Source organism: Xenopus laevis, chromosome 4S (genome assembly GCF_017654675.1).
Source record: "Xenopus laevis strain J_2021 chromosome 4S, Xenopus_laevis_v10.1, whole genome shotgun sequence".
Lineage (NCBI taxonomy): Eukaryota > Metazoa > Chordata > Amphibia > Anura > Pipidae > Xenopus > Xenopus laevis.
This window is the reverse complement of record NC_054378.1, coordinates 70820632-70964810: the sequence shown is the minus strand read 5'-3', so window position 1 is coordinate 70964810 and position 144179 is coordinate 70820632. Positions and strand designations below refer to the sequence as shown.

Below are 144179 nucleotides of genomic sequence, written 5' to 3'. Positions count from 1 at the left end.
AGGAAGGAAATGGTTTATTTTTTGGAAAGGATTCTAACAGCAGCAGGCCAAATACATACGACTGAGGGGTGCACTAGCAATTTAGCGGATAGTTAAAATATTTTTCCCCCCCATTTTTTTAATACAGTATTTTTGGCTCCAGAATATTTCATTTCTCCAAAAAAAAAGTCTGTTAGCAAATGACACATACAGTTCAGATGTAACATAATAGTAACATGAATATCGCAAAAAACTGTTTTCAGTAGGGATGCACCGATGATTCGTGAAGGACTTGGCCAAATACCGAACCCAATCCGAATCATAATTTGCATATGCAAATTAGGGGTGGGAAGGGGAAATTTTTTTACTTCCTTGTTTTGTGACAAAAGTCACACGATTTCCTTCTCTGCCCCTAATTTGCATATGTAAATTAGGATTCGGATTCGGTTCAGCCCGGCAGAAGGATTCGGCCAAATCCGAATCCTCCCGAACCGAATCCTGGATTCGGTGCATCCCTAGTTTTCAGCATGTGGTGATCTACGAATACCTTTAAGCATGTATTTATCACATTTAATAAAATAAACACTGTTTACATTTTTAGTAGGCAGCACCTTGCCCTACTGAAGTTAGAGCGGGCATGCCTCAAGAGACAAGACTGACAGTTCTTCATAGAATAGCAATATCCTTAGTGGGCATAAGAAGATGGTACTTGACCTACTGATGTCTGAAGAGAATATTCAGATTTATCATCTATATTTATTTAATGCAGAGTGTACATAATGAAATCCGCTCTGGTGATGTCACCATACAATTGGATCTTTACCCATTTTGGTCTCCATCTCTTTGGACCGAATTGGAAAATGATCAGGTCATAACTGGGGAGAGAACTGAATCGAAGGGACAATACATTCTTTGCCTGATGGAACCTTTAAACCTGCCCAATCAATATGTGGGTGAGTTTTGGTCAGTGCTGCAAGGTTATGTGCAGAATACCTCTTACTTTACTGAAAATATGGACCCTCTAAATGTTGATAAGCTATAACTCTAACAGATGCTCCAGAAAATCCCATGAACACAGCATTCATGCTGACTCCACTGATTTTATTTCATATAAATAAGAAAGGGAAAGCGTTAGAAAACAAAGCAAAACGGACTTTTATTAGATCTCCATCAGCATTAGATCTCCATCAGCTGTTCATTGCCCATGATTATTTCATTGACGCGTTTTGCTGGAGACACAGAAATGGGAAAGGGTGCATAAAGTTTACAATTATTACTTATAAAAAATCATGAAATCTCATTTCAGTGAAATGCTTCCCCTCCAGTAATTACAGGTGTAAAAAAATACTGATAACTGTACTGAACATCTTCTTGAAATGAGTATATGAAAAAAGAAAAATCCAAGGTTCTGTAGTTCACCCCCTTTGCCGGTTCCTATAATCCGTTCTCCTCCAGATAGGCAATAATTGTATTTGTGTAAGTAAAACCAGCGCTAAAAGCTCAGGGTAGCCTGGTTTTTACTTACACAAATACAATTACTGAACATCTTCTGCAAGATACCTATACAATTAGGTGAGATTTGGTAATCATGCAAAGATTCCTATGGGAACACTGCACACCACAGAATAAATGTACATTCCAGTTATATGCGGTAAAATAATCTATATCTGCATAGGTGTGCATTCTTTCAAACACATTATTTAATGCTGTGCAATAACTTCAGCTACCACATTACCTATATAATATTATTGCTACTGCCTAATGGGTAAGTCTGTAACATCTTATTCCCAAACCAAGGCTATTAATATGAAATGGTCCTCCTTTTTCTGCTCTAACAGCTGTTCTTGGAAGGATTTCTATTAGATGTTGCAACATTGTTGATTTCCATTCACATGCAAGAGGTTGGGTAATTAGGCCTGGCTTGCAGTTGGTGTTCCAATTTGACAGATGTTTAGCACTTGCATTACAGTACAGGTTCTGGGCAGGCCAGTCAAGTTCATCCACTCCTCTCTCAATTCTCTACCGATCTTACTTTGTGTACAGGGTTATTATCCTGCTAAAACAGGAAAGGGCATTCCCCAAATTGTTGCTGCAAAGTAGGCAACAATCCATTGTCAAGCATGTCAGTGGACGATGGCTTAAATCACCAATTAAAATAATTCGATGGGGTTTCCACATACTTTTGGGAATATAGTCTACTTGCCAAAAAGTACTGTTTGGTTATTTGAATAAAACAAACATTAGAAAGAGCCATTACATCCACCAGGAAATAGCACAGCTTTATGGGATATTACCAAGAATGAATATACCATATTTCTAAAATGGTTGTGTTACAGTTATGGGATCTATTATCCAGAATAAATTGGACCTTTTTTTTTCTAGATGAGTAGAATGCAATATGGAGCAGCATGCCTTATGGTTACTAAAACATTTAAAAACCAGATCGAGGTGGATTTATGCTAGTTAAGTAACAAGTTACAAGGTACTTACTTATTATTATTACAATGAAAAAGCTAATTAAACCAAACTAAAGAATTGTTTAAGTAAACCCCTATGGGCCACAATTAGGCTATTATATATCCCATTTTATTAATAGAACTCCCTTCACTGTTGCTGAGTATGCATCAAGCAAACAAGTATGTGTACAACCACTTCCTATAATCCCCACTGCCCAGGAATTTGCGTTCTCAGTAACACTTCATATTAATGAATACATATTAATATTAATACATATATCCCATACAGGTATGGGATCTCTCATCTGAAAACCCACTATCCAGAAAGCTCTGAATTATAAGAATACGAATATTCCTTTTTTTCTTTACAATAATGAAAATGGTACCTTCTATTTTATCCTAACTCAACTGCATGAATAGATATATATCTATATCTATTATACATATATCTAGCGTGCTATAATTGTTGTTGAACTACATCTACACAGAGCAAAAAGCAGAGGGTTGTAGTTAAATAAGTGCTGGAGGGCTGCAGATTGGAAATTGCACACATGTTTTTCATTGTTCTGTATTCCAGCTGGCAGCTCTCTAGTTTTTTGTCCCTATCCCTGCTACACCTGTGTAAGTATACAATCTGAACTTGACCCAGTCAGATTGTTGAGTCTAGGCTCATAGGTGGTCCATCAGCTCAACCATGAAAGCCCTCAAACTGTGTTGACACAAACCTTTAGACAGTTCCAATAATGCTAGCTTGTATTTACACAATGTTTTACAATGGCAAAGCACTTAGCTGTATTGCGTTCATGCAAGCACCCCTGTGGTGGGAACCAGGGTAAAGGATTTTATTGGAGTTAAGATTCTGTACCAGAGCCTCAACTCCTTCAGTGCCAGAGCTTCAGTTATTATGTTGCAGTTCCATAAAGCAAAGAAAGATTAAATGCTCTCAATGTGGATGGATGACAATTGGCATTAACTACATTGTTTTATAAACTCAGACAGAATAAGCTCCCTAATTCCACAAAGCCATATTTTGGTTTATATTCAGCAGACATTAAATATGGTGAATGGCAAACTAACAGCAAGTCAGGGCAGAACAAATGTCTGTGAGTGCTAGTTATGCCTACACATTCATGTGTACATCTTATGGCTGCTGCTGGAATCTTGAATAGTTTTGTCTAACAAAACCTAATATGGTTCCCATTATGGTCTCATTCCTACAAAGCATGTGTCTCAGTATCCAAGAAATGCTCAGAAATACCTACCTTTACTGCTTATATGTATATGTGCCCAACTAAGCAGTCTTTGATATCTGCACCACTCTCTATGACTACATTATTACAGATCACACTGCCCTGGATTGTACAGCTGCAAACAGACACGGAAAGTATAAATGTAGTTTGAAAAAAAAACATATAAAATGCAATACAGAAAAAAAGGAAGAAGGCAATAGAAATACAATATGGAAATTTATTGTAAAAAGGTGAATGAGAAAGGCAAAACGGTAAAAACAAAGGATCGAGAAAACACAACTGAGATAATAACAAAGTTGCCTCACAAGGAAACTTTGGGCTATTTCGGAAAACGAAGCATCGCGAATGCCACCCCACTGACAATTCACATTCGTGCCGGTAGAGAGGCTTTTCAGGGAGATTAGTTGCCACAGTAGCAAAGATTTATCGCTTGGCGACTAATCTCCCCCTGTGCCACCGGTGAAGACACACTGTGCTACTAGTAGCAGCTACTTCTTGCCATAGACAATACTGAGAATTGCCTGAGAATTGAAAACACATGTAGCTTCTTAGCTAAAGCCACTTATCACTATTGTCTATTTTGTAGCCGTCACATTAGCTGCTTCCAGCAAAGCAATAAGGGTAAGTTCACACTGTGAGTTTCGGGGAGATTTAGTCTCTTAATCGCCTCATCTTTGGGGTGACTAATCTCCCCAAACTGCTTCCCCCCGTCTTCCACCTGCTACAATGAAAAAATGCCTGCAACATGGCTCTTGCGGCACTTTGTTTTCCGAAGTCTCCCGAAGTTGCCTCACGAGGAAACTTCGAGCGACTTTGGAAACTGAAGCGCTGTGAGTGCCATGGCGCAGGCGGTTTTTTCATTGTAGCAGGTGGAAGACGGGGGAAGCAGTTTGGGGAGATTAGTCGCCCCAAAGAAGAGGCGATTAGTAATGCAACATGAGAAATGGGAGTCTTAAGCTGGCCATAGATGTAAAGATTTTTAAAAGATCCATTCGTCATCGTGAGACCGCAATTATCTCTATTAAGATTTTTTAACCTGGCGATCAATTTTCTGACAGATGTCGGCCAAAAAATCGTAAGATGTACAATCGTTCGAATCCCACTAACGATAATTTCAAAGGATTGGTCGGACTTCGCTAAAATTGGTCGTTCGGCAAGAGAAATCTTTGCGTCTATGGGGAGCTTTAGCTGGTGGAGATGGAGGTTCAAATTAAGATAGTAAATTACCTTGAGACTTAAAAACTGGGCACAGTTTTATTATTTTTGTTAATTTGAATTACTTGTTTTCTAGTCAAGCCCTTTCCTTTATCTTCCAGTCTATAACAAACCACTGCCTGGTTGCTAAAGTATACTGGACCCTAGCAACCAGATACTGTAGCTGCTTTGCAATTCCGCATAGAAAAGTAGCTCAGCAAAATGCTAAAAAAATTGTAGAGAATGATAAAAAATTGTCTCAATATAACACTGTCAAGACAATCTAAAAGTGAACCAAATGTTCATTTAATGGTCCACTAAACCTTTAAACTACTCAGATTTCTGGTACATTCTCTTTTATCTGCTCTATAAGCTTAACTGTGACTTTCTGTCACTATACTGGACTTTTTACTGGACGGGATTTGCTGGAAAAGAGGGCCCTGTAAAACGTTTCTTTCTAGATGATTTTGATACTGCAAATTACTGAATGGCTTACGAAGGTCAAGCTGCAGGGGAAAATCATTAGTTGAGAAGAAAAAAAGCTCTTTTGATTCTCCTATGTAATAATTAGGCAATCATGATCTACCCCCACAGGTTAGCAAGGGTGAAGAGAGGGTGTGGTTAGGAAAGAGATCTTTTAATAGGGCTGAGGGTGGTGCCCTATATATGTGTGTGCGTGTCCTTACTAGGGGGGAGGCGGGGGGGGGACAAGAAAGAAAAGAGGAATTATAAGAATAGTAAGATTCTGGGAGGAAAGGAAGGGGAAGAGAGAAGATTACATGGATCTATGTGTTAAGGCTGCCAGACCACCTAACAAGAACAGAATGAAACAACTCTAGTATCAGCACGGGCCTTGCCCCCAACATACACACAAGCACACTCCCCTTATAAACAAACTAATCCTGTAGTCTAGTGCATAAAGCACAGATCTAAAGTGATCAGAGAAGTAGAAAATGACAAATGAAATTCAAAATGATAATTAGCAAATGCAGACTGCTCATTGTCATAATAAGTGTAAATAAAATGTGTCTTATTAAAAGACACACACATACACGTAAATATATATATATACTTATTTCTCTTGAAACACAGTTATGGAGAGAATACGGTATTTCACAAGTAACAAACTTGCGTAGAATTTTATGGGACATCATGTGGCTTTTTCCTTTCCATAAAATGTATATCTATCTATCTATCTTTAATGCTGATACAGTCATTTAAATCCCACTGCTGTCGGGATTTTGTGTGGGCTTGACTTTCTGTCTGTCAGGCAATTCTGAGTGAAAAATGCCATTTTGTTATAACTGTGCAGGACTCTCTCTGGTGGCAAGAGGTGAAACTGCAATGCTATGGGGAAAGTGTATGCAAGTATGTAGGAAAACTTACCATTTCTGTGTGAACTGTGACTTCATTCATAAGCATGGGATGCTGCCTGCTATAGATTTAAATTGCAGTTGCAATCAGTTGCAATCAGTTGCAATCAGCAGTAACAGGTGGATTTTAGTCCCAAGCACTCAGATCTGAGTTTTTTGGGGCTGATGTCTGCTTGATGTGTGGGTGATAGGAAGTTGCCCTTTCTCTGCTGGTAGTAAATACAAATACAAGATGTTCTTTGCACTCAACTCATTATCAATATATTTGAGACATTGAGCCTTTAGAGTAATGCCTGGTGTGCCGTTAAACTAACTGTATTATTTTAGATCACATTACAAATACCACGTTAAACTAGCTCGTTTACAAAGATTTATTCCATAGAACATTTGAGGGCCACTACTAGCGGCTTATTTATCAAGCTTTGTAAAAAGCAAGGCACATTTCTATTCACCATGCATACTGTTTACAATTAATCATATTTATAATGCAACATAATGATTTTTTACAGTGGTTTATAGCCTCTGGTAAAGACTTGCTTAAAATTGGCAAACTTAAAAAATGGCATAGATACTGCTGATATGGAAAACCTGTATTGTTCTTGCTACATTTAACTTTGGTCTCAGACACTAGAGGTACTTTGGCATCTACAGTTTAATGTGATTACATAGGCTGTTTGGTTACCTTTGTCCAGCCTATAATTTTTGGGTAGACAAACAAAAGCATTTGGGAACAGTAATCCTTTTCCATTACTTTGACACACTTTCATTTAGGTGGGTGCAGACAGCATGATTGGAGCACAGTCTGACACAGGTAGGGGAAAAGAGTCCTATAAAACATTCTTTGCTTGGATCCAATTGCACTATAATAAGATTGGAGAGTGAAGATAAGAAACTGCATTGTTTCACAGGTGCTTCTTCGACAGTAGAAAAAACTGGTGTGCAAGGGGCCCTAGACTAGATATTTTACATTTGTGACATACCATATTAAAAACATACCGCAAAGATGATATATGGTTTCTAAGACTGTGGTAATCTAATTCATATTTCTTAGCTTGTCAGAGATAACAGCTGAAGGATGGACACATCTTCATTAGACACCTCACACAATAGCTGTGGTACCTATGCCGGTAGAAGAGGAATAGGATTAGTAAATTTCAGAGAGAACTACCACTATACAAACTGTATTCAGAGTGTTTATCTTAAATGTATCTGTTAAAGTTGCTCTCTCTACCCCCTGCATTAAAATTTTCCAAAAACTTGTCTAGCACCACTCAAGCCATTTTGCTCCCTCCTTGCTGCTTTCCCATAATATGCAGGACAGCCTGCAGCTAACAGCACTTTGCAGTGTAGGATGCAAGATGGCTAGATGGACCTGACAGGGAACTGCAGTTATATTCCCAATGTGAAAGAAGAGATGTGACTACTCATAGCTTACTGTTTACTGAGGAAGAACCATCAGGACAAATTCAGCATTTATTGTAACAGACAGGGACCAGAGAGCACCAATAAAGGTGTATTTTATTACATTTTAAACCCCCCTATTTTAGCCCAGATTAAATCGGGCACCATATTTTCTTCATCATTGCATACATGATGAGGGTGATTTAAAGGCAATTAGGCCACAGAGCATGGGTAGTCTAGCACCCCAGCAAGGAGTAAGAGGTTAGTACCATGGGTAACATCTTGTCTGGATTACCACTACTATTTAGGCCATACAGTTGCAAGCTGGGAAGGTTCCAGATGTATAAATTATGCACTAGGTAGTGAACAGTGGATGAAATTATAATGTTTTCAATTGTTGAGAAATGTGCAGAATTAGGGCAGAGACACGTGGTCAGATTCAGAGAGATTAGACGCCCGGCAAAAAATCTCCTCTTCTTCGGAGGGGCCAAACTCCCGGAACTGCTTTCCCCTGCCCTCCCACCAGCTAGAATGTAAATCCTCGACAAAATTTGAAATTACTTTGTTTTCCGAAGTCGCCAGAAGTTTCCTCGTGAGGCAATTTCGGGTGACCAAAAACTGCTTTTTTTTTCTCTATGAATATTATAATTTGTGAAATAAAGAGGTTTAGAATACAAACCAGATGTATATTTTGCCATGGTTCTGCATGTAATTGGTCAATTTCAATTAGTCTGCCCCTTATATAGTCCTGCACCAATCACTTATTATTTAGGATGTGTATGTGACTGACAGAGAGGCCCTGCACATGCCCCCCATAGTGTAACATAACGCAGCAATGCTTAACCCTTGTTATTAACACAGTAAATATTGTATCTCAAAGTAAAACTGACTCCTGTGCTTATATACTTTCAGTACTTGAAAAAAAAGTTACTATAACATATTTCCCTGATTTTACATTTTCCCGGATTTTACACAATTGTTTCCTGGTCCCCTGAAAAACATAAAATGGGGGTTCTACTGTATATATTTCAGTATGTGTATTACTCTGTCCGTTATTATTCCTACTTCACTGTCTAACAGTATGGCTTGAAGCCTCACCTATACATATATAACAATGGAGTCTGCTCCGGTGATATGGCTCTAGCATGTCACCACGATGGTCATTCCAGCAGGACATTTCCAGTGCTCTGTCCAACAGCTTATCTTGTGTCATAAAACTAGTGGTATTTATGTACATCCTGAACAGAGGCATATTACTTACTGTCAAAATTGTTTTAGAGTCTATGCTTAGAATCTGTCATAAATGGCAATATCTCAGATTCAAGAGGTATAGAAAGGTGGGTGAAGTGAATTAAGAATTTCCATACCACCGGGTATAGATTCCTCCTGCTCTTCTTTCTTTTGCTGTGGGGTCGTCGTGGACAAGAACTGCTTCCTTACTAGGTAGGGAATGAAGTCTCTATAAATGGAGCTAAATGACCTAAATCAAAAATTAAATTGTTTTAAAGTAATAAAAATATAATTCAGTGTTGCCCTGCACTAGTAAAACTGTGTTTGCTTCAGAAACACTACTATTGTTTATATAAATAAGCTGCTGTGTAGACATGGGGGCAGCCATTCAAAGGAGAAAAGGCTCAAGTTACAGCAGATAGCAGATATGCTCTGAAGAACATAATGTTATCTGTTATCCATTATTTATCCTGTGCCATAAAGCCTTTTTTCAATTTCCAGCATTGCTACTCAGCAACTTGTTTATATGAACTATAGTAGTATTTCTGAAGCAAACACAGCAATTTTACCAGTGCAGGGCAATAGTACAGGATATTTTCATTACTTTAAAATAGTTTTTCATTTTTTGATGTTACTGTTCCTTTAAAAGAGAAGTTATAGCAGAATTGCACACAGAATGTGTAATAATGTCTTTATTAGCCAAATAAAACCATTTAAATATACTTATAGTGTGTTGTCAGAAAGAAGCAGACATGAAGGGGTTAAGAGAGATATCCTACAGCTACATACTCATTGGCGGCCAGGAAGTCCACTATGTATTTCCTTAGGCAGTACAGATGTGAGTCTACCACCCCCATTTTAATACGGATCCCAGGGTACCTGCAGGGGAAAAAGGATGTATCCATGTTCCCATGAGTTTATGACACACTAACATTCCATTCCATTACAATGAGCATGAATAAGTATTTTTATTAGTCCATGTGAAAAATATAAATCTGAAAATATGTTGTTCAGTGTAATGATGTTCAATAAATAAACACCCTTTTTTTTATCCCAGAAGACAACTTGAAAACCCCTTTTCTCTAATGAATAAGGGCCTACCTTTTAGATTCAAGCTGCATATTTCATATACAAAAACTAAACTCAAGATTAACTCATGTCCATAGGTTACGAAAAAAAGGTTTGATTGTGGGCTGGGAGACAAACTACTTGTTAATAAGCAAGTGATTCGTATGACCCACTTGTGGTTGGTCATAATGTAGTGACACAGTGGACCTGTGCAGCTTGGTCAGTCACAGATTGCAGACCTGTCATCTACACATAAAAAGCTACATAATAAAAGTCCTTTGCAAATTAAACATGGAACACAAATTTTTTATTTCATTAAAATATCCAGACCTGTTATAAAGCTGTTTAAATATCGGACCCGTCAATAAAATATTATCTGCCCCGCCTCTATGCCTGAGTCAAATACTTTCACTTTCCATTCAGCAATTCCTACATGTCACTGCACTCGTCACATTTCCCCTTCCCTCCTCAGGCTCAATAATTGTGTAAGGCACTGTGCATAGGCATTAGGTCCCCCATTGTGGTGCATACACAAGATTTTGGGGTGATATACAATTTGTCTTGATAACAGTGTCTACAAAATGGCCACTCCAGCTGGCTGTGATTGTGTAACACCAAGACTGAAGGAAACAAAATGTAAATAATAAATATAGTGTAAGTTAAGTTTATTTTGCGCAACTGAAATTATAGAAAATTATTTGGAATGGTTTCTTAGGGTGACAGGTCCCCTTTAATGCAGTCCTCAGCCAATCAGCCAATTTTCTATTTGGTCCCAAACAACAACTAAACAGGACTAGACAAATATTCATTTAGAAAGGGAATCTTTTTCGTACAATGCTCATTCCATTCAGCTGTCATTTTGGTCAAGGGAGGCCAAACTAGAAACTGCAGTCCAGGATAAAAACACTTGAGCAAACTTGCCAGTCGGCAATATCTCACATGCAGCATTTACTCCATTAACTGCATATATGGAGGCTAAAGCACTCCGAAGAACAACTTTCTGTTAAAAGAATTAATAGATTTTTTTTACAAAATCAAGGACGTGGATACAGAACTGAGGGTCATCCGGTGCCACAATAAGCATATTATGAGCAGCAGGGAAGGGGAAATTTTCGCGCTTCCAGTACATCACCAGTACATCTTAAAGAAAGAGTTTTACCATCCATTTAAACAGAAAGTAAAGGTGGGATTACACATGCAGATTTTAGTTGTTGATTCAGCTCCTTCAGATTGAGTTAGCACTTGTGTATGGGGCACTCCGATGGGCCTTCCCAACCGATATCTGGCCAAAAATTAGTCAGATATTGATCAGACTGTTCCATAAATCTCATTGGGGTAAACGACTGCATCTGCTTATTGATGCAGTCCTCGCCCCGATATACTGTATCCCCATCTTTGTAATCTGCTCATTTGGCCCATTATATTAGATCTCCTGCCCAGTTATCTCTCCTCAAGTTGGGCATATTGGGGAAAGATTGTATTGTATTAGAGCATAGTTTTGGTATGCACACAACTGCTTATCGTAATATTTGCATATAAAAAATACTGCCTTACGTCTTGAGTCAGTTTAAGCATTCTCCATAGACAGAGCAATACCATGTGTTTTGGAGCGTTAGGGATGATGCTGGTTTTTGCATCTATTTTTAAGGGCAAGCAAAAGAGCAGAGAGGAACCTTCTAGTACCTTTCTGTTTGTTTTTAAGAAAACATAACTAAAACACAAACCCTAATTGTGATTGTGGAACATATTGCCTGAAGCTTTAAACAAAAGTGGGTGGCTTTATAAGTATGGTACCTACTGCCCATCACATAGAGAAATATACAAAGGATCTGAAAGATTAAACTTTATGTCACTTATGATAGACAGGGGTCACGGGTCAATTAATTCAAAAGGCAGAGGTCAGAGATAGCCTTGCAGGTGTGAGCTCTTTCATAGACTTCATAGAGTATATCAAGTTTCAGGTCAAGAAAGGTCTGTGTTAGGCTAATATGACAAAGGAAGGCACAACCACTGGATGAAATATGAAAATGAATAAATACAGAAAAAACTCATGCTAAGGAAAAATTCAGTGTAGCTCAGAAATGGCATACAGCCTACAGTATGAGCTTCTCTTTATAATTTATGAAGTAACAGGAGATGGTGCCCTAGGCTATCAGTTCTAATAAGAAAGCTATAGCTGAACTTTTGTGTGCCAGCAGCAACACTTTATTCCCTTAAAGAAAAACATTACCCCCAAAATGAATATATAAAGGGATCCTGTCATTGGAAAACATGTTTTTTTCAAAACGCATCAGTTAATAGTGCTACTCCAGCAGAATTCTGCACTGAAATCCATTTCTCAAAAGAGCAAACAGATTTTTTTATATTCAGTTTTGAAATCTGACATGGGGCTAGACATTTTGTCAATTTCCCAGCTGCCCCTGGTCATGTGACTTGTGCCTGCACTTTAGGACAGAAATGCTTTCTGGCAGGCTGCTGTTTTTCCTTCTCAATGTAACTGAATGTGTCTCAGTGAGACATGGGTTTTTACTATTGGGTGTTGTTCTTAGATCTACCAGGCAGCTGTTATTTTGTGTTAGGGAGCTGCTATCTGGTTACCTTCCCATTGTTCTTTTGTTTGGCTGCTGGGGGGGGGAGGGAGGGGGTGATATCACTCCAACGTGCAGTACAGCAGTAAAGAGTGATTGAAGTTTATCAGAGCACAAGTCACATGACTTGGGGCAGCTGGGAAATTGACAATATGTCTAGCCCCATGTCCGATTTCAAAAAAAAATTCCCATGACAGTATCCATTTAAGCAATAGTTTACATCAAATTAAGTTCCATATTAAAGATCCTTACCAAATTGGTCTTTGTGCTGCCTCTGAGATAGGGATGTAGCGAACGTCGGAAAAAAAGTTCGCGAACATATTCGCGAACTTGCGCAAAAATGCGAGCGGTTCGCGAACGGTTCGCGAACCCCATAGACTTCAATGGGAAGGCGAACTTTAACATCTAGAAAAGACATTTCTGGCCAGAAAAATGATTTTAAAGTTGTTTAAAGGGTGCAACGACCTGGACAGTGGCATGCCAGAGGGGGATCAAGGGCAAAAATGTATCTGAAAAATCTGCCTGTGTGTGCTTGGAAGAGATAGTGTAGGGGGAGAGCTGTTAGTGATTTCAGGGACAGATGATAGTAAGTTTGCTGGCTAGTAATCTGCTTGATACTGCTCTGTATTGGAGGGACAGAAGTCTGCAGGGATTTGAGGGACATTTTAGCTTAGGTAGCTTTGCTGGCTAGTAATCTACTGTTCTCTTTAAACAACTGCCATACGTTGACCTTGTAGGCATTGTTTGCCCAGTTTTTTTGGACGCAGCCACTGAAGCACAGTTGCCAGAAAAAATATGCCATATAAATGCTGAAAATAGTCATTTTTCGCCATACGTTGACCTTGTAGACATTGTTTGCCCAGTTTTTTTTGGACGCAGCCACTGAAGCACAGTTGCCAGAAAAAATATGCCATATAAATGCTGAAAATAGTAATTTTTCGCCATACGTTGACCTTGTAGACATTGTTTGCCCAGTTTTTTTGGTTGCAGCCACTGAAGCACAGTTGCCAGAAAAAATATGCCACATAAATGCTGAAAATAGTCATTTTTTGCCAAAAAAAGTGACTCCGGTGTTTTTTCTGGAGACGGTAATATTATGGATATTTAGACAGAATGGGAACAAGGTCACACAGCTCGATGGCGGGTTGAAGAAAACAGTGTGCAAATAATGCCTACAAGGCCAACGTATACACTACTACAGCGGTGGATACGGATTACGTAAAATATATGAATGCTGCTTGAAAAAAGTGACTCCGGTGTTTTTCTGGAGACGGTAATATTATGGATATTTAGACAGAATGGGAACAAGGTCACACAGCTCGATGGCGGGTTGAAGAAAACAGTGTGCAAATAATGCCTACAAGGCCAACGTATACACTACTACAGCGGTGGATACGGATTACGTAAAATATATGAATGCTGCTTGAAAAAAGTGACTCCGGTGTTTTTTCTGGAGACGGTAATATTATGGATATTTAGACAGAATGGGAACAAGGTCACACAGCTCGATGGCGGGGTTGAAGAAAACAGTGTGCAAATAATGCCTACAAGGCCAACGTATACACTATTACAGCGGTGGATACGGATTACGTAAAATATATGAATGCTGCTTGAAAAAAGTGACTCCGGTGTTTTTTCTGGAGACGGTAATATTATGGATATTTAGACAGAATGGGAACAAGGTCACACAGCTCGATGGCGGGTTGAAGAAAACAGTGTGCAAATAATGCCTACAAGGCCAACGTATACACTACTACAGCGGTGGATACGGATTACGTAAAATATATGAATGCTGCTTGAAAAAAGTGACTCCGGTGTTTTTTCTGGAGACGGTAATATTATGGATATTTAGACAGAATGGGAACAAGGTCACACAGCTCGATGGCGGGTTGAAGAAAACAGTGTGCAAATAATGCCTACAAGGCCAACGTATACACTACTACAGCGGTGGATACGGATTACGTAAAATATATGAATGCTGCTTGAAAAAAGTGACTCCGGTGTTTTTTCTGGAGACGGTAATATTATGGATATTTAGACAGAATGGGAACAAGGTCACACAGCTCGATGGCGGGTTGAAGAAAACAGTGTGCAAATAATGCCTACAGGGCAAATAATGCCTAAAAGGTCAACTTATACACTACTACAGCGGTAGTAAAATAAAAAAAAGTAAAATAAAAAAAAAATGAATATTAAAAAAAAAAAATTAAAGTTGGTGCTGCTGAACTACTAGGAGCAGCAGATTAGCACACCAGTCCCACTCCCCAACACTGCTAGACTAATAGCACTGGGCTCTTATAGTAGTAGTAGTAGTAGTAGTAGTAAAACAACAAAAAAATAAATAAAAGCAGTCCTTACAAGGACTACTGTTATTGCAGCAGTCAGCAGATGAGATCAGAAGCAGGACAGCTGCCCACTGCAGCTACATACAGAGCACTGCAGTAGAAGGTAGATTACTAGCCAGCAAAGCTACCTAAGCTAAAATGTCCTCAAACCCCTGCAGACTTCTGTCCCTCCAATAACAGAGCAGTATCAAAACGATTACTAGCCAGCAAACTTTCAACTGTCCCTGAAATCACTAACAGGCAGCAGCTCTCTCCCTACACTATCTCTTCAGCACACACAGGCAGAGTGAAAAAACGCTGCAGGGCTTCGGTTTTTATAGGGAAGGGGAGTGGTCCAGGGGAGAGCTTCCTGATTGGCTGCCATGTACCTGCTGGTCTGGGATGAGAGGGCAAAAAAAAGCGCCAACAATGGCGAACCCAAAATGGCGAACGTCGCGCGACGTTCGCGAACTTCCGGCGAGCGCGAACACCCGATGTTCGCGCGAACAAGTTCGCCGGCGAACAGTTCGCGACATCTCTACTCTGAGATCACCTGACCAGAAATACTACAACTGTAACAAGAAGTGTGGAAGCAAAAGACAGAACTCTTGACTGTTAATTGGCTCATGTGACCTAACATGTATAGCTTGTTTGTGTGCACATTGAATCATACGATCCCATGGGACGGCCCTTATTTTTTAAAATGGCAATTTGCTATTTATGATTACCCAATGGCACATACTACTAAAAAAGTATATTATTATGAAAATGGTTTATCTACATGAAGCAGGGTTTCACATATGAGCTGTTTTATGCAATATCTTTTTATAGAGATCTACATTGTTCGGGGGTATAGTGATACAGGTATGGTATCACTTATCTGAAAACCCATTATGCAGAAAGCTCAGAATTACAGGAAGCCCATCTCCCACAGAGTTCAAATAATTCTTGTTTTTAAAAGTAATTTAATTTATAAAATAGTATTAGCTTGTACTTGATGGCAACTAAGCTGCAGCAATTGGTGGCAAAACATTCATCCTATTGGGTTTATTTAATGTTTAAATTATCTTTAAAAGAGTTATGGTATGGTGATCCAAATTACAGAACGATGCCTTATGTAAAAATCCCTAGGTCCCAAGTGTTCCAGATGATAAATTCTGTACTAGTAACCTTGAAATTTCCCTTAGGGGAAATATATACTGCGCTGGTACCTTGGTATTTACATACCTCCCAACATTTTGGAAATAGAAAGAAGGACAAAAAGATCTCCCGCTCCATGCGGTGACAAATTCAGATTTGAGATTCTGCATGATTTTTATGATGCAGTTTGTATTTCTAAATAACACTGTTTACACTGCAAATAATTCACTCTACAATATGAAATGTCATTCCTGAACCAGCAAGTGTATTTTTTAGTTGTAATATTTGTTTGTAGACAGTCGTCTCATTGCCTGGTCATGTGCTTTCAGAAAAAGCCAGGACTTAGGATGGAACTGCTTTCTGGCAGGCTGTTTCTCCTACTCATTGTAACTGAATGTGTTGCAGTGGGACCTGGATTTTACTAATGAGTGCTGTTCTTAGATATACCAGGCAGCTATTATATTCTGTTAGGGAGCTGCTATCCGGTTACCTTCTTATTGTTCTGTTGTTTGTCTTTTGGGTGGGAAAGGAAGGGGAGTGATATCATCATCATCATCATCATCATTTATTTATATAGCGCTGTCAAGATACGCAGTGCTTTACTGGAGTTATAGCAAACAGGGAATAAATGGTGGATAACAGACAAGGAGTACAATAGGGTTAGAAGGACCTAGAGATTAGAGTTTACAAACTAAAAGGTTAGGGTACCATTGAGACATTAGGATTGTATAAACACTTTGTCATTTTTGATACAGCAATGATTAATTAAGTCACTTCAACTTGCAGAACAGCAGTAAAGAGAGACTGAAGTTTATCAGAGCACAAGTCACATGACTGAGGGCAGATGGGAAACTGACAATATGTCCAGCCCCATGTCAGATTTCAAAATTAAATATAAAAAAATCTGTTTGCTCTTTTGAGAAATGGAATTTCAGTGCAGAATTCTGCTGGAGCAGCACTATTAACTGATGAATATAACATGTTTTCCCACTAAAGAATCCCTTTAAGACCCAAAACCCACCGGACCCTGGATGACTGCCACTAGGGATGTAGCGAACTGTTTGCCCGCGAACTAGTTCGCGCGAACTTCGACCGTTCGCGCGAACTTCGACCGTTCGCGTCCGCCGAATGTTCGCGAACGTTTGGGAACGTTCGCATTTTGAGTTCGCGTTCGATCGTTCGACCATTCGACCATTTGAATTCCTTCGATCGCTAAAAATCTAACGATTTCCATTCGTTCGAACGATTGTAAGCATTCGATCGAATGAAAAGCATTCGATCGAATGGCTTCGATCGTTCGATTCGAATGAAAATCCTTCGATCGTTCGAATCGAACGATTTTAGCGGGTGTTCGAAGTTCGCGAACTGTTCGCGAACGTTCGCATTTTTTGCCGGTGTTCGCGAACGGCGTTCGCGAACACCAAATTGGCAGTTCGCTACATCCCTAACTGCCACCCCAGTCCCCCTTGATGGCGGCCCTGTCTATACAAGATTAAGGCAACCACAGCCCTTTAATAGTGAAGATCTCTGCCTCCAAAGATGACCCAGTAGCTCCCCATCTTCTTTTCTGCTCATTCACTGCACACGCTATATGCTGCTGTCATTTACAGAGCTTAGGGGCCAACTCACAATATACCTAATATATATATATATATATATATATATATATATATATATATATATATATATATATATATATGTCACACTATAAGGCTGATTAGTAAAGAATTCAGATTACTGGTATATAGCAGTTCAATAGCAGTACAAATAGTATCAGTCAACCCCTGAGCTTAGCAGATGCTCAAAGCACACTGAGTATGTTGCAACAATATTCAAGATGGAAACTCCTGTGACAACTCTTGGATCATTAGTACTATAGAGATGGTTAAACTTTAGGCTGGTGCCATACAAGATGGTATTTAAAGCCCTATTATTTTTTAGGGTTTAGTTCTCATTTTAAAACAACAGTTATATACAGTCTTGAAAATAACTGTATTTGGGTATGTAATTATATGCTGTTACTGCATTGATCTGTTCAATTATCATATTGTTTTAATGTGCAGTGCTATGTATATAAGGTATGAGCAGCGCTGAAGCAAGTAGCGAAAGCGCTACTGACTGGGAGTGGGAGTTTCCCCTTAGTAAACAGTGGCGTAAATTCGCCAGCGTGTTCGCGCCTGGCGTCTTTGCGCCTGGCGTCTTTGCGCAGGCGCAAGAACGGGGGTGACGTCATCGCGCAGCGCGCATGCGCGCTTGTACACAGGAACGGCCTTATAAGGCAGCGCCTCCCACTGAGCTTCCTCTTGGCGCCCATAGCAGCTACAGGCACAACTTCCCGCCCACCCACCCAGTGATAAATGATTCCATTGTTGTGTTGTTATGTTTTTAAAAAATAATAATAATAAAGGGGGACGAGGTCTGATGTTGTTCATTTTAATGTATATATGTTGGATTTCAGTGTTCTTGTCACAGCGTGGCGGTTATTGATCCTTTGCCTGTATTCGGACTAGTATAAAAGGCGACACCACATGCCCACTGCACACAGTGGCCGGCATTCGGGGTAAGATATATAAGGTCATATACTTGACAGTTAACGAGATACGTTTTGAAATGGCAAGGATCGGGAATTAAATAAATATATACAGTATAAATAAAGCTGTGGCCGACTTTCACCCACTATTCTGTTTCAGTGTGTTTTATTCATAAATTAGCATCAAAGGGCTTATCCCTAGCTGGGGCATAAATATTAAGTTCCATAGGCTTAAACATCTTCACAGTCTAGTGCAGAAATAAAAATATACACACAAACAAAAAGTTTTGTCATATTTAACTGAAACAGCTTTTAACAAGTTCCACCAATGATAACCTATCTCTGAAGAAGGCTCTTCTTTAAATTCAGACAATCGTCATTTGCCAGTAACAGGAGGCGGGTTCCTTTGTCATCCACACCAATAAAGTCTCGTTCTTCCACTGAAACACAGTAAACAGGAAGGCTGGCTTGTTAAATTGGTTCATAGATTAGCAAAAAAAGCTTAGACTCTGAACACAGACCATCTACCACAAGCAGCTACTAGCTATAAATCCATACAGATGGAAGTATTCAATTTAATGGCAACAATCCAGTCCTTTTCAAAAGTGAAGAATACGGGTTTAAAGGGAATGTCAACCCAGAAATAAGCTTATTAAAAGAAAACATAATTCTAAACAATGTCAATGTCATTTCATTTTTTTCTATGGTTTTTAAGTTATTTGAATATGTGATGCTATTGAAAGCAATGTTTGTCTGTCCGCCCGGATGGCTCAGACTGTTGAAACAATGTAAAGGTGGCCATAGACGCACAGATAATATCGTACAAAATGAATTCTCGTACGATATTCGTTGCATGTATGGTGGAAAAAGAGCCGACCGATATCGGCAGAAGACTTGGATATCGGTCAGCTTGTCGATCGGGCTGGACGGAAAATTTTGATTGGTGCCTTTGAAGGGACCCAAACATCGGCCATTGTTAGTGCTGAATCGTCAGATACAGGTAGAATTCTATTGTTTCTTCCCGTATATCTGACGATTCTGCTCTACACGTGTGTGTTGAAACGAACAATCTTTCTTGGAAAGATCTTTTCCAAGAAAGATCGTAATTGTTACGTCTATGGCCACCTTAAGACAAGGCAGCAGATTAACAGACCAATACTTTTTCAACTTTTTTAAATCTAACAACCAGGATTTATGCAAACAATGCTTTCAATAGCAATTGTTTTTACAAATAAATTTAAAAGCACAGAAATATATTTATGAATGTATACTGGAAAGTTGCTTAGAACAAAGTTTTCTTTTATTAGACAAACTTTTATTTTGGGGTTGACTTGCCCTTTAAGTAACTCAAAGGGGCACATTTACTAAGGGTCAAAGTGAATTTTCTAATTCAAAAACGTTGAATTTCAAAGTAATTTTTGGGTACTTCGACCATCGAATAGGCCAAAATTAGAATTGAAAATACTTCGAATTCTCCTAGACCTCCTAGAACCTATAGCCAATATTTGGCTAAGTTTTTAGAAGTCAAAGGGGTTTTTTTGAAAATCGGACGATCGATCAATTAAATCGTTCGATTTGAAAGATTTCTTCGATCAATCGAACTATTTTACTTAGATCGAAAACAGCTAAATTCAAACAACAAAAAAACTTTGACTATAGAATTTTTCAAATCGATGGTTGAATTTTGAAGTTTTGACACTTCGAAATTCGACCCTTAGTAAATGTGCCCCTTAGGGTCAGTCCACACGAGCAGACTCGGGGAAATTAGTTACCCCAGCGACAAATCGCCTCTTCTTCGGGACGACAATCTACCCAAACTGCCTTTCATTTTAGCCTGCGGAGGGCAGGGGGAAGGCAGTTTGAGGAGATTGTGGCCCGAAGAAGAGGTAATTTGTAGCGACTAATCTCCCCGAATCTGCTTGTGTGGACTGACTCTAAATTATACAGAGAGTAATATAATTCAATGTGCACACTCATGGAATGAAAGGTTATACAAACTTTGAGGCAGATTTATCAAAATGTGAAAAACGCACTCACTTTCTATTAATTTCTATGGGCTTTTTAGAAACGTATTTATCAATGGAGTTCACCATTTCGTAAATATGTTTTTAGAAATCCCATAGGAATGAATAGAAAGTGAGTTTTTATGTGGTGAGTCCTAATCTCACATTTTGATAAATCTGCCCCTAATGTGAAATGGAGGCAAGTTTTGGTTGCATAAAAAAACAGATGTGTAAAGTTTGCTCCAGTTCTAGAAACCCATAGCAACCAAACAATTACTGCAAGCTAACTAAGAAATTATTGGTCTACTGTTTGAATTCCAATATCTGATTGGTTAGTATTCCTTAGTTCAGTTTTAGTCCCTTTAGGGTACTGGCACATGGGGAGATTTATCCCCCTCAGTAAATCTGCACTACTACAAGAGACAAATCCCTCGAAAATGTCTTCCCCTTGCCTTACCTTTGGATCGCTACACATAATCCACCCATAGCTCACAGCTGTTTTATATGTCTCACCCTTGTCTACCTTTTCTGCAATATTTGCATTTAATAGGACCTTATCCCAAAAGAACTATTAGGTAGACTACAAAAACTGTGAATTGATGTGTAGTAAACACCAGTCTGTTCAAAACAGAATTGTTAGAGGCAAAGCTGCCTATAGTACACAGTAGTAATGTTCACACTTACTAATTGCTCACTGCAGATCACTGCCCATATTGGCTTTGTACACTGTTACCTACAACTGCTGCTCTATGGAATCTCAGCTTGTGCACCCAAAACCCATGGGTCTGCAGGCTCACACTTACCAATTGCTCACTCCAGATCACTGACCATATTGGCTTTCTACACTGTTACCCAGTGGTGTAAGTAGATATTACTGGGCCCACAGCAAATAATTTTTTAGGCCCCCAAAATGTCCTGTTTTACCAATATTTATTAAAATTGTATATGAATTAAGGACTAATGGGGCCCCTATACCTCTTGGACCCCCCTGCAACTGCAGGGTCTGCTTCCTCTGTAGTTACACCCCTGCTGTTACCTACAACTGCTGCTCTGTGGAACCTCCGCTTGTGCAGGGACCAGCGCCATCACCCCTACTTATTTTAAATTGTACAAGATAAACACCCACTTATTGCAATTTGCTTCTGAACACATTGGCTCTTTATAAATACGTGTTAATAATAATAACAGTGGGGGAAAAACAACAAATAACACTTTCCTATTGTTGAATATTCTTCCAGATTTGCTTTCCAGTGGATAAATCAATGAAAGAGAAGAAGGGGCCCATGATGCTTGTGCATCTGTCACACGTTATGCTGAAACTCTGCATTCAGCTATGTGCACATATGCAAAACATACTCCTCTCCTACACATGGGGCACATCAACTACACCGCATAGTAGTAATGTGTAATGTGGTAATCCCTGCAACCAGCAGCATCAAAAGCGCTGTATAACACCGATTAACAAGCTCTTTCCTAATACTGTATTTAAATGTAAACAGATCGAATGCTCTGTGAACACTGAGCTTTATGTGATCACTGCACAAAACTCTCTCATTTTCAAAACATAACGTCACTGTATTATTATACATATTGTATCAGCCTTATCCTCCTATGTTATAAGCCCCCTCTGCTTTATATGTATAGCGCCCCAGAAGAAACTGGTTTAAAGGAAAACTATACCCCCCAAACAATGCAGGTCTCTATAAAAAAATATTGCATAAACAGCTCATATGTAAAACCCTGCTTCATGTAAATAAACCATTTTCATAATAGTATGTACCATTGGGTAATCCTAAACATAAAATTGCCATTTTAAAAAATAAGGGCCGCCCCCTGGGATTGTACGATTCACTATGCACACAAACATACCAACAAACCATATTTGTTAGGTCACATGAGCCAATTTGCTTCTACACTTCTTCCTGTTACAGTCAGAACTGCAGTATTTCTTTTTTTTTTTAACAATTCTTTTATTGAAACAAACATACATTCAGTTATCACGACTGTAGTAGATACAATGTTTGGTCCTGTTAACATACATTACATGTAAGTAGTTCAGTTTTAACAATAAAACTTAAACAGATAACAATAACATGGTGTCTTTGTCGTTCTTCAGATTCTTGTCTTAGTCATGACTTTGCATCACTATTATTATGTTCCCTATGTTTTCCTCATCATATTGAGTAACAAATATTACAATACAGTTCTATCCCGATACATCTGGTAAACCACAGTGCATCCACAGCAATACACAGAGTTGCCATAGGTTCTCAATTTAACACAGTATAAAGACATTGACCTTTACCCATCCCCCGTTTCCCACACATTATCGTCCCCTATGCATTGTAAGTGATAAGCCCCTCAGAGTAGTAGTGAACCAATCGATAATCCCCTTACACTCGCACATCCCACTAGAATAATATGTATATATAAAGGATAGCATGAACTCAGCGTGAGCAGTCAGAGAGTCAAGGAGGATCTAGGTCAGGGTCCTCCTCAAGCCACAAGCCCCATATCTTATTAAATTTCTCAGGGCAACCCCTTTTCATGTATGTAAGTTTGTACAATGGTAGGGAATGTTCCACCAATTGTTCCCAGTCGTTAACATTGGGGCCATCTTCAGACTTCCAATTAATTGCAATCGATTTTTTTGCATACATACAGAGTACAGATAGTAAGGTGCGATGCGCCCTCCTCGGGGACACGTCGTCCATCTGACTTAATAAAAGTACTCTGGGTTCTAACGGTACGAAAAGGTCAGTTTTAGCCACAATAAGCTGCACGACCGCCCTCCAAAATGATTTAATGACAGAGCAATCCCACACCATATGAAAAAAATCCGCCGGGGAGTGTCGACATCTGGGGCACTCTGAGCTAATGGCCGGATTCATTTTATGCAGCCTTTGTGGGGTAAAGTAAACTCTATGTAGGCAGTTAATTTGTGTCATTCTGTCTTTACTACTGATTACTCCTTCAAAGATGGAACTCAGTGCTTCTTCCCAGTGTTCCTGCGTGAGTTCAGGGATGTCCTGCTGCCACTTGGTCCACAATCTATTGAGAGGGGTACCCTTAACAGTCTGTAGTTGTGAATAAAAATATGATAGAGGCTTGCCTAACACCTGTTTATGTACCCCTACCTGCAAGCTATTTAGCGTGGTGTCTACCGTGTCCCCCTTAAACTGAGTCACAAACGCGTGTCTCAATTGCAAATATCTAAAAAGCATATTATTTGGCAAAGTATAAGTCTCTTTTAGGGCCTGAAAACCAATGAGTTTACCCTCCTCTGTGATATCTGATATATATTTTATGTTATATCTCGCCCAGAGCTGAGGGTCAGGGATCAACTCTAACTGCTTCAGATAGGGGTTACACCACAGCGGGGCAAAGCCGGAGCATTGAGAGTGTAGCTTAGGGTAATATTGATTAACCAAACGCCAGGCTTTAAGTGTCTCTTTCATCAGAAGGGAGACCGTAACATTATAAGTAGCACCCCGATAAGGTAGATTTTTAAGACCTTCAAAGGACCCTGCCAATTGAGCTTCAAGAAGTACAGACGCATTGGTGTCATCAGAGTTGGCCCAATTCCTCACAACTACCAACTGAGATGCCAAATAATAAAAGAAAAGGTTAGGGGCCGCCAAACCTCCCTGCTGAGTCGGAAGTTGTAAGGTGGTGAGAGCTAGTCTAGGGGTAGCATTATTCCAGTACATCATAAGTGCAAGGCTGTTGAGTTTAGAGAAGATCATATGAGGAATCATTATTGGGGATTGTCTAAAGATATAAGTTAATTTCGGTAGTATCACCATTTTAAAGAGGTTTATCCTACCGATTAAAGATAGAGGCAAAGTAGCCCATGCAGTTCTTTTCTGTTCCATATATCGTATTTGAGGCAGAATATTAAGTTCTACGTATTTATTTAGGTCAGCATGGATCCAAATCCCCAAATATTTGAAGGTGGTCACCCAATTAAGTCCCAAAGTCCTCTGAGGATTATCTGGTGGAAGAGTATCTATAGGAAAGAGAACCGACTTGGACCAGTTTATCCTGAGTCCAGAATAATTAGTGTGATCATTTATAATGTTTAGAGCTTGCGTCAGTGCCAGGTGTGAGTTAGGCAGGTATAGTAAAGTGTCATCAGCATACATTGAAATGACCTCAATTAGGTTCCCAATCCTAAGACCTTCAATGTCCCGGGAGGCCCTGATGCGACAGGCCATAGGCTCCATGGCCAGTGCAAACAAAAAAGGGGAAAGGGGGCAGCCCTGCCTGGTTCCTCTGAGGATTGGAAATGGGGTGGATAATTTGTTGTTTGTACGGATTTTCGCTACAGGCAGCTCATATATTGCTCTTATCCAGTTAATGTACGATGGGGGTATACCTACTCTGTTCAACGTAGCCCATAAATACTCCCACTCTACTGAGTCAAAAGCCTTTTCGTTATCCAAAGAGGCAACCAGTCTACCACCTGGATTATCGTGTGTAATAGAGATATTCGTGAACAATCTCCTAATGTTTATATCCGTGGAGCGACCAGGCATAAAACCTGTCTGGTCCGGAGAGATTAAGTGAGAGAGTAAGGGCGCTAGACGGGATGCTAGGACTTTGGCTAATATTTTTGCATCAGCATTAATGAGTGCTATGGGCCGGTACGAACTACATTCTAGCGGGTCCTTACCTGGTTTTAATAGTAAAATTATTAAAGATTCTCTCATCGAGGTTGGCAATAGCGACCCTTTTTGTACCCCATTATACAAGTCTGTCAGGAGAGGTGCAAGTAACTTAACATGTTGCCTGTACCACTCCATTGGTAAACCATCGGCACCTGGAGTTTTCCCTGATGGGAATGAAGCTATCGCAGCCTCAACTTCCGATTGTGTGATATTCTCAGCCAGTGCTACAGAGAGGTGTGGTGCCAGTTTTGGGATATTTATGTCACGTAGATAGTCCCTTATTTCTCCCGGGGTAGTGCATATTTTGGGGCTGTACAAGTCAGAATAGAAACTCACAAACCTCTGATTTATTTCATCTAGTGAGGATACCACTGTGCCATCTAATAACCTCACTGCAGGGATAGCCATGGTAGTCGTCTCCTCCCTTGCTAGCATTGCCAGTAGCTTCCCGTTTTTGTCCCCATGTTCAAATATATTGCCTTTCTGATAGAGTATATGCTTTTTAGTAAGCTCTACTTGGGCTAGTTTCAAGGCACTTTGACTAGCTTGCCAGCTCTGGAATGAATGGGTTGTGGGACATTTGATATATGCCTCTTCCTCCACCTGTGCTGCTATCGTCTTTTGGGCTATGTCCGCTTGCGCCAATTTCGTTAAAGCTGCAATATTACAGATAAACTCCCCCCTGACATAGGCTTTGAGTGCATCCCACTTTACATGTAAGGGAGTTTCGGTGCCATTCGCAGCCAAAAAATTTAAAATACTGGTATTGATAATATCGTTTAAATGGGTATGTTTCGCCCAGTAGGGACTCAGCCTCCACACTCTATCCATGGGAGCTTGGGTATACATGAAAGTGAGTAGTAGGGGGGAATGATCCGAGATGCCCCAAGTAAGCGTCTCAACCGATTTTACCCATTTATTCATCTCAGGACAACCTAGAGCGAGGTCTATTCTGGACATACTGTTACAACCAGGGGAGTAACACGTAAATTGCTTGATGCCAGGGTTGCGCACTCTCCACAGATCCACCAAGTTTATGGCAGAAATCCATCTATTGAAATGTGCCGAGGAGACCCGAGGTGGATGTAGTTTATCTATTTCCGCATCGGAAACTGCATTAAAATCCCCGATAAGGAGAAATGGCGCCATGGGCAAGCTCAGCATTTTCCCAGTTACCTCATTAAAAAATTCGGCCGTAGGTGGAGGAGGGGCATATATGTTTGCTATGTTAAACTTTTTGCCATAGACATTAGCGTGTAGGAGGATAAATCTACCATGTCTATCAGAAATCACTTTTTCTATCGTTAAAGGGCAAGTTTTGGCTAACAAAATAGAAACTCCCCTAGAGTAACTGGAAAAGGATGAGTGATACATGGAACCAATCCAGGGCTTTTTTAGAGATAACAGTTTAGAACCCACTAGATGGGTCTCCTGAAGAAAAATCATCTGAGGTGTGTACCTTCTGATAAAGTCAAAAACCAGTCTACGTTTTATCCCATCCCCCATACCTCTAACATTCCACGACAATACCCTAATGGAAGCCATCATACATACAGATAGAGAGTGTGACGGGAGTGGGAGGAGACACCTCAAGAATAAAACTGCATATTGACATGAAAACACAATAGATCATGAAACGTGAGACACCAAAAAAAGTAACATTGCTAGCAATACCCACAACTTTAACCCCTACCCAAACCCACCCCACCCACTCCATAACCTGAGAAGAGTGAGTTTTTCCTTCCCCCATAATAAAATAAAATGAACTATGAAGGGAGGTTAGTGGGCACACTTCGTCCTTACTAGGCAGAACCAAATGTCCATGGGCCTGCCGCTTCCGCACAGGGAAAAAAGGGTTGATCAACTATTGTCCTGCATTAAGACATATGCTGCAGCATTACCTGTCCGGGGAAATGTCCTCATGTAGAGACAATGAGAAAGTGCCAGGCCGTAACTTCCAGGACGACAAAATAAACCTAAGGGCAATCTTGCAGCGAGCCAGCCAGATGTAGCGTAGAAGAGCTCACTGCTCCCTCCGTGGAGACTGTCTGGGTCTCACCTCTAGCCAATTGAAGACCTCCTCCGGCGTAGTAAAGAAATTGGCCTTGCCGCTGTCTGTTACTCTCAGCCTTGCCGGAAACATCATAGCGTATGGAATCTGCCTTTGTCTGAGCTGCTGCTTGGCTTCCGCAAATTTTGCTCTCTGCTTCCGAATTTCTGTAGAAAAGTCGGGATAAAGCGATATTCTGTGATTTTCAAAAAATATTTCTCCAGCTCTTCTAGCCGCCTGCAAGGCCGAGTCTCTGTCGCGGTAATTCAGAAGGCGGGCAATTAATGGGCGTGGAGGGGCCCCCGGTGGCGGCGGCCTTCCTGGCACCCTGTGTGCCCGCTCCACCGTGAAGGCAGTAGAGAAGACGGCCCGGGTAAACGTGTCGGCCAGCCATTTTTCAACAAAATTCTCTGTGGCTGTACCCTCCACCCTCTCAGGGAGGCCCAGTATCCTTATATTATTCCTTCGTAAACGATTTTCCAAGTCATCAGCCTTTTGTTCAAGCAACGCAACTTGCTTTTCTGTGGCCGTTAACCTGTTAGGCAGAGGTGCTGTGTGATCTTCCACTTCACTGACCCGCCTTTCCACCTCCCCTGTCCTCTCCCTTAGCTTTTGCACATCATGTTTCAGTATGGCAAAGTCTATCTTGAGTTCATCGATTTTCCCAACAAGTGCAGTGTGGTTCGAAGTTATGGCCTGCAGGACCTCTGCTAAAGTTGGTTCCAAGGGGGATAGCGTGGGGACAGGGGAGGAGGGTGCAGCTGCAGCAGGTTCTGCGCCAGAATATTCCATTGCGCTGGTAGCAGATGCAGACATACCTGCTGGCAAAGGTTGTGGCAGTGGGTCTCTAGCAAAGCGCGCTAGTTTCCCTGCAGCAGTTCGACCCGGGCCCTGCAAGTCCTCCTGAGTCGGGCGCGCCGCATGGTGCACGGCGCCATTTTGAGTAGCCATGATGCGGGGAGACACGGAGTGGCGCGCCGTGTGATTGCGCCGACTTCTTCTGACCATCAGAGGCTCTGGATGCAGGCTCGGGTACTTCACCCGCCAGGTAGTGTGCAAATGGAGCAGGCTAATCGCAGGATGTCTGCAGTATGGTCCCCTGTGTGGCGGAGCTGTCGGCCTGCGCTGCCTATCCGGTCTCCATGCAGACCACGCCCCCAACTGCAGTATTTCTGGTCAGGTGATCTCTGAGGCAGCACACAGACCATCACGAAATGGTGGTTTAAGGCAAGAGATGTAAAAGGGCAAGATTTACTTAAATATATAGACCTGTTTGGTAAGATTCTTTAATATGATGTAAACTGTCTGTTGCTTAAGTGTTCATTTTGGGGGTATAGTTTTCCTTTAAATTGTGTTTTACCTGTTGAAAATGTACTTTTACTACAGCTGCAGACAGATTACCTTTGTTCCGTGTCAGTGTTGAAATGAGGGCTGGGTGTGTACTTTCATTTTCCCACAGGACAGGAAGTGGTCTTAGCTATGAGTGACATACAATACTGTGCAGTACGGCAAGTCCTGCCCTTTTCTCTCTCATATTTTGGTTACTAACTGTTAGTTAGTTAAACTGAGCAGTTTTTCCAGCACATAATATAGTGAGCCTAAAATCTATGAAATTTCCTGCAGGTTTTTGTTCCACATCGTTCTCTGTGTTTAACAGCTGCATGGAACCGTTAATCGACTACATGACTTGAAGTAGTAGCTTTATAGTAGCTAAATATGTTGTGTCCCTGTTGTTGCCAAAATAACCACAAGCCTCAACCTTAAAGGGGAACTATCGAGAAAGTTAAAATTTAACATAAGATTCATCATACTGAAATTTTCTAAATACAATAGATTAAATATTCTGCATTGTTTCTGAAATAATCATGTTTATGTTCACTATTCTTTCAGCATCTGTTTCTCCTCATTCTCTCTTCATGCAGGAATTGAGTGTCAGATGTTCATTGACAGTTAGATCCAACATGTCTTATAGGGGAGCTTCCTTTCCTTTTGTATGCTGAAGCTTATATTACATTTTAATTTTCGCGATAGTTCCCCTTTAAATGAAATCACATGTAGAGGACCACTTCCTAATGTAGAGTCATAACAACTGGCCCTCCAGTGACATACCTTTCATGCAACAGACCCCCGCAGTCGTTGAGGCCTGGGATACAAGGAAGCAGTGTCTGACTGGGATGCCAAGGGCCCACAAGAAAACCTTAAACCGTGGGTCCACTTTCCCATACCTCCCAACATTTGAAAAATAAAAAGAGGGACAAAAAGATCCGCACACAGAATGGCAACATTTTTGGGTCACACTCATTTTCTGGCCACACAACCTAATTACCATATCCATTCTACAAAATTTGGCAGGTTATGAAAGTTTGAGCATTTCTCGTGCCAACACACTTTACAGATTGTTCTTCACATCAGTCCCTGCACCAGTGGAGCTTACAGTCTATGGTCAAGAGCAGAGTACTAAGAGGAAACCCACAAACTCCTTGATTATAGTGTCCTAAATGGAATCAAGCAGAAAGAATCCCAAGGCACACAGGGTCAATGCAAGCAAGCAGCCTTGCGTGTTTATTGCAAAATGCAACGTTTCAGGGTTACGCCCCTTTCTCAAATACTAGGACCCCTCACCAGGGTCGGGCTCTTTTGGGCCTTGCCGGGCCAGACCCACTTCCTGCACCCGCTCTCATACTTTTCTGGGGTTTGTGGCAGAGCAAGTTTTGCAGCTGGGGGTGTGTGTGGGCCCCTGGGGCTGCAGGCCTGGTGGGCCCCGGGCCCCCCAGTCCGACGCAGCCCATCACTGCTTAGTATTACCTACTAAGTCATTATGATCCTGTAGCTAAATCTGGATTTCAACTTACATACATTGAGGTCATTACCCATAGGACAGGACCACCTCCAGTCAAAGGTGGAGACAGTTCTATAAAAGATGGAGGGCTTAACACTTACAACTTGCACATTAACCATCCAATAGAAATCCCACTATGTAACAAGCAGGCTGAATGGTGCTTTGGGCTTTAGCAACTGGGTATGGTTTCGACCGCTATGTATTCTCCTGTATCTGACAGCTGCAACCAAAAAATTTAAATAATTCAAAAATAAACATTTTAAAATGTCTGGACAAAGAAATTTAACATGACAGGGCTAATATCTCTGTCTCAATGTTTATTTATTATTATTGTGAATATTGTGTGTTTCTCTTTGTTAGACTGCACAGTTTAATTTAATTTAAAAAAATAAATAAAAACTGTGGCAAATTGGCACAGCTACTTCTGTATGAACAAATTGTACAGAAACCCCTTTTTTAAATTGCAAAATTTTTAATACCCCTTTGGCTGCTGATGAAATTTGCCCTAGTGTATTATGTAAATGTCACAGAGATCTTAGATTATAAACTACACTGATCCAGGGAATGAGGTGAATTCTGAACAATATCTGTAAAGACTATAAATTAAATAAACTACACACAAGAAGAACTGTAATACATCCCCTCTCGGGGGGGGGGAGAGCAAGTATTCAGTCATTTTGCTTACTGAGACAGAATGGACCAACCACCCTTTGTTGACTCTACTTCTCATGGTTACACCAATATAGGGCCACCATCAGAAACTTTGGGGGCCCCCATGAATGCAATTTTTAACCATGCCCCTTGTATGCTCTACACCAGTGATCCCCAACCAGTAGCTTGTGAGCAACATGTTGCTCTCCAACCCCTTTGGATGTTGCTCCCAGTGGCCTCAAAGCAGGTGCTTATTCTTGAATTCGAGGCTTGGAGGCAAGTTTTGGTTGCTTAAAAACCAGATGTACTGCCAGAGTCTCCTGTAGGCTGCCAATCAACATAGGGGCTACTAATAGCCAGTCACAGCCCCTATTTGGCACCACCCAGGAACATTTTCCATGCATGTGTAAGTTGTGTTGCTCCCCAACTCTTTTTAAATCTGAATGTTGCTCACAGGTGAAAAAGGTCGGGGGCCCCTTCTCTACACAAAATATCAGGTAGCAGTTAGGTAGGCCTTCCCGAGAAAAAAGGTTAAACTTGATGGATGTTGTCTTTTTACAATCACATGAAAATAACGACTCCAGCAGCACTCCGATCAGTAATTTAAACTTTTATAATACACAAAAGTCATGAATATCCTGTAAATGATATCCTTATAAACGGTGAGTTCTTGTGTATAATAATAAATAAAGTACCCCCAGTTGCAAAATATGAGGATATTATAAGTTACCTCGGAGTTCCATGACCTGTATAAAAACACTCGGCCTTCAGAGTGCACCCGACACTTCAAACAGAGTACTAGTGTAAGTGTGGCACTTTTTCTGACTTTTTCCAATCACAGCTACTGATACAACCCCACAAATCCTTTTACTGAATAACAGGGATGCAGCAGCGTAACTAGGACCGACTCTGCCCAAACAACAAAAAATCTTTAATGGGGGCCTTGCTCACCACTTCACGCCCCCAGCCTTGGCTGCTGGTCACTTATTTTGAGCAGGCTTCAAACTTTATAGCAACTTCTGGGGGCCCAGAAACTACAGGGGACCTGTGGGAATGATAAATTGCTGCAATTTATGGAAAATGTCTTATTCCCAAAGTTTAGTGGCCCAATGATTTTGCAGTGGGGCATAATAAGTAGTCATTCCACTCATTATGTCATTAGATCCCAATATACATAGTTGATATTATGTAATAAGTATTTCTGCTAACAGTATTTCAAGTCAGAATAATAATTTTTTGCTTTTGCCATTACTGGTCTTTTAACTCTTTAATGTCACGGAACTTTTTAAAAACACAGACTCTTTGGGATCAAAAGATACAGCTGGTTCAATAGAATCTACATTTCCGGGTTCAGTTTTGATTTATGTTGTGAAAATGACAACACGCTGTGCAGCAAGATCAAAAGGCATCAGCATTCAAAGGCTTAAGCTGTGATTCACAGCTGCTATTATTTTTATTATCCTTTATTTATATAGCATTGACATGTTTTGGCACACTTTACAAAGATTGTTCATCATCAGCCTCTGCCCCACTGGAGCTTACAATCTAAAGTTTCCTATTTTATTCAAACAACACATTATGTACACACAAGGGTCATTTTCAGCAGGAGCCAGTTAACCTGTCAGTATATTTTGGAAGCGTGGGAGGAAACCCAAGCAGACATGGGGAGGACTTGCAATCACCAGCAGTTTGTACCAACTGCTGAATATGCTCAGTCACTGGAGGACTCATCTTACCTGATAGGGTCTCTAGACTTCCCATTTTAGGACAAGTACTGCCTGGCTTTCCAATCCAGTGAGGGTGATAAATGATATGTTCTGCACTAACATTATTTATTTTTGCTTAGTCACCAGGAGGCTCCTACAGCCCTGTTTCCTCTGAATGATTTAAAGCCAAAGAAAGTAAAAAAAATGCTAGAAAATGTAGTCCAATAACACCTGGGACACCACGAATAAGAGACAGGGTCCTACAGCAAAATCATTTCAACTGCCAGGAATTAGCCGTACCTGTCTCTATATAAAGCAAATGCTGAAATACCTGATTCATGGTTGGCTACTTCATATTGAGTAGAATTGGTAAAGTGTTTGTAGAATGTTTAACAGATATAGAAAAATAAGATGAATATAAGCCATATGCTTATGCATATGCTTATATGCTTTTAAAAAGGAGGGTCTCTTAAAGCCATAAAGAGGTTCTTATAAGCGGTGAGTGCTTGTTTGTTGGCAAGAGCATGCTTGGAAACTATAACAACGAATGTGTATAGAAAACAGATCCGTACACACACTGGTTAATGCAGTCGGGGAGTATCCCCTTTTATTCAGCCACCAAACATTCAGTGCTTCCTGATGAAGGGTAACGTTGAATGTTTGGTGGCTGAATAAAAGGGGATACTCCCCGACTGCATTAACCAGTGTGTGTGCGGATCCGTTTTTTATACACATTTGTTGCTAAGGGACCCGGGCGGGTCAACGGAAGAAACGCACCACCAGTTGCAGGATTGGTGAACTACAGGTGTGCGGTAGGAGAAATTACATTGGAAACTATAACAGACACTGCTACCAGCTTATTTATTTATATATCTGTAATGCCGGCCTCTGTGCATTTGTTTCGTGTTACTACTTACTACATATACTTTTCCTATTTTACCAAGCAGTAAGTAGTTACATTCACTCCTTGCTGTATTCCCATGTGTCTAACTAGCTTTTCCCTCTGATCTGATGAGTCCAAGTCTGCAGACTTCTGTATAAATATATATTATTTAATTTATATCTTACGTTTTCATGAAAAATTCAAGAACAATTGTGTTTAATACAGCCAGAAGGCATATCTAGATTTTAGTCTCTAATTCTATACACAATATGCAGATTGTTGAACCACAATGCAAATCTGCCCCCCAGCAAGGCAGAGGTTAATGACTGCCATCTGTATGAATGAGCCTGAAGTAGAGGTTTGGTTTAGCTATGGATTGGACCACCCAGGGAGAGTGTGGGGTCTCTCTGTTTGTATCTTTGTGCACTAGGGAGATTTGTATATGTTTTTATCATTCCATGAGATGGTTATTTGTGTGTCTGTGTTTATGTGTTCGAGAGACAGATGTATTTGTGTACCCTTTCCTGTATAATTGTATGGTTCTGTGCACATGGGTAATTGTGTGTGTATTTACACAATGCGGCGCAGATGTGTATCCATCTCTATGGGTGGCAGGATTTGTGTATCTTTGACTGATAAATTGTATGATCTATGTAATGTTTGGCTTTATATGTTTTAAGTCATGTCACCAGCTGGCCCTAGCTAGCTATGACTGCATAGATTGTTAGCTCCTTGGGGCATGGAAAATACAGCATACTGCATGTAACATAATGCCTACATGGTAAACACACTTATTATTACTAGTAGTATTATTATTATTATTTATACACTGTGTGAAAAATAACCACTTGGTTTAATAGCCAGCAGCAGCCACAGCAGTTCCATCCATGCAACAAAGTCAATAAAGTTCAGTGTTTATTTTTGTTTAAAATTAAATCAACAAATGATCTCAAAGAGCATTTAAAATATGCTGAAGCCAAACATAAGATAAATTTCAAAGGTTAATAAACCAAACATGTACATTTTTGTACATTACTTCATGGGGCCCCCCTTCAGCTTTTTCAGAGGACCCAGATAAGATGTCTTTTTTATTGTCCTTAGAAAAAGACAGTTTGAGGGAAATTGACTTCTCATAATGTGACCTCCTCTTGCCATTATGTTGGCATAAAAACTCCATGTGAAAGGGACTTTAGATTTTAACTGGGCCAGAAATTTGAATGATAGAAAACCACATATGCAGCATCGTATAGTTCATATAAGTGAATCTGCTTATGTAAATGAAATAAATAACTTGCTCAAAGAACCACCAGTTCATAAAAACTGTCTCTCAAGGTTCTCTCATTACATTATTAGGGTCAGTCCACACGAGAAAATTCGGGGAGATTTAGTTGCCTGGCGACTAATAGCCTCTTCTTCTGGGTGACAATCTCCCCCAAACTGTCTTAGCGTGTCTTCCCGTCCGCTATACTGAAAAGTCGCCTGTACTAAGGTTTCCTCGTGAGGCAACTTCGGGCGACTTCGGAAAACGAATCGCCGCGTGTGCTTTAGTGCAGGCGACTTTTCATTATAGTGGATGGGAAGACACGCTAAGGCAGTTCGGGGAGATTGTCGCCCAGAAGAAGAGGCGATTAGTCGCCAGGCAACTAAATCTCCCCGAATCTGCTTGTATGGACTGACCCTTACAGGTTGTTTTGTAGTATAAGGGTTTTCATTCGTTCAATTCATGATATACAGTAGGGAGTAGTAACTAGAGTCAATAGCAACTGGACTAAGCAACCTTGGAAACATATGGAAACATATATTGTCTCTCCCAATTCATTTGCATTGAAACCAATTCATTTGCTGGTCTTTTAGTGTTAAATCATTAATCTATGAGCATTTCATATTAACATTCCAAAAACCATGTTTGCATTGGAAGAGAAACTCTCTGTCTCAGTGTTTGATTTTATTTCAGGGTCATAAGGTCATAGCTTCACCCTGCTATTAAGAATTTATTCTAAATAATGTATCATTTTTTATTTCCAGTTTACAGTATGAAGCCTTAGTGAGATAATTCCCTCTGCTGCTGCAACTCTTCCCCCAGGTGTTCACCTTTTTGGTGCTGGAAGGAGTCCAGGGGGTGCAGGAGGTCCACAATGCTAGACAGAGAAGCTCAATTAGCCTCTCTGCGCTAGAATACACAAATATCTGGTTTGAAAGCGGGAAATTCTGTTGCAAGAAACATGTTTTTTTCATCAGTTAATAGTGCCTCCAACAGACTTCTGAACTGAAATCAGTTTTTTATATTTGATTTTGAAATCTGACATGGGGCTAGACATATTATCAATTTCCCAGGTGGGTGCCCTCAGTCATGTGCTCTGATAAAATTCAGTCACACTTTACTGCTGTACTGCAAGTTGGAATGATGTCTACCCCCCCAGCAGCCTAACAACAAAAAATGTGAAAGTAACCAGATAACAGCTCCCTGACACAAGATAACAGCTCCCTGGTAGATATAAGAACAGCACTCAATAGTAAAAATCCCACTGTGACTCCTTCAATTACATTAAGATGAAGAAAGAATAGCCTGTCTGAAAGCAGTTCCATCATGAAGTGCTGTCTCTTTCTGAAAGCACATGATCAGGAAACCAGCAAGCCTTCAATTTATCTGCACAGATCTGAAGCCTATGGGCACTAATACAGCAGCTCTGTGCAAAGAACACAGGGCAAAGCTGTTCTGGGTTTAGTATCCCTGTAAAAGGAAAAATAAGCGTTAGTTTTAAATAGGGTGTTTATACTTTTTTAATAAAACAATATCCTTTTTTTCTTGCCATTTTTTTCCAAAACAAATCAAGTAATACTACTAAATATTACTAGAAGTAATAACTTTCTAGTCACTGGTTACATTTATACATAAAACAGTCTATATATCATAACATACATTTGTGTCAGCTTTTTTTAGAAACGTGCATTCGCTGGGAGCTAAAATCAACGTTTCATGGGTGGTCTTGTAATTAGAGTTCTGGTGGTTAGAGTTTTACGTTGGCATTTTACAGACAAGATCTATCTTTCCAACCATCCAAACTATGTGGCAGACATGTCACAGTTACACATTTTCTCTACATTCCTTCCTATAGAGTAGCACGGTAAGTAAAATTGTGTTTTTAGGTTATTTTATACCCAGACTTTATAATTACAGGCATTCACTACAGATATGAGAGGTTTGGGTATTCAGTGGCCTGTTCCTGCAAAGGGGTCAAACCAAGGCTGTGAAATAATTTGCTGTGGCAACACAAACTGTGTGTACTGAGAGTTGTCTTTGAAACTCTGTGTGTGGCCTTCTCAGTTGTGATGTCAGTTACACATACATATCTTTTTTTATAAACTGGCCATAAAGCATTCCAGTTGTTGAGAGATAGGGAATGGGCTGCAGGTGTGTGATCAAAGTTTCAGCTCTGACAGCTCTGCGTGAAGCCACAGATTTCATGTCATCAGCACAGCATCTGCACCCTCACCATATGGGCAGCCTATGGGAATATCTAGACGCAGCTGCCAATCTCAGGGCACATCCATCTCTAGTGCCACAGTTTCACCATGACACATGATCAAAACAACCTAGCTCACCCATACCAAAGTAGCTTTTAGTATATTATAATGCCTTGTTTTGAGCAACTTTTCAGTTGGTTTTCATTTGTTGTTTTTCAGGTATTTTTGCTCTTTGAGGCTAAAACTGTATTGCTATTGTTAGTTTTTTGTGCTCTTCTTTATTTCTGGCAGAAAATGAGGAATTCAGTCATATAAGCTGATGCTACAGAGCTGATGTCAATAAATGATAATGCTGATATTGAGTGTAGCTGACTATGAGCAGGGCCAGTTTATAGAACGCCCTAAAAACAAATATGACATGCAATTTATATTTTATATTTACTGATTTTACCCCCTGGTTAGCAGCAAAACTGCTTACCCTCAATGCCTTTCTTGTAGACCAAATGGTGCTATCGTTTCAACAATGTAAAGAGAAATATGACATTCCACACTCACATTTTTTCCGATATTTGCAAATCAGACAGTCCTCCACAGCACTTTACAAGCCTCCCCTCACACATTTCTTTTAGGCATGGGAATCTGAGCAATACACCCAAAAGTTCACACAAGCTGGCCACACATATTCTAACAGCAGCAAGATCACTACTAATTGGAAAAAACACAAATTTCAGGAATGCAGACACTTATCACCAAAGTGAATTGGATCAGAGCAATGGAATCCATAAGAGCCAGACTTTTGGACAGGAGCTATGAGGAGGAGTTGGAGTGGCATCCCTGGGCCCACCACCTGGAAATGCTTAAGATGGGGACAAATACTGCAACATAAGGTACTGCACATAGATTGTGCAGGAAAAGATACCTCACAATTGATGTACATAAACAGCTGAATACACTTTCACTGCTTTTGGCACCTTTTTCCCTCTCCTTCCACTTTCTTATACTCTTATTCTTTTCTTCCTTCCCCCCCCCGTTAATTAATGATACAGTTGCTTTAGGACTTTTATGAAAATAGCCTATTCATGGAAACTAAATTTAATGATATACTGGATAAATACATTTGATGTTGTTACACCTGCTGATGACTCCTTGATGAACCATTCCTTGAACTCTATACTGTATTGAAGTAAATCAATAAAAATTTAAATAAAAAAAAATAAAAAAAGATCCGAATATAAAAATATTAAAGAAAAACGCTAAAAGAAATGACAACCTCTAAAAATGCAATTTTTTTTGGACAATTACTAGCGAAAAAAATCTGAAAACCTCTAAAGCTGGCCATAAACGCAAAGATCCGATCCAAGGGTGTTACTACAGAGGAAGCAGACCCTGCGGCTGCAGTGGGGCCCAGGAGGTGTAAGGGGCCCCATGAGGCCCAAATAAAGAGCGATTTCTACATATATTGGTAAAACAGCACCATCTCTGGATATTTTGGGGGCCCCAAAATTAATTTGCTGTGGGGCCCAGTAACATCTAGTCACTCCACTGATCCGATCGTACAAATCATCGTACGATCGGACTTCCCCATCTCCTGACCTGCCACTAACCATTCCGATCGAATAAAGTAGAAAATAACAGATCAGCCAATGTTCTGCCCCTGACAGCAATCGTACAAATGTTTGAACAAAAGCTAGTGACAGTCTCCCACTAAAATCATACAATTGGCAATACATGCAGAGATGTTATCTGCAGCCGATAGAAATCTTTTAACCTGTCTGATCGACCAAATTAATGATCTCCGCCGGACGAAAAATGTCGGGACTCTCCACACACGGTCCGAAAATCGTACGATTCCTCGATTCATACGATCAGATCTTTGCGTCTATGGCCAGCTAAAGAGCCTGAAAGGCTAAAAAAAAGTCAAACGGTGTAAGTGTAACTTCCACTGACTTCTATGAGACTTTGGTAGCTTTTATTTGGCTCAGTTTTGTTTTACAGTTTTCATGGTTTTACACTTAATTAATCTTGCATTTTAGAAACACAAATTTTTAATAGTAAATAGGCCCCTATGTATTTGTTTTGAAGGGATGGTTCACTTTTAAGTTAACTTTTAGTATGTTATAGAATGGCTAATTCTAAGCAACTTTTCAATTGACCTTTATTTTTTTTAACAGTTTTTGAATTATTTGCTTTTTATTTGAATTATTTCCTCTGACTCTCTCCAGCTTTCATCTGGAGCTCACTGGCACTTCTTAAAAACAGAGTGTGTGTAAAGCTACAAATGTGTTGTTATGTTTTCTTTTTTTAAATCAGGCCCTTACCTATTCATATTCCATTCTGAAATTGAAATTGCAAATATTCACCTAGCAAAACAGGTATAGTCACTTAATATATTGAAGAACAGCAGTTCCATGATCCCTACAACATATTCTGTAAATGCATGTAGGGCAGGGGTGCCCACAGTGTCGGACTGGCCCACCGGGATACCAGGAAAACTCCCGGTGGGCCCAGGTGTCAGTGGGCCCTCCTGCTTGTAAACATTTGGCCTATTTCATGGTCATTACCAATTTCTATGGGAACAACGAGGATTAATAGATTATAATATGAGAAAGAGGAAGAATAATAGTACTGAGAGTGGGCCCCTGGTCTAAGGTCTTTTGGTGGGCCCCTGGTGTCCCAGTCTGACACAGTGTGGGGGCCCCTGAGGTAACAGTCCCAGTGGGCCCAGGACTCCCAGTCCAACACTGGGTGCCCAAAAGGTAGATCGGGATCTACCAGTACTAGATCTCAAGACACTGCCAACAAACAAAGCTTGTGTAAATCACCCTCATGCTTTTCATTCAGATTTTTATTATGTTAAGGTTACATAAGAAATAGTCTAGCAATATATATTTTCTCAACATTTTCTCAACATTTTAATAATATTTTCCATGGAACAGAATGCTAACAATATATTATGGATGTAAATCATATTGGGATAACATCACTAAAAATAGACCTAATATTAGTAAAGTATGGTCACTCCTGATGTAGGGTTACTGGGGTTACTATATGCCCAGCATCTAGATTCCTAGATGTAGTTCATGGGTGTGTTGCATGTAGCCTAATCTAGCTATTTTTTTCTTCAGCTCACTGGTGACACTTGCTGGTGATGTTTGTACATAGTGTGCTTTTTAAATAGTATTTATTTTTTATTGATGATATCTGTCACTAGTGTAGTAAAAATTACTTATTTTCAAGGATCACATCAATGTATTTTTGAATATGTTTTGAAAATATATGAACTTTGTTCTCTGCTACCAGGTAGCATGCTGCATGGTAAGAACAGATCCTTGTAGTGCATAAGAAAGCATAGCTTCATTTGGCAGTAAATGTCAGGAGATTTTTTTATTTTATAAACAACTTGCATCCAAATTACAAACTTTCATACATTCAAAAAAGAAACAATCATAAAGACAAAAGTGATTCTAGATAAATATTACAGCATCAAAGGAGAAGGAAAGCTACTGAAGCTGCATATTGCCAATATATTAGCCACAATAATGCAAGCTATAAGAGAATATTTATTCCGCAGAATGCTTTACCATAACTGAGTTAACAGCTCTAGAAGCGCTCTCTGTTTGTTTAGGATAGCAGCTGCCATATTAACTTAGTGTGACATCACTTCCTGCCTGAATCTCTCTCTGCTCACTCATAGCTCTGGGCTCAGATTACAGCAGGCAGGGAGGGGGAAAGGGGGAGGGGAGCAAACTGAGCATGTTCAAGCCCTAGCCCTGTAGGTTTATGCTGAAAATAGGAAGTCTGATACAGATGCCCATCTGTACCCAATAGAAGGAGAGGAATGCCGTGTTTCTTTTGACAGAGTACTCAGAGCAGCATTACTTTGAGGGTTTACTGGTGTATTTATTTAGACCTTTCTGATAAAGCTCATTTAATTTTAGCCTTTCCTTATCCTTTAAGGAATTTGCATTCTATATACATATTTACATTCTTATATAAACCAAAATAAACATAATATACCCAATCAAGGCCAGGCAAGGTAACCTGGCCTGGCAACCTCGCTCCACCCCCCGTCCCCCTCCTGCGCGAGTGTGCATGCATGGACACATTATGATGACAGGAGTGAGGGCGTAGAGGTTGGGGAGCTAAGAGTAGTGGGCATGACTTGAGGGACTCGAGGGCCTGGATTAGGGGTATGGAGACAAGAGATATGTGCTTAGCACCCCCCAGTGTTGCGTCCTAGGCACGTGCCTCTTCTGTCTACCTATAATACCAGCCTTGTACCCAATAGAAATTTGACACATGAAATATAACTTTTACTCAAGAAGGCTCCTTTATAACATTGCATTTATTTATATTCTGATTATATCTCACCCTTAACTATACACCATTAACTAAAGATGGTCACATTCAGCCTATTTAAGATGTCGATTTGGCATTTTCAGACTTCTGCACTTGTACAGGGTTTACTGACACTTTATCTGCCCACAATTGTTCAAATATCTATTGCACTGGATCTGGCACTATACTGCAGACACAATGGTGGTTATGAAATAAAAGTTACTAGGTTTGCCCAGGAGCAGTAACCCATAGCAACCAATGGGCAGACAGCATTTAATTGGCATCTGTTTAAAAGCAAACATCTTATTGGCTGCTATAGGTTACTGCTCCTAGACAAACTTAGCTCATTTTAATACATATGGGGGGTTGACTGACAAGGCCCCCATCCACTGTCTTCTGTATGGTAGTTAGATCACTGGTGTTCTAAAGATGTTCACATTATCAGGAAATTTTAATTTAGCACTCAGAAAAGTGTGAATGAAGCATAAGGTGCCTCACAGGGTATGAGGTAGTATACAAAAGAACAGACAAAGAAGAGTTCAAGGTGATTCAAAAATATAAATGCACAAAATGTATTTAGTGTCCATAAATAAGTAAATAGGATGTCAATAAAAGAAAGGTAATGTTATTTAATAACAGCAACATTATAAAAGGGGAAATGATGGAAAGATGAACCTTTAGTATTTTCTGATTTATTTCTTCTCTAAATAATTCCAAATACGACTTTTAACATTCACCCAGTCATCAAGAGTGTTGGAAGAATGTAAAAAGTAAAATATGCAAATATGTTTAAAACTGTTTAATTATGACCAGAAGATGGCAGTATGGTAACATGTTCCATGTTCCAAGTTGATATGCCGATATCTCTTATTTATCAATAGCCAATATATTCCATTTTGCGGTACTTAAGAAGAGTGTACACATAAAACATATGGATTACAAACAAATACTGGCTAACACAAGGGGTAGAAGGCCCACTCAGAGTTAACTCTATAGCTACCCTATAGACCTGGTTCTTCTACAATACATGTCCCTATGCCATAATAGTTTGTACCAAGTCCCTTACTTGATTTGTGATTTTCTGTATCCACGTGAATTTATAAATTAATTAAAAATACTGCCAGTCTTCTAGGGTGACATTAGCACCAACTTCCTTCTGCTTTCTTACAAAACTTTGAACGTATACTTCTTCTTTCCACTGGCTGCATATACATATATATGAAGCGAATCAAAAATCCCATGGCACATATCTAGCATTGCAGGTCTAATTTACTAACATAGGTGCTAAATTTCATATGTTCAGTTACCAATATAAACTATTCAAGCATTTGCTTTAATTTTCCAACTTGCAGTAGTTCAAAACAAATTGCTGGTTGTTTGCTATTGGCAACAGGCTTTGTTGTTAAATCTGCTCTGCAGTGCTAGATGTGTGTCTGATAATTCACATACTTAAGCAAAAGGTAAACAAGTTCACAGCTTAGGGTTTCTAACTGTTTAGGCATGTGGTATACATTCAGCCATCGCTAAGGCTGCAAACTTTGGGCTCTTGAAGGGGTTGCCCACCTTCAAACACTTTTTCAGTTCAGTTGGTTTCAGATAGATCACCAAGAATACATTTTTTTTTCCAATTACTTTCTATTTTCTATTTGTGACCCTTTTTCTAATATTGAAGTGTAAAGTTTAATTTTTGACCTTCTAAAGGAGCTGGGGGATCTCTAAATCATTAATGGGATACTGTCATGGAAAAACATGTTTTTTTTTAAAATGCATCAGTTAATAGTGCTTCTCCAGCAGACCTGCACTGAAATCTGTTTTTTAAAAGAGCAAACAGATTTTTTTTATTTAATTTTGAAATCTGACATGGGGCTAGACATATTGTCAGTTTCCCAGGTGCCCCCAGTCATGTGAGCTGTGCTCTGATAAACTTCAGTCACTGTTACTGTTGCACTGCAAGTTGTAGAAATAAAAATTGAATGACGCACAAGAAATTTAAAGAGCTATCAAGTCTCCAGAGTGTCAATCTCAATGATCCAAACCTGATGAGGAAAGGCTTGTACATGTGTGCACAGTGCACCCACATATAAAGTAGGGAGGATATAAGAGAGAAAAGGGGGCATAGAGTGGTCCTGGGCCTAAGGACGCCCTATGTATAAATCCAGGCCTGGGAGGGACAGAGAGGGGGTGGATCGATGACATGAATAGGACAGGGCTACAATGTGGATGAGGTGAGGCTGTGACATTATTAGCCAGAGAAGTAGATAGAGAATTAATAATGAATCAGGGTTAAAGAGATAATCAGGATGGAAGGGGGAGTAGCTAAGGATTACAAATTTACCAGCAAGCACATTTATGGGAATACATTTGTAATTCACAACAGTAGGGGAAAAGGTGCTCCAGAACATAATGTAAATAGCTCACTGAGTAGATAATGTGGTCCAGGTACACCATCCCCAGACCCCCAGACATATTACAAATGTCATAATACATTTGTAATACCAGCCCCAGTCCTGGCTGGTATTTACTAGCCAGGTGGCAACCCAAACCTTCACAGAAAAGAGATGTTTTCTGATGTTCCTGACTAACTCCAGCATTGGGTCTCCAAAAAAAGCCCTCCCATGCTGCCCACAACTATAATTCTGTCATTCTGCTCTAACAGCAGCTGGATGTGGTCGATGTTGAAGCTTTAAGTTCATAATAATGTACAACGTCTGACTTTAGCCACCTGGGATAGAGCACTGTAAATGATACACTTTCCTACTCTTTATAGAACACGCTGTATAATTACATTCCACCAATGAGAAGTCACTGATTATTCCATTATTTTGGATTCAAATCAGAGACATTTTATTATAAATGGATTTGAATTTTCTAGTTTTTAGCAGCAAGTGGCGCTTCACCTATAATTCAGAACCTCACGGAAAGGTGAAATTACATTGGGATTAAGTGCAACACTATGGGGCATATTTATCAAAGGTCGAAGGTTGAAGTTAAAAAAACTTCTAACGTAGAATTCAAAAAGACCAATCGAATGGAGGTCGAAGTATTTTTGGGGTCGAAGTGGGCTAGAATCGGCCTACTTCGAATCGTATGATCGTACTTCGATTCAAAGTTTTTTTAACTTCGACCTTCGATTTCCCAAACTCCCCCAATTGCCTCCATACAGGTTGTAGGAGGTCCACCATAGGCTAAAACAGCACTTCGGCAGCTTTTAGGTGGCGAATGGTCAAAGTCGAAGTTTTAAAGAGACAGTACTTAAAAAAGTTTTTTCAAATTAGAATCAAAGTATGACTATTCCCGAGTGGAAGTACACCAAAAATAGCGCGAAATTAGAAGTTTTTCACTTTGAAACTTCACCTCGACCTTTGATAAATCTGCCCCTATATATTGCCCTGCCTTGTAGCTCCTTTTCACCATGCCACAACTGCAAACAAAAAAGCTCCAGTGTTGCCAATACCTTTTTTAAACTAGGGTTGCCACCTCACAGCTTTTACCAGCCTGGATGCTAAAAATGATGCTTAAAGCCAATGTTATTAATAGGGAATGAATATAAACATATAGGAAAGTTGATATGCTTTTTCCAGAAAATGTGGCAACCCTATTTGAAACACAATGCCCAGACAGCTCTAGATAGAGGGGAGGGCTGTGGAAGGCTGGGAAGAGCTCCCATTGGTTGAAGTGGAATGCAATGGTGGATAATAATAATCTCTGTACTTTTTCACAATGCAAAAATACCTTGGTTTTTTTCAGATGAAACCGTTATTGTAATTGTAATTTTACCACAGAAGCATTTTGTCACGGCCGGCACCCAATACCAGAACAGGTGCCGAGTACCCTGGTCTCGGCTCGGCTTCACCAGTAGTGTGACCACCGTTGGGCTTCGGGAGGAGCCCTCAGCTTACTTGGGTGCCACCTGGACTTAACGAGGGGTACAAGGCGAGATGTTCTGGCTAGCAGAGGGGCACGGCAGGTAGATAGTCTTTTAGGCCGAAGGTCACGGTACAAATGGAGCAGGCAAGAGAATCGTCAGACAGGCAGGGTCGAGGCAGGCAGATATCAAGAATCGTCAGGCAGGCAAGGTCGAGGCAGGCAGATATCAAGAATCGTCAGGCAGGCAAGGGTCAAACCGGGTAATCAAACAGATGGGGTCAGGCAGAAAGAGTAGTCGAGATGCAGGCTAAGGTTAGGATTCGGATATCAGAATAGTCGGGAACAGGCAGGGATCAAAACCGGAATAGCAGATACAAATTACACAGGAACAGACAGCACAAGGCTTCAGGAACCACCAGAATCAAGATTCTATCACGGGCACTGGCTGGGAGTCAGAATGGGCTTTATATACATTTGAAATTGGCGCCAAAACGAGCGTCAATACGCGCTGGCGTAGTACCAGTACCTTTAAGAGGCGCGCCCTAGAAGAATCAAGATGGCGCCGGACCAGGAGCGCGGCGGCGTGGCGGCCGTCCACGCCGCTGCACACTAGGTAATTTTATTACATTTCTAAAATCTCTTACCTTTGGCAAAATCACAAATCATGATGCAAAACCATCATCCCCACAACAAGGGGCGGTCCTGGGGCTGCTGCAGCCTGAGTCTGATTCCTCTTCTGCTCTGCACTTAAAACATCAGCGTTGGAGTGGGTCAAAGGGGGCCGCATCGCTAGTGCAATGCGCACAATAGCGATCACTGCACTAGCGAAGCTGAATTTTCGTGTTAAAACCTGGAAATTCGTCATACAATGAGGGGCCTTGACGTGGCACATGAGCTTACATAACCAAAGTGTGGTACTAACACCTCATTTTTTGTAATAATTATTTTTAAAGGCAAACTGTGCATTGGCATTATGTCTCTTTGTGTACAAATACTGCCTTTTTTATCATTATTAGCAGCTAATTAGCAACTCCAGATTGTGGGTTAGACCAAGCGCTGGCTATTTCTTTCTGTGTTTCATGAGCATTCTAATTTGTGTTTTACTCCATTTGCATTTCATTGCGTTTGTTTAGACCCAGCATGCAGCATTTCATGCACTTGACTCACGTTCAGCTGTCGATAGAATAGAGGGTTGCATTTTGAACCAGGGCTATAACTACAGAGGAAGTTGACTGCAGGGGCCCCATGAGGCCCTAATTCTTGTATAAGTTCAATATAAATATTGGTAAAACAGGTCAATATCTAGACATTTTGATGGGCCTGAAAAGTAATTTGCTGTGGGGCTATTAATATCTAGTTACACCACTGTTTGGAACAGACAAAAACGTAGTTGCACTTAAAAACTCACGATCAGCATGCGTTTGAGAAACACAGAAAAAAATACACCTATGAGTAACAGCCCTGAAAAGGCATAGCCATCTATTAATTAAATTTTTCCTATAGACTTTTATTGAGTTGTCATGCAGAGCCAGGCCAGACCATGCGTGCGCGCATGCGTGGAAGCGTAAAAAGATGTGGAGAGAGGGGACCTTACATGGGGTAGGCGACAGAGCAGGTACGTGCCTGGCACCCCCCCAGCTTTGCACCCTAGGCAAGCGCCTACTCTGCCTACCCCTAGTTCCAGCCCTGTTGTCATTGGATAAGTTTCTATGACTGAATTCACTCTGGCCCTATGTGTCTTATATAATGGAATGAAGTAACAATGAGAGGCCAATAATAGCTGGTAGTCTCAACACTAAACACTAAATATAGTGTTTAAATATAAGTTATGATGTAAATATGGTTGCAGTTGCACTTCTAAACATAATGGTGCTATTTAAATCCAATAGCTTTGACTATAAGATTTCCTAGCTTGTTTTTTTTTCTGCATCTAATGCACTAACTAAATATAGTTTCTCTTTTGCAGAATGTGCCTGAGAAATATTTCTACATTCAGTGGATTCACTGGTAAGATTTAACCCTTAAGTAACTAAGTGTTGCATCAGTATAAGTGGGTGGATTTATCTATGCAAGTTTAGAAAAAAAAATATTATATGTAAAGGATTTGGAAATGCCAAATAACAATTGTTTTTTTGTTGAATGGTATCTGTTTGTGGCAGTTAATTCACCCACAACGTAGTCCCTACTGTTCAGAAACAAGACCGGAAGAACATGCTGTGGGTGTGATTTCTTTTTGTTATGCAGTTGCAAAAGAAGAAATCTTCACACTTTAAAAGTTACTCTTCTCATTTAGCATGACCAGAGAGGAATAGCAATGGGATTCCAGTGCTAGATGATCTCTTCAATGTGAATATATGCAATACCTCCGGCTGTTCAAAGGAGCTCTTAACTACTTTCATAGAAGCAGACAAGCTGCTCTAGGTTTGCATTGTATCACCAGGCAAGGTACAAAAATCAAAGCAGGAGTAGGCAAAAGAGGCACCCCCCCCCATTGGGCCCTAAGCACATTTCTATTCTGCCTACCACCTCTCGTTCCAGTTACAGAAAAAACATATTGGACATAGACCACATTAGTGACCTTTGTGATGTCATAATGCCTGAATCCTCATTTTGTGGTTGAGATATTTCATTACAGCCATGATGTATGTGTACTTATGCCAACTTTGCAGTTAGCACATGGTAAACTGGGGAGGCCCATTTATCAAAGGCTGAATGTATCTCAATATTTACTGAAAACAACTCCGACCAAATCCGCACTGGTTTTTCTACTTATTTAATAATGCACTTTTCCGAAAGATTTTGTTTGCGGGAAAACACCTGAAAAAACATGCCTGAAAACCATGAAATCTTCGGATTATTGTACACAACCCAGCGCAGATCAAAATATCATTGGGATTCTCCCATTGACTTTTATGCAACCTCGCAGGTCTGAGATGCCAGATTTTCGGAATATGACTATTTCCATCCTCGGGGTATAATGATTCCAGAAAAGTTTGTGGGGTTTTTTTTCCCACTAAAAATTCAGATTTTATACAAAAAAAACCCACAAATTTTTAGGGGTTTTGGCATTCGGAGTTTAGTAAATAACCCCTTTAGGGTTTTTTACACATGTCAAAATGCACATACATATATTACATTTGCATGTGTTTTTAAAACAGGCTGCTAAAACCCTTTATTATATCATAAATGTCTTATGAATGCTTATCAAGCACAAAATATTTTAGTGTGTTTTGTGAGGTTCAAACACAACCCTTCATTATATTGTGAATGTCTTATGAATGCTCATCAAGCACAAGAAATTGTAGCATGTTGCATCTAAAAAATGCAATGAAACTTGACTGCAATTCTAAATGCACATAAAAACAGTCAGGTTATAATGGAGTCAATTAGCTGGTTTCATATTTTGAATTATGCATATCAAATATGTGTCTTAAACTCGTGTGAAAGAGCCCTAAGCAAAGTATCAGCAGCTCGAAAAATCTTTTGCAGGTGGCTGGCAAATCCCAAACAGCCATTTCTTCCATAAGAATTGATGTTCGAGCTGAGGCATAGACGATTAGATCTCTCTGGCTGCAGCTCATGTATTTCATGTACTGTATTTGCTATTTCCCAAGAGTATTGCTGTGTAAAACAAATCAGCCATGCTGTCAGCTTATATCTTATTTTGACACACATGCATGTAAATAAAATTCACAGATTTTTTTTATTATTATATAGAATTATTCTATATATAGTATAGGCATAGCTGAACTGGGTCAACACAATAAAAAACTTCTGCACACCACTTATTTGTAGACACCAGCGCTCCTTAATCTCCAGACGCAGAGATTAAGTTATGTAAAGTTACTTGAGGAAGGGGGTTGTCTATATAGTGAATAATGTACCCCCTATTGTAAAATATAAGGATATTACCTCAGAGTTCCATGACCATATAAAAGCACGAGGTCAAAAGCAGAGTGCTTCTATACACCAATATCCTTGTATTTTACAGCAGTGATTTTCAGTGAGTAATGTGAGAGGAATTACATCAGTAAGCACTGATTATAATTGATGGCATAAAGCAGTATTCAGTTGTATGAAATTAAATCAAATGTGAAAAACTGGCTGTGCAAAAATGTGGGTACCCTTGTAATTTTGCTAATTTCAATGCATGTAACTGCTCAATACTGATTACTGGCAACACCAAATTGATTTTGGCAACACCAAAGTTGTATTAGCTCATTAAGCCTTGAACTTCATAGGCAATTGTGTCCAATCATGAGAAAAGCTATTTAAGGTGGCCAATTGCAAGTTGTGCTTCTGTTTGACTCTACTGTCAGTTTCAACTTTAAGGAATGTAATCAGGAAATGGAAGGCCACAGGCACAGTTGCTGTAAAGCCCTGATCTGGCACTATTTTCCCAGGTAGACAGTACCACACATCCAGTCAATTTTCTTAAAAAGCCTTTATTGGCAAAAGGGCTTTGATGGGACAGAAATACAGGGACGTTTCAGGCCAACAGCAGCCTTTCCTGAGTAAAGCCCAGATCTGGCAGGCCAAGAAAAATACAGGAGCGGCATATGCAGAGTATTGTGAAAATGGTTAAAGACAAAGAAGCCCTTTCTGCACTCACTCCACAAACTTGTCGCTTGTTGTATGCAAAAGCTCATTTAGACAAGCCACAGTCATTTTGGAATAAAGTGATTTGGACTTTTAAGACAAAAATGTAGTTATTTGGTCATTACAAAAAGCTCTTTGCATGGCGGAAGAAGAACACCGTATTCCAATAAAAACACCTGTTACCTACTGTCAAATTTGGTGGAGGTTCCATCATGGCTGTGTTGCTAGTTCAGGAACTGGGGTCGAGGGTCAGATGAATTCAGATGAATTCAACCCAATATCAACAAATTCTTCAGGATAATGTTCCAACATCAGTCACAAAGTTGAAGTTACACAGGGGTTGGATATTCCAACAAGACAATGACCCTAAACACACTTTGAAATCTACAAAGGCATTTATGCAGAGGGAGAAGTACAATATTCTGGAATGGCCATCACAGATCCTTGACTTGAATATCATGGAAAATCTATGGGATGATTTGAAGCAGGCTCTCCATTATCGGCAGCCATCAAATTTAACTGAACTGGAGAGATTTGTTATGAAAGGCTATAGGAGGCATCTAGAGTTACATTTGCAAAAGGCTCCACTAAGTATTGATGTAATATCTCTGTTGGGGTGCCCACATTTATGCACCTGTCTAATTTTGTTATGATGCATATTGCATATTTTCTGTTAATCCAATAAAATTTATGTCACTACTAAATACTATTAAGGTAGTATTTCAGCAGTGACATAAATTTCCCAAAACAGTAGTATAAATGTTTCCATGTATTAAAAGGAAGTTGCTACTTTCAAAGCTCAGCCAATGATAAACAAAACTCCAAAGAATTACGAGGGGTTACTTTTTCATATGACTTATGATATGATGTTTATATTTTGCCTGCCCTTTGCTCCCTGGTTGTGCCATACTGTGCCTGCCCTAAGCCGCCTGTGTGTGCCATACTCTGCCTGCCCTGTGCTCCCTGTGTGTGCCATACTCTGCCTGCCCTGTGCTCCCGGTGTGTGCCATACTCTGCCTGTCCTATGCTCCCTGTGTGTGCCATACTCTGCCTAGCTATGCTCCCTGTGTGTGCCATACTCTGCCTGCCCTATTCTCCCTGTGTGTGCCATACTCTGCCTGCCCTATGCTCCCTGTGTATGCCATACTCTGCCTGCCATCTGCCCCCTGTGTGTGCCATACTCTGCCTACCCTATGCCCTCTGTGTGTGCCATACTCTGCCTGCCCTATGCTCCCTGTGGGTGCCATACTCTGCCTGTCCTATACACCCTGTGTGCCATACTCTGCCTGCCCTCTGCCCCCTGTGTGTGCCATACTCTGCCTGCCCTATGCACCCTGTGTGTGCCATACACTGCCAGCCCTATGCTCCCTGTGTGTGCCATACTCTGCCTGCCCTATGCCCCCTGTGTGTGCCACACTCTGCCTGCCATCTGCCCCCTGTGTGTGCCATACTCTGCCTGCCATCTGCCCCCTTTGTGCCATACTCTGCCTGCCCTATGCCCCCAGTGTGTGCCATACTATGCCTGCCCTATGCCCCCTGTGTGTGCCATACTATGCCTGCCCTACGCTCCCTGTGTATGCCATACTTTGTCTGCCCTATGCTCCCTGTGGGTGCCATACTTTGCCTGTGCTATGCCCCCTGTGTGTCATACTCTGCCTGCCCTCTGCTGCCTGTATGTGCCATACTCTGCCTGCCCTATGCTCAGGTCCGGATTTATAAAGTGGGCACCCCTAGGCCCACTGCTGTTTGTCGCCCCTGTCTCCTCCCCTTTATTCGTGCAAATTTTCATCATCTGGACTGGAGCAATGGGGATTGGCGCACGGGAAATGTAAAAAATTATTGTATCTCCTGCGCATCATTGAACCAATGTGGGTGTGGTTGGGCAGCATGCCGCCCCCCTACAATCCTGCCGCCCTAGGCCCGGGCTTTGGTGGCCTTTCCACAAATCCGGGCCTGCCTATGCTCCCTGTGTGTTAGTGAAGTTAGAAATCACCACAGTTCGCTAGAGTGAAATACCGCCTCTCTCCATTAATTTCTATTAATCACTGTGGTGATCTCAAACTTCACTCTTTGATAAATATACCCCTTGGTTTCTGATTTTTTACTTATACACATATTAGCAAGTATTATTATTTAAACATTAATACTGACATTTATCTGGAACTAGCATTAGAGAGCACTAGCATATGATAAGCTCATTCAAATGGCATGCATCCAGGTAATGGCTGAGATAGTGTGATATTGCATTGTAAAGAGACTGTCAATGACCACATCAATAGTAATACATATGAGCACTTTCAAAAACATAGAAGATCGATTACTTGACAGATGAGAATAAAAAGGAACATACATAATTGGAAGGAATACATTAAAGCTCTCATAGACTTGAGAGGTCTCAGGATACATGTTTGTGACCATCAATCAATTGACTTGTTCTGCCAAGTATTGACAATAGTAATTGTTATTTTATATAAGGCACATCTATCAACTGGTATATTGGCAGAGGAAATATGTTGTATATATATGTAGAATACCCTGGGGTGGAACATATCAAAGGTGACTTACAGATATTGCTGTGACCAATTTGGTTTTAGTTTAAATACATTTGCTCCTAAAAAGAGAAGTTTCTGTTCCTGACAATCATTGTTTTATTATTAGTTCAGTATAAATCCCCTCCCCAAAAAGCCCTTCTGCTATTATAGTAGTTATTTTTTGCTTATTTTGCTTAACTGAGCTATCCATGACTGCTTTTTAGGATGATGTTAATTCCTATTAAAATTCATATTAAAGTGATTCTTAACCTATGTGCAGGACTTCAAAATTGGGCTGGTTTATTTTATTAGAGGAATGTGCCGGCCCTTGGTAAGAGGTGATTGATTGATACTTGATTGATACAGAATTGTAACCCCAGCCCCCCCCCCCCCCCACACACAGTGTTTTAAGGTGTTGTTTGCTTAATGCAGGAAGAGATTTGTACCCATTTGTCAACTGCATTCAAATTGAGATTCTAGTCCTATAAATTACCAAATCCAGGGTTTGTTTTTTTCTGAAATTTTCATATACATATTAAAGTTTGGATCTTTTTGATATTCTGCCAAATATTTATTGATGCATACCTAATGCAAATATGTGTCCAATTTGGTATTTGGCACTCTGTTAGCAGACAGTACTATTTTTGCCATATCATGCCCAGGACTGGAACTAGGGGTAGGCAAAAGAGGCACATGCCTTGGGAGCAACAGTTTGGGGCCCTTACCTCTTCTGTCTGCCAACCCCAGTTTTCCACCCTTCTGTGACTTCTCAGCAACCGGGTTCGGCAGCTCTACGTCCTCCTCATAAGGCCCAGACTGTCAATCTGCCAGAAGGGAGCAGAAACAAAGCCATTGAAGTGAGGCAAAACAAAGCCGCAAAAGCAAAGCTGAAACTGCCTGAAAGAAGATGAAGAAGAAACCACAGAGAAGAACAAAGAACCTGCTCTCGCCAAAGAGGAAGAAGAGTGCCCATCAAACTTTAAAGGTAAATTTCCACTGAATACCAATGGTCTTTTTTTTTTTTAAATCCCTGGCCACCAATGTGTTGTTAAGTGAGGGGATGAAGTGGAAGGTCCTACTTTGGCACTATCATATTTTGGCCCAGCACTGATTATGCTTCAGGCAGTACCATGGGTGACAAACTGCCTGCCGAGGTAAATTAAAGAACTTATTATCCCCTTTTTAATTTAGTGATGTGGCCCAACTCATCTCGCTTGTGGGGGCTGTAGCTGGAGCCAAGAAACACCCCTGCAGAACAGCAGATAATAAAAGATCCTATTAAAGAATTATTATGGGATGAAATCCTCTAACCCTTAGTCTACATCAGTTTAGATAGTGAGAAATGAGTTAACTTTATCAAGTAGTTTTTTAACTGGTAAAATGTGGTGCCCTTGGTCCTACGTTGAATAAGTGCTGCACACAGGGCATATTCTGCACTAGCTAGTTTCAGCTGACAGAGACACACTTGAATATGGCAGTGCAGTCTGCTACAGTGGCATAAATACAGAGAACATGCAGATTCCCTTCAGCTAAATTACGAGTTGCCTTGCATGTCTGGGCATTCAAGGCTGGCTAAAAAATGCTGTGTACCACAGTCTGCTACACAGAGGTTATTTGCCTTTTATAGAAGGGGTTATAAATAGTTAAAATCAATTTGTAAATGGGTATTATCAACAGTCCCATGAACACCAAACGTACATGTCCTTTGAACAAGTCAGACATTGATTTTTGTGTAAATGAAATAGGAGACAAGCACATTTTTGTGTGAATAAATTACTTCTAAATAATTTCATGTTTTGACACGATACTGTAACAAATATTTACATATGTAATAGATTACCTGTGAGGTTTGAACAATGGTGGAGATGATTGGCAAAGTCACAATTTTAAGTTTCCAAGGACGTACCCTTAAAGGAGATGTAAAGGCAAAAAAATAAAATCCCATTTTTACTTTCTTTAATGAAAAATAAATCTATCTCCAATATACTTAATGTGTACCATTTTTATCATAAACCTGACTGTATGCATTGAAATTTCCCCTTCGTTTTACTTCAGATGGTCCTGGAAACAATCATACTTTCAAACGGCAGGGGGGGAGTGCCCCGGTTGTTTCCCTATAAAGCAGCCAGCGACTGTGTAGAGATTTGTATCTGCAGACCGAGTGCAGTCTGCATATTCTGATTATTAATCAGTCTTGCTGTATCAGCTTCTATGGCAGATATTATTTGATTTATGCTGTTTTGATAATTTATGACAATCCCTTAACTTAACCTCCCAACTGAAGCCCAGACCACACTGAGCATGTGCATAGTCTTGGTCTTGCAAAGATGTTTAACAAAGTTGCAAGATGACAGCCCCTGTGGCCAACTTTGAAAACATTTGTTTAATTAGACTATTAAGATTTTAATTCATCCAGGCCATGGTATATCTAATACAAGTAATTCAAAAATAAAAAATAAATTGTTTAATTAGGTTTCTGGTGCAGTAAGTTTGTGTTTATGTTTAGTATACAAAATACAGCATTTCCAGCATTATTCTATTTTAGACTTTAGTTCCCCTTTTACTGGCGCCTATATGGAGACGAGAAAACACAACAATCCTGTTGCATAACTAATCACATAATCGACATTACTCAACAGAAATAAAAAAAAATAGGATACAACAAAGGGTTTCAAAGAACAAAAAAAGAACATAGGGGTCTTCAACCCCCTGCAACCATGACTTGCAGCCATATTTTCAAGGGAAATATGCAATTTGAATGGACTCCCCCTGCCTCCCATCACCTTACACTATTCACCCGGGGCTGGCATTGGGGGCCCTGAAGTCAATGGAGGGTCGAGGGCCCAGAACGGGTGTGTGTGGGCACCAGCTATGGCAGCCCGGGGGGATACAGACCCCCCCCAGTCTGACACTGGTCCATACCAAGTAAAGAGCACTTTGGTCTGCTGAAAGGCCTGCAGCAGAATATAGGCCAAGCCACTGCAATTCATATTACTTAATTAAGGTGAACTGAAGGTGTTCTGATGACTTCTTGTTAATAACTTAATCTAGTTATTTCCTTTATTTTGGGAATCCACTAAATGATGAATTCTGCAAACCTTGCACAAAAACATTCCTTGGTAGGCCACAACTAGGCTTGTCAGCTGACAATTGGACAACCCTATTCTATGAGCAAATATATCTTTGACAAAGCTGCCAAGGTCTCATCCTGCCAAGCTATTTGTCTTGCTAAATATTTTGGTGTCATAAAGAAGATGTCATGTGAGGCATCTGCAAATCAGTAATGAGCTGACATTCGCTTAAATACAATCCTCTAGTCATGCAGGCTACTTCCCAATAAAACTGAATTTTTGTTTTTAATGGCGATAAGCAGGTGTCTAAAGGGCAAACTGTCATCCATTTAGCAATGCTCCATGAAAGAAACTTAAGACAGCACTCTACCAGGGGTGGCAAAAAGCATAATCTGAAACCAGGGGTTGTGGCTTCACAGGCTCACAATCTACTTGTGTGACAAGTATTTATTTATTGCAAAGAAATACTAGTAGAACTGGGATTTTGACCATTCATCTACCAGAACAAACATTATGTTATTGCTATAATTGTTTTTATTGCAGTTAGTGATTTTATTGCTTTCTGCAAGGTTCTTAATATAATGTAATTTTAGCAAAGATTTGCAATTTGTAGTAGAAATGCCTATTTACTCATTCTGCAGTTATCAAAATGTGCACTGGACAAAAATATATGATTTTCTGGGGGTCAACCTACTCTTAAGGTACTTAATCACACATAAAATGCAGGCAAACTGCTGAGGTGTTTGCCATGCAAATTCATACACATTATTATTTTGGGGTTCTCTGCTTGGCACATACCTTAGTAACCATATGTATATTGGACATCAAACCCTTTAGAATTTGTAAGTGCACATTTGGGTATGCATATTTGGCCAGATGCTAGCAGCCAGAGCTGGGTGGAATACTGGCCATTGCCCTACCACAGCTGCTTGCTGTGTGCAATTTGCAAAAATCATCATCATCATATGCATTTTTCTAGGGTAAACAGGCCCGGATTTGTGGAAAGGCCACCAAGGCCCGGGCCTAGGGCGGCAGGATTTTAGGGGGCGACATGCTGCCCAACCAAACCCACATTGGTTCAGAAACACTGGAGATCCACCGGAGATACAACAGTTTTTTAAATTTCCTGTGCGCCAATCCCCATTACTATAGTCCCAATGATGAAAATTTGCATGAATAAAGGAAAGGGACAGGGGCGACGTATGGCAGTGGGCCTAGGGGCGCCTGCTATGTAAATCCGGCCCTGAGGGGAAATGTAATTTTTTTGGCCTTGTAATCTAAACTATAATTGTTTCTGGAAAAGTGCTTAGAAAACACAGTAATACTGGTGGTTTTTCATCTATACAAGTCTACAAACTAAATAAACCCCCATAGACTTCGTTAGCCATCACAGCTGAGCAAATAAGTTGTTACTGCCAAATATCACACTAAATAACCAATAAGCTGGCCATCTATGAGTATGTAAGAGAGCAAGGATCATTCCTCCAAATACCCCTCCCAGACTGCCTATTATTCTGTGACACTCTAAAGGTGCCAGCCCCACAATTTGGGAACCACTGCTTAAGTTTATTCCATGAGAATGTGCATTTTAGTCTTAGCCACAGGAGGTTCTAATTCATTTGCAATTTCAACAAATATAGGTAGAACGGGTCACCCTCTAGATATTTTGGTGGCAGTCAGATTTTTGCCCCAAATTTGTCAGAAACTAGTAGCCTAATTTAGCTGGAAACCTGGCAACCAAAAGTGTACAGCACTAACCAATACCAACGCTCTGTTTGTAAACCTATAAACGCTTATTTACTGGTAGTAGGAAATGCCAATCACTAATACTATCGTTCCACATTGGCGGGTGCCAAGACTTAGCTTCCCCTCTTCTTGGCAACCACAAGCCAATCGCTCCGCAGCACTGCTATTTCCAGAAAAGTATTACCCAACTTTGAGCTGCGACATGCGCTTTCTTATTTGTCAACTCCATAGGAACACGCCTTCCTTATCTGCACGATTATTGGTCAGTCTCGTTGTCTTTTAAGCAGAAGGCAGCAAATTGCTTAATCGCGTCTGTTTGTGGGCGGGCTACGCAGTCGATAGCTAATTTAGCTTTGCCAGTCCTTACTCAACTAAGACATCTAATTGGTCGAAGCACGTGTAGTGGGCGTACTCTATTTCAGGACCCATCCCACCTCTTGAAGCTGCGTTTGATATCTGCAGAGTAGCTTGTTAGTTCTCGGGATGGATGAGATGGCGGGTATATTCTTGTGCCAATGGAGCAGGCAGATACTTACGGTAGTGCTCTAAGGTGAATGCATTCTCTACATACGGACAGAGGGAGAACAAGAGTCTGCGCAGGGGTTGAAAACGCGAACTTCCCACTAGTAGGTGAGTTGTCTCCATAGCTTGGCCGTCGACTCCCCTAACTCGGCGGTGACGGGGGAGCTCGGATTTCTATCGTTCGCTCATACCATCTGGTATTGAAGTACAACTCCCGAATAGGGCGGTGATATTAGGATTTGTAAAGCTGGAGGGCTATTTTACGAGCTCAGCGCCTCGTTATTCGTTGCAGGTCAACTGCAATCTAGACCCATGCTAATCGGAAGCACTGGGAAATTCTTGGCTTCTACCACAGTCACGTGATGTAAGGGGATTGCCTGAAATGTTGACATAGAGCTGGAAGCTCTGCTGTTGCGTGAGCTCCACTTGTTGTCAGCTCTTCGGTCCGGAAACCTTTTCCACTACTTTCTTCGCATGGATGAGCTGCTTCTAATACACTAGTTTAACAATATTCATTCATTTGCGCGTGTTATATGAAATATTATAGAGCACTGACCGGTCTAAGTGATGCTTTGTTCTAAAGGATATTTTGCTGCACACGGTTTTACAGTTTTGCCTTAATATATATCTATCTATTTATATATAATGTTTTATTTCCTGAAGACGGCCCGAGTCTAGGTGCCGAAACTTTGAAAACCTAGATGTTAGTCCTTGAGTTAGAGACTAGTAGATTGAAGAGGAAAATACAACCAGTTTATAATAGGATTTTTATTTATTCAGTAGAACTTGATTTAAACACATTTGCAAGGGTTATTTTGTACAGGGAGCCCAATTTATCGGTGTATGCGTGTTTATGTGACTTTTATTTTTTATTTTTGCCATGATTATCCAAATGCAATTGAAAACACCTGTTTGATTCAGCCTAGTAATTGCAGTATCATCTTTTCATCAAATTCAATCTAAACCCATTGTTTTCACTGGACTCCTGCATCGCAGTGGTTCTGATCTGGCTAATATAGAAGACATTGGTGTTTTAAATGGAATAACCAAAGCACTCTTAGCTCTGCACTTTTAACACATGCCAAAAGCATGGCACCAAATACCTGGTACTGCCCATCTTTGACTTGCATTGCAAAAGCACTAATGTAAGTTCTTGTCAGATCATGGTTGACTGCTCAACAGCATCAGCACTGGCAGTGTTAAGTTTTCTCCGTTCAAAGGAACAAGTGAATGAGACAAGATATTTTCTTCTGTCCTAAAAGATGTGGATACTTACAAATTTAGAGTAACATATTCTGTTATTTTTTTCCAAATACTTAGGGGCACATTTACTTAGCTCGAGTGAAGGAATAGAATAAAAAATACTTTGAATTCTTTTTTTGGCTACTTTGACCATCGAATTGGCTACTTCGACTACGACTTCGAATTGAACGATTCGAACTAAAAATCATTCGACTATTCGACCATTCAATAGTCGATGTACTGTCTCTTTAAAAAAAACTTCGACCTCCTACTTCGCCACCTTAAACCTAGCGAGCATCAATGTTAGCCTATGGGGAAGGTCCCCATAGGCTTTCTAGCAAATTTCTGATCGAAGGAATTTCGTTTGATCGATGGATTAAAATCCTTTGAATCGTTCGATTCAAAGGATTTAATTGTTCGATCGAACGATTATTCCTTCGATCATCGATCAAACGAATATCGCTAAATCCTTCGACTTCGATATTCGAAGTCGAAGGAATTTAAATTCGACAGTCTAATATCGAGGGTTAATTAACTCTCGATATTCGACCCTAAGTAAATGTGCCCCTTAGTCATCTTTAAGCAAATTTTTTCATTACTGAAAGATTTATTTTGATGTCCCACTAAATGCTTGCCATATATGTTTGCTCTAACTTTTCTTTTTTTTTTTTTTTTTTTTTTTTTTTTTTTTTAGCATTTGACGTAATCAAAGAAAACAATATGCAAGTTGTACTTCATCAATAACTCCAGGCCAGATTTCTCAGGGAGCAATGGACAGGAATAAACGCAACTCTATAGCTGGATTTCCTCCTCGCCTAGAGCGCATTGAGGATGGTGGAGGAGATGGAGGGAAAGCTCAGTTGGGAAGGGTTTATACATCATCCTACAGTGCCCTCATCAGTGCCTTCTCTCGATTAACACGACTCGATGACTTCACTTGTGAAAAAATTGGCTCTGGATTCTTCTCTGAGGTTTTCAAGGTGAATCTAATTCCTTTCTTTTTAGCAAATTATTTGCCACTTCATTTGTAAGGCCACATGAGGGTGATGAACATTTTTTTTAAAAGTGGCCATGAATTTGAGTATTAGGCCATATTAACATTGCAGTGTAAAGTGGAACACATAGACTGATTTTCTCAAACTCAATAGACAAGTTTGGGATCTTTTGTAAGAAATGCATGGGACCTGAGATTTTTGCCATAATATAATGCTTCCCAAATTGTGAGGCTGTCTTCCTTTGGGGGTACAAAGTAGTACAAGTGAGCCTTTGCTCAAGGAGCAGTTTAATGTGTAAGCTAAAGGTAAATACATAATTATATTCCTGGAAGTTTTGAAAAGCCAAACAAAATGTTGGGCTCCACAGGGGGACCTGAACACAATAAGTCTGCAAACCTCCTCAATATGGGGTCTTTTTTTTATAAATTAGTGCACTATATACTGAAATACATTTAAACATTAAAAGGATTAAATAAAACTCCAGTCAAATTACTTTGCCTTTTTGTTGTTTAAACAATGAATTTAAGGCTCAAGCTTAATGTTTATTAGGAAAAGGGAATCTGCTTCAAAGAATAATTGTTGGTTTGAACATTGCACTTTGGGAGCCGCGCTGCTAGCTTTCATATTCATCTGGATATTGGCTTGTGTATTATAGTTGCCATATTTGTATTTGCATGTTGAAGGTAAACAACTCAGAATCACTGGAGGGCGTTACCCTACACATTGGCAACCCTCCACTGGTAATTTTCTTTTAGTTTCAAGGACCATTACACTCCTTTATTGCAAAAAAAAAAAAAAAAAAAAAAATAATAATAATTTGTATTAAAATGCCTGAGAAATTGCATGTACTAAACCAAGCATGCTGAGTTTTTTTACTTTGTAATTTGTATACTGGGGAATCTTATTAGAATCTGTGACATTTTGTTCTTGCATGTCTAGAGCCAAATATTGCTATAGACCAGTGATAATCTTTTGTTTTTTTTAGATTAGATTGGATTTTTATTCTGAAACTAGGAAGTGGTGGGAAGTGTATATGCTTGAGTATAATAAAAAGTGACTATCCAGTGCAAAAATCCTATGGTGTTCTGCTTATACATGCATTTAGCTTTGATTATTGTGCTTGCTGAAAGAAGGAACACTGACCTCTGTACTAAAGTTCAGTGTTATCGCACTGAGCTATGCAAGCCTTTGTGTATTAGCAGAGTTAGGATAAAATATTTATTAAACGGTAACTTTTGTTGCTTGGTTGGAAAATCATTAATTGCTAGAAGTTCCTTGTACATTTGGTAATGATATATATTTTTATCACCTTTGAAAAGATATCATCATTGATCAAATCAAAATTAGCAGTAGTAAAGCTATTCCAAAGCTTGTTTACTCCAGAAAGCTTGGCCAGTATAATTGTAAGCCAAGTTTTGTATAGTAAATGCATGTGTTCTGGGAATGCTCAGTTTTAATTTATAAATGAAAAACATTGCTTTCTACAAATCTATGTTAAATCAAGAGCAAAGTTTGCTTCACTTATCACCCATAGCAACCAATCTACAAGTAGCATTTACTGATCACCTGTAAGCATCTTATTGGTTGCTTTTGGTTACTGCTCCTGGGCAAACGTTGTGACTTTTATTACATATGGGGGCAAATGAGTTAAGAGGCAAGGATGGACCCGATGGCTTCATTATATACAGTATCTATTGAAAGGACTTATCTATTGCAAATTTATGTAAATAGTCTATTGGATAAATAATTTTAGACAGGAGTGATGTTCCATTAGTTTTTGCAAGGGATCTAAATTTAGCAAGATTTATTTGGGCAGATGGGGCATGACCCAGGTCACTGAAATAATTTATCGAAAGCAAGTATGAAAATAATCAAGTACTTGAATGTGACACAAATGCAGCCACTGAATAGAATGAAATACTTTGGGTATGCGTATTTTATGTGTAGTTTATGTTCCATTATGTGCCATTACAGTGGGCAACCCCATGTTATGTTTTATATTACTTTATTTATATTCCTTAGAGTTTAATCTTTCATATCTGTGTCTGCCACAGAGTGCCTAGAATTTCATTTCCTATTCGTCACACATGCTTATTACTATATTTACTATCAAATGTTTTTTGTAGCCTGTGAATGCAACACTTATGCACCCAAAGCAGCCCCCCTACATATATATATTTAAATTCCTTAAAAAGGGCTTGTTTGACAGAGCGGGGAGATTAGTGTTCGTGACAAATCTCTTGTGCTGGCAACTAGTCTCCCCCAAATGCTTTCCCACTGGCAATAATTAATCAAATATGCATTGCTTTGGCTTTCCAGATTTACCTAGCAAGTAATGGTTAGTGGCAGGTCGGGAGATGAGGAAATCCGATCGTTCGAGGATTCGAAAGATCGGATCTTTGAGTCTATGGCCAGCTTTAAGAGGGGTTCCCAAACTTTTTCATATAACTGTATTTGAAAGTGTTGGAAGGTAAACAACCCCTTTAACAGTGCCCCAAGAATAAGTAAGAAAAGCATGGCTGATATCTATCCCCTTCTCTCTTTCCTATCCTTAACCAAGGGGGCTGTTCCCCCTTGTACTGTTATTGAAACTTAAATGCAAAATAAAAATGTACAAAAAGCTGGCCATAGACTCAAATATACAGTCAGAGAAACAGTGGTGTAACTACTGTTTTTTTCTCCTATACATGCACCTAGTAATTTGCATCTACTTGCAGCAAGCTCCAGTCCAGCCTCCTTTGATAAATAGCAAGGGAAAATGGCATGCTCAGTAACTTGCACATGAGATTTTTTTACAGCAGTATTAATGCATCACAATTTGTGTTTGAGGCAACTTGGATTGTGCCCACAACGGCACTGGAATAATTGGGGGGCACTGTATTGGGGGTTAAAGAAACATGGCGTTTTGGATCTCAAAACTGTGTTTGCTCTTTATTCCTATAGCAAGTTCCACGTGTTTGGATTACATTAGCTTGCTGATGTTTGCTGGTTTTGTTTTTGTACGTAAACTGGAAAACTGCAGTTTAGAACAGATGTGCTGTATAACATAAAGTATTAATGGTGAAGTTAAAGGGATATGATTTTTTTTAAATTGTATGTCTTGTATTTGATCTTATTTTAAAGGTTAGCCAAAACACTGACATCATTTTAAATATGGTCCAGTCTCAAGTTCCACATTTGGCATTTTTGCTTAGTAGAAATTGGTTCTCTAGGCCAGGATACAACCTACAATTACCATCAAAGTTTCTTACCTCTCCACTATAGTTTGCTCTCAAGCGAAAAGGCAGAATTCACAAAAGTAACTTAAAATTAAAACCGTTCTAAAAGATAGAACAATAAAATAGAAAAGGTGTAACTTCTCGCTGTAAATTATTCCAAATTTGTAGTTACACAGGGCATCATTTGTAAAAAAAAAAAGTTTTACATTTGGCACAATGTGGCGATAGATGTGGAGATCCATGTTCAGTTGGTAGGAAGCTTGGGGGTGATTAATACGATCAGTCTCCCAAAGGTGTTCCTGTGGTGTCCTAGTTTTAAATACAGTCAGCAGAGCACTTAATGGCAAGGATGCTGGAAGTATAGTAATATATGCGATGTCGGCATCCACTATCTTAAATTATTATGTATGTTGCTTCCTTTTTGACACAAATGCAAATATACTATCCCATTAAGCACAAAGGTATTTTGTGTGCATAGTTCTGAAATGTTTCCCTCCCCCAGGTGTATTATAGGATAATTATGCATATCAAATTGTCCCTTGCAGCATGTGCTGGTGTACTGCAAGTGTGCTTTAAGTGTGTTGTGCTTTGGAACACCTAATAGTACTGTGGCACAAAATGAACCTGGAAAGTAAGTGGGACTGTAACTAAACCAGCTGCTTGGTTAGTGGAAAGGCATCTTTATGCTATAAAATATCTGACTTTATCTTGACTTTAAACTCTTTTAACTAAAGCAGGTTGAATAAATCCACAACATTTTTAAGGTCACAGAATAAAATTTGCTGACACAGATTGCAGCAAGTCTGTGGGAAGCATATACTGACAACTGTGGTTTAAATTAAAAAAAAAAATTCAAAGCTTAGAAAGATTTCCTTGTATGACTTAAGCCTAAAATATGCACACTAATGCAAGCAGCAACCATTCATGCAAAAAAAATCTACAGTATTAACTTACGTGAAACTGATGATCTAATGTATTACTAATAGTATCACTTTAAAACTTGATCCTCTTGAAGTCCAAGCGGTTGATGCCATGCTGCCTTCTTTCTGCAGTGGAACCCAATTGGAAACAATCACCCAGGGCACCTAGCAGTGACTTTAGTTTTACTCACCAGGTTTGCTCTCTCTGGCAAAAGGAAGTGCTGACCACTTGAATTTCAAAAGGATGATGTGCTGGAACCTATATGTATGAACTGTCCATCTTAGAGGTTTCCTTGTCTCCTGCTCTATTCTGCCTTCCCTTTTCTCCCTGTGTGTGTGCCATACTTTGCCTGCCCTATGTTCTACGTGTGTGCCATACTCAGCTCATACTCAGTGTGTGCCATACTCCCTGTGGGACATGAGCCTGGTAGGGTTTGTTCTGGGGTTTATTAGCATTTGGAAAGTGTTGCTAATGGCCCTTAAGGTGTTTAATCATGCTGGGGTGGAGGGTGATGTGTTATGCACAGGGGAGGAGGTGGAATATGGATTTAAGAGTGTGTTTATGTTATATTTAAGGGTATGACTTAAATGTCTTGCATATGAGTGATGGGTGATATCTCTGCAGTGAGCAGCATTGATGCTTGTGATAACATGGGTTTGGTTTAAACGGAGGAGTGGTCAACACTGTCTTCCATTATGGGCCCGCCACCACGTAGGCCACAAAAATTCCGGCCCTGGATACCACAGAAGTTGGACAGCACTGTTTTAAGGGATTTACTTTTCTTTCTGTTGCAACTGTTAACTTTACGTACAAATATGGTGTACTTCCCCTTTAAGGCTGAGGTGTTAATTTAATTAAAAAACTACCTATGCATGTCAGCGTTTTTTCTGTTATTAATGTCCTACTAATCATAAGAAGGGTGTGATTGCAAGTTACCTATTTATTCAGACATGCAAGCCAAGTCAGTTTTATTTACAACCATTTGCATATCCTTATACTCTGCACTTTTGTTAGTGGGAAATAAAGTTAAATATAAATCTAAAGCTATTGCTAATATGTAGTAAACTGTTGTAATTTAGTTATTTGGCCCATAGCCGATGTCACTTTCCTTCCAGTAGTAAAAAAAAATACAGGTAAAGGTTTTTCATTTCCTACTCTGCCTAATATATACAGATGGTTTACTAAAAAAGGGATGTTTAGGGTGGCCACCCAAAGCCCATAATTTCAGGGGGTACACTTCTGCCAGGCTGGGACAGTTCTATGTTGGCACCAGTTATCATACCTAACATAAATCACTGTGAAATGGGGTAATGCTTTTGATTGCTGCATATAGCCGAGTAGTACTATAGGTATGGAATACGTTATCTAGAAACTCGTTAACCAGAAAGCTCCGAATTACGGAAAGGACATCACTAATTGATTCCATTATATATATATATATATATATATATATATATATATATATATATAGAAAAAAAAAATTCTTGTACTTGATCCAGTATCTTGTACTTGATCCAAATGTAGATATAATTGATCCTTATTGGCAGAAAAAACAGCCTATTGGGTTTATTTAATGTTTATAGATTCTCAAGTAGACTTAAGGTTGTGCAAAGAATCTCAGGTCTCCAAGCATTCTGGATAACGGGTCCCATACCTGTAGTAGTAATCCTTGCACATAATAATTCCGTCAGTTCTTGGACTTTTAATAGACTTGATAGGGATTGTGGTTGGGGGGGGGGTTGTACGTCTTGCAAACATCCCAGGGCTCCATATTCTCTTGATCTCCCACTGATCACATGGTAATTTGCAAAAGGATAAACAAAAGATTATTTGTTTGTGAGTTGCCCAAATACCTCGGTACCAAAGATAAAGAAACAAACTCTTTTGCAGTGTATATTTCTTGTCTCTGTGCTCAAGGCAAGAAGTCATATGATGTATCTTGTGAATCGTGTTTTTGTTTTAAGTTTTCGGACATCTTGGCTGTTTGGAAACCCTGATTTATCATTAATTTCTTATATAAGTAGAGTTATTGATGATGTACATTTTGTAGTAATTGTGGCTGAAGAATATATATATATATATATATATATATATATATATGTATATGTATATGTATATGTATATGTATATGTGTGTGTTTAGCCAGACACACATTATTTGGTTTATGGCCTTTATAACTCAAAATAACTTGTTATAATAGGGAGTATTATACTTATGTCTTATTTAGAAACTGATAAGCAAATAAGTGCATTTTGCTAAAATAACTAATTTTATTTCCTTATGCACCGTTTAACCTGTCCCATAACACTTTGGGGCAGATTTACTAAGGTTCGAAGGAAGGAAAACTCGATTCAAATTTCGGGTCATTCCTATTAAATCGAATGTTATACGTTGGAATTTTTTCATAAATATCCTCCCATTCCAGTTGTGAGTACATTTGAATCTATTAGAGTTAAAAAAAAAATATATAATCACAACTTCAAAATTCGACCTTTGATAAATAACCCCCTTTTTATGTGGATGTACTTTTCCTTCTTCTATTCTTACAAAAAAATGTTTTTCTCTGAAGGTACGCCACAGGACATCTGATCAAGTCATGGCTCTGAAGATGAACATACTGAGCAGTAATCGAGCCAATATGCTAAAGGAGGTGCAGCTCATGAATCGTTTGTCCCATCCCAATATCTTGAGGTACTTTCTAAGTCTAAACAGTCCATATGGTGACTCATTCCCAACAGCCCTAAAGCGAAGCAGGCTGTAACCTGTATTTTCAGTGGCAGTGATAACTGTGTTAGAAATGCTTTTATGTAATAAAACTGTTATTTGTATCATAAATCCTGCTGTGGTTGTTCTGAAAATGTTTAAATTTTAGTACTGTGTATTATAAGAAGTGGTGCTTTTATCTAGGGATGCACGGAATCCGCTATTTTGGATTCGGCAGAAACCCCCGAATCCTTAGCGAAGATTCGGCCAAATACTGAACTGAATCCGAATTCTAATATGCATATTTTACTTCCTTGTTTTGTGACAAAAAGTTGCGCGGTTACCCTCCCTGCCCCTAATTTGCATATGCAAATGAGGATTTGGTTCTGCCGGGCAGAAGGATTCGGCCGAATCTGAATGCTGCTGAAACAGGTCGAATCTTGGATTAGGTGCATCTCTACTTTTATCTCATTCTATCAAGGCATTATCTGGGTTGCTCAGATATAATTTATAATACATGCTCCTTGTCATCTATGTCCTAGACATAATACATGTTAATTTAGGGCTTTCTGTCCTTAATGCTTATTCAAATGAATACACTGCACCCTTGGATTGCATGCTTTGCCTCCTGGAAATGCTATGCCTAAGAAACCTGGAAGGTAAGTAGGAAGAAGCATCAGGGTGCTCTTTCTTATGAGTGGTTAAAGGAAATCTATACCCCCCAAACAATGTAGGTCTTTATTAAAAGATACTGAGTAAAACCTCTCATGTGTAAAACCCTGCTTCATGTAAATGAACCATTATTATAATAATATACTTTTTTTAGTAGTATGTGCCATTGGGTAATCATAAATAGAAAATTGCCATTTTAAAGGGGAGGAGATAGGAGGAGGGTGAGAGCAGCAGTAGAGCGAACCACTTGGACTAGGGGTAGGCAGAAAACTTTTGAATAGGTACCTGCCCAGCGCCCTCACATCTTTGCTCCCTAGGCATGTTTTATATGAATATTTTAACTTGATAATTTAGCACCTTTAAAAAAACTGCAATTCTTAACTGAATTGTATGGGTTTTCTTTACTGAGAACTTATGGCACTTCTGAATGACTATAAAGATTTGTTTAATAATTAATTTAGTGCTTATTGAGACCTATCCCAGATTTGCTAAAAAAAATTATACAAAGTAACTAATGTTTTGAAAGGTATGCCTTCCTGTGTACAGCTCTAGTATATAAATAATTCATTTATGTTTCAGCAACCCAACTTTTTCTTGCTGTCCGAGACTGACTTTGCCCATACGTGTATTCTGTCACACTGCCTTTGAATGGAACCAGGAGTTGGACTTAGTCTGGAAGCTGATCATTGGTTCTCATAGAACTGATTTACTCAATGCATGCTAAAGCATTTTGAGGCTAAAAACTGTCCGTGCTAGCAAACTAAATGTGCGACATTAAAGGGTGACTTGGGTGATATCTGCCCCATGTGCTATTACCCTTTTTCCCCCAACAAGGAAAGTCCTCTATAATATTCTCTAAATTCATAAATGTGGTTTTCATATTAGTTGGCAAATGCTTGACTGATTGTTTCATATTTTTTATTCTGGATTAACATAGAATGGACAATTCAGTTAATAATACAACTAACTTTCAGTCTTGTGTTTGTGTTTTACTGTTTGATTCTACATCTCTGCAGGGTAATTCCAGTCAGGTGTATTCAGTGTATTCCAACACCGTTGATTCATCTTATGTTAAAGCTTTAAAGGAAAAGTAACACCAAAAAATAAGTGTTTGAATAACAATAATGTACTGGTGCCTTGCACTGGTTAAACTGGTGCGTTTGCTTTAGAATCACTACTATAGTTGATATAAACATGCTGCTGTGTAGACGTGGGGGGCAGCCATTAAATCACAGGATACACAGTAGATAACAGATATAAGAGATTATAGTTATCTGCTGTGTATCCTGTGCCTTTTCTCCTTTTTTAGCTTTGAAAGGCTGCCCCCATGGCTACACAGCAGCTTGTTTATATAAACTATAGTAGAGTTTCTGTAGCAAACACACCAGCTGTACCAGTGCAATGCAACAGTACCTTTTTTAATGCCAATGTCCCTTTTAGGTTCTTCTGATATCTAATACCTTGAAACCTTGCCAGTTAGGTTACTGTTCCTTTGTTGCTTGTTGGAGTTCCCCACTGACCCAATCCTTCCTTTGCATTTACTTGGTATTTGGTCATTACCGTATAAGCCGAGTTTTTCAGCCCCCAAAATATGCTGAAAAATTCTACCTCGGCTTATACTCGGGTCAAGCGCAAAATCGGTAGCCGGCGTCCAAGAATAGTCTCCAAGAATATTCGCCGGCGTCCAAGAATGGTTGCCGGCATCCAAAAACGAGACGCCGGCACCTCCAATGGGAGCAGAAACCCTACATTTTTTGATTGAAACTTACCAGAAGCTGCTGCATTTCTCACCCTAGGCTTATACTCGAGTCAATAAGCTTTCCCAGTTTTTGGAGGTAAAATTAGGTACCTCGCCTTATACTTGGGATGGCTTATACTCGAGTATATACGGTAAGTCCTTTGGCAGGACAACTGTATCATTGCAGTTTGGTGGGCACCGATTGAATGACAGGGGTGCAAGGGATTTGAGCAAGGATTGGCCATGTTTTGCCTCAGCAAATACACACCTATACAGTATAATGCTTAGTTATTTATTTAAAAATCTTTGCATTTTAAAGCAGTTCTTTTTCTTAAGAATAATGTTCAATCACTGATGCTTACAAATAACACACGCACATATAAACTACATTGGTTAGTTATTTATTTAAAAATCTTTGCATTTTAAAGCAATTCTTTTTCTTAAGAATAATGTTCAATAACCGATGCTTACAAATAACACACACATATAAACTACATTGGTCAGTTATTTATTGTATTTTAAAGCAATTGTTTCTCTTATTAAAAATAATGTTCAATTACTGATGCTTATTTAAGCAGTTATCATTATTCAGAGCACAGGGCACTATTTTATCTATGTAAAGGTGACTTCTAAGTAGAGCAACCAATGACAACTCCCATTGAGTTAGCACAAATATACAAGTAAATATATTGCAGCCTGTGCTAGTTTGTTTTGGAAGTGTTAAAAAGAAAAAATGTAAAAACACAGTTGTTTTAAAAAAAGAAACAAAAAAACCCTTCTAATTTCTCCTTTTGATACCTCCCCCTCAGTCGTAGTACCTTCTATGCTTATTTGCAAAGTTAAAATGGTGCTTTTTAGAAAATTGCCGATTATTTATGTGCAGTAAAAAATATAAAGTTTCTATACTTTAAAGATTTAAAAGATTTAAAGAAGAGTGGTTGTAGACCAATATATGAGTTTAAGATATCTTTGTTCAGGAGTTGTTTGTATTATGCTGATTCAATAGGACAGTAAGACTTGTACATCATGTTTTGAGTTTAGATATAAGAAGCCAAATGTGAAGCTGTGTTATTGCCAAAACCCGGTTCCCTCTTGTACAAATAGTCAGATATAGACATGCTTTTAACTATTCATTAGTAAGAAAAACTACTCTCTTTCAGTGTAATTTAGTTTAACTGAAAAATTAGTTTATGATCGTCATAGTTAAGGTACTTTAATAAAGGCCAAATATGGATTGGTTTTTAAAGCACAGCAGGATGATGGGTAACCGTACAGTAAAATAGAATGATATGCAACCTTTATTCCTACTTCTACTTCTAGTATGCAGTCTGCAGTCATAGGTGTTGGGTTCAGTACTTAAATTCCCTATATGCCTGTTACTTATGTGTGCTTGTCATCTGTACCTGCCGATTGAAATAACTTTTTGATTTTTGAGAGCTGTAGATACTATGGGAACCTCCATGGTGGTGATGTAGCTGCACCCGTTTCAGTGCAGAGAGTCCATATAACACATTTTATAAATGCTTGCTGCCAAATTTTAGATTTATACTAGTTTTTTTGTTTGTTTTGACTCTGCTTGCGCATATTTTTACCATATCTATCAATAAATTAACTCAAAAAAATCCGGTGTGGGAAAAGACTCGATAAAATTGTGACAAAATCTGAATCATACGTCCGAAAACTCTGAATTTTTTTTATCGTTCGAAAACCTCAAATTATTTGGATTATTGTAGAAAACTCAGCGCAGATTGATATCGTCCAATTGTAAATGGGACATCTGCCATTGACTTTTACATGACCTCGGCAGGTTTAGATGTAGAACTTTTTTTATTCTGACATTTAGCAGCCTCAGGGTTTAGTAAATCGTGAAAATTTTCAATTGTTTTCCCCTTTAAAGCTCCGACCAGATAAAATCGGGCTTAAATAAATAACCCTCTAAGCATCTGTTTGAGAGACTAGACTAGAATTCAATAGATATGCTTCCCGAAATATAATTGAAAAAAAAAAATTACAAATATTTTTTATTATTAATTAGCTTTTTTTTCAGCAGCTCTCCAGTTTGCTATTTCAGCAATCTGGTTTGTGGGTCCAAATAACCCTAGCAAACATGCATTGATTTGAATAACAGATTGGTATAAGAATAGGAGAGGGCCTGAATAGAAAGATGAGCAATAAAAAGTAGCAATAACAATACATTTGAAGCCTTACAGATAGGGTTGCCACCTGTCCGGTTTTGGCTTTGTCATGGCCCGGCCTCCTCTGCATCATGGCCCCACCCCCTGCCTGGTCTCCACCAGGCTAAAAGGTGGCAACCCTACTTAAAGAGCATTTTTAGATGGGATCAGTGAACCACATTTGATTGCTCGATAGTTAGTGGAAGGCTGCGAATAATTCTAAAAAAAAAAGAAAAAATAAGGGCTAATGAAAAAGTTGCCTAGAATTAGCATTTCAATATCATTTTAAAGTTTAAGACAAAGTTGAACAACCTCTTTAACTTTAATCCAGGGATTGTTTGTTTTTTTTTTCTCAGGGGATAGATGTTACCTTAATTAATTATGAATATGAGCCTTTATTACAGGCATATCTTTAAGTCTTTCCTGTATTAGCTACGTTCTTGGTTTATAGGTTATGAATGGATTTGATTTCTGCCATTTTGGCATGAAAATCCTGGCCTTTCTGGCAGCAAGAAGCCACTTATTTATAAAGAGCTGGATGTGCTTGTGTTTTGATGAGCATTTCTTCTGCTTGCTTTGCAGTTCCACTGTAGGACATTTATGAGGTATTTTTAGCAAGTAAAATGTTTGTGGTGTGAGCTCATGCTCGAGAGATTGGTTCTGCTCCTACTTCAGACTTTTGAAATAAATCTTTTCATAGACTTTTACACAGTTTCACTTTTCCAGACACTGAGATTTTTCTGGAAATGGTTTGGTAATTAAATATACATCATTTCATTCAGAAGTCCCTTCAGGAACTAGCAGTAATTATTAGTAACCACTGAACCTATAGTAGTTCTGCAGTGTATTGTGTGAGGGCATTTGCTAAGGTAAAGGCTGCTACTAGGTGACCTGACCCAAGACCACTTCCCAGTCTTGCTGCAAATTTAACTCAAAATTCTTTAAGTGTTTTCCCCTTACAAAAACAGCTTTTATTGGCATGTTAAGAATTCTTTTTTGGAAGTAGAACAATTTTCCATTTTAGCTATTACCGTATATACTCGAGTATAAGCCGACCCGAGTATAAGCCGAGGTACCTAATTTTACTTATGAAAACTGGGGAAACGTATTGACTCGAGTATAAGCCTAGACACAACTAAGACCGTTAGACAAGCAGGATCCTTTTGTTTATTTGTAGATAGATATATTTAATAATAATATTAGTTAAACCTTTGCGTTTTAAAAAACCAATATGGGATTGCAGCCGTTCTCCATGGCTTGGTAACATTAATACCATTCTGTAGTTTCATAAAAGAAAAAATGTTAAAATGATATCCCCTTTGTTTAGTCTTTTAATTTAAAAAGTGCCAAGGTATTTTACTGCTTTGTATGACTGGGAACTGGCAAACAAATCAATATTAAAGTGTATTCTGGTCATTCTCACGTGAGTTCCAGTATAAACATTGTGATTTTATGTTTTGAAAATTAGAATTATTAAAAATGGCAGACAAGTAGCGCCTGCAATATTTTACAATTTTAGCACTGTAGCTGCATCAGTTTTTGTGTGCAAATAAGTGGCAAAATAACGTGGTGAGAACAAGCAGCGCAATGGTGGGAGCAGCAGCGTGATCAGTGGGGAATCTACATCAAAACCCACATGATCTGTAACGTCAGCGTGTGCTACCGAGTCAGCGTGTGCTACCGAGTCAGCGTGTGCTACCGAGTCAGCGTGTGCTACCGAGTCAGCGTGTGCTACCGAGTCAGCGTGTGCTACCGAGTCAGCGTGTGCTACCGAGTCCCATGCCCCTGCACCCATCCATGGGGCCCCCGATCCTGAGGAGCCAACGGGGAACACCCCCCTCCCAGCCGGAAACAATGATGCTTACCCGCGGCGCAGGAGGAGCAGCAGTGCGCAACTTTGCGCAAGGAGTGTGGAACGATAGCGATACCGGCTGAAGTGCGGGTGGCGCGCACGCTGACGTTACAGATCATGTAGGTTTTGATGTAGATTTACCACTGATCGCGCTGCTGCTCCCACCTTTGCGCTGTTTGTTTTGGGGGTGCGAGATCAAAATGTGCTGCTGCAAGTCTGCTGCGAACCTTCCCAGCGTTTCTCTGCAGGTAAGAAACTTCCAACAGAGGAGGGAAAAGCTTGGTTGGAGCTTTGGCGGAATGTGCACTGCCACTGACCCGAGTATAAGCCGAGGTAGAATTTTTCAGCACATTTTTGGTGCTGAAAAACTCGGCTTATACTCGAGTATATACGGTATATCATACCAGAACTTTATAACATTTAAATCGGATTACAACTTTTCGAACATAAGTGGATGCGAGAAGAATCCTAAAAGGTTATGGCTCCAAATTTCCCTTTTTGGTAACTTTCTCTATAACTGTTTGTTTCTTTTATTGTGCACTGCTAGGTTATTTTTTTTTTTTTAAGGTAGATCTCTGCACTTCATAAGATTTTGACAAAATTATATATTAAAGGTGACGTGGAGCTGTTTATTTTGCCTCTGTGTTTTTTTGCAACCATTCTGATGGCTGCAGTTGTGTAATAATAATAAGTAATTTCAGTAACTAGTTCCTACTATTTAGCACCGGGCCCTTGTACCACCTACAATTCTTCTTACCTACTGACATGATTCCTGCAATCAACCCCATTGTGGAAATTGGGCCATGCTGCAGTCACTTACGAAATAAGTTTGATAATGGATCTGTGATCTTAGTGCTCTGCTACAAATACAACTATATTAGTAGCTACTATGTATGACAGATGAAAAGAGAGGGCATTTTATTATTCATATCTTATGTCCATGACTGTAAATGTATTTTATCCCTAAAGAACTATGCTTTACTAAATATTTTATGTTAGATTTACAGATTTTGCTTATGATTATCTTTTAGATTCTTGGACATTTATCCTGTTTTCTTATTTTCTCATTATATTATGTTTTTCATTTTTATTTTCTCGTTTTACTTTCCTTCTAGGTTCATGGGAGTGTGTGTTCATCAGGGGCAATTGCATGCTCTCACCGAGGTAAGAATTAAATTATCGGCTATTGAAATGTAATCAATAAAGTAATGTAATGCAGGTAGTGTTAAACCAGCTCCACATTTAGATTTCTGATCTGTTTCATTCACTAGCAAGTTTGGTTGCAAACACATGTAACCAAATCGAGTGTTTCAGCTGGGCAGTACAGGACCTGATATTAATGTCTGACAGATCTACTGGGTGTGAACATCAAATTCTAAAATCAAATGGGCAACTATAGGCATTCATATGGTAAATGAACTTGCCAAAATGTCTGATTTCATTATATACATGAATAAATCTAAGAATACCTACATTTTTTTTTGTTTAAAGGCTTAAAGAAACCATAACACCAAAAAAATTGCTTTCAAGTAATTAAAATATAATAAAATTCTACTATACTTTTTACAAACATGCTGCTCTGTCGCCACGGGGCAGCCATTTAAGCACAGGATTCACAGTTGATAACATCAGTTCTGAAGAATCCCATTGTATACTACAGAGCTTATGTTATCTGCTAAGTAACCTGTGCCTTTTGTCTTTTTTTATTTTGTTTCAGCCTCAATGGCTACCCCCATGGCTACACAGCAGCCTATTATAAATTATAGTAGTCTTTCTAATGCAAACACCTAACTTTTATCAATGCGGGGTAGCAGTACATTACATTTAATCATTTTAAAATTCTTTTATTTTTTTCTTGTTATTGTTCCTTTTGAAAACTTTGTGAGGTTGCAAACTCTAAAACTCAAATTAAAACTCAAATTAAAAAAAAGGGTTGCATTTGCCTAGGAGGGTTCTGAGATAAAAATGTCTTTTTCAGCTTGCTTTTCTTCATCAATGTAAGAAATTCACAAGAGGGACTTGTAATTCTAAATCAGGCCTTGGTCATTTGTAAGTAAACTCTCTCTACTCACAAGGGGCCTTTTTAAATCTAGCATTATATTTAATTAATTTTTTACTGTAATGTGGTCAGTGTGTCTGTTATGTAATTTATTACACAATATCCCTGTTTATGAAATGCCATTGCAAAACCTTGACACATGATGATTTCCAAAATTCTCTTGCAAACATTTTGTTTGTTTTTTATTTTTTTAAAGACAAGGTATACCATTATAACATAGGATAGGAAAGCAATGTCACATCTAAGATGTATGCTTGGGTACATGAAAAAGTTTGGGAACCCTTCTTAATTCTTTGGGGTTTTGGTTATCATTGGCTGAGCTTTCAAAGTACTGTAGCAACTTCCTTTTAAAATATAACATGCCTTTTATAAACCGTAGTATTTCAGCAGTGACAAAGTTTTTTGGATTAACCGAAAATATGCAATATGCATCATAACAAAATTAGGCAGGTGCATAACTTTGGGCACCCCAACAGAGATATTACATTAATACTTAGTTGAGCCTCCTTTTGCAAATGTAACAAATGTAGATGCCTCCTATAGCCATTGATGAGTGTCTGGATTTTGGATGGCAGTATTTTTGACTATTCGTCCGTACAGAATCTCTCCAGTTCAGTTAAATTTGAATGCTGCCGGGCATTGACAGCCTCAAATCATCCCATAGATTTTGATTATATTCAAGTCTGGGGACTGTGACGACCATTCCAGAATATTGTACTTCTCCCTCTGCATAAATGCCTTTGTAAATGCCTTTGTAGAAGTGTATTTAGGGTCATTTTCTTTTTGGATATCCAACCCCTGCGTAACTTCAACTTTGACTGATGCTTGAACTTTATCCTGAAGAATTTGTTGATATTGGGTTGAATTCATCCAACCCTCGACTTTAACAAGGGCCCCAGTCCCTGAACTAGCCACACAGCCCTGCAGCGTGATGGAACCTCCACCAAATTTGACAGCAGGTATCAGGTGTTTTCTTGTAATGCAGTGTTCATTTTCTGCCATGCAAAGTGCTTTTTGTTATGACCAAATAACTCAATATCAGTCCAAAGCACTTTGTTCCAAAATGACTGTGGCTTGTCTAAATGAGCTTTTGCATACAACAAGCGACTCTGTTTGTGGCGTTAGTGCAGAAAGGGCTTCTTTCTCATCACTCTGCCATACAGATGTTTTATGCAAATTGCGCTGAATTGTAGAAGGATGTACAGATACACCATCTGCAGCAAGATGTTCTTGCAGGTCTTTGGAGGTGATCTTTGGGTTGTCTGTAACCATTCTCACAATCCTCCGCATATGCCCCTTTTGTATTTTTCTTGGCCTGCCAGACCTGGGTTTTACAGCAACTGTGCCTGTGGCCTTCCATTTCCTGATCACCTTCCTTACAGTTGAAATTGACCAGTTAAATCTCTGAAATCGCTTTTTTTAGCCTTCCCCTAAACCATGATCCTGAACAATCTTTGTTTTCGGATCTTTTGAGAGTTGCTTTGAGGATCCCATGCTGTCACTCTTCAGAGGAGAGTCGAACAGAAGCACAACTTGCAATTGGCCGCCTTAAATGCCTTTTCTCATGATTGGACACAACTGCCTATGAAGTTGAAGGCTTATCGAGTTAATCCAACCAATTTAGAGTTGCCAGTAACAGTATTCAGTATTTCAGTAATTCATGCATTGAAATTGGCAAAATTACAAGGGTACCCAAAATGTATTCACAGCCAGTTTTTCACATTTGATTTCATTTCAACTGAATACTGCTTTTCTGAAACTCTTTGTTCAGAAAACACCCTAGTACTCAGATGTTCCTGGGAAATGAAAAACGTTTCCACTGTTATCTTTTTTTGTTGAAAGCGGGGTAAATTATTATACAGGCTGAGAGGGGGTTCCCAAACTTTCATATGACTGTACATAAGAATTTAAAGCAAACAAATAAGTCAGTATCTGGTTTCTGTGTGTACAAAGGGTATTTTTTTGCACATTACCTACAATAAATTACCATTGAGGGTGATGTCCAGACAAAGTAGCAAATGGTACAAGGAAAAAAGAACATTTTGCTTCTCTCTGGGTACTTTACTTAAAGGGAACCCGTCACCAAAAATAATTATTCAAAATCCTATTTTACACATTAGTCAAGCAAAATTAACTTTAATCACACTATATATAATTTATTTGAATCTTGTTGTTTCCTTCAGTCTGGCAATGCATAATTAAAGCAAGCAGACAGGAGCCATTTTGTGGAGACTGTTATTAAGGCAAGTCTTGCATCATCTCAGAATCTTTTTTTGTGCACCAGAATGGGGGACCCGATGTCCATCCCCATGACCTACACTTCCACGTGACTACTCAATTAAACGGTAAAGAGAACGTGGAATTTGTGGAGAGCAGAAATCTAGGTGCTGAATGGAAAGTAAAAGTAACGGTCTGCCCTGCCTCTATGGCAAAAGCTCCCCATAGACGCGACGATTCTTCTTGCCGAACGATTTTAGGGAAGTCCGACCAATCCTTTGAAATTATCGTGCGGTTAGTGGGATTCGAACGATCGTACATCTTTACGATTCTTGTCCTTTTGTTATCTTTATATTTTCCCCTGCTATTTTGATTAGACGCAACCTTCTTGCACCGGGTATCTCTATAAACATCTAGTGGTTGTAACCATTGTAATCATTTCTCATCAGTCAATTGTGAATGAAGTTACAGTGCCTCTTTGTGACTAATTACCAGCCTAGCAAAACGCGTGCAAAAAAGGATACCAGAGAGCAGATCTGAGAATTTCATTCAGTTTTTATTTTTTTCCCAGCCTCTTCACACTCGAAGGATGGCACTAATTGTGTTACACAATGTATTTGTTGCTAACTCCCTTGTTGCCCGTTTTGCCCTTTTTGCCATCATGCTAGCTGACCTTTGAAAAAGGTTTATATCCAGCAAGTTATATTTAGCTGTTATTGGAAGCTAGTAGTGACAGTGTCTCTAATTGCACATATAGGACATTTTGTACACCCTGTTGCAAAATATAAGTGTATTATAAATGATGAGGGACATATATGGTCATAGAAAGGCACAGTTCTGCAGCTCATGGGACTCTTGGACTAACTCATTTTACAGCAGGGATTACTTACCGTATCTTTTATAAAATAAGGTTAAATTTGTTAACCGTATTTAAGGTTAAACAATGGTAATATCTCTTATATCCTTCTATAAATGTTAATAAGTGACTTGGGGGCCTTATTTATTAAAATACAAATTTTTCTTAGTATTTAAAATAAAATAGTCTGACCAAACTAGAATCCACGGTTGGAATTTATTTATTAAAAAAGCAAGATTTTTTCAGATCGGGAAAAAATTAGATTAAATCTAGTGAAAATCTGAACTGTACAATTTTTTTTTTCTTTTTGCCCGAAATAGTCAAATTTTTGGGCTAATTCCAGAGCAGACCACAGAAACTTCCAGATAGCATAGGCACCTCTCCCATTGACTTATATACAACCTCGGCAGGTCTGAGATTGAGTATTTATGGATTCTGACTTTTTCCATCTTCTGGGTATAATACATTTCAAAGAATTCAAGTTTTTTTTCCCACTAAAAATTTGGGTTTTCTAGTTTAGAAAAAAACTCAAATTTTTCAGAATTGAATAAATAACCCCCTTAACCTTTAGGTCTGGGCACAGAATCGGCCCCCATGCTGTTTAGAGAGTGATTCCATATCATTCAGCCTGAATTCAATGAAAATGGCTTTTGCTCAACATACTTTTGCCCATTGTCTTAAATTAGGAAAAGTGTATATTTTTTTATGTTTTTTCTTGAGCTAAACAGGCCAAACATAATCTCTGGTATTCTGATTCTTGTGAGGCAGTTAGTCGGACTCCATGCGTAGGTTTCTTCTTATCATTAAATAACTGTTGCAACAAAGGGTTGAAGAGATGGGGTTGTTTATGCAGAGCGTATTCTATATTTCAACTGTTTGTGGCAGTTACAGAAGAGGTGCTTTGTTGCATCTTTAGGCTTATGTCACACAAGGCATTTTCTTCACAGGTAGATAAAAACACCAGTCATCTTATATCTGCCCTGTAATCTGTGTGCACAGGCAGCAATGGCATTCACCTGTCAGTGCTTAAATGGTCCCAAAAATTCTGAGAGATTGGATAATTCTGGTTTTATAGAGCAGCCAGTGTACTTTACAGTTTAATTCCATATTAATGCACCGGTGTAGTGAGTGAGTGACTGACTGTAGTGATGGCTGACATACACACAGAAAGGGTTTTAAGAGATCACAGCTCATATTTTTATTACCTACTAATCACATAGCATTGTGTATGATATGGCAAGTTTTTATAAGAGTACTTTTATGCAAATTATGATTAAAAACAAGGATTTCTTTTATAACTTTCATATGAAAACTTTCAAGTTAAACGAGTCACATACGGCTCACTGCTCACTTCTGTATAGCTTGTTAAAGGGATACTGTCATGGGGAAAAAAAAAGTTTTCAAAACGCATCAGTTAAAAGTGCTACTCCAGCAGAATTCTGCTCTGAAATCCATTTCTCAAAAGAGCAAACGGATTTTTTTATATTCAATTTTGAAATCTGACATGGGGCTAGACATATTGTCAATTTCCCAGCTCTGCTCTTTTAAGAAATGGATTTCAGTGCAGAATTCTGCTGGAGTAGCACTATTAACTGATGTGTTTTGAAAAAAACATGTTTTCCGATGACCGGATCCCTTTAAGTAACATGGCTGTTTTTCTTACTTTCAAATTATTAAATGGCAATATTTTTCTGAAAAATGTATGGGAGAGTAAAGTACAATTTACAGTTAATAATATAGAAAGAGATTGAAGATGTGGTTGTCTGCCATTTAATGTTCATTCAGTTATAGTGCCATTGGCCTTCTTATATTGCATAATTTTTGTTTCTCCTTATAGTATATTAATAGTGGCAACCTTGAACAGTTGTTGGACAGTAACCAATACTTGACTTGGACAGCGAGAGTAAAACTGGCTCTTGATATTGCTCTGGGGCTTGCCTATCTTCACTCCAAAGGAATTTTCCACCGGGACCTCACGTCGAAGGTAAGACATTCGTATATCTGTGCTTTTCAGTAATGCAATCACATTTAAATGTTCATTATAAAAAGCAGTTTCTTTTTGGAAATATACAGTTGTAAAAAGAAATGTCATTTGATATGTGTGATTACTTTAACTTTTTAAAATTATTGCTTGAGACTAAACCTGTTTGGAAGGACCAGGAAGCCATGTCCAGATAAAATAGGATTAACCGTTCAAACAGCTGTTAGGAAGTGAAGGTTATGAGATGAAAAGATAATTACTATGATTCAGTGCTAATTAAATGTCACTAAATGTTTTGCATGCCACAGTGCATGTGACTTACTGTTTTGTACACAAGGGCAATAAGATGAAACATCTGGTCTATAAATAAGAGTTATTGCTTTCTTTGCTTCTTCGATGACATTTATAAAGAGTACTGCTGTGCATAGTTGTTGTCAGTGGAGGGTGACAGATTTTGATGTGCTGAAATACCCTTTGTACTGCATAAGAAAGCAGGAAACAAAATGGTCCTGTAAGACTAGCTCTAATCACTTATTTCTTAAGCCTCTTGTGGCAAAAAATGCTGTACAAGGTGCAATACATGCTACAAAACATAAGTTTTGTTAAAATGTTACTTTTCTTTTTGTTTCTCTCAGCCTACAAAAATACACAGGCTGAGAGCAGCAGAGCCCGTCTGTGCCCATGCCCTAACTGTTTGTGATGCAGCCAGGTTTTGCAAGCCTATTTACTGATGTCTACTTGACTGAGTCTGTATTAATTTACAGTAAATAGAGAACTGTAAATTGTGACATCAGCTTTAATAACTGACTGTTAAATAGAATTGCTTGACAATGCGGAGAACTCTGTAGCGAAGAGGGTCCAATTAAAACTTGGAATAATATGTGCACAATAAACAAGCGATTAAGATCATTTAATGTTGAATGCCAAATATTATAAGGAACATCTTATTTCATTTTGAGAATGTATGTAGACTAAAATCTTGCATTTTTCATTGTTTAAAGCTCTGTTGTCTGCATGTATGTGTTTTACTCCTTGCTCTACTTAAAGCGTATTTCCATAACATTACTATGTTGTTAAGATTCCCCCAATGATACTTTGTTATACTTGATGAGTGATACTGCCAAAGGGCTGTGGAGGTCATCTTTGGTGGGCCTTGAGCAAATTTCCCCTTTGGCCTTAAAAAAAAAAACAACTCTGTTTTTCAGCAGTTTGACACATTTAAACAATAATTTAAACATTAAATAAAATCAATAGGATTGTTTTTCCTCCAATAATTAATTATATCTTAGCAATGATCAAGTATAAGGTACCGATATATTATTACAAATCAAAAGGAAATTATTTTTACAATTTTTAATTATGTGATTAAAATGGAGTCTATAGCAGGTGGCTGTCCCATATGAGCACTCATGTGGCAAAGCCTGTGATGTGTGAGTGCTTTCTGTGATGGGAATGTGATATTAGTTGGTGAGCACCTGGCCTTTGTTGTCAATGTGATATTAGTTGGTGAGCACCTGGCCTTTGTTGTCTTGATTGGAGAGACAGACACACACACACACACACACACACACACACACACACACACACACACACACACACACACACACACACACACACACACACACACACACACACACACACACACACACACACACACACACACACACACACACACACACACACACACACACACACACACACACACACACACACACACACACACACACACACACACACACACCAGACTTAATGAATTATTGGACACACGCAGCCATTCAAGCACAGGATACACAGATAAGTTATGAAGAATGCCATTGTATAATCTGTTATCTGCTGTGAATCCTGTGCCTTTTCTATTTTTTTTTTTTGAATGGCTGCCCCCATGGCTACACAGCAACTTGTTTATATAAACTATAATAGTTTCTGAAGCAAACACACCAGCTATATCTTTTTCCTTTAGAAATATGCCCATTAGTATTTGTTTAAAATCGTTACATATTCTTCTGTATGTTTTGTTTTTGCTGGGAAGGAGCTATTGCCTATCTTTATTCTATATAAGAAGTTCTATGTTTTCATGGTATCACCAGTGTGATTAATAACCCTCAGAAGACTACACTACTCAGTTGGTCTTTAAATTGGGCACTTCAAAGAAAAACATCTTTTAAAAGGTGTAGTGAAAAAATCGGCATCCTTTTTAAAAATCACTTTATATGTTTCTCAACAAAGATGTAAATATTTTGGTGACCAAAAATTATATTAAGCTTAAAGAAGCTCAAACTGTATGTGTTTTGAACTTGACAGAGTGTGTGGTACTTACAGATACTAATTGTATCTGGTTGTTCACCTTCCAAACCTTTTTTCAGTTTAGCAGGACCAAAGATAAGAAATATCTATTTATGTGTCATATAGAACAGTTTCCAGAGCTGCTTTAGAAACCCATAAGAAGGTATTAGAAAAACTGTCGGTAATGGAAAATAGGAAGTAATTGGAAAAAGTATTTTATTTCTGGTGAACCGAACTGCAAAATGTTTTGGAAGGTGAACAACCCCTTTAAAAAATATATTTGGCCTTTCAGACTTTCACCATTTACTTTACATGCTGGAACTATTTGTTTCAGCACAGGGAAAAACTAAAATGTATTCTCCCTGCTTGATATTTTGCATCAGAGATGAATGATTGGGAGGGTTGTTGGAGCCCATTATCACCATTGAGTTCTATCACTTTCAGTTGTCAATTCCCACTATATGTCAATTGGTCAGCATTGACAGATTTGAAGCAAAACCACAAATTCTGACCAGGAAAGTATTTTTAAATGAGGGCTGTATTACAGGAACCAGAATTACTGGGAATACTTCAGGATTCCCCAGTATGAAATGTGATAAATCTGCCCCTTAATGTTCCTTTTTCTTACATTCTTATTTCCTGGCTTAGAAATGGCCCAGTCTTTGGAAAGAAACTTAGGTGGCATGGGGAAATCCTCCACACCTACAGAAACCAACACTTTTAGTATAACCTTTCGGAAAGCTTAGAAACCTAATCTGTGATTGTCAATGCATTCCCTTGTCCTGCTAAAAAGCATTGTTTTTATTTTCTTTATATTGCCGATTTTATATTCTTGCTCCCAATATTTAGCTCTTCTTAGCTCTCCCATATTTGCACACAGAATTCAAGAAAACTGAGTCATCAGGAACAGGGTGTATATTAAACGAATCACCTTGCGTGTGATTTACAGGTAATAGGGAAATGCGATACTTATGCATTGATATGTGTTTGCCCTGCAGAGGTTTAGTAAGGTATTCTGTATTTTTAATGCCTTGCTGGCTGCACTAAATATATGGTTAATTGCCTTCTGGGTATTTTAAGTAGATATTTGATAGGACTTCAATAACATGAAATATTTTCCATGAGGGTAGTGGTGCAATAAACACATTTGTGTTTCGAGGCTGTCTCTAGCAACCAATATATATTTATATAGATACTACCTGACTGGTGGATCTTATGCATCAGAAACTCATTACCCTCTTTATTCCCCCCCCCCCCCCAAAATTCTCAGACTGCCACACCTTCTTCCATGTTAAAGTGATTGACTCTTGGACTTGAAACTTTCCATGGTGGAAAGGTGTATAGATGATATTCAAGACTGAAGGGGCCAAGTCCACCTTTTTGTTTACATAAACCCGTACTGGGGTTTATACACATACAAAAAAATAGCGTGTCTGATACAGTATGTATGAAGTTTAGCAACTACTTATTTGTCATATGAATTATTCATTTTGTGCTGCTTTGACTTGACTAGTTTTTGAGTAGCACAAATTTTTTTCAGTTGCTCATGCTTGTACTCATGATCATATAGCTTTGATGGAAATGACCTAACTTTAAATTTGACCTGTGTGTGGTGGTCAGCTTTTTCCCCTTTAAAAATGGTTTTTTCTAATTTATTTTTCGTGCGTGCGTGCGTGCGTGCGTGTGTGTGTAAAGCTTCCTAATTGTTACGCAATTTGTTTTTGTTCCAGAACTGTTTGATAAAGAGTGATGAAAGTGGATATTCTGCTGTGGTGGCAGATTTTGGGCTGGCAGAAAAAATTCCAGATAACAGGTAAGTGAGTCATATGCAGTACTAATTGTGATTCTTCATTAAATTATGCATTATAAGTAGTCAAATACTTTGCATGTGATTAACAGGAAATACTCCAGCTGTCTCAGTATTTAACACAAGTTGGTTCTCTTCTTAACTCCAGTAACTCACTCATGTTTGACCAACTTCCTTAGGAAAAGTGACGATTAGGGGTGATCTTGATTTAGAGACCACACCAGCAGAACCTCTGATTCTAGACACCTGTAGTAACATAAGCTATAAGCTAAGATTGTAATATGCTTGTTGCAAAACACGCACATTTTACACGTGAATATCCAACACAAAATGCCAGGATGTGCTCTTAAAGGAGAAGGAAACACTTTTGCAAAAAAAACCTGTACCCTCCTCCCCTCCTGGGAAATACTCCATACTTTTACCCCTCTGCGCAGATTCTTCCAGCGGAGTTCCACGCATCAATCTTCAGCATCCTCTGTAAGCTGACTGGGAGATCGGTATTTCTGCGCATGCGCAGTTGGAGCAGTTTGCGACAAATGAGCAATCGCGGAATTACACAGAAATTGCAGATCTCCCAGTCAGCTTACTGAGGATGCGGAAGATGGATGCGTGGAACTCCGCTGGAAGAATCTGCACCTAGTGTTGAGTATGGGGCATTTCCCCGGAGGGTAGTTAGCCTGGGGGGAGCAGGGAGGGGGGGTCTACGTGTGGTGGGGGGTACAGGGTTTTTTGCAAAAGGGTTTCCTTCTCCTTTCAACGTGTAGGAGCTTATACTCCAGGACAAATAGAAATCTCCTAAAACAAATGGATAAATCTACCTAGGGCACCTCCTGCTGAATGATACGTTCCTCACGTATGAAGGAATTCAGTCTAAATGTACTTCCCAGAACCTACCAGTACTTACCACCTGCCTTAACCACACTGGTAGTGGAAGAAACTCTCTCTATAGAGCAACCCGCAAAGCTGGTATCCAGACTCTATCGTAATTTTACGAGTCCCTTGTGGGAATCCGGCCCAAGAGCTGCACCTAGAGATAATGATGCTACTGAATGATGCATCTTTTCTGCAACTGTATCACCTATTGCATTCTGGTAAATTGTAAGTGTTGTTGCTAATTATAGAGAAAGCTCAAACAAAACCAGTGACAACTGCTTACTCGAGATCTGTTTATTGCTTTGTTTTAGTTTAAATAAAATTTGGATACTTCTGGAATGCTGGTACATGTGGCATATGATGTAATTGTTATGCAAAGTGGATTTACTTTGGAATTCCTTCAATTCATTGCAGGCATTTTGATTCAAATCATTATTGATCTAAACATATAGTGCTAAATTATACAATGCTACAAGCGGTTTGTTATTAATGCACTTTGCCTTCTAAAATTTAGGCAATGCGCATGACAAAATTAATAAAGCAAACTATACAACCCGGGGAACATGCATGCTATGCTTTAAATATATGCAAACACAGTGCAAAGCTAGATTTAATTTTGCTGCACAGCTACTATACAGTCACTGCACGTTATTAAGAGCAGAATGTACAGGGTAAAATAGGAAAGAATATGCACCCTTTTGATTTACTTTTGTTTTTAGGTTTAAAAGTTCTTATAGGAAGTGAGGGATTACCAGCAGTGGGACCACTGTGATTTTTACCAGATATCTGTGGTAGCATGGTGGACCATTCCAATGCTGGGTTTGTTGTGGTGCATGAAGGGAGGTTGAAGTGCATTGAATGCTGCTGTTTTTTATTGTTTGGTATGCTAAAAGGCATAGCAAAAACTTTCCCTGCCACCTCACAAGCATTTAAATTAAAATCACTCAAAAATAGATGGAACTATTGATTGCATCCTACCGGCACAAATGTTTTGGGTGGTGTTTGCACATGACACATGTGAACATTTGTTTTAGTAGACATATGAAAATACCTTAAAATATTAAAAGATCCCTTAATTGGAAAACCCCGGGTCCAAAGCGTCCCATATAATAGATCCCATACCTGTAATAATAGAAGAATAAAGTTATATTAATGCAACAGATCAGTAGGGGTAGCACAAACCATTAGAGGTAAAATCAAACTATTATAGAAATTATTACAAAACCAGACTTCTCTACAGACCCTTTAAAGTCTCCTTTTTTTATATAACCACATGAGAGAGACACATCTGTTTCTGGTTTTCTTGCTACGGGAAATGATAGAAATATTTAAATAACTCTTTCAGCTTTTTGAAAGTAACCTCTAAAACAGTGATCCCAAACAAGTAGCAACATGTTGTTTGCCAACCCTTTGGATGTTGCTTCCAGTGGCCTCAAACCAGGTGCTTATTTTTCTGGCTTGGACACCAAACAGACCATCCAGGGGCTACCAGAAAGCCAATTACAGCCCTTATGTGGCACCCCCAAGATCTTTTTCATGCTTGTGTAACTCTTGTTACGTTTTAATGGGGTTCACGGGTATAAAAAAAAAAAAAAAAGGTTGGTGACCTCTGATTTAAAGGGATAAGCTAAAATTGGTTAAAATGAGAGAATGTGGAATTTTGATGTGTATGAAAGGTTAGTAAATGGAAATTTATCATATTCTGACTCCATTGGCTAATGGAGTATTTTAATGCACTAAGCTCACCTTACTGCTCAGGTGCTTAGGAGATAAATGCGTAGACTTCCAGTGCTACAATTGTGTCCTACTCCATTACTGTAGGTCTTACAGTAATATTATAAATGACATATTCCACTTATTTATCCCAAATTTAAGGATGATGACAGTACAATGACAGTGGTACACCGTTTTGCCCTTACCAGGACCATACTAGAAAATGTGGGGAAATTGGCAAGCCTACAAACTGCTGGCTTTGCTTTGAACATCCAAACTGAACTGATTCAGACTAACTTAATGCGTGGGTTGATGAGTTAGATTCCTTTAAAGCAGGGGTAGGCAACCCCCGGCTCTTCATCCTGCTTGTTGTGGCTCGGTCTTGCGGCTTTGCCAGTCACATTGTCTATACAGCCCTCGCACATACTGGCGGCTTCTTGAGTGTGCGACCGTGGTAAGTTAACGGTTAGCTTACCGCGGTCGCACACTCAGGCATTCGCCAGCAGGGACAAGGGCTGTATAGAGTCCCAGGAGTGACAGGCAAGACTGAGCCGCAGCAAGATGCTTCATCATGGTCCTTACTGCGGTCACACACTCAAGACAAGAGAGTGAAGATCAGCATGGAGCTTCAGAAACAGAAGTCACATTAAATAGATGAGAACACTAGCATTTAATAGGGCTATTCAGTGTTTAATTTATTTCAAAGTAGGCCTACACATACACACTGCACTTCTGTTTATGGGGAAACCTGAAAACAACTGAACTGAAAAAAAGTGTTTGGAAGGTGAACAACCCCTTTAATGTGGCAGCTGCAAACAGGAAAAATGATATATGGTAGGTGCTCGCAGAAAACAATCCCTTATTACAAAAAAACATTACATATACATTACGTGTTTCATGCTATAGCAAAAGGTCGCCATCCGTACATTTGTTTCCTTAGGGCAGTGTATATCCCAAATACGCTCACAGATTCATTCCTTCAGCATTGTAGAGTTGTGACCAATAACATTTCTTGTTGCTTTAATGTACTGTTCAATATAATCTTTATTGGTCTGCAAGGAAACAAATGTGTCAGTTACAAGCGTATGCATAGAGCATCTAGCTATAAATGGGTGGTAGCCAGTTCATGTATTCAGCTGCAGACCTTTTTGAAAATGCAGATATTCTGTTCTTGCCAACAAAAATACATGATTTCTAAAGCGTTTAACAGCTAATTCCATTTCTATTACAGCATGGAAAAAGCCTCACTGCTTGCCTGTGTGGCTTAATGCAAAAGACGGATTAGATGCAAGCTTATTGCAGTAGGATTTTGTTTCTCGTCTAATTTTTTGTGACTCGCTACAAGGCACTTGCGTATTTAAGGTTCTGTAGCAGCAAAACATGCATAGTCTAGCAGCTCTTTACAACAATAAAGCATTTCAGAAATGTACAGAGTACCTGTAGTTTTGTAGATAGCTAGCATTTGACCTTAGCATGCCTTCCATGTGGTAAAAGTACACTGTTCTAAATGGTTTATCAGTATTTGCTACATATCAATCCCTGACATCCATAATGGCAATGTACTCTGCTTATTTCAGTAAGATTAGTGTCAGAAGCAAATTAAAAAGCTCCCTTTCTAGCAAAGCAAAAAATGATAGTGAGGTGGTAAAGACAGCCAAAAAACTCTCTGTTCTGAAATAAACTAATTAAAAGCATTCTTTATATGGAATGTTCTTTGGTTTTTGCCCACCTTACCAACCTCGCCATATTTTTAATTTAAATTTGGATTATTTGATTATAATGTAGTCTATGGGAGACGGCCTTTCCGTAACTGGAGCTTTCTAAATAACGGGTTTCCAGATAACTGATCCCATAACCTGTTCTTAGTCTGTCGACACAATGCCAAGCACCTAGGGAGTGACGCCGCCTAAGAGTACACACAAGTTAGTGTGCCCTTTGTTTGGAGTACTCTACAAGTATATTATTTCTACATTGATCTATTCTAGGGCAATTGCAAATGGGGCAATTGATGGCCTTTTTCATGCCATGTTTATTGCTCAGCCACCGCATGTAAAATTCATCCAAGCCATATGTCTTAAAAACCAATGTGTTATATTGTTGTAAAACAAATTGTGAACAGGAATAGGTGAAAGAAAACTAACCTTTGTGTGAAGTTAAACATAAAATGCTTTGACTTCAAGGCTATATTGAGAGTATAAACTACAATATACCAGGGCTGTGCAAATTAAGCCTGAGTGTGGCGTGTTGGCAGTTTGCCTTAAAGCTGGAGGTGGTTAACATTACATCAGAAGCTTGAAAAGCAATGTATTATGTAAGTCTTTTGTGTAAATCCTTGTAGGGCAGGGCTTACACATTAGTGCATTTATGCAATCATTCATTCCTTTTTGTATATTCAACCCCAACTACAGCTGGCCAGGTAATATTGCATGACAAACAATGTAATGATTAAATATTTAACACTCTTAATGTTTAACAATTACTGTGACAGAATCAAATGACTTCTGAAAACTGGTGACTGTGCTAAAGTCAAAGAAAGGAATTTTACTTGCACAGCCGGATTTATTTATTCATTTAAAGTTCTTCAAGTTCTATCAGTCAGTTATTGATTTTATTCCTGTATACCCAGGGTGTCTCCTTCCATGAGCAGCTATTTTTTCTTTTTTTTTTTTTTTTTATGTTTTGTTTTTTTTAAAGAAAATTTGTCTCTTAAAGCTTAGAGAGTGCAATAGTGCCTTCTGCCCTAGCGAGGTGCTCCCCCAACCCAGCAGCCCAGATTCTCCCATGTGTATGACTTACAGTTAAATGTTTTCATGGTTTTAAAGGTCCATGTGAATTGATGGTATACAAGTGTACATTTCTAGAACATCATGCATATATAAGTATTTATATTTTGCCATTTGTAAGTAATGCTTGCGTACATCTGGGTTTCCATGAACCATGGGCCAGCTAAAACTTGGTCAGGACATCACTTGTCCATGCCATTCTAGGTTCAGCTAGGTTAGCCTTGAGGGAATTTTAAGCAATACTTATTGGCAGACTAGTTATTGTCCTGGTTTCTCTCTTTTCAGCGAGGGAAGTGAGAAGCTTGCTGTTGTTGGGTCACCTTACTGGATGGCCCCAGAAGTTCTGAGAGATGAACCCTATAACGAAAAGGTGGGTTCAAAGACTTTGCACACATCACATGTACATAAAGCCTTCATTCTTATTTTGTGACAGTTTCTATTAATTTTTGTGTAAACTTCAAATATATCAATGACACTTAACTAAAAAGTGTGAGTTAATAATAGACTTTATAACCTTTAAAGAATTGTTCTTAGGACTGATATATACCTAAGTAGGTATAATTTGTATAATATCTCTGTATAGGCATGAACGTTGCTCCTGCTATAGGGAGGTCCATTTAAGGCACTTGTTTGATTGGTTACAACCCAGCAGCCCCATGGTTCTGCTAGTTTCTTTTAGCTGGACTAGAACTACATCAAGAGTGCTGAAGCATGTGGTATAGAAACATGTGGCTAACTTGTTGACTAGAGATTCTAGAAGCCTAGGCAAAGTGATAATAGTAAACATAGTGAATGAATGTTTTATCAACTCTTCAAATAGAGGTAATAAGAAAGCCTAGTGTTAAGTACTACTTAAAATCACTGTAAATATAAGAAGGTTACATTACAGTTGAACCCCATTTTAAGTAAAATTGAGGTTTCACTGTAATAGAAATGTATAGGAATAACACAATTGTATGGTCCCCCCAGACCTAAGTTATTATAAGATATTGTCAGCATTTAACATTTTGAACGTATCACCTGCTGTAATGGAGGGTACTGAAATTAATTCTATTGAGGGAAGTGTTGGTAAGGTGTGCTACAAAAATTTTCTATCACCCTATAAAACCCAGGAAACCAGGATTGCCTTTAGCATCGTTTTACATTACAGAGGCAATTGGTTAGTTAAAGAAATTTCTGAAAAGAATTTAAAAGCAATCTTCCATTCCTTTACAGCATATATAGTCAGCATATTTGTAAGATGATTTGGCATTTATTTTGAGCAGCTGAATAAAAAGCGAAATAACTCAAAAACCACAAATAATAAAAAGCGAAAATCAATTGCAAATTGTCTCTGCAAATTGTCTCTGCAAATTGTTTCTACATCATACTAAAAGTTAACTAAACAGCGAACAACCCCTTTAAGGCACATTGGGATGCCTTGGCCTTTATACAAACACTCTGCCTTCTTTCATAATGTTTTCATGTAACAATGTTACAAACATATAAAATACTATGCCACCGTGCAGGTGAATATGCAGAATGTTTGAGGCCAGCAAACACAAATTTAAACCATCAAGCATGTTATGGTGCTTATTTTTGCCTCCATGCAGCTGTATATATCTTATCTGTTGGACAGCTTTAAAGCCGGCTTGTTTTTACTAAGGTGAAGGGTGGCAGGGTGTTGTGTGCATTGGTTGTGTAGATACCAATGGCCATAGTAACAGTCTTTGAATTTACAAGTCAATATTTTTCCCATGTTGTCAGATAGAAATATGTGAAATTCCTCAAAGGCTAAACAAATAGCTTGCAACAGGGTTTGAGCATTGACTGGTAGTAAAAGATTAATCTTTGCACCAGTAAAAGCATAGGACAATAGGAGCATTCCCAGATCTTTATCATCATTATCATTTATATTGTTAAAAAAAAAAAGCACTGGAACATGTATCTGATCCAGGCTCCGAATCTGTCAGCAACTGACGGAAAAACTTTTGAGACCTGCCAAATTAATTTTTAAGTGATCCCTGTTGTATATTTTTACACTTAGCAAGCAATTGATCTTTTTTGTCCATTACCATATATTATTTCACATCCAATCTAGAGTATTGACAATCCTTGGCAAATTACTAGGCCCAGGATCAATGTCTGCTTCTATAGTCACATTATTCGTTCCAGTGACATGTTATTCCAGTCAAATGCATTTGCCGTGCCTTCAGCAAGCTAAAAAAAAAAAAAAAAATCATTTTTTTGTAGAGTGAGAAGTGCTATTTTCTTTGCAAAGGTTCTTGAATTATATTCCAACTTTAACCTAAACTATATTATATATATATATATATATATATATATATATATATATATATATATATATATATATATATATATATATATATATATATATATATATATATATATATATATATATATATATATAGACCAATGCACTGAACCCATTATCAATATATTTAAGACATTTTGTGCATACTGCTACTGAAAAATGCCTTCACAGGGATTGTTTGTCCATATATTGCAATATATTTAAGCTGGCCAACTACGTCAAAGTCATCCCATATCTGGCCAGTCCTACTCTCAATTTTCATTGATTCATTAAGAATTCAATTGCTTAATTATACATTTTACAAAAGGGACTAGTTTTACCTGCAACTTACTTGCTGCTTTCAAAGTAAAACTCCCAAATTTGGCTGCTCTTTTATTAGACACCAGTGGGATCACCTGACTATAGCTGGGAAGGGTGGGAGCTACAACATGGAGCTGATCACTGCTCCTGTATAAACTATAACAAACAAGGGAAAGTTGTGCTCACCACTAATTTTTAAAACCATTAGCCGGGTGCAATGAGGCTGTGACCACAAAATACATATAGACAAATATGAGTCCTCTGCACTCAACCCATTATCAATATATTTAAGACATTGAGACATTTTGTGCATACTGCTACTGAAAAATGCCTTACCCTTTAAAAAAAACAGGGATTGTTTGTCCATATAGTTGGCCAGCTTAAATATATTGCAATATATGGACAAACAATCCCTGTTTTGTTTAAAGGGTAAGGTATTTTTCAGTAGCAGTATATAAATCTCCACTTTCATTTGAATTATTGACTTGATGTATTTCCTTGGAGTGCTGTCAATCCCTGTATTTTGTCTACATACTTCTCAGACTAGCACCCAGGTTTCTGCATACTAATATACTAATGGTTGTGCATTCCATTCTGTTTGATATATATACTGTGTGTGTGTGTGTGTGTGTGTGTGTGTGTGTGTGTGTGTGTGTGTGTGTGTGTGTGTATATATATATATATATATATATATATATATATATATATATATATATATATATATATATACGCACGCACGCACTGAACTACAATTTCTCTGTTAAGACATAGCTGAATATTGTCTGTAAAGACCCTAGTGATGGTAAATATTGCTGCGCTCTATGATGATGATTTTATTTATCCCAGTCAAGGCAAGAAATATAGCAGCTTTGACACTTATGCATATATATGGGGATGGATTGAAAGATGCACTCACCTGAGAATTTGAATTAATTGTTGACCTGTGGTCTAAACAATCCTTTGGCCTCTGCTCCCTTATTTGGCTGCACCATTCGGCACTGCGTCAGCCTGGGCGCAGACACATTAGTTTGACTTTGGAGCAGAAACACATGAGTATGAATGTTCACACCAATATCCACTATTTTGTCTGTATTATGCAGCAGTGTGTCTGCTTTGGCACAGACAGGAGCAACGACTAGCAGATTGGCTGATTATTGGGCTGAGAATCACCCCAGTCTGGCAGTAAGCTACATAGTCATTTAGTGTATTATTTTATTGTAATGGTCTTCAAAATAATGTACAGTAATATTACAGTAATACTATACTTTGACTATGAGTATACCTAATTATTGGCAGGCCAAAATCCGCACCCTCTGGCAGTAGCCTAAGGGCTTTATCTTAATCCTTAACGGTAAGGTCACATGGGCAGATTCGGGGAGATTGTCGCCCGGCGACTAATCGCCTCTTCTTTTGGGGCAATCATCTCCCCGAACTGCCTTCCCCTACCTTCCTGCCGGCTATAATGACAAATCGCCAGCGGAATGGCACTCGCGGCACTTTGTTTTCCAAAGTGTCCTCGTGAGGCAACCTCGGGGGAGTGCCATCCCGCTGGCTGCCCGTGTGCCCTTACCCTAAGAAACTGCAGCATTACATGATCTCATGTATGATGGGAGTGAATTTGGATTTCTATATACCAAGAGGGAATTTGACAAATAAGAGATACTTATAAAGGCATGTGCTCTTTCTTCTTCTTTGTAGGCAGATGTGTTCTCCTATGGTATAATCCTTTGTGAAATAATAGCCCGAATACAAGCAGACCCTGATTATCTACCACGCACAGAGGTGAGCAGGTGGCCGGGAACCTTCTGGCTGATTATAGCCAGCCTTGTTCAAATTCCAGAGTGTTCCTGCCACAAATCCAACACACTGCAAAATTGGTTTTGTGTTCTGAATGACATTCCTTGGGTTTTTTTTTTCTAAATTGTTGTAAATAGCTGACTAGCATGATGTCATAAAGTAACATTTGAGGATGTTCATGTACACGTAGCTTACTTACACAGGTTGTGTGACTACTTCTGGCCAACACAAGGACACAGCCATAGACATTTTAATGCAAACAACCCCATCTTTAGTTTGTGACTGCCAAATTGCACAGCACTTTGCTTAAAAATATAAGTTAATGGCTTTTATTATTTTAGAATTTCGGCTTAGATTATGATGGCTTTCAACACATGGTGGGAGACTGCCCCCCTGACTTCCTTCAGCTCACATTCAACTGCTGCAATGTAGGTATTATTTTTGTTTCCCTTGCTTGTTGGGATATGCAGGCTTTGTTTGGAGTGTTTACTGGCTAAACGCATAAGGGGCAGTATTACCAAAACGGAATATTTGTTAGCACTGTTATTAAATTATTAAATTGGATGCATCTGTGAGTTATGTAACATCAAAAGTATAAATATTTTTGGCTAAATTGCCTTATAGATAAAGCACATTGTAATGGTCTGTTGAGAATGTCTTACCAGAGACATGGAAGTGCTTGATTAGATGTATAAATGGAAATATGTAGAGAGTATATTTACAAGCTAGTGCAACAAATACTACATTGTCAAGGAAACACAATTTATAGAGCAACATCCTACAACACATTTACTTCTGTAAAATCAGTGGTTCTCAAACAGTGGGGCAGCCACCCTAGAGACTGTGGCATATTAATATGTATAGTGCTGCACTAAGCACATCCCCCTCAACACCTAGTCTAGAGACTGTTACCTCCCCTCACCCTCAGCAACTAGATTTTACAGCAAGTGTCCAGCATCAAGTACCCCTTTATGGAAACCTAAAGGCCCTGTTGAAGCTACATTGTACCAGTGCATCTGTGCCTATATAAAAAATGCAGCTCGCTTAGGGTGGCCCAGTGCAGTAGGAGGAGTATCCTCCAGAGAAAGCTTGAACCAAAAATATTTGGAAACCGCTTCATACATCTGACACTTATATCTAACACAATCATGTTGTAAAGGGATAGGACAATGGTAAGTACCTGTTATATGTCTACTAAACTCATGATTTTGCTATTGGAAACAAAGCTTATTTCTGAGTGTGACTTACCAGCACAATTGAGTGTTTCGTGGAAGATCCAGCTAATGTAGAAATCTCTCTTGGGACTCCACGATCACAGTTAAATCAGTAGCCTCCTGCTTACAGCCAGTGGCAGCAGGACACAGCAGAATACTACTGTGGTGGGTGTATAGACAAAATGAGCACTAAACTGCTGCGTGACATTCTGATGGCATCAAAACCTAAATGACCAATGTCTGCAGCTCCCATTAAGTGTACCACACTCCCGTAAGATGCATTTGGGAGTGTCCAGACCTCACCTGTTGCATAGCCAATCCCTGTGTGGTCTAGTGTTGGTAAAAAAAAAAAAAAAAAAAAACTAAAAAATGGACTTTGTGTCAGCCACACATATGCATCATCCAACATTCAGTGGGTTGTCATGTAACACCCTTTACAGAGGACATGTTCATTTTTATTGGTTTATTTACCTTTTTGCAACGAGGCCTAGAGTATTTAATACCTTAGAATAAAATGTGCTTATTAAAGTTTTTTTTAGCAAAGGAATTTTACTTAACAGTGTTAAAATGTGAGAAATTGTAAAAACCTGAAGATGGAGTATGGAAGCAAATACCAAAGATAGGTGCAGTTCAGAGATGTCCTGAGGAATTGGTTCAGACAGAACCTGGCATGTGATCTCAAGAGAAACCACTGGCTCATTGTTTAAATTACATGTCTACTTTGTGTGAATTGCCAGCATTTTCTCTAGCTCACAGTAATAAATAAATAATATTTATTCAGTAAGTTACATCTGCAGGGCTGCTTCTTAGGAGTTTGATGCATTTTCTTGCATGTTGCTCTGTACCATGAAACATGCAGTCTAAAGCACCTTGAAAAAACTGGGATTGTACTGATTTATATTGTTAAACAGATTAGGGTAGGAGATTACTAATAAATTTGAGTGAGGAGAGGTCAAACCCTAGTCTTGTGTTTCGACTTCCCAGATCGCTGCGGCTACTGCCATACCAGATTTTGCTGATTGGGAACTGGGGTTTGGGGAAGCCTTTGTCACCTCTGACTTTATAGTTTGTAAATCCTTTCCTCTTATTTTTGTTTTAACTAATGAACTGAACAAAGCCACATAGTGTAGTCCTTAATACTCATACATTTATTTCTTAAGGGAATAAATAGGAACAGCAATTATTTAAAGGAGAAGGAAAGCTACGGAGGCATTTTATTGCCAATAGATTAGCTGCAACAGTGCAAGCTAGAATGCTATATTTATTCTGTAGAATGTTTTACCATACCTGAGTAAAATGCTCTAGAAACTCTCTGTTTGTTTAAGTTAGGAGCTGCAGTATTAATGTGGTGTTACATCACTTCCTGCCTGAGTCTCTCCCTGCTCTGGGCTCAGATTACAGTAGAGAAGGGAGGGGGGAGGGGAAGAGGAGCAAACTGAGCATGCTCTTGCCCAGGGCAAAAAGGTTTAAGCTGAAGGCAGGAAGTCTGATACAGAAGCCCATGTGTACACAATAGAAGGAAAGAAATGCAGTGTTTCTTTTGACAGGGGACTCAGAGGAACATTACTTTGGGGGTTTACTGGTATATTTAGATTGGCCTTTCTGATAAGGCTTACTTAGTTTTAACCTTTCCTTCTCCTTTAATATCATTATAAATGACAACTATTTCTGTTCTGATATATATGCTCTGATATACTGCCCTTAAGAAACTAAAATGTTTTTTAGAAACTAAAATCTTTTTTTTTTTTTTTTTTTTTTTTTTTGCCCCAGTATAAGTTTGATAATATTAGGGGCACTATTACATTAGGGTCAAACAATGTTTGAAATACATTTTGGGTTGTTAGAGCTTACTAGATCAGAGCATCAGAGCTCTCTCATTTTCCATCATCACTTCTTCCTTTATAATGTCTTTGAAATCCTGCATAACAAACACATAACTCTCATCCTTTTATTTTTCCCCTGTCCCTCAGAAATCAATACATGAATTCCTATGCCACTGCTTAGAACAGTTTATTTAGCAAGGTGTGGTTTCACTGGAATTCAGGCCGCACCTGATTTTTATGCTAGAGAAATTAAATTGTTGCAGTACAATGTCTAACTCAGATGTTAATGAGGCTTTATTACTAAGTATTGCTCTGCAGTGTCTTCTGCCTCCTTTCCATAAGTGTTGTCCCTGAGCATGTGTGTGTCTGTCTGTAGGGCTCAGTGCAAGTAGATATGTCTCACAGCAGCGGCACAGGTACAACACGATTTCTGATTCTGTGCTGCATCTTTAAATGGATGAACTGCCTGTCTAGTTGCCACTATGCATTAACTGCTTCTCATGAGACCAGGTACATAAGTGGAACTAGTTAACACTGGCTTGTGCAGAAGCAGACTGCCTTGTGAAACTTAAGGTTAAGACTTTTTTTTACTACTAGATGTAAGCATGTTTTGTAATGTTTGCAGCTAAAGACATAAAGTGTGTGTGTGTGTGTGTGTGTGTTTCTTTAACTATACCCACGCTGAAATAAAGGACGTGTTTTAAACTGTAACTGTAAAACAGTGCAAAATAATATTTTTTTTCCTTTTTTAGATGGACCCAAAACTCCGTCCTTCCTTTGTAGATATTGTAAAGCAACTTGAGAACATTTCAAATCGTTTAAGAAATGAGGAGGCAGAAAGTGAGAGAAAAGAGAGTGACAATAATATAGAGCCCAAACCTATCTCTCTTGCTAAAGGTGAGTGGCTCACAGACACAAGTGCACTACTGGCTGGTAACTACATTGGGGATCCCTTGGGTTAGTCCACACTGTGGGCAGATTTATTTAAGTGTGACAGAGCTCACCGCAAAACTTCACTCACGTTATTCCTATGGGATTTCTAGAAGTGTTTTTTATAATGGGTGAAAGTTGAGCTGGCCATAGATGCAAAGATAAAGTCGTAACGCAAAGAAGAAAATCTGCATGTCTATGGCCAGTTTTAGAGTTCACCATGCGATAAATACACTTTTAAAAATCCCATAAAAATGAGTAGAAAGTATGGATACATTTTGGTTGATCTCCAACCTCATAACTTAAAAATACCTCTACTCAAAGGGCATTGTAATTATCTTTTGGAAGTCAGATGTGCTTTGTTTAATAAACAGCACACACAGCAAATGAATGCACTTTGAAGCAGATTGCTTCTGGTTTGCAGAATCATTGTGAGAAGAGTCTATGAAGAACAGGAACCAGTTTGCAACTCTATCCATTCACCTTTTCTTGTGATTCTCCAGTCTCCTTTTGCCAGAGTCCATCATTCAGTGGGAATAATCTAATGTTCTATGTTTCAAAGAGAAAACATGACATGGCTTCAGTCTCCTTATTTAGCGCAAGATATAACCAAGATCATAGTTATTTTTGTGATTAAAACAGTAGTCAAAAAGTGTGTTCTGCACAAGCCCTATTTATTGAACTCATGTTGAACAAAGAGATATACTGTCTATTGAAAGCGAAAACCCTTTATATGAAGACATTTTTCAGGGCTGATCTTTTCTATTACAGGGCCCAATTTGAAACATTATGGTGGGGCCCCAGGACTTAAAGGGCCAGTAATATATTTTCTAAACCCTCCTCCAATTTAATGAACGCATACCACACCACATTCAGCACCAGGTGGTGGGTGATGATTAACATTCATGGGAGGGTTAATGGAGACTTTTCTCTTTCTTTGTTGGTGGTACATTAGCCCTCCGTATTTACTTCCCCTAGAATGTTCTCCAGCCCCAACGTGCACACTCTCTTCCAATCCAGAGTGATTTCCATTCATGGGACACAGAGAACATGAAGTGTTACTGGGGCTTATCTTTGCCACATAGTAACTGATACACAATGGCTTCTTAATCAGTTCTGAAAGTGAACAGAAGATTCATCATAGTTCAAGGAAATAACAGATCTCATTAATTAATTTTTGAATTCTAACAAATTTCTGTTGTGTGGAGGATATGATAGGAAGGTGAAATCCTTACTCACAAACTTGGATGACTTCAGTGTTTGTTCGATAAAAAGGTACAAAGTTCAAGTACAACTATAGTAAATGGAAATGCTGAGAAACTAGGGCAGGGGGTGATAATGCAATTTAGTGGCTGTATTGAATTGTGGTGTTAAATTGTTAAAACATATTGTCCGTGGTGCAGACAACCATTATCAGCACATCACATGGCTTATTTGACAAAAGCATAACAAAAAGTTTTAGTTGTCCACAGGCAAATTTACAGATATGGGATCTCTTATCTGGGAACCTGATATCCAAAAAGCTCTAAATTGTGGGGTGCGATCTGTCACAGTCCATTTTACATATATGAAAATTTCTTTATATTTTCTTTATAAATAAAACCGCATGTTTACTTGATGGTTTGGTGACAAAACAATTGTGTAACGTTTATATAGTGTTGATTGGTATGGTGATTCAAATTACAGACAAGCATTTTATCTGAAAAACCCGCAGGACCCAAGCTGAATAGATCTCATAGCTTTTGGAGACCCCTTTATCCTGCTGTAAATATTTATATAGGCCATTTAATTAATAATAATAATGCACATTTGTAAGGTTTTTCTAAAGTATATTCTGTTTTTTATTTTTTTATTTTTGTCCTTCAGGGCCCAATGACAAATGCCAGGGGGTAAAACGCCTGATTTCCATGATGCCTCAGGATGACGAAATTCCTCAGAAGTCCCCACGCCCCAGAAGAAACATTACATTATCCCGCAGCCAGTCGGATATTTTTGCATGTAAGCCACTGCGAAAGGTCAATGTGCAGGACCCATTCTACACGCCAGGCAAGGGAGCTGTGCGCAAAGTTAATCCTTTTAGTGCCAGGGAAGACTTAAAAGGAAAGATCAAATTCTTTGACATGCCTAGCAAATCTGTTATTTCTCATGTGTTTGACCTACATTCACCCAAAAGAGATGGATCTCTGGTAGCAGGAACAAGCGGACAGTTATGGCAGCTATTAAGTCAGGACACCACAGACTTCTCTGTAATTCCCCAAAGACGTTGCAGATCTTTGCCAGTGTCTCCTGAGCTTTTTAGAAAGGAATGTACAACTTCAGGGCTCTCCTGTATGGTTGGCAAATGTGATCCCACACAACTTGGGTCTGAAGCACGACAAAAACTCCTCTCAAGTGTCACGTATGGTGTGCAAGATATCCCTCCTTTTAGGCCAAGATCTCCTGAGTATTTGCAGGTAAATGATGAGTCTATGGATTGCACCGATGCAACTTTCCTACAGGAAGCAAATGGATTTTGCCCTGGCAGAACGGAGACTAAAGTGCAAATGTACAATAACCAGCTGCTGGTCAGTAAAAAAAAGCATGCACTCTGCTCTCAAAATTCTATCAATTCATATTCAGAGGAGGAGAAATCCATAGATGTGTTCCCAAACTATGAAGCTATGGAAATTTGAGGAGTAAACGAGCCAGAATCTTTCCTCTGCTTTGTCAGCATCCTCTATTCGCTGCAGTAGCCCACCCAGGGTTGGAGGTGTCACTTTACTACCTTTATAGAATAATGTTCCAGATAGCAAGGAGGCTCCCTCTTTGTCCAGCTGCAGGATTCTGCGCTGGATAAGCGCTGTCAAAATGTGACTTTTTGCATTTCTTACTGTGTTGCATAATGAAGCATCCAGAGCTGCTTCTGAGGTTTACATTTTAATTTATCTTGCCTACAGGTTATTGTAGCAGAACATGGATACAGCATAGGATTTCTATTATACATGTAAGTGTGAATGGGCTGTCTTACTTTCTGGTCAATACTAATCTGAAATCAAACATCTTAAGTAGGAGCATTCTTGAGTCTTTAATACTATTTATTCCTTGGTAAATGGCATTATAATCTTTGGGCCAGGCTTCTCTTATAGTAATTCAGATTGGAAAAGGAGGATTCATTTCCTTTATTTTTAACCAGTTTCTGATTCTAAAGTTACAAGAGGAGGCCATGTGCCATGACTTCACTAAAATATGTTCATAAGGGGTCTTCTGCTTAAAGGAGGGATGTAGCTGGAAAGGGAAAAAGGTTTTGTTTTTTTTTTGCAACTAGCAACCCCTGTATTGATGAGTTTTCTAGTTCAGCAGGAGGACATCGGTTGGAAAGTAGTCACACTCTTCTCTTTTCACACACTTTCTGGTAGAGCCCCTTGTGGATCAATTCCAGGGTGCCCTCCAGCTTTTGCTAGCAACCCCCAGCAGCAATATATTCCAGGAGCTAAAGTCTGACCACTGGATAAACCTCCTGCTACTTTAATAGCACATAATTAAATAACCAAAGTAATAAATCAAGTAAATAGTAACTCCACCATGACACCATTTCATTGCCACTGAGATTTTGGCCTTTCCAAAACCTATTTGTACAGTGTTTTAAGGTTTGCTTTGCTTTGAACGTCACATACAAGGACCCAAGGGCTATGTCTTAAGTTCTGCTGTAAACTAGGTGTTTGTGCACACATGCGAGTAGATGTGTCATTTACCTATAAAACTATATACCATGTATATAGGAAGCCAAAGAGCATTCCTGCCATATTTATTTTTCATGGGGAAAAAAAAAGGTGGCATATAGAGTTTCAGCATTGTGTCTGTGTAAAGTCAAGGTTAACTAAAAGGCAAGTGAACAGATCATGCCAATTACCTTAGGCTGATGGCACAGACAGCATTTTCTTTGCTGCCATATTTTGCCATAAGGTCACACTTGAATTGAAAACACTTGAGAGCTTTTCAGTGTCAAACCACTTACATAAAAGAGAATGGGGGGAGGCTGGGACTGTATAAGGCACTTTTTTGCTGGCTCAAATTGTGACTGAGAAAATGCCACATGCCATCTGCCCTATAATGGGGAGCAATGTGTAGCTTTGTTGATGTAAGCAAATAAGCACATCCTAAAGGGGGATGTATAGGATGATCTACAGTGATGCATTCTAAGACCTATAAAGGAATCAAATCTAGCTGCATGCACTAGCTCATATACCAGTGTTCCCCAATAGTTTTTTTTTTCCTTCAGAAAATTTCTTGAATTAAGTCAAAATATTAATGATGCAGCACCAAAAAAATGTTATCTAACACATGTGGGTGGAACTTCCGTGGATTATGGTGATCCACCAAAAACAACATGGGGATCCATATTTGAGTCTCAACCCATAGTTTAAGAATCCCTGTCCTAGCCAGTGACACACCTAGCAAGCCAGACAGCATTTTAAAGTCCATGTTGGAGAGAGACGTTAAATAGCTTACTAAAAATTAAGCAGACGTTCCAAATAAAGGCTATGGCTCATGGGGTGTTTTATCCACTGCTGCCATCCAGTGGAAAACAGCAGTGTTCAAAACTCTCCTGTCTGTCATTCTGATGTAGTACTTGGTTTCCTAGTGATGCAGGACTTTACTGTGACGTTTCTGGGGAAAAAAAAGAGAGAAAGCTGCCATCTTTTTCTGTCAGATGCTCTTACTTCTTAGCTTTAACTTCAGCATGCTTTCAGGCAACAGGAAGTGATGCAATCTGATGAGACATAGTTCCTTTTGCTGAGCCAAGCTACCCATGCAGTTTCATTCTGTAGTTTGCTTACTGGATCACCCTCTGCCTAGACTGCCATTTATTGAGGTACATGACTTTATCATGCCTTTGTGATTGGGCTTAAGAATGATTATATATTGCTCCTTCATGAATGGGGGTCCTTCAGACCTACCACCAACACTGTGCTTCTATAATTCTAATACATAGCAGATGTTGAGTGGAATGATGAGTCGACGCAGTCTGTACATTTTCTGTAAGGTCTAATAAAATCTAAAATGTAGAGGTGCCTGCATCCTACAGAGTGGAATATAATTACACTACTATGAACACATAAAAGCTTTAGGTCCCAGACACGCCTTTATAAATATATACACTGGTTTATACAATTTTGGTGAGAATGTTTAAATGCAGATGGCTTTTTGGCAGTGAAGCAGAAATGGCTATTAGTCATACTTTGATGTTTCACAACAAGTTCCTTCCCAAAATGTAGATTTGCACTGACTTGAAATCTGCTTTCCTGCATTTATAGGGAAGAACGGCAATGGCTGAGCCACATCATCGTGCTATTGTGTTGCTCTTGCCTTTTCACTCCATCTGTCTCCATCTTGGTCTGCTGTTTCCACCATTCATACCTCAGAGCTTTTGCTCTGTGGGGCCCATGGCAGTTGCCCCTATATGCCACTATTAGTTTTGTTTTTATTCATTCAAAAAGACCATGTGGCTGCATATTGGGCCCTTTTACACATGTACCGGCATTTAAGAGGTTTGTTAATTCAGTCTCCTGTACGAGTCTGTATCCACAAGTGAATATAGGGGGGAACTGGGCTGGTGGGCCCCTCCGGCCCAAACCTGCTATTGCCGCTGCCCCAGTCATGGCTGCAAGCAGGAAAAAAGGAATGGGCTGGAGGGGGGGTTGCAGCTTGGGCAAGGGGGCCTTAAGTGTCTCTTCTGTTAGGGGGGGGCTAAAGCAGCAGCCCTGGTGCACACATAAAAACTGATGAAATTGGGCATCAGTTGATGTGCACTTCCATGGAAGAGACTAGAATCAATTAACCCAACACAGGAAAAATACACTAGGCATTAAGAGCAGATACAAACAGTCCATCACTGTATTGTGTAGATGGCTGATCAAGGAACAGCAGATATAAAGTAAAGCAGATATAAACAAGTCTGTACACGTGAGCATATAGAGTTGTGTAATTACTTTTAATACAACTGAATATGAAATCCTTTGAAAACTTTGGGGCACATCTGCCCTCTTCTGGTACCACTGAGTAAAAGAAAATTAGCAGATACTAAAAGAGCAGGATGTATAAATACTTTCCTCCTAATGTTTCTTTGGCTTCTCTGAGGGTATTATACTGGCCCAGCTTGCACTTTTAGTCTTGTTTAAGCTGCTTTTGTTCTGAAAATGGCTACTACAACCTGCATTATCTTCTTCCTCCTACTGATTTCTTATCCTGCCAGCAAGGAGCAATTAAAAGTTTATAGCTTTTAGATGCAAATTTCAGAAAATTGTGCCAGCAGAATATTCACTCGTGCCAAGCACAATGCAGTAAAGGCCTTGTAAGACAGCTGACTCGCACCAGAAACCAAATGCTGTATTGTTTATAAGTTAAAATGTTCCTTCATTTATCATGTATTTGGACTTATTTTCACCAAGGGCCTTGGGGGGAAAAAAACAAAATAATATGAGGGTAATAGTGTTGTATTTATACCACATGGTGTTGCCATTGGATTTCTGAGCCATCTGACCACCCAGGGTATACTGGGAAATGTTTTATTGTGGGTTAGCTGAAGCATATACAGAGCTATGTAAACCTATGCTTTTTGTGTGGCACTTGCAGGCTGCAGATTTTCCATCTGCTGATTCCCAAGATAAAGAGAAATGGTTCCCTTTCTTGTTCTCTGAGCTCAAAGGGTTTTTGGGAGAATTGGAGTGACCCTAAGCAGGAATGTGGCCATGTTTATCTCCCAGCACAGACCGTTTTTAACCTATCTTTACTAATACCTTTGATTTTTTCCGATATGTTCCTCAGTATAAGGGCGATGGCACGCATGGAGATTAGTAGTCCGTTCTAAATCTGCTTTACTGCAGCCTAGTAATCTCATCAAAATGCTTTCCCACCAGCACTACTGTAAATCACCATTTCAGCTAACTGAAGCAATGCATCTGTTTTCCCAAAAGCAATTTAAATTCTTGCCAGTGGGAAAGTATTTTCAGATTAGTTGCCTGTGGTATAGCAGAATTAGCACTGACCACTAATCTCCAAGTGTGCCATAGCCCTAAATATATAGAATAGCATATATAGGCCATAGGGTGGGTGCAACAAGTCGGCTTCATGCCTACTGCGAAGGGAACTTTAGTCTTTATTGTGCCTCCCAAAATGTATAAATATGTACAAATCTAGGATTAAGTGTTTTTATGTGTTTTAATGAATGAAATGGTTTCAGATATGAAAAGAATGATCGTCTGTTCATCGTTATTCCATATAAACATCTGTTTAACCAGTTTTATTGTTTTATTTTGTATAAACTACTGTGACATCAGTAAATGACTGACTTAAAAATGGCCCACTCCTTATTCCCCTGGAAGGCAATCCAGATCGGAGTTTTGGAAATGACCTCTATGTTTTGCATGAACCTTTTTCCTAATCTGATGGCTATGGACACTTGAATACTTGTTGTTTGCACTTATGTTCTGCTGTCACTACATTTCTATGCAAGACATTTGATGTTCAGTCAGCCTTGGTTTTGAGACACTTTGAGAGATGGTCTATTTTCATATTTATGAAGGCGGTGTATTAAGTCTTAAAATCAGCCATTTTGTACATAACAGAGATGTAATTAATATCTTAGGAGTATCAAAGAGCCTTGGAAATGTAACACTGCCAGTGATTTACTTATTAGGCCGAAGTCAGTTTAGTCATTGTATGTATATTTATTAACCATGTGCTTCTTCACTCTGCCAATGAAAGTTGTGTACATGTTTCTTTAATGGGCAACCAAAGACTTGGGCTAACATTTTCCATGATGACTGTATTGGAGTAATATTACTTTCAGATTAAAGTGTCTCATGTAATGATTGTGTAAAATTTATTTGTGCAAATGAATTTCTTTCACTATACCGGAGTGCTGCTGGAATTTGTATTGGAATTTGCACTGGACCTGGGCAGACAGTCGCAGCTGGCACCCGACGCTACAAAAAGCGGTGAGATTGATTGTGTAGCACTACACTCTATGCATGTAATGATTGTGTTATGTGGTCATCATCTTCCAAATGAAAAGCAAGAGAGAGAAAATGAATTGCTACTGTATGCATGGCTGGGTTTATCATAGGGCGGAGGATAAAAAGAATTACATATTATGAATACATCAGAGATGTTCCAGCCTGGAGCCCTCCAGTTTCAGCTAATGATTGGAACAACCAGGGATTTTTTTTATGTGCCTGATTCATATAATATCAGACAGACTAACATTTTGGCAGTCACACAAATACCCTTTCATGGACAATACTGAGTATTGTCTCTGATAAAAATCTCAAATCATGCAATTGTTCAAAAATTGCTTAAAAATTTAGACAATTTTCAGTACTGTCTATGGAAAAGTATTTTCTGTTGCTTTGTCGCTGTGACAAATTGCAGGCAACAAGAAGAACCATGTGTCATTGCCCTAATGGTGTAGTCCAATTTTGGCCAAAAAGTGTCTTCACATGGTGATGGGCAGTTTCCATTATACTCAGTAGGGAGTGAATGGGCAGTATGGGATTTTTCCTCCTGGAGAATCTACCGTGTCTGCCTAAAGGGTCAGTAATACCAAAAACTGAAAATGCTTAATAAATTAACAGGGCCTGTTGAAACTTTAATGTCAGCCACAATAGCTACAGAGTAGCTTCTTTATATACACAAAAGTATATCAGTGCTTCTAAAGTAAATGGCACAATGATTGCATCAAGCTACAGCTACACAAATAGGGGAAAATTCACTAAAAGGTGAATTTTTGCCAGTGAAGGCTCCACCATGCCTGGTGCCACTTAGCCAGTCGTAACTTCGATACCACTACTCTAATTCACTAAAATGCGAAGTTGCGTCTCTGTAGCCAAAAGATGGGGAAGTTTCACTAGCGTTAATTCGTCAGTGTGTTTATTTCTGCCTAACGAAACTTCATTCGTTTTTGCAAAGGGCAGGTACATATAGATTGTATAGATGTCTTTATTAGTGATGGTGCAAATGCATTAAGTGGCCACTTATTGTTATAAATATCCAAGGAAGCAAAATAAAGACAAGAGATCCTCTTATGCTCTAGACATGAGCCCACCCTATAATAAATATGGTATGCTCCTCAAATGATTGGGGGAAAAAAATGTTAACAAAAATCTAACAGTGAGAAAGTTTGAAGCCAATCCTGCTTGAAAATATGAAAAAACGCTATCGTTTTTTTTTACAACTTTTATGACGTTTGGGCATACAGGATATGATGTCACTGACATAAGATTGAGGAGAATGTCGCTTCATATCCATTTGCCAGGTCTAAGCTGCTGAAGGAAACTGGCAAAAGAGGAGACGTTCTGTAAAATTCGCACTTTAGTGAATTTGCAGAGTAATAATCGTTTGCCAAAGTGAAAATTCACCTGGCACAAAACTACACTAGTGATGGTCTCTTGCTAGCAAATTGTCCTCTACGCTTGTTAGTAAATTGACAATGTCCCTGCTGATAGGATGTCTGTGTTTTTATATTTAAATTCATAGAGTAGTTTAGCATGCCAGATAATGATGAATGTTGACATGATTATGCAGATTTAATTGTGAAATTATTTAACGGGAAATAAAATCTAAATATACAGAAAACATCTGCAAGTGGTATAACATTAGATGATAATGGGTACTGGCAATTGCAAAAGTTCAGAGAACATACAGCCCACCATAAAGTCTTACTTTAAGAACTGATAGATTATTATCTTTAAAATAAATTGCTTTTTTTCAGTGCCTCTTATGGGTAAAATTAAATAACAAACCACTGTTCACAAGCTGCTATCAGACAACAGTTTCATCTTCTGAGTGTGGGCCCTGGAGGATTTGGAGAAAACACTTTTCACAATCTGAAGTGGGACATTTTTTCCACTTAGGTATACCTTATTATGGCAATCTGGAAGCCAGTTTCCTGGAAAAGGGTCTGAGCTTCCTCCTTTCTTTAACATCCATGCATAGCCCATAATATAGCCTGTCATAAAGGCATCAAAACCAGCTCTGTGGGTGCCACCTTCAGATGATTTGGAGTTCTCTCTTTTTACTCCTTCTGCCAAGTCTTTGTTGCCTTCAGCTGGGCTTGTGGTGGAAATTGTTTTTGCATCAACTGCAGGATCCGCACTCTTTACAGTACTTTCATGAATGTTAGCTGGACTCTTGCTCACTTTCTTGTCTTCTTCCATGCTACAATCTACTGTGCCTGAAAGTTCTTCCTGTGATCCCTCATTTAAACACCCATGTGTTGTACTAGTACCAGCCAATGAAGTGGCCCCACATGCTTGCTTTCTTGGGGGTTCCATCTCTGTAAACAACCCTTTTTCTGGACCCTCTTCTTTTACACTCTGATCGGAAGGCTCCATGGATTTTTGTCTTTTCCGCTTGTGCTTCTTTTTCTTCTTTTCTTTCTTTTCTTCACATGTCTTTTCATCCTCATCAATAATAAGGTCAGTATTATGAGACTGGGTACAATTGCGTCCATTTGGGCACCAGCCATATGCCTTAAAAGAAAACTTGTATTGTTAGTTGTACAAAAAAAATCCAGAAAAATCCAAGAGCTTCACCTAGAACGAAGCTTCACCTAGAACAAAGCTATTTTGTACACAGAAGAAATATATTTATGTAATTGATGTGACTTATTTTACACCATTCTTATCTGTGCTCTATTCTGAGATTTAAACTATTGTTAGATAATTATTTTAAGGCTGAAACAAACTATCAGATAAAAATTATAAAAAATTTACAATAGACAGAAGTTAAAAGTAATATACTGCAAACAATGTCAAACTCCATATTGCTCAGTGCTATCAAAAAAAACAAGCAGAGAGCAGTTTAGAAAGCCTGGTTGATGGCTCTCTAAAATGTTATTTCAACATTAGTTTACAGATTTCTCTGAAGCAGCCTTAGTTCCTACTGAGCTATATGAAGCTTTGCCAGCAACTAATATATTAAACTGCAACAGATGCTCAATAATAGACCTAGAAGAGGGTTCTAAAAATAAAATAGGAATAGCAGAAATGTCTGTTTTGCGTTTTTCAGGCTGATCTCAACTCAGCTCTATTTAGCAGATGGCAACTGTACTTTTAAATGCAGATATGGAAAGCACTGATTTCAGAGCATCTGTTTCTCTCGCCATATTAATAGTCATCAGGCAGAAAGAAGCAGTGCATAGAATAGTGTGCCATTGCCCTACAATCTGAACCTGTGGTGCTCATTTACTAACATTTGATAAATCTGTATGCAGTAACCCCTAGCAACAAGGAATTTGCTTTCATTAGGCTAATGCAAGTAAAATACAGAAGCAAATATCTTCTTTGTTGACATCGATTGCTGCACGGTAAATGTATCCGCACGGTGCATGCTTTTATCATTCAGGCTTATATATTGCCTGTTTCTGCACAATTTGTTCAAGAATCTGATGATATTTAATACATTATTATAGTCTGTTTTGAAACAAGTATGTGAAAATTTATTTATAAAATAAGCTAAAACCTCATATTTTAAGATGAGATGTTTTTGACTCTCCCCATCCACCAAGTTGCCCATATAGTATATGAGCAAACTACATCAACACCACTGATTAAAGTTGGCACCCAGCCATTAACTCACTAGCCTAGCCTTTTAAAATGTTACTGGCAGTAGAACTGCCAGTAAATTATTAAAGTCCCTTGTTGCCTTACTTTTCTCTCCTGCGACCCTTACATTAGAGCACTCAGACGTGCTATTCTGGAGTAGGACCTCCCCACACAAGTGTTCCTTACCCTCTGTATCACCCATTCCCCACCCCCACAATGTCAAAACCACCCTCCCTTGATGCTGGCCCCTAAGTTTGTGGGGGAAGCTCCACCCCCTTCTCATGCCAGGTTAATTTGCTTTGGAACAATCAGGCATGTGCTGTAGGCTACTCTGAAATCTTCATAATTGTAGAATGGAGAGCTCAGGGGGTAGCATCATACAAGAGCAGAAAGTAGCTAAAAGAGCTGCAGTTTAGCTGCTTGTATCCAGAAATGCAATAAAATAAATGGAGGGAGAAATATGTGTTATTTGGTGGCAATTTGGAGTAATTTTTGAAAGGAAAAAAAAATAAAGGTTTACATATTCTTTAAATCATTATAGTGAGACTGCTGCTTTTAAGTACAGCATATATTATTGCATGTGATGGTTACAACCAGTAATAACAGTAATAACTCACAGAAAACCTCTCACAGATGTTCTCCTCTTCAGCATTGGGCTTGTTTGGGTCTGGAAACGAGCAGTACCGATAATCCACAAAAGTAGACATGCTCGCAGGGTAACGGCAAAACTCAATACTCAGGTGATTTCTGCATAAATCAATTAACTTACTGTTCTCACGTTTGCTAAAAAAAAATAAAAAAAAAAAATGCAAAATTGGAATAAACAAAAAGAGAAAATGCAAAATTGGAATAAACAAAAAAAGAAAATCACTACATAGTTACATAGTTAAATTGGGTTGAAAAAAGACAAAGTCCATCAAGTTCAACCCCTCCAAATGAAAACCCAGCATCCATACACACACACACCTACGTCCTGGGCTTGATCAGTGTAATTGTTTTAAAGTGCTGTTTTAGCAGATTTATGCACTTCCAAAAAAAATAGAATAACATTTGGCTTTTTATCTAAACATCCCTTAGAGTTACGTTAAGTCCAATGTTTAAGTTTGCCCTAGAAAAAGTCTGTGCAAGTATGTTACATTAAATTTGGAGATTTTGGTACCCTGCCTGGATAAGAAGATATAACAACCTCTTAACTCACCATTTTTTATAGGCATACTCCAAGTAAGATGCTGTAAAACGAATCTCAAATTCGGAAGCATATTTGGTATCGTAGATTCCTGCTGGAAACATTTCTGAAAGGTCCGCGATGAAGCTGCCCAAGTTGTCCGGAAGTTGGGCGTAGAAACACTGATAAAGGAAGGCCAGGTCTATCAAGCCATTGTGCAAGATTAAAGGCTTTCTTGCACGTAGCAACTCCAGAAACAAAGTGCGAACTCCCTTTACATGATGTTCATGGCCCTACAAGAAATGGTACAAATAATCCAGCCATGCTGATTAAACAATAAATAGCCTAGTTTGCATATGATCTTTGTTACACTCACATAGAACAGGATACAAAATGTATTCACATTTTCGGAAGTGCCACTAAGAATATACTCATTTACAGAAGTAAAAAATGTATAACGAATTATGTTTTATTCAAAATAAAGCCATTTGGCCAAGAGATTCTCATACAGAACATTATGGCTAGGCAGTTGTCTTTATTGACCGTATTTCAGTCCTATCGGGTGCTAGCAAACACTGGCAGACCCAGAAGTTTTTACCAATAACGAAAATATCTAAAAAAATACTTCAGGCTGCATGCTGGGTTCTCCAGTTTGAAGCACTGGATTTTTATTATTTAATTGAGACCCAGAATGACAGGTGCTGTAACTTGTCCCTCTTCTTTTCATGGTATATGGCTGATTCAAGCAACATTCAAAACACATCACTCAAGTGATGACCAGTATATTAAGGATATATAAGGAAATAATTCTTCTTGCAGTTCTTGGTGCATTCTGATAGTTACCTTGTCATTGCCCTTCTTGTAAGGGATACCTGCTGAGTATTGTTTGTTGAAATCGAAGCCGTGTTGCACTAGAAACTGTACAGACTGTGGTTCTATGGTATAGTCATCCATACACAGCAGTGTCAAGTTAAAAATTTGAGACAAGTATGCATTCTCCCCCTAAAAACACACAATATACAAGCACCAGATTACAAAAAAATCGATGCATAATGCTAAAAACAATTCCATTAACTGGACTGGTATGGTATTGGACATGTGGTAAACATCTAAAAATCAAAAAACAGTAATACCGAAGAGGTGAGTTGTATGCTAAGATTATGGATAGGAGTTATTTTTTTTAAAAACAGTTTTTAATGAGAGTTACTGGAAATGGGTGTGCTGTGCCTAGGAGGTTAGTCTAACCCAGTGATCCCCAACCAGTAGCTCATGAGCAACATATTGCTCCCAGTGTCCTCAAAGCAGGTGCTTATTTTTGAATTCCAGGCTTGGAGGCAAGTTTTGGTTGCTTAAAAACCAGGTGTACTGCCAAACCGAGCCTCCTGTAGACTGCCAGTCCACATAAGGGCTACCAATTGTCTTATTTGGCACCACCCAGGAACTTAATGTATCATGTTTGTGTTGTTCCCCAACTATTTTACATCTGAATGTTGCTCATGGGTAAAAAAGTTGGGGACCCCTGGTCTAACCTATAAACTTGTATGGTGTAATTATGAGAAGAAGTAGGTTCTCTGTACCACAACATCATGCTTAGGTTTTTAGAATTACTTATATTAGATATACCATCACCTGGACGAATGAAAATATTCATAGTATTCATACTTAGGTACCTTTTCTTGTAGTTCTTTGAAGCAAGCAATGCCCAAAGAGAGGACTGATCGTGTTCTGGCAGCATGGCATATGGCTTTATATCTTTCTTCTACACACCTGTAACAGAGAACAAGTTTCTGCTATTGCTAATTTTTGTAAGCACATCAATGTTGAGGACTGATTAAAATGAGACAAGTACACAAAACATGTGTTATAAATAAACTATGTTCTACAACTTCCTACTACAAATGTAATACCTTGCACTACAATTAAATGCTCTTTAGTGCTACACTGGTTTAACAGTTTGGTCCCTAGATGCAGAAGTACTTCCACCATATCTTGCAAATCAAGGCTGGGAAAAGCCGCTCAATAACTACATTGCATAGACTAAGGACAGATATTAGAACTAATGCTTATAGTGTTTTTAAAATGTATGTATCACAGATATTGTGCCAGCATTTTTTAATTAGAGACCTCTTTGCAATTTATTTTAATTTTCTTTTTAACTCTGCCTGAGAAAGCCTTGAAATAAACAGGAGGGACCGGACTCTGTTTTTTAAGGATGCTGACACATTCGTAGATAGCGCATATATATATAGAGAGAGAGAGAGAGAGAGAGAGAGAGAGAGAGAGAGAGAGAGAGAGAGATAACTTAAGAGTATGACTACAACTATTTTTTAGAAAGCTGTAGAAAGCTAATCTGAGTCCATCCCTTTACCTGCTGTGTGATACAATAAATGACAAGAACTGTAGTTTAGTTTAAAAGTCTACTATGGCACAGAAACATGACATGCCATGAGAAAAGAGAAAAGTTACTATGTGACTTTTTTTTGGTAAAGAGGCTTAGGCGATTGTAGTACTGTAACTCTAAGGCCCTGCCCCAGTTGAAATGCTGGGGTCTAATTAAGTCACTTTATCAACAGGTTCAGCTCCAAGAGCAGGTCTCTTACTTACTGGTTTAGCAAATGTTTCCTTTCTCCCAAGCCACTTAGCTCCTGCAAAGACAAGGAATGCACAGTGAGTTAGATCTCTTTAATTTAGTTTTAAAGGATTTTCACTAATTTTTAACAAACCTTTTCCGTTATGCTGAAAAAAGGCTACTGAAAGAATTCATCAAGGCTTCATATAACAGTAGGGTTGCACTGTAAAATTAAAACTCTGCATGTATACATAAAATAAGAATGGTGCTAAAAGCAACAAAATATATATCCTAAAACTACCTAATGCATAATTTTAGTTAGGTTTTCTTTTTATCTCAATTTTTTTCTATTATGGGTTCTATATTGCAATTATTTCTATATCTACTGTTATCATACAACTTCAAGATAATATTGAGAGACTCATTTTTAGTTTCCAGTTCCTCTGAAACTTTATTTGGTTAAGTCAATATTTCCTTTATATTTCACTAGGGGAATTGTTAGCCATTTTACTGCTGGCACTTACAGTGTCTACAGCTATAAAGGTGGATGTCTTCAGAGCCAGCAACAAGGAAGGCCAGAGTTCACTGAAGTTCTCATTGTGGATGTCAAGCACAGGGATTATTAAACTGGTCATGGTCATCTCATTGGTTGCCTGCATGTAAGGGGAGGCAAAAGAAAAACCATGTAAATCTGGACAGTTATTTGTATTCTGTTGCACCTTCACATTCACTAAAAAAAGACAATACTCTATCTGCTAATGAAACTGCAACTCTATGCTTCACCTATATAGCATTTTTAATCTAGTTTGAGTTAGTTAAAGTTATACTAATAAAAGAAACCACTACTATAGCCTCATGAGTCAAAAGCAGAAGGCGTGGAACAGACTGTATTGCAGTAACAAGCCCGTGCATGTAGAATTCCTAACAGACCTCATTTTAGCAACTTGGATTTGGTATCGCGTCACAGTACGATCAAGCTCTCGTCTGCCTATAACACTATACGGAATAAGATTGCCTTTGTTCTAAGCTATTAGACCAGGTACAAATGACGTAAAGTATTTCTTAGTACAAATGAAAGCACAGAATAACTCACTCGGAGTATGAGCTATTCTGCACTCATGGGCAACTACCAGCTTCCCCTTTACTTCCGGCGCATACGTATGACGTCTAATCACGTGTTCTGTTTTATGCGTTCTATTTTGTGCACAAGGGTGGCAGCATAAAAATGACATTTTTTCCAATCGCTGAAGTCCCCCTCTAGCCTATTATTCTAGTTAAAAAACAGAGGCAGAAGCCTGCTCTAGCAATCGTTTGCAAGTGCTACCTCCCTAGCTACTAAACAGTGGAAGGCAACGTGCTCAAAATAGCCTGTTTGTCTTTTGCTGCCATTGCCCTGGTGATCTTACACTTAGTTACAACCAACAAATTGCAAAAAATAAAGAACAGACACTTGAAATCTTCGGTACCTTCAGGTACTTGGTGTAGTGCCTAGATTTTACCATTCATAGCAGGCAGTTAAAACGAGAAATGGAAAGCTTATTTACAAAGTGTAAAAAATATGGTGTAAGGAAACTCTAGGGGGCAAATTCCGACGAAGCGCCTAACGCTAGCGTAGCGCATTTTCGTTATTTCGCAAATTCACTAATGGACACTGGCGTAAATTCGCTAGTGTTACTTCGCACCCTTACGCCTGGCGAATTTGCGCAACAGACGTAACTACGCAAATTCACTGACGCGCGCATTTTTCTAAACGCTACCTTTTACGCCAGACTTCCTTCGCCACCTCAGACCAGGCGAAGTGCAATAGAGTAGATAGGGATTGCTTCAAAAAAAGTTTTTTCTTTTTTTATGGGTGATAGGCTGAAAAAGATCGAAAGCTTTTTTGGGGCTACCCTCCTTCCCCCCTACATTTCCTAACTCATGGCACCTTAACTATACAGTGGGCACATGTGTAGGGCAAAATAAAAAATTGATTTGCTGTTTTGAAGGTTTCCCAGGCTTGTGTAGTGATGCTACATATATACTTCCATTGTAACTTCAATTTGGCGCTGTATGCAAATTAAGCATCGCTAGCGTAACTTTGCTTTTCTTGGCGAATGAATGCTAGTGCAACTTCGCAACCTTACGCTTCCCCTGAGCACAACTTTGGATTTTAGTGAATTTGCATATTGCTGGCGAAAGTGTGGCGAAGCGGACACTGGCGCAACTACGAATCTTAGTGAATTTGCCCCTAGATCTCTCCCCAATCCAGGTTAACTTTTAGTATGTTATAGAATGGCCAATTCTAAGCAACTTTTCAATTGGTCGTCATTATTTATTTTTTTGTAGTTTATGAATTATTTGCCTTCTCCTGACTCTTCTAGCCCTCGCTAAAGCTACACATGTATTGTTATTGCTAACTTTTATTACTTATCTTTCTGTTCCGACCATCCCCTATTAATATTCCATATTCTCATTCAAATCAGTGCATGGTCACTAGGGTAATTTGGACCCTAGCAACCAGATTGCCGACACTGCAAACTGGAGTGCTGCTGAATAAAAAGCTAAATAACTCAAAAACCACAAATAATAAAAAATGAAAACCAATTGCAAATTGTCTCAGAATATCACTCTCGACATAATACTAAACGTTAAATTAAAGGTGAACAAACTCTTTAACCACAAGCAGAGTACTGGTGAGATCACTCCTTTATTTATGCCAATAACACTCATGAGAGGGATAGCCCTTTTCCCCCCTAGAAAAGGCAAATGTGTTTACTATTTAAACCGGATGCTCCCACTAAAAAAATTAACATATGACAAATTTGGCAACATATGGAACCCCTGGTTAGATGTACATTTACTAAGACTACCCTGATACAGTGACTATAATGTTGATATTGCCGATGGAATATGAATCTTGATGTGTTATCTGGATACCACCATACCCTCATCCCTCCCCCTTCTCTTCTGTACCCTTCCCCTGTTAACAGAAAATAAATAAAAAATTCTATTGAAAAAAAATATGGTAAAGAATATAGCTAATAGGACTGTATTGCTATATTGGCACTGAGGGCCCTTGCCTTGGGCAGTAGCTTTAAAGGAGTTGTTCACCTTTAGATTAACATTTAGGTGCAAATTCACTAAGCGCCGAACGCTAGCGTTAATTCGCTAGCGTTTGGCATTTTCGTTACTGCGCAAATTCACTAACGAACACTGGCGTAGTTTCGCTAGTGTTACTTCGCGCCCTTACGCCAGGCGAATTTTCGCTAGTGACGTAACTACGCAAATTCACTAACTTGCGCAGTGTACTGAACGCTACCTTTTACGCTAGACTTCCTTCGCCACCTCAGACCTGGCGAAGCGCAATAGAGTAGATAGGGATTGTTTAAAAAAAAGTCAAAATTTTTTCTAAGTCCCAAAAAACGCTGGCGTGTTTTCTACATTATGGGTGATAGGCTGGAAAAGATCGAAAAAATTTTTGGGGCTCCCCTCCTTCCCCCCTACATTTCCTGACTCATGGCAACTTACCTAGACAGTGGGCACATGTGTAGGGCAAAATAAAATTTTTATTTGATGATTTGAAGGTTTTCTTGGCATTTGTAGTGCTGATACGTATTCCTCCATTGAAATTTGAATTTGGCGCCGTATGCAAATTAGCTAGCGTAACTTCGCTTTACATAGCGAATCAACGCTAGCGCAACTTCGCAACCTTACGCTACCCCTGAGCGCAACTTCGGATTTTAGTGAATTTGCGGAGCGCTGGCAAAACTACGCCTGGCGAAGTGCGGCAAAGTTGCGCCTGCCGCAACTTCGAATCTTAGTGAATTTGCCCCATAGTGTGATGTAGAGAGAGATATTCTGAGACATTTTGCAATTGGTTTTCATTTTTTATTATTTGTCGTTTTTGAGTTATTTAGATTCTTATTTAGCAGCTCTCCAGTTTGCAATTACAGCAATCTGGTTGCATGCAGCCATGCACTGATTTGAATAAGAGGCTGGAATATGTAAAGGAGAGGCCTGAATAGAAAGTTGCATAATAAAAAGTAGCAATAACAATACATGTGTAGCCTTATGGAGCATTTGTTTTTTAGAAGGGGTCAGTGACTCACATTTGAAAACTGGAAAGAGTCAGAAGAAATAGGCAAATAATTCAAAAACTATGAAAAATAAATAACACAGATCAATTAAAAAGTTGCTTAGAATTAGCTGTTCTATAACATACTAATAGTTAAGTTAAAGGTGAACCACCCCTTTAAGGGGGTGACCAGTACCAGACTTATACTGTATACAACCCTTCTAATATTGCAGCTTAATACCATGTAACATCACATACATTGTTAAAGCTTTTATGCAAATATGCTGCAAAATAATGTTAGCTCGAAAAAACGTAAGAAAACAGCTGTAGAGTGTTGCTGCCTTTTACAGAGCATTTTTAAAGGGGGCCAGTCAACCAGACATAAATATCTGTATGATTAAAGACCTTTCCAAAATAAATATGAAACCCAAATTCTTTTTTTTTTCTTTCTATAAGTTTTTATTGTTTTTTCATTTTTCATTTCTTTTTCCTGCAAATCACATTGCATATATCAGCATAAGATTGTAACATATTCAACTTTGTGGCTGGTATAATAATCATACAGTATGCTTCTACATTTAGAATATACAGTCATGTGATCTGGAACTTTAGGAATATAAAAGTAAACAAAAGAAATATGAACATATACAGTACATTAATAATTAAAATAAATGTACAGAAATGGTGGTCTCTCTCTAACAGAAGTCCTACAGTGATAGCAGGGTAGAAGGAAATGTATCACCATGTCTATAGGTGATCAAGGGTTGCCAGGATTTCTTAAACTTGGCATGTTTTTCTAAAGCAGGGCCGGAACTAGTGGTAGGCAGAGTAGGCACGTGCCTAGGGCGCAAAGCTTGCAGGGCACCAGGCGTGTACCTTCTCTGCCTCATACCCTAGTCCGATCCCCCCACTGCCGCTGTGTGTCTGTGTCCTTTCCGATGCATGACTACGTTCTTTTTGACGCGCGTCCATTTTGATGCGCATTCACGTCCTTTATACACATGTCCGTCCTTTTTGGAGCACGCCTATAGGGCGCTGTGACCAGCCAGGTTGCCTAAGGCGCCTGGCTGGTCTGGCCCGGCGCTGGTCTACAGTAATACTAGTCATACTAGTCAGTTTCTTGTTTACCATTATACAGTAAACTTTCACTTTGAAATTTGAAAAATCAATTAACAGGTCTACCAGATATCCCATAGTACCTAAAATATGACATCCACTGAAGGAGTTGCCATTGGCTGTTGGGGCAAATTTTCACAATTCTAGCTGGGGTCAGATAACATATAAAAAGTACGTTGTAGCCTGCCTCCAGCAGAACTGTATTGATAGAGCTGTGTTTCAGTTTTGCCCAAAATTTAAGCCGCTGCTCCTCTTCACTACTGTGACCCAAGTCTTGTTCATGGCTTTGACATGAGGTAAGTTGGTAACTGACTTAGGAGAGTTAATATGTGAATATGGAACTGACATCGCCAAACTTTTTTAATTAAAATATTCATACCTGTTGTAAAAGGTACATCAAAATCTCAGCTGTCAATCATATATTGGTTGCCCCACCTCTACGCCTCAGGCATAGAGATGGAACAGGTAATTCTTTTCTCTTTCCATTCTGTATTTCCTGGATGTCACTGCACTCCTCACATCCCCCTTCTCTTTGCAGCATCTCCATGTGTAACCTGTGCATGGGCATGTCCTCCAAGTCCCCCATTCTGGCACATAATCCAGATTTTGGTACAATACATTAATAACTGTTCACAAAATGGCGGTACCTGCATGCTGTGATTGTGTAATTCCAAGACTGAAGGAAACATGTTTAAATAATTTATATAGTGTAAATAAAGTTTGTCTTGCTTGTCAAACACAATAGAAATACATTTGGAATTATTTGTTATGGTGACAGGTCCCCTTTAACCACTTTTCAGACCTTTCCTGATCATTGATGACATTGATTCACAAAGGCAAAAAAGTAACTCTTCAAATAAGTGATTTATTTGACACGAACATTCAAGAGAGATTTCTTTGCAGAAAATCTGTAGAATACGCTTAAAGGAGAAGTAAAGCTTAACTAAAGAAGTAGGGCAGAAATGTTGTACATTATGTTTTGGGCTTCTGTGCCAAGGTAGCCTTTTAGCAGGGAAGATCTGGGTCCCCAAAAGATGCCCCAGTAGCTCCCCATCTTCTTTTATGCTGATTCACTGCACATGTTCTTTGGTGCTGTCACTTGCTGAGCTTAGGGACTGACTCACAATATACAGTACACATAGAATAAAAATGTCACAATACATGGCTGATTAGTAATTAATACAGATATCAGCTTGACAGGCCAACCTCAATTTCTGCTTGATAATTTGCTACCACCCCTAAGCTTAGCTTCTAAACAGCTGCTCAGAGCCCACTGAGCATGTGAGTATTGCAGACACTTTCCAAGATGGTGACCCCCTGTGACAAGTTTAAAGTCCTGGATCATTGCTGCTATTGAGAAGCTGAAACTTTAGGCTGGTACAATAAGTTATGTATAAAATAAGCCATTTTTGGCCATATTAATTTTTAGGGTTTAGTTCACCTTTAAGTGAGGGAGGGAAATGAATGAAAATGAGTGGTACTACCAAATAAATTGGGAAGATACCACAATGGGATTGCTGTACCTGTTTCCTTCTATTTCTTATGCAAATTTTTATCAGTAAACTATTTCTGAACTACAGATTCCAGCAGGTCATGTGATCTTGAGAGAGTTTAGCAAATGATGGGAAAATTGGTTGTCCATTCTCAAATCCCCAGAAATGCTGTGCATAACACAGATGTGTATTTATCAGGACATATGTATAGTCTATATTTTGTGAACTGATGCAGACATTTTATGCCATGTGAATTAGCTCTCCTTGAAAGACCTTAATGTTGTAATCAATTGCATTTTATTCCATGTATTGTCATACTTTTGTGGATTGTCTGCAGAAAACTGATATTTTTATACATCTGTATGTGAAATACAAATAAATATATACAAATATATATAAATGTTTATGCTTGAAGAAAATTATATATATATATATATATATATATATATATATATATATATATATATATATATATATATATATATATATATATAGCGCAATAACTTAGTAGCCTTACAAAGCATTTTTTAGATGGGGTCACTGACCCCCATTTGAAAGCTGGAAAGAGTCAGAAGAAAAATGGAAATAATTAAAAAAAACTATAAAAATAAATAAATAATAACGACTAAAGCTGGCCATAGACGCAAAGATTCAATCGTGTGAATCGAGGATTCGTACGATTTTCGGACCGTGTGTGTAGAGTCCCGTCATTTTTCGTCCCACGGAGATTGGTCGTTTGGTCGATTGGACAGGTTAAAAGATTTCTGTCGGCTGCCGATAATTTCTCTGCATGTATTGCCAATCGTAAGATTTTCAGTAGGAGACTGTCACCAGCTTTGTCGGACATAACTTTCTTAAGATTGCTGTCAGGGGCAGAACATCGGCTCATCTGTTCTTTTACTACTATTTGATCGGAATGGTTAGTGGCAGGTCGGGAGATGGGGAAGTCCGATCGTTCAAGGATTCGCATCTTTGCATCTATGGCCAGCTTAACTGAAAAGTTGGTTAGACTTGGCCATTCTAGAACATACTAAAAGTTAACGTAAAGGTGAATGACCCCTTTAAAAGGACAAGAAAATATAAATATATCATGTGTTCAATGAAACGTTCCCTAGACATTACATGAATATAATGGTGAATTTCAGACAGTAACATGCCCAAGTGGCCAGCAACTGATTTAGGAACTTAAAAGGGGTTGTAATATGATGTAGAGAATGCTGAGTAATAAAAAGTAGCAATAACAATAACTTTGCAGCCTTATAAAGCATTTTTTAGATGGGGTCACTGAAAGTTGGAAAGAGTCAGAAGAAAAAGGGAAATGATTAAAAAAAACTATAAAAATAAATAAATAATAACGACTAACTGCAAAGTTGGTTAGACTTGGCCATTCTATAACATACTAAAAGTTAACATAAAGGTTGAATGACCCCTTTAAAGGACAAGAAAATGTAAATATATCATGTGTTCAATGAAAAGTTCCCTAGACATTACGTGAATATAATGGTGAATTTCAGACAGTAACATAATCTAAAACCCTTTGCATGTTCTCTATATCATATTTTTTGGCTTCTCCGTGATGATGCTCAGGCCATATTATATTCCTGCTGTAGATTCCCTATCTAAACAAATCTAGTGCCCAATCAGAAAAACTATTGTTGTCAAGGAGACATGTTGTCCTTACTGCTGCATGTTCTTTTTACAGTCAAACTGAATGCTAAAGGATAAAAACCCACACATACAAATTTTTACAACATCTGGGGGGGGGGGGAAGTGATGTGACAGGAATCCAAAAACTTGGCCACAAAACAAAATGCAATGGTTTCCCTATTCAAAATGGGAAGAAATTGCTGCAACACACCTTGTCCTGACAGGCATTTATTGCTCAAATATGCAGGGCATTCCTTAAAAGAGAACTAAATCTTAACTAAAGAAGTAGGCTAGAAATGTTGTACAATATGTTTTGGGCTTTTTTTTACCAGCTCAAGGCAATCACAGCCCTTTAGCAGGGACGATCTGTATCTCCAATGATGCCCCAGTAGCTCCCCATCTTCTTTTTTGCTGATTCACTGCACATGCTCTGTGCTGCTGTCACTTACTAAGCTTAGGGACCATCTCAAAATATACTGTATATACAAAATAGAAATATCACAATATAAGGCTGATTAGTACTTAATACAGATAAATACTACATGGCATTACAGCAATCAGTGCAATTTGCACCAGAATTTAATAATCAGCCTTGTAGCATCAGAGAAAACCACACTTTCTGCTTGTAAATTTGTGAAGACCCTTAATCTTAGATTTTCAACAGCTGCTCAGAGCCCACTGAGCATGTGAGTGTCGCAGACACTTTCCAAGATGGTGAGCCCCTGTGAATAGTTTGAAGTCCTGGATCATTGATGCTATTTAGAAGCTGAAACCTTAGGCTGGTGCAATATTTCCAGTATGTAAAATATGGCATTTTTAACCATATTCATTTTTTTTAATAGTTTTTAACCATATTCATTTTTAGGGTTTAGTTCTCCTTTAAAGTGAAAAATGCTGAAGCAATAAAATACTATAAAACTCCATGTGTGCCATTACTTGTACATATTGGGGAGAAGACCCTATGCCCATATCTAGAGATTAACCCACAACTTTCACAGCAGTACCTGGTTTGAGCATGAAGGATAAAATCATGAGATATTCTGGCTAGGCTAGGGCCAGATTGGACTGATTTCAGCCCCAATCACCAGCAGTGTCCTCTTCTTGTTTTGCATCTGGAAGCCTTGAATACACTCAGATTTTAGCAAAGAAATGAGAGACTTCGCATTTCAAGCCGAAATCCTTGAGTTTGCGCCAGAATGAACACAAGGCTTCCAGACGTAAAACAAGAGGGCAAAAAACCAATCATCAGTCAGCATTTACTGTTTGAAAGCAAACATCTGAAACTTAAGAACTTTTATTACATTACCCAGTACTACCTGTATCATCTGTGCTTGAATAGAAAGCTACTGATGTTTTGTCTGCTGTAGAGGTACTACTAGGGAGTGTTAAGAAAAAATACATACATAATGCCCTAGAAGTAGGGTAATACATATATATATATATTTATTTACAGTAGTAAATATCAAATGGTCTCACATTGGAACAAAATTATTTTTCTCTAAAAATGCCACGTATCAGCACTGGTCACTGAGCTGCAGGTGGTATTACTGCCCTTCTTGCTCTTTAACAGTCTGGTCTTCTTGCAGGTCCTGCATTGAGCGCCAGAGGGCACGGATGTTTCCCTCCCCAAAACCTTCTGCTGATCTGCGTTCAATGAGCTCTAGAAAGGCGGAGTTCTTGCTAAAGAGGGGTTCTGCAAACACTTGCAAAAGAAACTTCTTGGGGGCATCATTTGACAGGATATCATCAGTTGCTGAATCCATCAATATCCCAAACTGTGCAAGCATCTGAGGTTCTAGACCTACACTATAGATTTCTTTCTGCTTTTTGGTTTCAGAATAATAGGATGATGGTTGGATGGCAAAGCAGACACCCAACTTTGACAGGTCTTCAGCAGCTTTAAATATATCTGGTGTAGAAAGGCCAATGTGCTGTATACCACCTCCTGTGTGCTGCTGCATAAATTCATCCACCTGGTTAATGCCTTCCTGTGGGAGAGACTCTGCTAATACTAGCTTGCACTCTTTGCTGAGTTTCGGGCACACCAATGAAGTCAATCGTAAACCTATCCTAGGCCCAATGATTTCAAATCCACGTTCAGGGTCTTCTCCTTTAGAGAGAGGAAAGTGTTGGAACCCAAAACAACGCCTATACCATTCTAAAATGCTTGGTGAGGTTCCCCTAGGACAGGTATATGCAATATGATCTACATGGGTCATATTGCCAGAAGACAAGTTGTGAGTACTGTTTTTGAGATACTCAAACCCAGGGAGAAAACTGGATCTATAATGTGTGCGATCAATGAGTGTGTGGCTCACATTTCCAACTACAGATTTTACTATGCAGTATGTTACAGAGCCAAAATCATCATGGAGTTCTGTTGGGGGCAGAAGCAGTTGACAGCCCTCATCAACGAGATGGTGGTACAATCCTGAAACATCTTCCACTTCAAAGGTGACATTACATGCAGTGTCTGGGAAAGGAATTTGGAGGGGAAAATCATACAGCAGGACTGAGTTCTCATGAGTCTTTGGAGTATTTTCATTAACCATAAATACAACCCCTCCATTTTTCAGCGCTACCTGACATGGACTTCCCCCATCCAACCCTCGAGCTGCAAATGGATGAAACTGGTACTTTGTCACAAATTCTTTAATAACTCTAGCAGCACTGGATGTTTGGAATGTGACATGGCTCAGTCGGATAATGGGTGAGATCATTGTGATGTTTTCAGTATTGATACCTAAAAGGAGATGTGAAGAGATAAAATAATTGAAATATAATTGTGCAGCTGTCATTTAATTTGCAGTGCTGGCCATTTGAAAAGTGGTTTTAATCCATCCAAAGATGTAAACAATATAAACTATTTAATGCCTCTTCAAATAAATATGAGTCATTAAATATTTCCAACTCCTCCCATTTATAGAAAATGCTCAAAACACTAAAGTGAATAAGAGAAGGGGCGGCAGTTTGGGCAGTTTTCCATAAACGACATTGTGCTTGAAAATTCTACATTTTCTATATTATGCATGTATTGAAGGGGTGGTTCAACTTTTAGTATGTTACTGAATGTCTAATTCTAATCAACTTTTATTTGCCACCTTCCGACACTTTCCAGCTTTCAAATGGAGGTCACTGACCTGATCTAAAAAAACAAATGTTCTCTAAAACTGGCCATAGATGTGCAGATTTACCTGCAATATTGGACGAACGAACGGACATCCCCATCTCCCGACCTGCCACTAACCTTTAGTTTAAATAAAGTAGTAAAAGAACAGATCAGCTGATGTTCTGCCCCTGACAGCAATCGTAGGAAAGTTTATGTCAGACAAAAGCTGGTGACAGTCTCCCACTGAAAATGGTCCAATCGGCAATACATACAGAGAAATTATCAGCAGCCGACAGAAATCTTTTAACCTGGCCGATCATCCAAACGACCGATCTCCATGGGACGAAAAATGTCGGGACTCGTACGATCTAATCTTTGGGTCTATGGCCAGCTTAAGCCTACAAATGTATTCTTATTGCTACTTTTTATTACTCATCATTCTGCTCTGGCTCTTTCCTTTTCTTATTCTAGTCTCTTATTCAATGGTTGCTATGGTAATTTGGACTTTAGCAAACAGACTGCTGAAATTGCAAACTGAAGAGCTGTTGAATAAAAATCTAAATCTCTCAAAAACTACAAATAATAAAAGATGAAAACTAAATTGCAAATTGTCATAATATCACTCTCTACATCATACTAAAAGTCATCTCAAAGGCGAACAACCCCTTTTTTTTTTTTAACACCAGCAGCTTGCATCCTATGACCCCAATTCAAATAAGATAAAAATGTTTGGCTGCAACATTCCATTTCAGAGTCAAGTCCCATGAAAAAAAATATGACGGTATTTATCACAGCTGTACAGGACAATATGTTAAAAATAATAAATACAATTTAAATCTACAAACTCTCAGCTAACACCTACTACAACTACTATCATCTTGAGCAACTGGGCACACAAACAGACCCATGACCTTCAGGTTTAGGGGATGAGGCAGGTGTTTGTTTCTTAGAGCAAACGCACATGGGGTTATTACCTGTGTTTTGCCACCAGCATGTTACAGCTCAGTAGGCAGCAAAGTGAAAACCTGAGAATAACCTCAGCCTCCTTTCCCTCTTTCAAAATGTCTCATCAAAAAGCAGCTATAGTTTCAGCATAGTAGCGCAGCAAGGTTGGTGGGCACCAGTGTTAACTGCTTTGTGTCCTTTTTATTGTGCCTTCCGTGGCGCACGTGCAATTGAAACCTATCTGAACCTTTCATTGACTGTACATTTTTTCAGGTAGTAAAACTTATAGCTGCTGTTTGTTAAGTCTGTTTGTTAACTCACCTTGTAGCCCATACAGGTCAGTCCAACATCCAAGCATTTTTCATGATCATGTTGTTCCCAAATCATTTTAATATATAATATAATTTTTATAATATAAAATATATTTTATAATATATATATATATATATATATATATATTTATATACACTATTCATTTATATTAAATCAATGTCACATGAGTCATGTTAAATGTAATAATGGCTAGTGTAAATTAATTTAAAATATTGTAGACTATGGAAAGATGCTATTTAAATGTGTACAGATGTGACTACCCCTGTCTATCACTGGCTATAAAGCAAGCTGTATTGAAAGAAAACTATTACGTTTATATTTACCTAGAGGTCAAACTTCACGTGTTTCCTACCATTCAAACAGCCTTCTCACGTAATAGGAACTCCCAGTAGTGCTCTGAATCTGGAACAAACCAATTTGTCAGCTAGAAGGGGTGAGCCAACATTTTCCGCCCGTCAATTTAATTTAACAAATCTTAGGGGGGGGAGTCGTGCCTCCATCCCCTCCCCAAATTGTTATTCCCTGTGTTGAAGAAAACGCCTGCCCAGCCAATAAGAAATCAGACTTTTAACAAGGAAGGCAGGAAGGAGCCATCGCGTAGCTGCTGAAGGGAGGCAGGTGGGCGGGTTTTTTCAAACCAGCAGTAGCTCAGAAGGAAGAGGAGCTTTTGCTTACTGTGCTGCACCGGGTTGCCAGGTTGATGGTTTTCCAGCCAAATTGGGCTACTAATTTAAAGCCCAGGCGGGTTTTGAAGTACAAACTTTCCAAGGTACGAATTTGGGCTACTTTATGGGCCTTTGGCTGGTTTATACTTTGGAAACCAGCCAAAGTTTTTTTCTTGCCCTAATGTGCCAAGCCTGCTTCTCCCAATGCATGTTGGGTAATGTAGTTTTTGTTTAACAATTTGCCAGCTCCAAGTTCAATCAAAGACTACATTACCCAGCATTGCAATGGGACTGACGTGTAGAAGTCGGGGGTTACCGGATGTTGGGCTCTGTACACCAATCTCCCGTCAGCATTCTCGAGTTTTCAGACAATTTTGGGGCAAAAATCAACTGGCCACTAAAATGTCTAGAGGTTAACCTGTTTTACCAATATTTATTGAAATTGTATATGTATTAGTGGCCTGTGGGGCCCCTATACCTCCTGGACCCTCCTCTGTAATTATGCCCCTGGTGACGGACAAATCTGTCACATTTTGGTTCATGAAAAAATGTTTGAAACAGTGAAAATTTGAAAAAGACTTATCTCCATATATATAATTTATTTTTTTTAGACTTTTTTTTTTCACCGGACATGCTGTGCTATTTTTGGGCTACTTTTGGAATGGTCTGGTTTTCTAGCTGATTTTGCCTGGTTTTGAAAATTAGACCTGGCAACCCTGGTGCAGCAATACAAGTTTTGTAAGTAGGATTAAAGGATCTGCTTTTGTGCTACCTGTAATATCCTACAGACCCTCTGACCCCCACTTCTATATTGTCAGTTATAGTTTCCTATTGCTTACTTTATAAGCTCTAAATAAATCCTATATATGTCTTTGTATAAAGGTTAATACACATGACATTGGCACCGCATTTATGCAGTATTCTGGGGGCATGATTTTATGTGGAAGAAATTGCATGCCGCTTGATAATGAATCCACCAGTAGAGGGCATCTACTAGCCTCCCCAAACAAAAACAAAAAAACACCCTCTGCCTATGATTAATGGTGGCCATAGACGCACAGATCCTATCGTACGAATCGAGGATTCGTACGATTTTTGGATCGTGTGTGGTGAGTGCCGACTTCTTTCGTCCAGCGGAGATTGGTCGATAGGACAGGTTTGATTTTGACCTGACCGATCCCGCCGGAGCCCATTGCGCATCGTAATTGGATCGTACGGCCGAACGTTCAGATTACCCCTGATATAGCCAGGCTCGTTAATGGCATATCGGGGAAAGATCCGCTCGTTTGGTGATGTCGCCAAACGAGCGGATCTTTGCATCTATGGCCACCTTAAGGCTAAGGCCACACTAGGCGATAGCGCCGCGATTTGACTCGCGGCGACTTTTCGCCGCGACTTTTAAGCCGCAATCGCTGGGGAAACTTTTGCGCTGGCGTCTATGGGGAATCGCGAAAAACCGCCAGCGTAAAAACACACGCGGCGATCTTTTTTCTATTGTCGCTCGAAATCGCCTAGCGAGGCAATTTCGAGCGACAGTAGAGAAAAGATCGCCGCGTGTGTTTTTACGCTGGCGATTTTTCGCGATTCCCCATAGACGCCAGCGCAAAAGTTTCCCCAGCGATTGCGGCTTAAAAGTCGCGGCGAAAAGTCGCCGCGAGTCAAATCGCGGCGCTATCGCCTAGTGTGGCCTTAGCCTAAATCTGGTGAACCTGTCACAGTAATTTACATATTTTACATGTGCTGATTAGGCAAATTTAATCTTCATACATAGTTGTTAATGTATGATTGAACAGTGACAGCCTGCAGATGGACTTAGTTTAAATTTGCTGCCCAGCGCCCCAGATATTAATCTTTTGCAGCTGTCCTATATGGTGTGGGTGTGACCTAGTAAAAAGTCAGTGGCCCAACAGTTTGCTGCGTGCACCTGTTTCTTTTTTTGCCCCTCCCCCCCATCCAAAACTACCTTCTGCTGCCTATGCCAAAGGGGAAGAAATTATAAATAATGTGTTGCAATAATATATCTAGGGTTACCCTTTCATTTAGATGCATGCTGCAGACTAAACTGATTTATGTACAGCCATGCATCTAAATGAATTGCTAATTAGCTATCCAGGCTGTGGATTCCATATGTGTTCGATTTTAAAGGGATGAGATAGCAACCCTAAATATATCCATTTTTAGGACTTCCTTTGCCACAATGAATACACTGCATCCATCCTCCTCCTTCATCCGCCCTCACGTCAACAATATTCAAACCTTCCGTGTGCCCTGTCCTCCATCTCTTTAGCCTGGTTATTAGCGAAGGGGGGCCTGAACTAAAGAAAGTCCAACAGCTACTGCCTTAGGCTTAGTCCAATAATCACTAAATATTTGGTGCTTTCAGTGATCTGACCTGAACTCAATGCCCTCGCTCACATCATGAATGTAAGGGAAGGGGCACACGAGCAGATTCGGGGAGATTACCTGGTGACTAATCGCCTCTTCTTCGGGGTGACAATCTCCCCGAACTGCCTTCCCCCTGCTAAAATGAAAAATCTCCTGCTTCAATGCACTCGCAGCACTTCGATTTCCGAAGTCGCCCAAAGTTGCCGCGTGAGGCAACTTCGGGCAACTTTGGAAATCGAAGCGTCGCGAGTGCCATTGCGCTGGCGTTTTCTCATTATAGCAGGGGGAAGGCAGTTCGGGGATATTGTCGCCCTGAAGAAGAGGTGATTAGTCGCCAGGCGACTAAATCTCCCCGAATCTGCCCGTGTGCCCCTGCCCTAATGGGTCCTGTCAGAGATCTGATATGGGCCTAGTTGGTTTAATTGTGCATTTCTGTAAACATTGGCTCCAGATATTGCTGTATATTATTAATATATAATACACAAAAGCCATGAATATCTTGTAAATGATATCCTTATAAATGGTGAGTACTGATGTAATTTCTGTCACATGACTCAATGAAACTTGTGTATTATAATAAAGTACCCCCTGTTGCAAAATATGAGGATATTAGAAGTTATCTCGGCGTTCCATGACCTGTATAAAAATATAGGTTCATGAAACTCCACGGTAACTTATAATATCCTTATAATTTACAAGAGGGGGTACTTTATTCACTATATATATTTATATGTATAATATACAGATAAAGAAGAAATGAAGAGTGAGCTGGTTAAAACAAGCTTATTATTATTGCAGTGTCTATAAAACGGAAATGGCACAGAGGTTAAACCATTGAGTTATCAAAACTTGAGTTTGATTGCTGTGGATGTTTTTGTTGTTACCCTCCTGATGACTATATCGAGTGCTTCTCTGGGAATGACTGACAGACACAGAAACAAAGGTTTGTATGAATAAGCAAATATTATTTCATCAAGGATGTTTGGGCAGCAACAAGGTATCCAAAAGAAGATATTCTCAGAAATTCCCAGCGGATAATCAATAGGTTGTTGTTGCTTCCAGTCATGCCTCTTCCCATTTACCATGTATCTTATCCCCTGGACCAATATGCCATAGAATTCCAAACCTAAGCAGCAAGGACTGGGTAAAATGTCCTGGTGTTCTATTTATGAAGATGAGTTGTCAGCCTTTACACCTAGATTTTAGTAGCCCCATGCTTGCTTAAAATGTATACCCATTTTAGGGAAAGACAGCTTTAGAGAGACCATACTTGTAGGACTGTTTTTCTTTCTCCTGCTACAACACTTTCTTCACTGGTCAAATCTAGCATATTCCCCATAGACCCAAATACAGTATGTTCCCCTTACTCCAGTGCAATGGGCTGATACGTTTAAGTACCCGGGCATCAACATCCCTGACAACCTAGATCCCACTCTTAAAGCCATGAAGAAGAAATTGTTGGGGTTGGCTAAACTCCCCTTATCCATCTGGGGAAGTATTCATTTGCTAAAGATGATATTTCTCCCCAAATGTCTATCTTCCACAACTCACCAATTTTTATTCATGAATATTTTTTACCTCTCTAGATAAAGCACAGACAACCTTCCTGTAGGCCAACAAATTCCCCAGATTTGGAGCCAAGCTTAAAGCATCAATTAGAGAATGTGGCAAAAGTCTACACTGGCAATTTTAATTTCTAGCCGCACAGGTTTGCTATGTCCAAAGGTGGTTCTGTCCCAATCCCACCAACCATAAATTTCCACCACTGGCAATCTAAGCCAGTTCGATGAAGTCACTGAAATATCCTAATCAATAAACGATCAGATATTCTTACTGACCACCCGATCACCTCACAAATAGGGTTGCCTCTTTTTCTGGAAAAAAATACCGGCCTTCATATATTTTTGCTGTTTTTCCCCTATAAATAACATTGGCATCAAGCAACATTTTTACCAGCCAGGTAGCAACCATACTTACAAAGCATGGCAGATGATAATTAACTTGTATAAACTGAAGCCTCCAATCCTATCCCTGGGATTGCCGCTATGGGGTAACTCTCACCAAACTTTCAAGAAATTGCACCATATCGAGGGTGGCCCTACTCTGGGAGAAGTGACTAACGCGGAGCCCTGTTATGTGGAGACCAGATCAGGCACACAGAAACCAAAGAGTTGGTCCCCTGGTTCTCATATTTGCAACTCCAACAAGCCTTTCAGCAGCATTGTCAAAGGACCTCACCAATGTTTAAATTACTCTCCCAAACCCCTCCTCTAAAAAGCTGTACTATATTCTGTACTACTCTCTACCCTCCAATCTCCCTCTCCTCACACTGCTTGGCATCAAGATCTACCAAAGATGATGATGAAGATTGGGAGGAAGCAACAGGCAGGGCCTACCACTATCTCCAATCTCCATGAGAGACAAATTAATCAATTTTAAAATAATCCACAGGCTTTGCCTTACTCCATTCTGACTACATCATTTGGAAGCCCAAACTTGAATTGTTGCCCTAAATGTGGCACCCTGAGGCTTACTACTTCCATCTAAAATGGCTATGCATGTACAAAAGATGTTCCCCTGGCTAGACCAGTACCCCAGAAAGCAGGCGCGTGCACTACGTAAGGTTGGTTTTTCATATGATTTTTTCATCCCATTTCAGTACTTTCCTACATTTTCTGATAACCGGAAGAGTGCTAAGGATAATACAGGGGTTGAGGTAGGCAGAATGGCAGGACCCTTTGACACTTTGCTTTTCCCTTATTTGTAGGTATCCCCTTGGGCGAGGTTCCCAAAAAGGAACCTTGCAACTTTTGCTTGATACACCACCTATCCCATCCAAAAGGTGCTCCAGTGAATGATGGGATTAGCAAAGAGGTGGCAGCTTTGTTTCTTTTGACAGGGCAGTCACCTTGGTTACACAGGCCGTTAAAAGGCCCCTTCTGGCCAAGTCTGATATAGAGTCTGCCTTTTGGCTGCTCCCAGTAGAAAGACTGCTTCCACTTGCTGGGATGCCAGTTTGAGGGGTCCATTTACTACGACATGTACCTACCCATGGGTTGTACAATTACCTTTAGATACTTTGAAGTTTTCAGTTCATTCCTCATGGGTAGTACAAGTATAATTTTCAGACACAAATGCCATTATTTTTTCCCATACAACATTTTCTGGGCCCTCTCGTCCCCTGCCCATTCCACACCACAGTAAAAAAAGCTACACAGACATCAGCACTAAAAATGGTAAACACACAAATGTTATTAAAAGCCATTGGTGGTCTGGGCCCACATACAAGTTAAAAAAAAAATCATTGATTGTCAGGGCCCCCCTATAAGTAAAAAAAATTTGGTGGCCAGGGTATCCCATAAAAGTTTTTAAAAACATTGGTGGCCATTGTCCACCATAAAAATTAAAAAAAAGGCCAGGGTTTAAAAAAATAAATAAAATAAAAAGACAATTGGTGTTCAGTGGAACTTACTGTTAAAGGTCTTCTTCTGACCCAATCGGATGCTTTTGGCTCCTTTCACGGCTTTCTGTTCCAATCTGAGTCTTTCTAAAGCTTCAACGGGTTTCAGTGATGCAAGGGGGGCCCGGCTAATCCAGGAAGTTCAGCTGTTTGGGCTCCCCTTAAGACACAGAGCCCCTCATTGCGGCCCTGAACACAAGGTCTCTCTACTTCTTTTTGGAGCCCAGAGTCAGATGATAATTCATTATGGTGGCGTATACCATGCCTTGCACATCATACATTTTTTGTGTTTGCCCAAGACCTCGATCGCAGTCTTCCAGTCAATCACTTTAAAGTTCCTGGGCATACAAAAAAAGCTCAACCCGCACCGGCCCGCCACCCGCGAGGAGCACTGCAAGGTCGACCTGAACCGGCCCGCATATCACTACTGGGCACCACTGCCTTAGCATTGAGATTGCAACTGTATAAAGATGTGTTGCCCTATTTTGACCACTAGGTGTGCTGTTGGTATAGGCTGTGCAAAATACTATGTCAGCATGTTATGCTTTACTGCAGGGATCACCAACCTTTTGAACCCGTGAGCAACATTCAGAAAAAAAAGCAGTTGGGGAGCAACACAAACATGAAAAATGTTCTTGGGGTGCCAAATAAGTGCTCTGATTGGCCATTTAGTAGCCCCTTTGCGGATTGTCAACCTACATTGATGCTCGGTTTGGCAGTACACCTGGTTATAAGCTCCTGCTTTGAGGCCACTGGGAGCAACATCCAAGAGGTTGGAGAGCAACATGTTGCTCACGAGCTACTGGTTGGGGACCACTGCTTTACTGTGTCTTTGAGTGAAACAAATGCACAATAAACTATATTTGTAAGCTATACTATCCAGTAACAACTGCATATAATTAAATAAATGTTTTATTCATGCAAAAAAATATATCATTTTAACTTTCAATATTAACTTTCAGTGGGAGATAGCATAAAGGTAAGATAACATAGAAACGGGAATTTTTTCTTTTTAAGAAGTCCTGAGAGTCTGGACCTTATTGCATTTTGGTTTGTGTGTGTATATATGTGTATATATATATATATATATATATATATATGTGTGTGTATATGTATATATGTATATTTGTGTATATATATATATATATATATATATATATAATTATTTCTTGGAGTGCCCGCACCTCTGACAGTAGTTGATTGGAGGTGCTTGATCAATATTTGTGATATAGGTGATGAAGGATCCGCACTCTCATTTTCAAAGTATAACAACTTTTATTCATCGCATTAAAATCCGACGTTTCGGTCCCTCCTAGGGACCTTCCTCCTTGTTATACTTTGAAAATGAGAGTGCGGATCCTTCATCACCTATATATATATATATATATATATATATATATATATATATATATATATATAGAAGTATTCATCAATTCCGGATGCACACAAGGATTTTTAGAAAAGTAAAAACTTACTAAGTCCTTGATAAAGGTCCAAGATGGGGACCGAAACGTTGGCCTCTTTTCTTTTAATGATACATTAAATAAAAGTTAAGTTTTTACTTTTCTAAAAATCCTTGTGTACATCCGGAATTGATGAATACTTCTAAATACCCGACAAATGGATAGCACCTGGGTGAATCGATGAATTACAGCGTGGGAGTGCTTGATCCAGTACTTTTTATATATATATATATATATATATATATATATATATATATATATAATCTCCACCGAAGAGGCCGCACTGCTCAGGACTTATTGTAAACAAAGCACTTTTATTGGAAAATCTAACGTTTCGGCTGTACCACCAGCCTTTGTCAAAGTTACATGCATACAAACAGATCACCCTTAAATACCCAAACACTGGCGCGAAAATACACCAGCCCTCCCTCAGGTGACGTGTTCAAAGAAAACCCAAGTGTCAGGTGATACTAGTAAAGTCCATAACAATCAGATGTTCACAGCGGCACATACTGGGAGAAGTTTGTAGTCTTTAAGTGATACCGTTCCACACATAGTTGCAATCATATCTATACGTATTTAAGTAATAATTTGACGATATGTTACATAATCGCTACTATTTAGCCGATCAGTCCAATCACTGGAAACACTCAACCTATGGGGAAAGGAACTCGCAAGATGATACATTGTCAGATCTAGGCTTACCTCCTCTCTGTAGTGATCACCATAATCGTCCGTATAAATACCCACACCACTGTGTATACCCTCAGTCGGCAAAATCATGAGCTCCGTGTCGTGTCTATACCACCGTACCCAGACACACCCCCTGTGATGTGCTCGCACCAAAGGCGCCGTCACCGTCTGTTTGTATTGAGAACGATCGTCTAAGTTTTCCGAGGCGCTGTCACAGCAACCCTCCTGTCAGTTCATTCAGTATAGCGTATTGGCAGCGCACTCATTATGCATCAGTCAAATCCGTGTTAGTGATAGGTCTACCATAACCGTCCGTGATGTGCATAATTTAACCCCCTCATGGGCCGTGTCTGTATCAAAAATAAAAAGATAAACATCACTAAAAACATCAAGATAGTGTATCCGTGAATACTTAAAAATATCAAAAACAGGAAATCAGTACCACACGTATAAAGTGTAAAAATTTTTTAGATAATGGAAAAAGGAGTAAAACTTTCTTGCCCCAGTGTCCACAGATATTTAGTGCCAACCATTAGATATTGGATGGCTCACCTACAAAAACGCTACAGTGCCATTGAAACCCTTCAACTAGGTATATCTCTGTAGTTATGGACAAATTGCACCCGCCTCTAAAACCTATTTAAAAAAGGGTACTACTGTACCACCCTCATACATGTCTACATAGAACAGCACCTATAACCCTCCCAAAATTAAAAACAACAGCCCTGTTAACCATGTTACTAAAGTTCTCTAACATAGCTAGAAATTCATCTAAAATACTATCCATTAATTATAGGAATGAGATAAATTAGCAAATAGTCTATGAATACCGATATACACTATTCACTGAAATTGAGAAACTTTTCTGCCCTATCTGTAAACCAATTATAATCACATAGTATCTCAACATATTATACAAAGCCCTCCTTAGTAGAAAGGTGCATAGGACACCATCTCGTTCAATCCACCCGGGCTGATCGTATTCAGCCTATGAATCCATCTTAGTTCGGCTTGCAACAATAGCTTCTCTCGGTCTCCGCCTCTAATCGGTGTAGGAACGTGATCAATGATCATGCAACGAAAACTCGCCAAGGTGTGTTTGTATTTCAGAAAATGGGCTGCCACAGGAGTCTCTGCATTGCCCGTCTCCAATGCATGTCTTATCAAACTTCTATGATTGGCCATCCGATCTCTTAGATTGGTGATAGTTTTCCCCACATAGAATAGTCCACAGGGGCACTTAATAAAGTAGATTAAGAATTTTGATGTGCAGGTAAGTCTGTGTCTAATCTCGATCTTCTTCCCCGTGTGTGGATGGTTGAAGGTGGACCCCACTATCAGGTGGTTACAGGTAGTGCATGAAGGACATCTATAACACCCCAGCCACGTATTCATCCCCGCCTTCTGATAGCAATGTGCCGGGTCTGTTTTTACAAGGAGATCCCGTAGGTTTCGTCCCCTCTTATATGAAATACGTGGTTTACACCTAAAGATAGGAGGTAATGTACGATCCCTCTCTAGGACCGACCAATGTGTATGTATAGCATCCGTTAGAGGTTTATTATCTGGTGTAAAGGTAGTCACATAGGTCAATCTCATCTCACCCTCTTCATCGGGTCTAGAGGAAGTCCCTTCCAATAATCCTTCCTGGGTTTGCTCCAACACCTTGTCTTTACACTCGAGCAGCCTCTGTCGGTTATAGCCTCGTTGTATGAACCGTTCAATCATATCATCCAGTTGTTCAATAAGCTTAGTGCGTTCAGTATTATTCCTCACCATCCGAATCATTTGCGCATAGGGGATGCTCTTCAAAGTATGTGGTGGATGGCACGAAGTATGTAGTAGAATAGTGTTGCGGTCAGTGGGTTTTCTGTAGGTGGTCGTTTGAAAACTCCGCTCCACAAGTCTCACTATTTCCTGATAGTGGGGTCCACCTTCAACCATCCACACACGGGGAAGAAGATCGAGATTAGACACAGACTTACCTGGAAAACTATCACCAATCTAAGAGATCGGATGGCCAATCATAGAAGTTCGATAAGACATGCATTGGAGACGGGCAATGCAGAGACTCCTGTGGCAGCCCATTTTCTGAAATACAAACACACCTTGGCGAGTTTTCGTTGCATGATCATTGATCACGTTCCTACACCGATTAGAGGCGGAGACCGAGAGAAGCTATTGTTGCAAGCCGAACTAAGATGGATTCATAGGCTGAATACGATCAGCCCGGGTGGATTGAACGAGATGGTGTCCTATGCACCTTTCTACTAAGGAGGGCTTTGTATAATATGTTGAGATACTATGTGATTAGAATTGGTTTACAGATAGGGCAGAAAAGTTTCTCAATTTCAGTGAATAGTGTATATCGGTATTCATAGACTATTTGCTAATTTATCTCATTCCTATAATTAATGGATAGTATTTTAGATGAATTTCTAGCTATTTTAGAGAACTTTAGTAACATGGTTAACAGGGCTGTTGTTTTTAATTTTGGGAGGGTTATAGGTGCTGTTCTATGTAGACATGTATGAGGGTGGTACAGTAGTACCCTTTTTTAAATAGGTTTTAGAGGCGGGTGCAATTTGTCCATAACTACAGAGATATACCTAGTTGAAGGGTTTCAATGGCACTGTAGCGTTTTTGTAGGTGAGCCATCCAATATCTAATGGTTGGCACTAAATATCTGTGGACACTGGGGCAAGAAAGTTTTACTCCTTTTTCCATTATCTAAAAAATTTTTACACTTTATACGTGTGGTACTGATTTCCTGTTTTTGATATTTTTAAGTATTCACGGATACACTATCTTGATGTTTTTAGTGATCACGGACGGTTATGGTAGACCTATCACTAACACGGATTTGACTGATGCATAATGAGTGCGCTGCCAATACGCTATACTGAATGAACTGACAGGAGGGTTGCTGTGACAGCGCCTCGGAAAACTTAGACGATCGTTCTCAATACAAACAGACGGTGACGGCGCCTTTGGTGCGAGCACATCACAGGGGGTGTGTCTGGGTACGGTGGTATAGACACGACACGGAGCTCATGATTTTGCCGACTGAGGGTATACACAGTGGTGTGGGTATTTATACGGACGATTATGGTGATCACTACAGAGAGGAGGTAAGCCTAGATCTGACAATGTATCATCTTGCGAGTTCCTTTCCCCATAGGTTGAGTGTTTCCAGTGATTGGACTGATCGGCTAAAAAGTCCTGAGCAGTGCGGCCTCTTCGGTGGAGATTGTTTGCAGCTTTTTATGAGACGTGCACCCAGGCAATGTGACGACTACTTATCGTGAGTGCTGGGATTTTGGGGAAAATATATATATATATGTATATGTTAAGTGTGCAAGGCAATCATATCTCAAAGCAGAGATTGAGAAGGAAGAGGGGACATTGTAATAGTCTTACCCTATTACTACAAACACTGATCTTTACTTAATAATAACCAGGGTCGGACTGGGGGGCCAGGGGCCCACCGGGACTACTGTCCAGGGCCCCCTGACCCCCCCACCCCCCTACTGTGATGCGCACTGCGCGCCTGCGTGACGGCGCGGCTCGACGCTCCTGCTTGAAAGGCGCCGCTCAGGGATCTGTATGAATGCCGCTGCGCGCATGCGCAGATGGAGCGGCGCTTATAGAAATCTTTTTTTTTTTTCAAACAAACTTGTCGGGAGAGGCGTCTGGCCCGGCGGGGGCCCATTAAGGGTCGGACTGGCCCGCCGGGCCAGTCCGACACTGATAATAACAATGAGAGGATATCAAATATGAATGGTAATGTATTTTTTGACATGGTGTCAGGTCCCTGTAGCATTTGGCCTCCTCTGTTAATTAGCACTGCAAGAAATATTCAAGGAGGTTAGCGCAAAAAACGTCCGCAAACATCTTTTTTAACTGATTAAAGACCTCAACGACTTCCTCGCAAAGCCTGCGACCAAATTGCTTTTCACGGTGTATGTAATAAAAATTCGCAATCGCAAACCATTTTTTGCGTCAAAATATTTAATGAAACTCCAGAGCAGGTGTTAAAGGATCGCAATGCAATTAAAGCCTAATGGAGAACATTACATATCAACAGACAAATTTTTATTTGCATAGTTTTGCTCTGTGCAAATTTAAATTACATTTCCCCTTTGTGTTGATTTTGTTTTGCACATCAGATCAATGCTATGCACAAATAAATCAATTTCAACTTTTGCAATGGCTGAGAAAGATGATCCTCTAGGGACTTTTCCAGTGGACTAAGATATTTAGTTATATTTATTGAAGTTAGATATTACTAGGCCCCGCAGCAAATTATTTCTCAGGCCCCCAAAATGACTAGAAGTTGACCAGTTTTGCCAATCTACAGTATATTGAAATTGTATATAGATTAGGGCCTCATGGGGTCCCTAACCCTCCTGTATCTGCAGGGTCTGCTTCCTCTGTAGTTACGCTCCTGGGATTTTCATTAATCTGTGCTCCACTGAGTTTTTTAAATCAATGATCAAATTCAACCTCAAATAATTTCATTTCTTGCTGTCCATATGGTAGTCAGTCAAGAGATCTTGTTGGCTTCGGCAAGGCACACTTGAGTAATGGAAATTCTTGGAGTAACCAGGCAACCATGACCCCAAGAAGCAATGGATAAAAGCAAGTTTCATATTTGATAAAGGAGGTTTGAAATACCACTTAAATAAAAGTAGTATTTCAAAATTTGATAAACTAAAACAGAAATACTTTGCTTTGAGATGATTGAAGCTATTTTCCCCCTGTAGCGTGAAAATTCCTGTACATGTTTTTTTAATTCAGATTGCTAGTAACAAAGTTTTTCGAGCACAAGAAATACAATCAAGTTTAAGAACATAGGCAAGGTAAACAATATGTTCTGTAAATTGTGAAAATGTAGTACCCTAGAAAAAAGGAAAATGGTAAGGAATAGGGTGACAACAAAGTATAACGGGTGTAACAAAGTATAACAAAGGCCATTTGTTAACAAAATGAAAATGGAAAAAAGTAGAAATAGAAAATAACAGCAAAACATTGCTAAAAAAGAACAAGGAAAACAAGCAGATTTCAAATGTTATGGAAAAAAGAAATCTATATAATGTTAAACCATCTGTCCAATAGTCTGCATTATTATTCACTCTAGTTACATTATCAGGCATTATCCATTAGGGTATATATCTGCCAAGGACGCCAAACTTTTTCAAATAATTGTCATTGACTTGTAACTCGATACAAAGCCTTTGTACTGGGGATGTGATGATAGCAGGTTAGAGGCATACCATTCAGACACTCTGATGACAGTTACAGGTCAGCTATAAGACCAGAATACAAAAGTAATGATAATCATCACACCAGTTGTGCAAACTTCCTGAGTTAGCTGTATAACAATGACAAGGACAGAAGTGTAGACTGTGGCCACACAAGGCTGATTCTTGGCCTGTGGAGAATCATCCTGGTGTGGCAGTGCAGCCATTACACTTAAAGCATTTGTATTTCATTAAAGAATTCGAACTATTATGAAATAATTTCATACACAGGAGGTTATCATTGCTTAAATATGTACATTGACACAATGAAAGTGCAAGGTGGTTGCGAGCGAAGAGATAACAATATTGACACTAAATACATTTTCCTGTTCCTTGGAGGGGACACCATTCTGTCACATGTAATTAGGATCAATCCTGAGGTTCATTTAGATATGGTAGAGTTCACCAAAGGTTACAGGTCAGTGGGAATCCCTGAGGCTGTCCCTTGGGTTGGGGGATTATCAGTTGTATGGAAGGATATTAGCTATCTGGAAAAGAGCAATCTTTCATTGTTTGGAGAATGGGCACCACTAGCAGATGCCGATTATTTGCCCCTTTACTGTTTGTATGCATAATGCATTGTTTGGTTTACTTTGTTTTGCTCAAAACATATGCCCATGTGGGGCAAGGGGTGGAAGTAGAGTCGTGTATTCAGTCAATATTGAATATATGGTGTTACATTCGTAAATTCCAAATTTGGCAAAAGAGAAATTAAGTATTATACTACAAACACTGCCAGGACAGAGTATCTTGTTAATTGTTGATTAGTCCAAACTGACCCATATTGTACTATTTTTCTGTGTCCAAATAGCACAGATTCTCTGGTTTGGTCACATGCTTTTTGTATTATATATGTTACAGTTACAGTGTGATATACTGGAGATGACATTACTTGGGGGATAATTTAATATCACACAAAATTTTACTTTTTGGGGGGTATTATATTTGTGATTCTCTGTACAAAGTCAGAGGTAAAGTGCCTATTTGTGATTCTCTGTCTACAATTCCTGAGAAGTGCTTCAAATTTTCTACTTTATTTTGCATTATTGAAATTTTAAATGTATTGATAGCACCAGGGTACCTGGTTTAATGATGAGAGCATCCTAAGCCAGTAGTCTGTGAGAGAAGGAAAAAGAGAGAGACCATAGGTGTTTTTATCTTTCAACAACAACTTTTTTACATGCACGTGGCACTGCTTATTTTTTGCCAAATTGGCATATGCCCGATTTCCCTAAACTCTCCATCCATATATTGGCAGTTCAGCATATTCAATTACTCCATTACTAACATTTAATGATACATGGGTATTGGTGTGGAAGAAGAGCACAGAAATACAAACTTTAAACTGGACCATCTTCCAAAATGCAGTCACACATTCTCACAGCATCAGGAGACAGGAGTTATACATATGTATTTGGCACCAGACCTAATATCACTGAAGCTTTTAGCATCTTCCTGCTTTGCAGTCTTTTTTCAGTGGAAAAGCAGAGATAAGGGTAGTTGGGGGCAGATGGCGAGAAATAAATGAACAGAGCAGAGATGTGTGAGTAAAGGGGAAGCTTAAATTAGTGACACAGTATTATATGAAAATAAGAGGTGAATACAATGGGATACCAGAAAAAAGAATGTGAGAATGGATAATAAAGAATAAAGGATAATAAAAAAGAAGTGTAAGCAGAGAGATCAAAGGGAGAGATACAAGTTAGAAAGTGTATAATAAAAGAGCAGTAACTTGGAAGAAAATTAAAATATGAGTTGAGAAGGACTCGTGTACATTTGTGCTATATTAATAAATACATAAATAAATACAATTTGAAATTATTTGGTGGGGTTGCAATGTAACCCAGACACATATGGATAATATATGTGCAAAGGGAAAGCATTGAGAATCAAGCTGAAATATGAACATAACGGCTTAGGGAAAAACATACATAACAATTAAAAGTAGTAGTACAACCAGTTAAAAATATACTGTACATTGATTTTAACCAGTGATTTACGTAAAGGTAAAACAAATCTGAATATTGTACAATTAAGGGAAATATTAATCTAGCTCTGTTTTTCCTTTAATGCCTTGCTTGGGGAGTAGGAGTAGAAAATGATAATATGATAACAGCAGGGTCACACAAGGTCTCTCTTGATGCATATCATTAGAAATATGCCCCTTGTGTACTCAGCAGGAATGAGGGCAAAGGCAAAGGAAAATACAAATTGACACTGTAAAAGTTGCATTAAAATATAGATAATATTAAAGGATCACAAAACGAAAACATACATATATATATATATATATATATATATATATATATATATATATATATATGTATAAAAACAATTTCTTTGCAGCAGAAGTCCTTTTTACTGCAATTTGTTTGCTATCAGCTCTGCTTGGGTTCAGCCCCTTATATGTAATACATATTCATTGCATGCTCCCAAAATCTCTGCAAAAACGGGTAGGGTAAAGAGGGTGTTTTCCATGGGCCACTGGGTCACAAGTATACCTTTGGGAAGGGGAAAATGGAAAATAAGCACATTTATATATATATATACTTGATTTCCAGGGGCCCCTCTTTTAAAATCTGGTCTTGTTTATAGAAATAATGCAGAGACCATGAATATCTATGTATTTTGGTTATTTACATTTCCTGGTGTTAGTGACCCTTTAAAATTTGAACAGAAAATATAACAGAAAAGGTTTAATATAGAAATATAGATTCGCTCGAGAAAATGACTACCGTCTCTTCAGGAGGGACAGCCAAGAGAGGAAGCCATTGGAAGTGGACCTTAATAATAAATTGTGGATTAAGCAATATGTCCTATTTGAATCAAGAATCCAAGATTAACTAGATATTCATCCAAAAAGTAAGATCCACTGCTAATTTCTCTAAGGTCAAACAATATGTTTGACATTTACCATGGTAACATTCACATAACATCAACAACATCCTGGAATAATATTAATGGAATCTTAATGGAATTCAAAAAAACACATTGAAGAACAAGAGAGAGTTTGTAATTGTGTATGGAAGAAATATTGAACAAAGAATCTAAAAAATTATAGAGAATTTGACACAATGTTGAAATAGCTCTATGACATAAAAAAAAAAAATTCTGAATATGCTATCTCATAACCCTTACTTTCTTTTCTGGTTGGCAATAAAGCATTGGCTGGATGGAGCTGACTATTTAAAAAAAGATAATTGATCCCGATGTTATTAATAGGAAAAAAAAACAATCTGTGTCTTTTGGGCAGGGCCCTATTTACCTCTTGCATGGGTTAGTGGTAGCTTTGTGTGTTATTTTGCTGAATGTTTAATGTATACACCCAATTATTGTACAACACTGATAAATATTTGGGCATTTTAAATAAATACATGTTAATAATAATTATATCACTAGGCTGCACAACCAACATTTTTTACCTTGCCTCCCTTATCTTGGCATGTGTGGCTGACTTCAATTTTACTCAGTCTCATGATGGTTTCTTATCCATTACTTGAGCAAGTACTCTATGTATTAGTGAACACCCTGCTACCTGGATCACAAATCCCAAAGGGGCTGCTGTAAGATGCCATAGACAATCACTATTTATTCACTCTGTGAGAGCTGTTTGGGCCTCTGTGTATGTGGAATAGCATAGCCTGTTTTGAATCCCAGTCCTGCCTGGGTCTGTACAATTACCAAAGAGGAGAGCACTGGCCCAGGGTCCAAAGCTTCAAATGGTGTCCCTTAAGGAGTGGGATGTGCGACTAAAGCTGGCCATAGACGCAAAGATTTGATCGTACGAATCTCCGTTTTGTACGATTTTCAGGTCGTGTGTGGAGTGTCCCGACATTTTTCATGCCATGGCGATCGGTCATTCAGATGATTGGACAGGTTAGACCATTTCTGTCGGCTACTGATAATATCTCTGCATGTATTGCCGATAGGGTTGCCACCTTTTAAAATAATCTTTACTGGCAGGTGGAGGGGGCGGAGTTAAAAGGATGGGGCTGTGACGCGCTATTGGCTGACCGGTCGTGATGTCAAAGGGGGAGGAGCCAAACACACGAATTTGGGAAGAAGCCCAGGAAAAAAGGTAAGTTTGGGGCAGGCTGGGGGCAGGCCACGGGCTTTTTTTTAGGTGTATTACAAATTTACCAGCAGCTACATTGCCAGTAAATTTGTAATACCGGCCCCAGCCTTAGCTGGTGTTTTACCGGCTAGGCCGGTAAAATACCTGCCGGGTGGCAACACTAATTGCCGATATAGTGGG

The 144179-nt window shown here is 39.1% G+C and overlaps 3 protein-coding genes and 1 long non-coding RNA gene across 7 annotated transcripts; 1 reads left to right on the top strand and 3 right to left on the bottom strand.

Annotated features, from left to right (window-relative positions):
• Positions 1–1118: 1118 nt before the first annotated feature.
• LOC121403737 lies at positions 1119–6353 on the bottom strand. The gene is made up of 3 exons (XR_005967461.1): positions 6266–6353; positions 3698–3800; positions 1119–1208 (listed from the first exon to the last, which is right to left on the bottom strand). It is a non-coding gene; the product is annotated as an uncharacterized LOC121403737 (long non-coding RNA).
• A 50930-nt stretch (positions 6354–57283) lies between these two features.
• On the top strand, positions 57284–105786 carry tesk2.S (testis associated actin remodelling kinase 2 S homeolog). 2 transcript variants are annotated; one of them, XM_018260837.2, is made up of 11 exons: positions 57295–57582; positions 59411–59696; positions 66420–66541; positions 74105–74153; positions 79959–80105; positions 84116–84198; positions 89847–89931; positions 93874–93957; positions 94314–94400; positions 97762–97906; positions 99806–105786. In XM_018260837.2, the coding sequence occupies exons 2-11, from the start codon at positions 59487–59489 to the stop codon at positions 100609–100611; spliced, it is 1818 nt and encodes a 605-aa protein (XP_018116326.1). In that variant the 5' UTR covers positions 57295–57582; positions 59411–59486; the 3' UTR covers positions 100612–105786. The 2 variants fall into 2 exon arrangements, with proteins under 2 accessions (XP_041417376.1, XP_018116326.1); XM_041561442.1 differs by lacking the exon at positions 94314–94400 and having other exon boundaries at positions 57284–57582.
• A 1701-nt stretch (positions 105787–107487) lies between these two features.
• On the bottom strand, positions 107488–114453 carry toe1.S (target of EGR1, exonuclease S homeolog). 2 transcript variants are annotated; one of them, XM_018260838.2, is made up of 8 exons: positions 114349–114453; positions 113780–113908; positions 113291–113331; positions 112357–112453; positions 111530–111688; positions 110720–110979; positions 110139–110304; positions 107488–108447 (listed from the first exon to the last, which is right to left on the bottom strand). In XM_018260838.2, exons 2-8 carry the CDS (start codon positions 113894–113896, stop codon positions 107725–107727), a joined length of 1563 nt encoding a protein of 520 aa, XP_018116327.1. In that variant the 5' UTR covers positions 113897–113908; positions 114349–114453; the 3' UTR covers positions 107488–107724. The 2 variants fall into 2 exon arrangements, with proteins under 2 accessions (XP_018116327.1, XP_018116328.1); XM_018260839.2 differs by lacking the exon at positions 114349–114453 and adding an exon at positions 114186–114341.
• An 8077-nt stretch (positions 114454–122530) lies between these two features.
• Positions 122531–126584, bottom strand: hpdl.S (4-hydroxyphenylpyruvate dioxygenase like S homeolog). Of its 2 annotated transcripts, none has more exons than XM_018259590.2 (2): positions 126308–126584; positions 122531–124311 (listed from the first exon to the last, which is right to left on the bottom strand). In XM_018259590.2, the coding sequence occupies exon 2, from the start codon at positions 124286–124288 to the stop codon at positions 123113–123115; it is 1176 nt and encodes a 391-aa protein (XP_018115079.1). In that variant the 5' UTR covers positions 124289–124311; positions 126308–126584; the 3' UTR covers positions 122531–123112.
• Between the last annotated feature and the right edge of the window lie 17595 nt (positions 126585–144179).

Excerpts from the sequence above, each read along its gene's own strand:
- hpdl.S (XM_018259590.2), bottom strand. The coding sequence starts at position 124,288 with ATGATCTCACCCATTATCCGACTGAGCCATGTCACATTCCAAACATCC.
- toe1.S (XM_018260838.2), bottom strand. The coding sequence starts at position 113,896 with ATGACCATGACCAGTTTAATAATCCCTGTGCTTGACATCCACAATGAG. Across the intron at positions 110,980-111,529 it reads ACAAGAAGGGCAATGACAAG|GGCCATGAACATCATGTAAA; the intron begins GTAACTATCAGA and ends CATTTCTTGTAG. Across the intron at positions 110,305-110,719 it reads GAGTATGCCTATAAAAAATG|CAAACGTGAGAACAGTAAGT; the intron begins GTGAGTTAAGAG and ends ATTTTTTTTTAG.
- tesk2.S (XM_018260837.2), top strand. The coding sequence starts at position 59,487 with ATGGACAGGAATAAACGCAACTCTATAGCTGGATTTCCTCCTCGCCTA. Across the intron at positions 80,106-84,115 it reads ACCGGGACCTCACGTCGAAG|AACTGTTTGATAAAGAGTGA; the intron begins GTAAGACATTCG and ends TTTTTGTTCCAG. Across the intron at positions 93,958-94,313 it reads ATTATCTACCACGCACAGAG|AATTTCGGCTTAGATTATGA; the intron begins GTGAGCAGGTGG and ends TTATTATTTTAG.